Source organism: Pristis pectinata, chromosome 4 (assembly GCF_009764475.1).
Source record: "Pristis pectinata isolate sPriPec2 chromosome 4, sPriPec2.1.pri, whole genome shotgun sequence".
NCBI lineage: Eukaryota > Metazoa > Chordata > Chondrichthyes > Rhinopristiformes > Pristidae > Pristis > Pristis pectinata.
Window position 1 is genome coordinate 21,356,742 of NC_067408.1, and position 144,179 is coordinate 21,500,920.

Below are 144,179 nucleotides of genomic sequence, written 5' to 3' on the forward strand. Positions count from 1 at the left end.
AATGTTTTTCTTTAAAATTTATACAGTATGTCTTCATATAATGTTGCCATTCACATGACATTTGAAAAAATAATGCAATACATATTATTCTTTTGCTCTTTGCATTTCTGTTTCTAGAATTAATTTCCATTGAAAAGAAAAAGAAAAACTGTCAAAAGTGTACATTTTGTTTGAGAAAATAACTAGAAGAGACATTGATCATTAATATCATAAAATCTTTAAATACAAATGGAGGATCAATGCATTTTAACATGATTTATGCTTCTATATAAAATGTTCATAAAGAAATAAAAGATTGATGCAATGCTTTTGGATGAGGACAGTGCTCTTATGCAATGTAAGAGAGGTGCAAGACCTATTTTTTTTTCCCCTGCCCTCTTGGGGATTTTTTTAGGATGCATTCTAAGGAGCAAGAAAACATCTAAGGGGAAGACTGACTGTCTCTGGTCAACTAAAAGAAGCTAAAGACAGTATCAATTTTAAAAATAAATATATAATTGCACATAGAAGAGTAGCAGGTCAGAAGATTGGATGGAATACAAAAAACAAAAAAATGACTAAAAGATTATTAAGAAAGGAAAAAATAGAATATGAGACAAAGCTAGCTTGTAATTTAAAAACAGATAATATAAGTCTCTGTAGTTATTTTGTAAAAGAAGAGATTGAATGAAGTGAGCATGCATCCTATAAAAAGTGAGTCTGGGGAATTAATAATGGAAAATAAAGAGATGGCCGATGAATTAAAGAGGCATTGGCAACAATCTTGACTATAGTGGATGTGTGAGTAACATCCCAGTAAGCCTGTAAATTGAGAATCAGAAGGGAGGGAGAAACTCAGGAAAATTACAATCACAAGAGAAATGGTACTGAGCAAAAGTTGTTGTGAGCTGACAAGTTCCTGGGTCCTGACCACCTTCATTGCAGGGAATTAAAAGCAATGCCTAGTGAAAAAATTGGTGTGTTCTTTTTAATTTTTGAAAATTCCCTAAATTCAGCAAATGTGTGATTAGATTGGATAATGGCAAATGCAAAAGGAACTTAATGTCCACCATGGGAAATTGTCAAAACGCATTATTAAAAATATTGTAATAGGGCACTTGGAAAAAATTCAGGGTAACTGGACAAAGCAACATGGTTTTGTGAGACATTAATCATGTTTGATCAATTTATTGGTGTCTTTGAAAAAGTATGTGCTGTGAGTAAAGGGATCAATGTGATGTATTTAGATTTCCAGAAAGTAATTGATACTGCACAACATGAAAGAATATTGCAGAAAATAGAAGCTTGTGTGGAGGAGGTAACACATTGGCATGGATAGAAGACTGGCTGGCTAACAGGAAACAGATAGAAGGCATAAGTGGGTTCTTTTCTGGTTGGCAAGTTTTAATGAGTGTTGTGCCACAGGGACTGGTGCTGTGGTCTCAACTTTTCTATAATTTATGGAAATAACTTGCATGAAGGTACCTAAGGTATCAATGCTAAATTTGCTAATGACATAAAGATAGGTAAGAAAGTAATTTATGAAGAGAACATAAGGAAGCTACAAACATATAAAGGTAGATTAAGTGACAAGATCTGGCAAATGCAGTATAATCTGGAAAAATATGAAATTGCCTATTTGGCAGAAAGATATGAAAAAGATGGTTATCTAAATGGTGAGAGATTGTAGTGCATAATTTGAAAAGGCTGGCATGCATCAAATAAATCAAATTGAATGTTATTGTTTATTGTGAGAAGAATGAATAGAAAAGTAGGGAGGTTATGCTTCTGTTATATAGGTCATTGGTGAGACCACATCTGCACTGCTTGTACAGTATTCGTCACCTCATTTAAGGATGGATGTAGGTATGTTGGAAGCAGTTCAGAAATTTACTTGACTGACATAATGAAAACAGAAATTGCTGGAAATACTCAGCAAGCCAGACAGCATCCATTGGAAGAGAAACAGAATTAAAAGTTCAGGTCAAAGACTCTGTCAGAACTGGGAAGGATAGAGAAGGAGCTTGTTAAGCTGAAGGGAGGGTGGGGTGGGGGTGGCGATAGCTGATGTCCATGATAAGGTAAAACCGGGGTTACCATGTAAACAAGTTTATCTGGTCATTGTGAGAATGGGTAGAGCTAAAGAGTGAGAACATAGACAAAAGAATGTTGACAAAAGAATGTAAGAGTTGTGAAATGCCCGACAGGTCAGAATGGTCATGTCCTCCAATTCCAGAGAAACAGAAAAGATAAAATAAAAGGAATAAAGAACAAACAAACTGAGTCAATATCAGAGAAAAGAAGTTATCAGAAGTATTAGAAGTTAATATTGAGTTCAGAAGGCTGCAAAGTGCCCAGGCAGAAGATTCTTCAAGCTTGTGTTGGGCCTCAATATAACAGTCCAGGGGGCTACAGACTGATAGACCTGAGTGGGAATGGGATGGAGAATTGAAATGGTAAACAACTGGTAGCTCAGGGTCACCTCTGCAGAATGAACAAACGTGCTCCATAATGTGATCACCAAATCTGTGATTGGTTTCTCCAGTGTAGAGGAGAGCACATTGTGAACACTGAATGCAGTACATTAGACTGGAAGAAATGCAAGTGAATCACAGATTCCCCTGGAAAGACTTAGAGTGTCATCATCATTTTGATCCTCTGCTGCAAACTTCATTCATTTGCCCTTAACTTCAAATCCTTTCCTTGTCTTGGCTCAAGTTGCATTTATAATCTTGGCACCCTGAACATTCCAACCATCTCCCCATTAAAAGCATCACCTCCACATAATATCTAATTTAAGTGACTTTACCAGTTGTTTATTGACTTTCTGGATAGAGAGAGAATTTAAGTACTTTGCTTCAGGTGCAGAACTGGAACATGGCAGGTTTTCAAATGTTGTTATTTAAATAATTATTATATTTTTTTAAGTCAACAGAAGGAAAGAATATCTAATGGAACTCAAAGACCTATGATCATTAAGTTATTTTTATGGGGGGTATTGCACAGAGGAAAGTGTCAACTTATGGAGATCATTCAAATAGAGCTGGTGTATAACAAGTATGGTAGGAGGTTATCAATGGAAGGAACATTGCTTCCACACGTGGCACTCACAATTTCAAGTTACAAAAAACCAGTAAGTGCCCACTCAAGCAAGGGCTCAGCTGGATAATGCAGACCACAAACTCTCAATCCATAATGGTACTTCCATTTCTACTGAGGACAGATTGGATAGGCTAGGCTTGTATCTGCTGGAGTTTAGAACAGTGAGAGGTGACAGAATGTGGTTAAAAATAAGGGGTCACCCATTTAAGAGAGGTGACAATTTTGTCTTCTCTCAGAAAGATGTGAGTCTTTGGAAGTCTCCTCGTTAGAGACTGAAAGGGCATTGGAAAAAAAGTCTTTGAATAAGAAGGAAAGAGAGAGAAAGAAAGGGAGAGGGAAAGAAAGGGAGAGAGGAAGAGAGAAAAAGAAAGAAAGAAAAAAGAGATAAAGAAAGAGAGAGAGAGAGAGAGAAAGAAAGAAAGAAAGAAAGAAAGAAAGAAAGAGTTCATAAACACTGGAGTGAGAGTTACTGAGGGCTTACAGCATTGCAGAGATTGGCCATGGCCTTGTTGTATGGCAGAGCAAGCTTGAAGTGTTGAGTGAGCTACTCCTGCTCTTGATGTGTTCAAATGTTCATATATACTTTGCAGTTCACTTCTCAATTCATCATCTGTTTATATACTTGAAGCTACAATTCCAAATTACCAAGGTGATGGCTTCCCTTGCACTCACACAACTTTCTTGCCGACACACTACAAAGCCTTTTGGATCTCAGTCCATAGGCATAATGTAAGATGTTCATTTAGCTACTCCTCTTTGAAAGAGTAAAGAACTTATCTTTAGTATTAAAAGTGTGTTTCTGTGTGTATGAAGAAGAAACATTTTGCCCAATTTAAATAACATCAAGATGAATTTATAACCTGGATTTAAAAGTCAGGGTGTGATAAACACCTGTAGAAAGGTGTGCATCTTACTCTGACATACTAATAAAAGTTCCAGAAAAAAATGTTGATTTATTTTCAAACATGCCTGGAGCAGTATAATCCTAGACTGCTAAATAGCTAGCAACTAACTGAGTGTAGATTGAAAACTAGAGCTGATCATCAGTTCCTGATTCAATGTCTCTCAGTCCATTTCCAGCTGAAAGTAAAACTGAAGTGACATAAATGATTACAATAGAATCTCATTTTCAGTCATTCATTGAAAAAAGACCATTAAATTTTATTGTGCACTGATTGTGTTATTGTCTGGTAATCAAATGTCAATTATCATTTTAAAACGTGCATCAATTGCATTACAATTGTTAATGCTTCATGCCATGATTCATTAGTGATCTGAAGTAAACTGGTTTTCAGAAATAACCATGATGAAGAATAAAATCATTTCACTGTGTCTGTAGTTCCAAGGTTCTCACTGGATGCATAAGGGTTGATAAATCCCAGGGGTGGAAAAGATGGTTGCTATGAGAGAAAGAGAAAAGATAGCTGAGGCATTACACAGATTTTTGCATCTTTGTTAGACACAGGTGAGGTGGCAGAAGACTGGAGAGTAGCTAATGTTGTTCTCTTATTCAAAAAGGGCAGTAGGGATTAGCCTGGAAACTAAAAACTGGTGAGCCTTACATCAATAGTGGGGAAATTATTGGAAAAAGTCCTAAGGGACATGATTTATGTTCACTTGGATGAGCAGCGACTGATTAGTAGAGGTCAGCATGGTTTTGTGCAGGAGAAATCCCATCTCACAAATCTGATTGAATTTTTTGAGGAAATAACTAGGGAAATTGATGAAGGCAGGGCAGAAGACAGGGTTTACATGGACTTTAGCAAAGGGTCTAGAGGGTTAGGGCACATGGAACCCAAGGTGTGTTGGCACACCGGATCCAAAATTTGCTTAGTGATATCAAGCAGTCTGTAACCAGTGAGGGTGTACTGCAAGATTGGTGCCAGGACCATTGTTGTTTGTCATATGCAGAGGCTCTCTGGGTCTTGGAAGACCTGACTTATGGAAACCCAACTTTACATAAATTCTTCCATAAACTCTTAAAGCATTTTTCAAGACAGGAAAAGTTAGTTACAGAAATGCAAACATCTTCAGGAGTTATGGAATAGGGGGAGCAGCTAGTTAATTCAAAAGGCAGCCAGTCTTCAAATAAAAAACTATTTACATGTAATCTCCTCATAGAACCAAACAGATACATGGTCTGTAAAATCGCAGCTGCCGATTCACAGTGGGAGGCCACTTAAGAGATTTACTTTGGAAACCGACAAGGCAAACCTCTTCTATTGACATGTGTAAAATACATTATCAAACAATGTAACTTCAGCTGATGCTTTAAAGCCACCAAAACCAGCCATTGGATGAGGGCCATTCTGATTCTGTACCATTATAACTAAACAGGCAGATAATAAATAAATATTCATGTTATTCATCCCTTGTTGAAACTGTTTGTTTCTGACTTCCAGAAAAATCAGTTTACAGACAGTTCTCAGGAATGGAACCTTTACATAACCCAGGCACTACTGGTATATTAGTGACTTGGATGAGAACATATGTGGACTGATTAGGCAACAGAAAAACTGGTGGAGTAGTAGATAGTACAGAAGACTATGAAAAGATGTAGAGGGACATAGATGAGGAGGAAAGTTGGGCAGAGTGGTAGCAAATGAAGTTTAATCTAGACAAGTGTGAGGCAATGAATTTTAGGATGTCAAATGCTAACAGAACATGTATAGTAAATGGTAGGTACCTCAGGAATGTTGATATACAAAGGGACCTTGGTGCAAGTTCACAGCTGCCTGAAAATGGCAACACAGGTGGATACAGTAGTGAAGAAGAATTTGGTGTGCTTCCTTTCATAGGCTGAGGCACTGAGCATAAGAGTTGGGATGTCATGTTGCAGCTGTACAAAACACTGGTCAGGACACACTTGGAGTATTGTGTACAGTTCTGGTCACCACATTACAGGAAGGACATGGTAGTATTAGAAAGCATGTAGAAGAGATTCACTAGAATGTTGCCTAGAATGGAGGGCTTTACTTATAAGGAGAGACTGGATAGGCTGGATTGATTCTCATGGAATGCAGGAGGCTGGGGAGTGACCTTCATGATATCACAAAACATGAGGTCATAGATAGGGTGAGTAGTCAAAGAGTCTTTTTCCAGGGTAAGGGAATCTAAAACTAGAGGGCATAGGTTGAAGGTGAGAGGGGAAATATTTAAAGGAGATCAGAGGAGCAAGTTTTTCACACGTAGGGGATTGGCTTTATGGAACAAGCTGCCAGAGGAAGTGGTGGAGGCAGGTAGAATTACAGCATTTAAAAGATATTTGGTCAAGTAATTGGATAGGAAGGGAACAGGGGGATATGGGCCTAATGCAGGTGAATGGGATTGGTGTAAATAGTCTTCATGATTGGCATGAACGAGTTGGACTGAAGGGCCCATTTCCATGCCTCTAACATCACCAAATATGTTGGCTGGATGGGAATTGGCAATTAATATTTCAAAGGATCACTATTTTTGCCATCTTCCAAACCATAGACTAGCTTTAAATTTAAAGGAAATGATTCCTGTAAAAGCAAAGGTTTAAAGTAAGGCAAGAACAATCCCTACACTTCTAAACTAATCAACTACTCAGAAAGTAGAGGCATCTTTACTTCTTTAAAGAAAAGCTGGAGCGGAAATTGCCATCAGCAGCAAAGTAACAACATGAACCATTGACCTTGAGATGTACTTCCCCACAAAGAATCTCTGTGGTGAGAACTTCCATTTTTCCAAAGTCGATTGCTGTCAGCTGTCAGCATTACAGGGATCCCTGACACCCAGCAGCTTTATTGTCATCGGAATGCCTGAACAGCCAATTGCATGCACTTCAAGGAGGTACTGGCTGCTGGAATGGATAGGCAGGTAGCAGTTGAAATTTGATGCTTTGAAATGTGACGTGTTACATTTTTTGTAGGAAGAATGAAAAGACACAATATGAACTAAAGTACACATTTCTAAAAGGGGTTCAGCAACAGAGAGATCTAATGATAGACATGCATAATTTGTTGAAAGTTGTAAGGCTGATTGTGAAAGTGGTTAAAACATCTATGGAACACTGGGCTGCATAATTCAAGGCATAGATTAGAGTAAGGAAGTCACTATAAATCTTCATGAAATATTGGCTCAGCCACCACTGGAATCAGGTGTCCAGTTCTGGGCACCATACTTTAAGAAAGATGTGAAGGTTTAGGAGGGGGTGCAGAAGAGTTTAACTGGAATAAGTCCAAGGATGTGGGACTATAATCAAATGGAAAGATTAGAGACACATGAATTGTTCTCTTGAGAGAAGTCATAGAGAGATACAGCATGGAAAAGGCGCTTCAGCCCACTGATTCCACACCAAACTTCATCCCCTAATTTACAGTAATCCATCATTAGTCACATTTCTCCCTGCTCCCCCCCCCCCCCACCCCCCAGATTCTATCACTTACTTATCTACCAGGGTCAATTTACAGTGGCCAACTAATCTACCAACCTCTTAGCGATGTTAAAGATGTGGGAGGAAACCAGTCAGAACGCAGGGAAAACCCATGTGGTCCAGGGAGGATGTGCAACATCCACACAGACATTACCGGAGGTCAGGATTGAACCCAGGACTCTAGCGCTATGAGACAGTGTTTCTACTAACTGTGCCACTGTGCTGCCAGGTTAAAAAGAAATCTGGTGAAGGTATTTAAAACCATGAAGGGTCCAGGCAGAGTAGATAGAGAGAAACTCACCTATTGGCAGAAAGGTTGAGAACAAGGGGAGATGGAATGAAGGCAGTTAGCAAATGAAACAAACAGCATGAAGAATAGCCTTTTGGGTGCTGCAAGTGAATGCACAACCAGAAGTAGTGGTGGAAGCAGATTCATTTGCATCTTCCTAAAAGGAGCTGAATACCCAGCTGAAAGGAAATTTCCAGAGCTAAGAGGAGAGTATGGAGAGTGGAACTAGCTGGAATGCTCTTGCATGGAGCCTCTGCAACATGCAAATAACTTTCTTCCTTGCTGTAACTATTGTGTGATTCTGTGACTAAAGCATTGTTAAAGACAACAACAAGGAAAAATACCCCTTTACTTAATTCACTTTTATAATATACTCAGAGTAAATAAGAATTGAAATGATTGATGTGGAAGCTGAAATGATATAAATAAGCCTTTAAAAGGGACATTTTATAACCTATTGTATTTGAAAAATTCATGTGAATAAGTTTCAACGCTTGTGTGTAAATTTTGTTTCTTGGGGCTAGCTGTTTGCTTACCAGTAAATACAGTGATTAAAAGAGTAGGCCAGAGGTTAGGTATCCTGTGGTCAGTGACTCACCCAATGTCATCCCAAAGCCTTTCCAGCATCTACAAGGCCCAAATCAGGAGTGTGAAGAAATATCCTCTCCCTACCTGGATGAGTGCAGCTCTAACAAGAAACTCAAGAATCTCAGCATCATCCAGGAAAAGGCAGTTTGCTTGATTCGTATTCCACCCACCATCCTAAACATTTATTCCTTCCATCAGCACTATATAGTGCCTGTTGTGTGTACCATTGACAAAATGCACTGCTTTACTCACCTAGGCTACTTTAACAACATCTCTCAAACCCACAACCACCACCGGCAAGTAGAACAAGGTCTCCTGTTGCATGAGTACACCGCCACACCTTTATGTTCTCCTCCAAGTCACGTAGTATCCTGGCCTGGAAATATATAGCCATTCCTTTCCTGTTGCTGGGTTCAAATCCCTCCAACAACATTGTGTGATGAATTTCAGGGTACATAAAATGTTTTAACCAGAGCTTTAATGAAGAAGACAACCCATCATACATGCTGATAAATGTGTACATGTCAATCATTCTATTGATTATAATTGTTTATTGTGGAGAGGCATGTTAATAACTTTATGCACTGAGGAGGATGTACCACTTAAGAAATAGAAAACAAAACCAAAGGGATCTGATGTTTCACCAGCCACAATGTAGGATGATGACTTATTTGGTGAGTACATTTGCTGAAATGCAAATACAAAAAGAATTAGTTTAGAAAGAATAAGATTAAACATGATGATGTCAGTTTATTAATAAAATACATATATAATTAACAATATTTTTAGCCAATTTTTCTTTTACCTTGGCTTAAGCCAGATTTTAATATTTGGAAGGTTAACCATGAAAAATTCCCAAGAAATTTATTTTAAGATAATAATGTGGAATTGAAAAGGAAAGAAAAACTCCAGCAGTGTGAGAAACACTTGGCTGCACCAGATACCCATTGGTTACTCACAGTGCTGTGCCAAATCTAGTTCATTTAAGACTAATACATCCACCCATTAGAGAGGAGACTTTTGTTCATCAATCTCAGCTGGATCTGAACTGAGGTCATACAAAATGAAAAATGGATTCACCTAGTTTCTGAATATAAAGTTTGACTATGTAAGTGCTTTAAATAGACTTTGTGGTGACAGATGATGGATGACGGGATGAAGACAATATTGTTTTCTTTATTTTTTGGGGCTCTTTCATACGAAATTGAGAATGTAAGAAATAGGAGCTAGAGTTGGTTATATAGCCCCTAAAGCCATCTCCATTATTCAATAAAATCTGACTGATCAGATCTTGGCCTCAGCCGCAGTTTGCTACCTGTTCCTCATGATCCAGGATTCCCCTACAGACCAAAAGTCCATCTTGAATATATTCAGTGAAGCAACTTTGAGAACTTCTGAGGGCTGATAATTCCAAAGACCCACAACCCTCTGAGAAAAAAAATTCTTCTTCATTTTAGTCTTCAACTATCATGAAAGTAAAAAAAATCATAAGGTATTTTGTATCCACTGATAAAGAAACAATGATTACATCTGAATCAAGGCAATCCAAATCCTGATCCAGTACTTCAAATATTAAAGTTTACCTTGCCTTTTCTTTTTCCTCATGTTCCCTTGTTCCTGATTTTCTATGCTTTCTATTTTTATTTCAATTACTTTTTTTATAACATAACTTATTCTTGCTAGTGCAGTATTTTTATTAATATTTGCCTCATTTGTCATGATATTGGAGCAGGAGGTTGGTTGGAAACTTTGCCTTTATTGGCTTTTGGAACCAGTTCACGGGTTTTTTTTCAGCTTGTTTAGTGCTGCAACCCTACAATAGCATCACTTAGGCAGAATCAGATTACTCTTTAATTTGAAATTGTCGCAAACTCCCTCTCCCTCTCCCTCTCCCTCTCCCACCACACTATCTCATCATTGGCATCCGCAGTTGAAACACACTCACATGAGATTGTTCATATGCAGTGCAAAATAATCACTTATAGAGCAAAACTGCATGCTTGGAAATTGGACCAACATGCACATTGTTTTTTACTTTCAATTTACACTTATAGTTGCTTTTCACACATTAGTTTGCATTAGCAATCATTCTGGATCAACTGAAGAGTCAGACAGTCATAGAGTCATACAAAGGTACAGCACGGATATAGGCTCTTTGGCCCACTGAGTCCACAATGACTATCAAGCTCCCGATTATTTTTACTTGTTGCTATACCTGATATTTAGCCAGTACTGGACATGAATCTAATGTCATCTGGTATACACTGGCAATTTTTGCAGTTGCTGGCATACCACGACTTTTAACAGTGTGACCTATTAACTTTTTTTTATACACACAATAAAACAAAGAATAAATCTGACAGTAAGTTGAAAAGAGATGTCAGTATAGGGATGCCCAAAATTTGCATATGTATTTCTCTCTGTATCTCTCAGCCTCAATTTTAATTGCTCGGTATTTTTGATGCAGCGTTACCAGGTCTCCTGTGCCTTATTCCTGCCTTCCTGTTTAATTCACAACAGAGTTCCAAGCTACGATCTCTGCCAGAGAATGATTCCTTGCATCACAGAGGTATGCGGCCATTCGTGGCACCAACATCATATAGTGAACATGATTTCAGGATGAAGGGTCAGCCTGATGCACTGATGATACAGGTCCTCTCCCCCTACATTGCCAAAAAAGAATGAGCTCCGATTTCTAGGCAGTGATCTTTATGTAGTCACACAGTTAAAATAAATTGGTTAGTTTATTTACACACAATAAATTACACAGAAAGCACATAACTATACAATTAGTCAAATAATGGGTAGATTGCATTGATTAGAGTTCAGTTAAGCTATGCAATGGTATTATTGTAATAAAAAAGATTAATTGGTGTTATTGTAATACAAAACAATTGATCTCTCACTGTCACCAGTTCAAGCTGAAGTTGGGAGCAAGTAGCTGCCAAAGCTATCATGTACAAACTCTCACCCAAATGGATCCAAAGTGCATTTTGAAGTTGCCTTACCTATTAACATAAGGCTCTTACCTCTTGTTTAAACAGCACTTGAAGATGATTTGAAATATCTGATAAACTGGCAGTGCCTAGAGAGTGGTTCAAGTGTAGGCTTCAGGTGAAGTAAGTTTAAAGAGTGACAATTAACTGGACAAAGGATCATCAACAGAGGAGAGACCTCATTTTAAAATCATATGTATTTTTATCTTTTGATTTTTTATTGTTCTTTGCAATTAAATGGTACAACATCCTGCATATTGGGAAATAGAGCAGAGGAGTGGAATGCAGCAGAGGGGCTTTTCCATATTGTAATGTAGGGAGCCACAATGGGAATAGTGACAGACAGGTATAATTTTTATGTGCAGAGCTTTTTAACGTGGAGCTCTGCTTTTCTATGGAAACAAACTGCACATGTAAACCTGGGTATCCAATGCATCAGGTCCTTCACTTCACCTAAGTAGCAATTTGGATGAGAATATAGGAGGCATGATCAGTAAGTTTGCAGATGACACCAAAATTGGTGGTATAGTAGGCAGCATAGAGAGTTGTCTAAGGTTACAACAGGATATAGATCAGTTGGGAAAGTGGGCAAGGGAATGGCAAATGGAGTTTAACTGAGACAAGTAAGGACATTAAACCAGAGCAGGACAAACACAGCGAATGACAGGGCCCTGGGGAGTGTTTTTGAACAGAGGGACCTTGGGGTACGTACATAGTTCCCTGAAAACTAGAACACAGATGGGCAGGGTGCTAAGGAATGTATATGGCATACTTGCCTTTATCAGCTGAGGCACTGAGATTACGAGTTGGGGTGTCATATTACAGATATACGAAATGTTGGATAGGCCACACTTAGATTATTATATGCAGTTCTGGTTGCCATACTATAGGAAGGCAGTGATTAACGTTGAATGAGTGCAGAAAAGAGTCACAAGGATGTTGTCTGGTTTGGAGAGCTTGAATTATCAGAAGGGATGGAATAGGCTAGGGCTTTATCTCCTGGAGTGAAGGAGGCTGAGAGGTGACAAGATAGAGATATATAACATTATGAGAGGCATGGATAGGGTGGATAGCCAGTGAATGTTTTCATGGTAAGAGTGTCTAAAACTGGAGAACATTGGTTTAAGGTGAGACGGTGAAGATTTAAAGGGGATCTGATGGGTAAATGTTTCATACAAGGAGTAGTTAATATCTGAAATGAGCTGCCAGAGGAGATGGTCAAGGCAAGATCAGTAACAACATTTAAGATGCATCTTGACAAGTACTTGAATGAACAGGACAAAGAGTGATATGGAATTAATGCAGGCAAGTGGGATTATTATAGGTAGGTATGATAGTTGGCATAGACATGGTGGGCTGAAGGGCCTGTTTCTGTGCTGTGTAACTCTATGACTCTATGACTCCATGATGCCACCAACAATATATCTTCCTCTTCACTCTTCTTTCAACCTTCTAAAGCAACCTATCTCTCTACTACCCACTTCCCTCTTCCATTTCCACCAATACCTACTCCTTTTTCTCAGAGTCATGGAGGTACAATGACTTTCTTTTTACCTCTTCCTTTCTCACCATCCAGGCAGACAATATCTCCTTCCAAAATGAAGTAGCAATTCACTTGTACTTCTATGAATGCACTGCCAGGGGTGGTAGTGAAAGCAGGTATGATAGTGGCATTCAAGAGGCTTTTAGATAGCCTCATGAATATGCAGGGAATGGAGGGATATGGGTCTTGTGCAGACAGAAGAGATTAGTTTAATTTGGCATCATGCTCAGCACACACACTGTAAGCTGAAATGCCTGTTCCTGTGCTGTACTGTTCTATGTTTTATGTTCTTACTTAGTGCAAACCATTTAGTGCGAACAATGTCATCTTCTTTACATTGGAAAAAGCAAATGTAGGTTGAGTGTTAGTTTTGCAGAACACTATTCAATCTACAAGGCTGAACCTGAGCTTCTAGTTACCTGTCATTCTAATTCTCTATCCTACTCCTACTCTGATTTTTCTGCCTTTGGATTCTTTGCCCTGTTCCAACAAAGATCACCGTACACTCACTAAACAGCATCTCATTTTCCAGCTACCACATTACAGCACCCAAAACTCAGCAAAAATTCAACAGTTTCAGGTAGCTAGCTTTTCAGTTGTGTCAGAACTGGCCAGTTCTGATGTAATGTTATCTCAGGTTTTTTTCTCAACAAATGCTGCCTGACCTATTGAGTATTTCCAGTATTATAATTTATTTCTGATTTCTAGCAAATGGAATGTTCCGTATTGCACAGTTCCAGTACTGTTTATTTGTTCTTGCTCCTCTGTCCTAATTCATCTCCTTCTATGGTATCTGTTCCAGATAGCTGAGCTGTGATTAACAAGCCTTCGCCATTCTCTCTGCACTGCCGCTTCTGTGTCATTCAGTCTTTCTTGCTTTCCACCCTATCAGTCACTCCTTTTGTTCTCTTCACCCCTCCCCATTCACTTCAACATATAACAGGTTCAATTGCTACTTTTTCCTATTTCTACTGAGAGAATATTGAGCTGAAATATCAACTATGTTTCTCTTTTCACAAATCCCCCTTGACCTGCTGAATATTTCCAGAATTTTCTGTATTCAGTTGTATTAGGAAAAATGTTCAGATAAGATGACAGGGTTTATGCACTGACACAAACAGGTAGGTCGGAGTTGAGAAAGTAGGTTGAAGTGATTGCGGATATATTTACTTCCAAAGTGTTATCTATTAAGAGTGGGTGAAAGCTTAATGTGGACCATTTAATCTTAGCATGAGATGCCCAAGAGAATACAAAGGAAGATTGTGAGTTTGAATACACCTCTACATTGAGTCTGACAATTGTCATAGAAAGGCTGAAACACAATATGGTTGAAGATGGTCAAGAATTGACACTTTCAATGAATCCACCAATGTATCAACAACATCTACTGAGTCTCTGGAATCTACAAGCAACATTTATAATAACCAAAGAGAATTTAAAACCCAGTTAATCAGTTAAATTTGTAAGTGTTTTCAAAATAATTTCATTCTTTTATTTCACAGGGAAAAAAAAAGGAGTGTGAGATAGCAATGACCCATCACTCCTGGATGAGCTCAATGCCTTGTATGCACGCTTTGATAGGGAGAACTGTGACACACTCTCATGTGCCTCCACATCTCCGGATGACCCTGTAATCTCAGTCTCTGAGGTTGACATCTGGGCATCCTTCAAGAGGGTGAATCCAGAAAGGCATCTGGTCCAGATGACGTACCTGGCCGAGTGCTAAAGGTCAGTGTGCACCAACTGCTGGAGTATTTACAGACATATTCAACCTCTCATTTCTGCAGTTTGAGGTTCCTAACAGCTTCAAGAAGGCAACCATTGTACTGGTGCCCAAGAAGTGCGTGGTGACCTGCCTTAATGACGACCGTACAGTAGCACTTACATCAACCGTAATGAAGTGCTTCGAGAGTTTGGTTATGGTGTGAATCAACTCCTGCCTCAGAGATGACTTGGATCCACTTCAATTTGCCTACTGTCACAACAGGTCAACAGCAGATGCAATTTCTCTGGCTCTTCATTTTGCTCTGGACCATCTGGACAACAGGAACTCATACATCAGGCTGCTGTTTATTGACTACAGACAGGTGTTCAATACGATCATCCCAAACTCATCATCAAGCTTCAAGACCTGGGCTTCTGTACCTCCCTCTGCAACTGGATATTCGAATTTCTCAGCGGCAGACCTCACAGTGAAGATTGGGATCAACATCTCCTCCTTGTTGACCATCAACACAGGTTGCATGTTTAGCCCCTGCTCTGCTCTCTATACACATGCCTGTGTGGCTAAGCACAGCTCCAATGCCATCTTCAACTTCACCAACAAGACTGCTGTTGTTGGACGAATCACAGGTGATGATGAGTCAGCTTACCGGAGTGAGATAGGACACTTGGTTGAGTGGTGCTATAAACTCTCGCTCAATGTCAGCAAAACTAAAGAGCTGATTGTTGACTTCGGGAAGGGGAAGGAGGGCGAACATGCGCCAGTCTACATTGGAAGATCGGCAATGAGAGAGTCAGCAGCTTTAAATTCCTGGGAGTTAATATATCGTATGACCTTTTTCTGGGCCCAGCACATAGATGCAATCACAAGGAAGGCACGCCAGCATCTTTATTTCCTTAGGAAGTTAAGGGGGTTTAGCTTGTCAGCAAACACTCTAACTATCTTCTGCAGATGTACTATTGAAAGTATCCTGACTGGTTGCATCATGGTCTGGTATGACAATTCAAATGTGCAGGAACATTAGAAGCTGCAGAGAGTAGTGGACTCAACCCAATACTTCACGGGCACATCACCCCACTCCCCACACTACCATCAGTAGTATCTACAGGAGGTGCTGCCCCAAGAAGGCAACATTCATCATCAAAGATTCCCCCCCCCCCCACCTTCTGGGCCATGCATTCTCTCATGGCTACCATCGGGAAGGAGGTACAGAAGCCTGAAGTCCCACACCACCAAGTTCAAGAACAGCTACTTCCCTTCAACCATTCGGATCTTGAAACAACCCTAATCACTACAGTTTAGCAACACTAGGACAACTTTGATCACTTTGCAGTAAGATGGACTTTGTATTTTTTGTTCTAATTGTGTTTTCTTGTAAAAATTGTGTTTAATTTATGTTTTTCTTGTGAATGCTGTTTATATGATGCTATGTGTCTGTGATGCTGCTGCAAATAAGATTTTCCTTACACCTGTGCATACATGTGCATATGACAATGAACTTGACTTTGACTTTGATGTAAAAATGTGACATTATTGCATGATTACTTAATAATATGTGAATTATCATGCAGATGTGCACAGTTTGGTAAGAAACACTGATAAACTAAATTCACCTTTTAGAGCTCACCATGATTCCTGCTTATTATTCTATATGTTATTTTACAAGAGATTTAGCAATCATGGGGGTATATACATTACACAACTCCATGAAGATATCTGCTAGAATAGCCAATGGAGGAATTCCCTAAATATGACAAGACTGATGTTTTATTCAATCTTGTGCACCACAGGGCAACGGTTACTGACAATAAATTGGACTGTTCCTGATGAGGATATATAAAATGATTTAAATCTGATATGCTTAATAAAATATGTTGCTGACTGCCAAGATTTTAATGGTACCTTGCTCAGGCTAGCTGACAACCTCAAATGCTGGTTCTTGGGAGCTATCTGTATTACAAATTAAAACGTCAACTTTGTAACCACCAAGATGTAAAAGAATGTTGCACAAAGAAGATGCTGATTAATATCTACTTCAATAACTAAGGCATTTTTGCCCAAAGTTTATTTCCCTTTTTTCCCACTGCTCACATCAGAACACCAGTAGGTTGCCAATGCCTAAACCAAATGATAATCTTCATACATGAACCTAGAGGTCTAAATTGGTTAGCACCAGAAAATGTGAGCTAAAATCATGATGGATGATTAACCCACATTATGTCATTAATTGTGCTCCAGCTGTAAGTGTATAATTAATTAGTTCAGTTTTGATAATGACTATTGTTGGCTCAAGGTAGACAGACAGCAATAATCAAGCCAACCTCAACTCTTAAAGGGGAAGCAATCTTACGGTAAAACTAAGTTCACCTACGTTAGAGGGAATGACAGAACATGGTGAGAGTGGACTCTCAGACTTCCAGACGTGGCTTTGGAGGCCTTGGTAAACAAAGTGGAAAAGATCCCCTACCCAAAGCTAAGAAGCCTTCCTGGCAGGAAACAGACATTAGGTAAATGTGAGATGTCATAACTAAGAAATCTAACTGACTTCACAGGTGTAGGAAAACCCAGGGAATACATCATTAACTGCCATATCTCAATAACTGCATAAATAGCCTCACACATTGCTCAATGAAATACATCTCCATTGCTCATCTACCAATAATTTCTATCAATGAAGGCAAATGCAAAACACTTCAAAAGACAGAGGGTAAAATGGTCTGTCATAAGATAAAGAGTCATGACTTCTCCCTATCATAGATAGGCCATCATGATCTTCTCCTACCTGAGGTTACAAACTAAATGGACATTCAGAGGGTGTAACTGTTTCCAATTCCTGAATACCTCTGGGTTCTCAAGTTGCAGCCTTAGGGTGATATAGGAGCACTCAAAAGGGCCTGCACCATAGAGAAGTCTGAGATCCTGACAAACCTATGTCCTTTTGCTGTCTACTGACTTCTTTGAACAGAGGGGATGTGCTGAAAAATTGTAAAATATTTCCCTGTTATGGACAGGAAAAGTTCTGAAGCATTGAAGCTGATGGCATGATCACCTTCACTGCTTCACTGTTGCTGGCAATGTGGTTATGGCCCTGTTCTGAGTGCCTAGTTGTGGCAAAAGCATATGGCACATTTCTGTTGGCACTATCTCAGAGAAGTGAAGACTCCTCAACCATTGTTCCTTGATGAGGAGTATGTAAAACTGCTCACAGAAGACCCCTGGTGCAGAGAGCCTCTGCCTTTCCCCTTACACTTTCTCCTTCTCTTCCCTCTTCTAACTTGTATTATTGCCTTGCAAAACATCTTTTCATTCCACCAAGCACACCGACTGTGATGAATTGCTACTAAAGTATTTAGTGCAATAAGTTTGGCCAATGTTTAGAGATCAGATCAGGATGTGATAATTTTGTTGCATTGTGTGTTTGGAAATAAATAAAGTTTCATGAAAATAATATTCCTTTAAATATCCCTTTAAATATTTGTTTCATTTGAACACACTTGAGACAAGAAAGCTTAAGCTACCATGAGTGCACAACCTGATAACTACAATCAGATAATATCAAAGCAGCTATTATCAATTGAAAAAAATAAACTCAGAAAAGCCAGAAATATAAACCGGGTCCTAGTAATTCTATTCAGCTCTGACAAATTGCTCATTACATCAAACTAAGCAATTATATGTTCTCTGCATTTGCATTTATGTGAATATTTCAGAGTACCAATGCAAAAACTATATTTCTGAATGCAGTCATGGATGCTTTTTGTTTAAATAAAAACATAATCCAATTCAGGCTTCTTTCTGCAATTGATTTTTCTCTTGCCATGCAAGTAGACTTCAAATCTGGGGTCAAAGAATGTCATATCATTTAAACATAAGGTGCATTTTTCGGCCATCAAGTTCTCCAAAGACCCTGCTTCAACATTAAGCCAAGTGGTTAAACTGAACTTGATAAATGTCCTTTTCTCTCAAAACAGAATGATACAAAGTTCTATGTTATTAATGAATCTGGCTTGCATACTGCCTTGGAAAGTGTTAAAATTCAGAGACAAGTGATGTAAGCTTTAAGCTATTGCTGAACTATAAACCAAAAATCAATGGTGAGCAATGATTGCCTGTCATTGAAAGCATTGGCATTCCACTACGATCAATATTATTCATATAGCAGCAAATTAGTTAAAAGATAAAATGGGTCACGACTTGATTAGTCTATTCCTTAGTTTTATTAGTATCATCATATGAGTCAGCTACAGCTGTTTAATTACAGATATTGTATAAAACTTTACATGAAACTGTCAAGATGTGCATCAACATCATTACAGTGCAACGCGCAAGTGTCATGTGTGTAAGGAAATCTTGAGCTCAGATCTCAAGCAGTCTCAAAACAGGAAGTACATTTGTGTTTCTTTCATTAGCACTATGGTACCAGTAGTGATATATACAACACTCGTGCTGAGACAAATACTTGTAACCTTTGTTAACACAAATTAAGTCTCAATATGTGTTGCCTATATGGTGAAATATTTTAATCTCAAATAATGAATAGGGCAAGAACAAGGATACTACATAAAGACCGGGGACCTTTCCAAGGTGAATAACAGACCAGATTAGGATTCTCTTTCCACAGATGCTGATTGACTGGCTGAGTTCCTCCATCATTTTTGTTTTTGACTAGATTAGGTCCAAGGATTTCTTTCCCACCTTTGTTTCCTTGCACCTGGTCATAGTGCAGAACAGACAGTGGCCTGGGAACAAGGTACCAGCCTGTCCCCCTTGGCTGGGCAATGGTTCATTATACGCAGGAAGCTCAATTGAAAGCAAAAGATCAAATTAAAGAAGATAGAGCTTAGGTGAAACTCAAACTCATGACACTCAGCCTTCTTTATCAACCACCACTTCTTATGAGTAATTCTTATTAAGTTTAGACCCAACAAGAAGAGATCATTAATTTTGCCTCTTGGGGACAATGCCAGAAAGTTTTATAACAAGGAAATAAAAATGAAGTTGGGAATACAAAACAGGTCCATCACCTTTTAAGTTTTAATCATTACGTCCTGTTAATGCTGATGGAGGACCATCTCCTATTAATTTACTATTTTGCTTGAGAAACCAATAGGCATGTTGTGCTTTTCAACATTTTTGGATTTAACTTTAAAACCCTGCCAAAAGGAGGCTTCACTGCACTCTATCCCTTTTTGTAGAAACAGATGTTTAATATCCTTTACTTACTTAATCATAGCAAAACACATATTTGAAATCATGAATAGATTGGTATGCTTAGGCTTGTGTTTTCCTTTCTTGTCCCTTCAATAGGAGAGCGTAGTCCTGAGCAATGATCCACAGCTGTAGGTATCCATAGTATGATTCCAGTGCAAAACTATCTCCAAAGTGCTTTACTGGCACTTCATGTGCCAAGAGGACGGATAAGTAAGTACAATCGGCAAGAAAACAGATAAGTAAATGAGTTTCATGAGCTGCATTCTTTTCATTTATAATAGTCCTCCAGACAAAAAAGATTTTTAAAAAAAGTAATTCATAGCAATTTCGGCGCAGAAATAAAAACATGCATTGAATTTTCAATCATCAATCTGTGTAAGACAGACTTAAAAGTGTACAACTTTTCCTGTTAAGTGTTTTTACAAGTGATCTTAATGGATCAGCAGCAGATAAGGCCTATGTTTCTGCCTGCTCTTCCAGTTTACAGATAAAGGTAGCCTACCCAGTAGACCAGGTTAAACAAACCAAAGGCTGTGGGGAAGAAGATCCGGGCATATGAGTCGATTTTAGTGATACGGATGTGTAGCCTCCCTTGCCTCCATGCTCCACTACGGCAGTCATCAAAACAACAGAAGAAACTGGTGCAATCCTTGCCATCCAGACACTCGTATCCATACTCTTCATCCCGTTCTTGTGGATGGGAGGAATTATTCATCTGAACAGCAGATGACCGAGGACGAATATCAACTGTAGGTGCCTATAATCATTTCCAGAAATAATCTTTAATTAGGTACTGTGAGAAAAAAAACATGTCAATTCAATAAACAACTATACTGGCTATATTGCTCAATATGGCTGATGCCATCATCTCAATGAGATGCCCTTTAGGATAAATTCAAAACTCACTTGATAAATTTGTGATGATTACACTCCACAATTAATCTGTACACATTCCTAAATGCTGCCACTGACCATCCCACTCACTACACATCCCAGTCCAACTAATAAGCACACTCATTCTTGAAGGCATCAGTAAACAGCTTCCTTGTTGTGATGTGTTTGAATTTTATATTTGTAAAGTACTTTTGTTAATAATACCACATCATTGTAAAAATGGTGTGGCACAAAAGTAGTGCTCGCTGGCTAAACAGTCATTCTAAAGTTTTACCCCACTTTCAGACCTTTTTAAGTCATTTTATTCCATAACTGCAATATCTTAAATCATAAATTCTGGGTGACGAGAATCAAGGACACTTCTGACCAAAGTCTGAAAATGGGACCAAACCTTCCAAACCCAGTTGGTGTGAAATCATATTTTGACTTAAGTGCTGATTTTCCTGAACAATAAATTAGTACATTATGTTGATCTTTTCTTATATTGTTGACCCAGTCATTAGGAATTCATGCAGTGGTGTTTTGGATCTGGGATTATTGATCTCCAGTAAGTTATGGCTATTAGGTATAACTCCAGCCATGGGAGTATTTTCCCACTGATGCCCATTGATGTCAGTTTTACCAGGGGTCATTGATACCACACTAAGTCAAATGTTACGGTAATACCAAGGGAACTCACTCTCACCTCATACCTGAAATTCAGCTCTTTGGTCCAAGTGTAATGAGAACTGGAGCAGTGTGGTGAAATACAGTCTGGGATTTGGTGAGCAAGTTATTTGTGAGTAAATGCCACTTGAAAACACCTTCCATTATTTTGCTGTTGAGAGTGGGCTTATCCAACAATAATTATCCAGTTTGGATTTGTCCTGCTTTTTGTGAACAGCACAATTTTTCACATTGTCAGATGAATGCCGGTGTTGTACCTATACTGGAACAGGTTGCTTAGAGACATAGCTAGTTCTGGAGTGCAAGTCTTTAGTACTATAGCCAGAGTATTGTTTGATTCTATGGCCAGTGCTTTCAATTATTTCGGAAGACATACAGTACAGAGTGATTTCAATTGGTTGTAGACTGATGGAATCTCAGGAAGAAGCAAAGGTGGGTCATTCACTCAGCACTTCTGGCTGAATATGGTTGTGAATACTTCAGTTTTGCCTTTTGAACTCAAATGCTGGTCTCTGCCATCTCATAGCATGAGGGTGTCCATGGAGCTTCCTCCTCTTATTTTGTTATTTAATTGTCCACCGCCATGTGCAACTAAAATGGGATAGGACTGCAGAGCTTTCATCTGACCATTTCTTCTTGGGTTTCAATTGCACTTTGAAATTATGTGAAGTTTCATTCAAATAAATTCATTATATTATCACAAAGCTCAACTAAAATGTTCTTTTCATGCTAATAACACACCTTTTGAGAAAGTAACTATAAAAAGTATTGCTTACTTCAGATGTTATTGAACACAGATTAAAGATACTGGATTAATTCTATCTAAAGTTACAATTGACTGATGACAGTAATAAGAAAACAACTGGGATGAGAAATGGTATTAATTTCTCAAATCAATTGGTAAGATTCAAGAAGATGTTTTAGCAGTTCCTGTTCGATCTGACCTAATTGATATTTGTAGAGGGCGTTTGGCAAATCAGTTGGCAAAATCATCATGAGGACAAGTGTAATGGAAGCATATTCATCAGAAAACTAAAGAACCAGAACACTCATCTTCAAGAGAACCCATTTCCCCCAATGAATTTCACTCATTGAGTTAAGGTGATTGGCCACTATTTTGCTTCTTTTTCAAAAGAATTTGCATTCATTTATTTTCTGATATTTGCCCAAAGATTACAATTTGTATTCACTTTCATTGTTGTGTGCTTAGCAGCCAGAAACAGTATGCGTCATGTAACAAGGTAAGCAGCTCCAGGAACTTGGACTTGATCCTACCTTGGTTGCCGCCCATGTCTCCCATGTCCCAAAGAAGTTCCGGTAGGTTAATTCGTTACAGCAACATACCCCTTAGTGTAGGTAAGTGGCAAAAAAATCAAAGGGAAGTTGATGGGCATGAGAGAAAGAATAAGTTGTCAAGGAACAGGGAAATTAAAGGGGGAATGGGACAGATGGGATTTATTCTTCTCTTCTACAATCCTGCATGTGCTTAACTTATCTCTCTGGGTACCTTTGTGGTAACGAATGCGGCTGCAAATCCTTCTGTCTTTCGATAATTGAAGCATTAAAAATTACATTTTACTCTTGTAATGTTCCTATTTGATCTCTGCTGGGATGTTTTGTTTGCCTTTTATTGCAATTGCAACATCATTTTATTTAAGATTTTTCATAAGTTCTATCTGCTCAGGTGCCTGCACAAATATTGTAGAGAAAGGTATTTAGAAGATGACCCTTACATTTGTTTCTATCATCACCCTTGTTGTTTCAACACAGCCTGGAGTCAGAATGTGAGGTCCAGACAGTGTGTCGACCTTGGGGGGGCGGGGGGGGAAGGGGGGGGTGGGTGGGTGCATTCTGAGGTCCAGAGCCCAGAACAACCTGACAGCATTCAACAGAATGTAATGCTGTAGGCAGACCTTAGTTTGTCAAAGTTGTGAGGTTCCATAATAAAAGTACTAAAATTAACATAAATAATTACACATAGAAATGATTTTCACAAAAATAGAAAAATAAGATTCATTTAGACAGAATAAAACTTAAATACATTAACCAAAACTAAAATAACTTAAAATAAACCTTTCATTTCCCATTCTGTGGGCTGAGAATCCCTAGGGAATCCCCACACCAGGGAATTGCAATAGGACCAGAATCCACCCTTGGACTCAACATGGAGTCCAGTAGTAGAGATTATGCAATCTGCTTAAACTTGGAACTTACTTCATTGCAAGTGGCTGAACACTGGAACACTTCAAAACCATTGGCCATAGCCAGGAAGATTTGCTCCTTTGTAGATCAGTCAACTGTCACTGAGACTGGGGTATATCCTTTGAGGCAATGGAAAATTAGCTATTTATAATTTTTGTCCATTCATAACCTACAGATTGTCTTTTGGATTTACTTGGAATGAAAATCAGGTGAGTTTGATAAAAGGTGAGCATTCTGTTCAGATTATTACCCAGGCAGTGAACATAGCAATCTGCCTCATTATATTCTAAGAGATCATCAGTTGTATATAGTACAATGAAAAGACTGATATGTGAATTTGATAGTTTTTGCTATTCACTGTTGTAAATCATATGATTAAATAATTCTGGGTGTGAAAATAGTTTAATTACAATAGAACACAAGGTTTGTTTTTGCTTGATCAGACTGCATTGTACCAGATTGAAATGTACCTGGTGGAAAATCAACCATTACATTTCTTTGTAGCTTTTTCATATAAACAAAATATTCTCTAGATTGAAAAAGTGCAATATTTATATCATTCTTTAGATGAATATGATATGAAATACATTCATATTGTTATAATGCTGTACTTTAAAATAATTTTCAGAGAATATTTTAATTTATAATATAATGTTCTTAAAGAGGCTTAAAAATGCAAGTGATTATGTCTTACTATTTTAAAATGTTATAATTATTTAACTGAAATGGACCTCATTTTCTATTTGATCTTAGGTTAGCTTACCTGCACAGATCTACCAGCTATACACTTTGGAAGTGATACACTTCGGAAGACTGAATTTGAAGGCAGAATACAAGTTTAATGGCAGGACTCTTAGCAGTGTGGAGGAACAGAGGGATCTTGGGGTCCACGTCCATAGATCCCTCAAGGTTGCCGCACAGGTCGATAGGGTTGTTAAGAAGGCATATGTTGTGTTAGCCTTCATTAGTCGGAGTATTGAGTTCAAGAGCCATGAGGTAATGTTGTAGAACTCTGGTTAGGCCACACTTGGAGTATTGTGTTCAGTTCTGGTCACCCCATTATAAGAAGGATGTATAAGCTTTAGAGAGGGTGCAGAGGAGATTTACCAGGATGCTGTCTGGATTGGAGAGCATGTCTTATGAGGATAGGTTGAGTGAGCTAGGGCTTTTCTCTTTGGAGAGAAGGAGGATGAAACGTGACTTGGTAGAAGTCTACAAGATGATAAGCGGCATAGATTGAGTGGATAGACAGAGACTTTTTCCCAGGGCGAAAATGGCTAACATGAGGGGGCATAATTTTAAGGTGATTGGAGGAAGGTATAAGGGGGATTTCAGAGGTACATTTTTTACACAGAGTGGTGGGTGCTGGCAGAGGTTGTGGGGGCAGATACCTCAGGGACATTTAAGAGACTCTTAGATAGCCACATGAATGATAGAGAAATGGGAGGGAAGGGTTAACATTTGGGATGGAAAGGTTAGATAGATATTAGAGCAGGATAAAATGTCAGCACAACATTATGGGACGAAGGGCCTGTACTGTGCTGCAGTGTTCTATGCTCTATGTTCTATAGCAAAATTGGAAATAATAAAAATAGTGTGAAAGTTGCAGGATTAACATAACCTAATAGGTTAAATGGTTATTGATATTATACTGATACACAAATAATGATCTTTCAATTAAAATGCAAATATTGTTTGGATTTGAAATGGGGCTTACCCCTTCAAAATCAACCTCTTGTGTTTTTATTCAAAGAGACTCTGAAGTTTAATTTTTTAAAATTTATTATTCTCTTTCCACTCCTGATATTCTTCTCCAATAAGCCATAAACCCAGCAACTGACATTAATGAGATTGTTATTTCTGGATTTTGGTGCTGGTACTGGTTCATAGTCTAATTGGAGGATGCATAAAAGGTTCAGTGAAGGTTGAAGGATAAACTTAACTGTTCTGTCTGCAGCTCCTGCTGTTACAAGCTATTATTACATTTCAATAGTAACTACATTTCAAAAGTACTTCATTGATTTGTAAACCACCCTGAGGTCACGCAAGGTACTTAGAGTTGCAAATCCTTCTTTTTTGTACCAGCTGTTCTGCTATGAATCCTGTTATTTGCTTTATAAATCCATACATTACAAGGTACTTACAGCATAGAATTTGATCCGACAGGTCTATTCTAGTGTTTATGCTCCACACAAGTCTAAACCCATGGAAAATGATGCATTCATTGATCGATATTGGTATGCATAATGTACACCTTTAACTGCTTGCTGATTTGTTTCCCCAACTCCACTCTGCCAACTGTAGTAAAGAAGCCATGCACATAAACCTGTGCTTTCTTCAAATCTTTCTCAAGTGTGACCATTATTATGACTGTTTACTGAGTGTGCATTTTTAAAATTGAATTGCATGATTAGATAACCAGAAGTGACTGGGAATTAGCTATTGGACTGAACCAATGATAACTAACGCACTAACAAACTCTTTACCTTGTAAGTAAAGAGATTATTTGAAGTCAGGAGATAAGGTACCAGTGGGAATATGGAATGGTAGAATAAAATATTATGGCACTAGTCCTTTCTCTGGGAATAGTTGTATGATTTCAACACTAATAATTTAGAATTCTTTGACAATGGCCATGATTTTAGCACAACTAAAATTGGAAAAATCTGTTTATCTTATTCCCTTTGGAAACTTGGCAACAACTACTTTGACTCTACAGCTGATTGAGAATGGAAATACAACACATGGAAAGAGAAGCATGCTATATAATGGATTCAAATCAGGGTCCGACGATGTCATATGAAATTAGATGTGATTTTAGCAGGCAAGTCTGAAATCATTCCCATCATCCAAAGTGCCATATAATGGGTAAAACATTGGAGAGTTGATTTGCAATGGCTGCAAGAAAACAGTTATATTCAGAAAGCAAAAGGAAGAGAAAGTTATAAAGATGGAAGGACTTGCAGCTACATTGGAGGCCACAAAGATACCCAGAGAGATTAAGAAATACACAAGCAGGATTGTAGAAGAGAAGAATAAAGTGGACTTAAGTGCCAAATAGCAATACCAAAAGATGGCACTGTTTTGGTTATAGCCAGCAAGTCTGTTCTGTTCTGTCAGCTACTAGAAAAAAAAATAAAACTAATCAAATAACAGTTAAAATGTGACACCCTTCCCTTCTCCAGAAGGATGTACATTTTCCTTGTGACGTTTGGCCAGATTATGCATTGTATTCGCTCTCACAGGATGTCTGTGAAAGCACTTATATTTTGCAAACATATAACTCTCATCGTCCTGCCAGTTTTGCTATTGTGGATACTTCAGGAGGCAGACTGGTCAATGAGAAGTGACTAGCCTTCAGGTGATGGAAACTATGGCCTTGCCTGTGGACTGTCCTGATGGCTTTCTAATTACTCAAAAAAAATTTCATTGTTTCCAAACATCACTGAAGATCAGAGGCATAGAGAAACAGTTGAAAAACAGTTAATTAATTTAAAGAAATGAAAAAATGCGTAAAAAGCTAAATTATGACAAAATAATAAATTATTTTCAAACCAGATTCAATTTGCATAAATTAACTTAAAACATAAAGATTCATTAAAAAATGTGAAAATATAAATACTTTCACTTACATTTTTAGGGAAGGTCAGCTGATGTGCCAAATTTGACTGGCATAACACTGAGTGGCCAAACCCATAATGTATCTGGTCCCTCAGCTCACCACAGCATGAAATACCACTGGACTAGGTGGTGCACCCAGGGCAGGATTTAACCTCCAGTGTTGCAGGGCACAGGCACAGTAATGACACACCCACCAACTGCAGCCAGCCTACAGTTCCTTACAGGAATGCTGGCTGAAGAGGAGCAATATCTAACCCACTAATAGCCTCAGCTCATTGGTGACTACTCTGACATGAATTGATTATACAACTGAGCCATACATTCAAAGAATATTTTCTTCTACAGAAATAACAATCCATTTTAAAATTATTTTTTGCTGTAAAAATGAAAATTAGGTACCTTTGACGAAAACATCCGAAGAAGCTGTTTTTAAAAAAAAATAGAAGAATGCTTAAAGGGAGATATTATAAATAGAATGCAAATAGAGCTGAAGAAAGTAAAGACACAAAAGAACAGATAGGAAAAAACAGACTTATTGTGGAACAGGCAACTGAGATCCAAAATGAGTAACATTTTACCTTCATTCATAGACTACATGAAAGACATTTGGAATTGGTTTTGTGAAGAACATTTCCATTAAACACATCTTTTTATTTATACTGTGCATAAGTAATGTTTCTTTTAAATATGTTTGTGATAAATGCACATAAATTTACTTGGAATGAAATCCTTAAAAGGTATGATGGCATGATTTACTCAGCATTATCTGATTAAAATGATCAAATGATAGATTCATCAGTTACACTACATATTGAAAACTGTAATGAGGGTTAAGGTCCAACTGTGGGATTGGTAGAGATGTAAACATGAAGCAAAAGTGGAACATTATGGTGAAAATCTGAATAGTGCACACTTTGCAATTTTCTTGTTGCTACATGGCTAGATCAACCAATTCATTTAGCATATCTAGAAAATGGAATGCCCATTTTATTCTAAATGGCTGAAGAAGTGAGAATCAAGAAGCAAAAGACGTCCTACTTCAGACTGTAAACTAACATATTTGTGCACATCTAATAGCATTTTTTAAGAAAGGGTAACAATGTAAAGCAGCACTATGGTCTTTATTGTAATCAGTGCTACAACAAAAAGCAATGACTAAGGTTTGGAAGTAACATTTTCATGCCAACATTTACAACAGCACATTTTTTTATCATGCTTTCAAACACTAACATCATTAATTGTCCTTAAGAAGATAATTATGGTAAGGGTACATACACGATTCTTCTTCTTCTTGTCTTTGTCTTTACTGGGCTTTCTGTTACTGACAAAATAGTGCAAGGTCCCATATTCAATCAGAGCAGCAAACACAAAGATAAAGCAAACAGACACAAAGAGGTCCATAGCAGTCACATAGGAAACCTTAGGGAGGGATTTGCGAGCAATCGTGCTTAGTGTGGTCATGGTCAAGACAGTCGTAATACCTGTAACAAGAATAAAACCATAATCAAAGACGTGACCTATCCCATTATTCGTGACTTGAAACTGTAACTTACTAAAGAGGATTAGAAATGAAAGTTTTCACACATTTGCTCATTTCACCTTAACTTTAAAGTTACAATGATTCTAAATAAGTAACACATTAATGCAGGAATTTTACTTAGCTGAAATCGACCACATTATTTTGTGGTTCAGGAAGGAACATCACAAGGAAATAATTCCCCTCTTGTGAAACGCCTCAAACAGAAACACAGCTGTTGTTGTTTAAAAGAATGATACCTCCTTAACATGTAGCACAAAGTGAGACCTTTTAAGAACTTTAGGTGTCAAAATACGTGAAAGAATAACAAAAAAATAATTGTTTTGCTTAAGACATTTAGGGGGAGACAGTTGGTTCTACACCAAATAGTTATTTTAGCTGTTGTTTGGCCATCAAGCAATTGAAAATGGGATCTGGAACTTGTGTACCCATAGTTCTAATTGTAAGTATGCTGGATGAAATCTTGCTTACTCTATTTGGGGTTCATGCCAAGCAGGCAGATTAAGATCACTGATATTGGGTCTGCTATCCTCAAATGCCATGCTTTTGTCTAAGGCTCATCTTAGCTTTCATATATGAACATGGCGTTAAATGCATGACTGGGAATCACTCACACCCTAACTCTGGCACACCAGAAGTAATTTTAAAGGGATCTTGAACTCATCATATTAATTACTTGATACCCTCTGCTTGTGCACACATTTAAAGTTTTCTCTTATTTGCTGCAAGTTTGAGCAGATTTCAGGAGGGGTACTCCAACTATTGCTGAAGTACTATTTGATTTTAGAGCAGGTTGACTCCAGACATGGGTAGCTTTCAAGGCTTCTGCAGCAAGTACAAATAAATGGGCAAATGGATTGAGGACATGAGGATATGATGGTCAGTGAAAAGGCCATCATACATTGCCCACTCTTAAATGTCCTTGAGAAGGTGTTAGTGAGCCTTGTTCTTGATTCACTGCAGTCTATGCTATGAAAGTACCCCACGCAAGTATTGTGTATTTTTGTTTTTTTTGTTTACATGGCCATTTAAGACAGCAATGTATCTTACAAGGCCTTTTCAGAAAGTTATTAAAAAATCTCATCTTGTAGATCTGGGATCACTAATAGAATAGACAAGGTAAGGACAATGGATTTCCAAAAGAATTTCGCATGGGATCCAGATGGATTATGCAAACGCAATCTTCCAGCAGCCACAGTGGGATTTTAATTCACATCTTCAGATCATTTGTCTCAGGTTCTGGGTTCTTAATCCAGTAATACAGCCCCTAGCATGCAGAAATTTGCCTAAAGAGGGAGGAGGTGTCGGGGAGTTCAGGGAAAAGAAATCCAGGGAAAAATTGTTTTACCTCAGCTTCAGTGAGGACCTATACATGAAATAGATTCATTTCATAAAAGAGATGGTGTCTGAAATCTGACACTTTTGTCACCACATCTACAAGCTTAAAGCAGGGCAATAATAGCATTGCTCATGGCTGTCAGGGTAAACCCAGCCCTTAATTTTTATTTGGGCTCCCATTACGATGCTGCTGGAGATATAGGCTACATCGCACAGTTTGCAGTGCAGGTAGGGGAATCTATGAGGCTGTTTATACACAGAAAGCAGCAAGTAGACAGAGAAAGCATAAGAGTTGACATCAAGTTTCAGACATTGGGAGCACATGCATTGCCTTGTAATTCATTCATGCCATTTCCATGAACCAAGAGAGATTCCCCTCCCTCGATATGCAGCTGGGGTGCATGTGAACCACAGGCAGCACAGATGAAAGCATGTCATCCAGGCAGTCATTAGAATTCCTTGACTCTTTAGCAATCCTTTCATCACTTGCATTTGAACCACCACAGCAAGTCAAAAGCTGGGGAATGGACAACAAGGGTTAGGCACTCATGAGATCATGCATGACCATGCTCTGGAACTCACGTACACTGGTACAGTATCCCTAAAATGAGAGCAGTATTGCCGCAGGGAACATATAGAACATACCACCAACATCCTTAGGGAAAACTCCAGCTCCTTGTATTGCCCTGCAATCTTATGCTGAGTTGGTACAAGCAGTGCATGCAGTCCAAACTTGCCATCGGGAGGAAACAAGCCATGCCGACAATAAACAGAACCCAAAATGAGGGACACAGGCAGAGGGAGAAGCAGAGAATGTGTAGGAGGAGAATCGTGAGAAACAGGAAAAGGATGTGAGCATACAATATAGAAAATGAAAAGAAAATCTGCCGATGCTGGAAATTTGGAACAAAGACAGAAAATGCAAGAAACATTGAACAGGTCAGGCAGCATCTGTGGAAGGATAAACAGAGTTACCGTTAAATCTGTTTCTCTTTCCATAGATACTGCCATTTCAGCTAAGTGCTTCCAGCATTTTTTGTTTATGATACATATAGAAAGCCAACTTTTGCCCATTATTTACATGATCTAATAGTTAAGAAACATTATGAAACCTCAAAACATCTCCCAATCTCACACTCCTCAATTTTCCTCATATACTTACCACATAATTTTCCATAGCACAAAACCAAAACCAACATTGGAAAAAACAAATCTTCCAATTGAAACGTAAAAGCCATTCAAAATAAACTATTCAACTATATTCATTCCTGCGTGCCTGTCTTCCACATACTCCTATTAACATGGTTGGTAGAATGCTCCAAACTTCTAATTCAGGAAACTACAAATGATTTCCAAGCCAGAAAGGGCCAGCTTTAAACTGAACCAGCTTGCTATTGCCCCAGCAGTCTGGCTGTCAAACAGGTAATAAGGAAACTGGCATTGGTAAGGTTAGGAGCAGGAATGATGTCATGCAAAAAGAGGAAAGCAGGTTTGTATTCCATGCAGTATCTCAGCAATCCTAATGATCTGCTGAAGACCAATGATGGGCTGCAGGGATCCCTGGAAGGTTCTTTGTACAATTGTACCTGGAGTCCTGATGGTAGTAGTTTAGGTTTCCCAGCTATTGGTCTGAGTTTCTACCATAGAAGTCATATCTTTGGTAGGTACTGTTTATGACACTGAATATTAGATGCTGCATCTTGGGGAGTTAGAGGATGGAGTCTATTGTTCTGTGAAGGAAAGGATGGGCTCCAAAAACCATGCAAACTACTGTCCAAGGTTGCTTCTGGACTCCTCCATGCACCTCAACACAGAGCATGTTTCCTTTGTGAGTGTTGAGAGCAAAGCTGGCATTGACAATCTATCATCACTTGGTTCCCTGGCTGCTGCCAGACTGGTGAAGGAATTCCTGCTAATGAACTGATTTCTAATATTAAATATTATTTTCAAATAACTTGAAATAAAGATTTCTGATAAAAGTGTACTATATAACCATTATTTTAGTATTATTTGTTTAGCAGCTAAATATATTACCCAATGTTTTACTAATTGTCTGTCAATTCACAGTGTGGTCCTGAGTAGATTGGACTCTTGAATTTTAAGTTCCTGCTTGCAATGATGACACAAGTGTTCTCTGATTGACTTCTATATATTACATTACATTTTGTCTGTGTGCAATCAATGAGCCTAAATACCTGTCAAAGATTTAGCAGCAAAGGGAGATATAACTACTCTTTTGGGCCTCACTGTGAAAGTGAAAAATCCATCAGTAATAGATTCCACTGGATGAAACTGAAATCAGATTGGTAGGCACTTGAGTTCTGTTCATCACATAAACTACATTTTCCTCAAAGCTTTTAGATAAAGGATATGTGCTGGAGGCCCCACTGGATCTGACATTAATCTCATGAGCACTGCTGACCAATATTAGCTAAGTCCTGAGTATATTTTGCCATTCGTTCTGTGGATCAATATTAGATCTAGAGGGTTAGTTCACGTTTTCTAATAAGTAATGCCATGAAAATTGTTTCATATTTGAAAAATCGTATATGGTAGAAATCAGAATTATTTTTAGATGCTTTGGCCAAATAGCAATTGCCAAATAAAGCATAAAGGCTAAAGATCCACCCTCCTCACCTGGTTCCATCTATCACCTAACAGCCCTTGTCTCACCCTTCCCTCTCAACTCTTTATACTGGCTATCTTCCCTCTACATTATCAGTCCTGATGCAAGGTCTTGATCCAAAATGACGACCATCCCTTTTTCTTCACAGATGCTGCCTGACCCACTGAGTTCCTCCAGCAGATTGTTTTGTGCTTCATGTCAAAACTCTGCTACCACCACTGACAAAATTAAATGTTAAACGTTCAACTGAAGTTTCACGTTAAATATATTTAAATGGCCATTGCCATTGCTGGATCTTATAGAGATCTACCAATTTTAGGACTGTGTCACTCCAATTACATGTTTACAACCCATTTTTCACCAAGTACCCATACATGTATTAATTCACTTCAGTCCTCTCTATATAAGAAAAATGCAGAGTTTTCATTTCCATATTCAAATATGTCCAAGAAAAGATATTAGTGTTTACACCCTCATAGTCTTTTCCTGGTAACAACAATAGACCAAACAGACAACAGGAGACAGCAGCTGAATTAGGACATGTTCTTCTAAGAATTTCAGTGTCTTTTAGACAGAGGATAATTTATAAAAATTTCAAATATTTTATGAACGTAAAGCTAATAGTTAAGGTGTAAGCGTTTCATTACCTAATGATGTTCTTGCTGGTACTGCATCCTTATTGATCCAAAATGATACCCAGGATAAAACAACAGTCAATGTGCAAGGGATGTAGGTTTGAATGGTGAAGTACCCCATTCGTCTGCTAAGATCGAAATACACTGACATTACAACGTAATCTCCTGCAGAAAAATGAAAATATTAAATGAGTCCTTCTCTTATGATAAAAATGATGACCTAATTTTTTCAGACAGTGAGAAGGTAGTTATAATTCATTCTGCTTATGCTCATAGCTGTCCGTTTACTTTATAAAACTTTTATATGACTGCTTTCAGTTTTCAGTAATTAAAAACCCAATTCATTGTGATTTCTGGAGCCCTTCCGTGTGCAAGCAGAAAAGAAATATTGCATCTCTAAAACCAGTCAGACTGAAGAACTATGCACCTAAACCAGGAGATGCATGTACTTAATTTGTTTAAACACATCAAAAAAGTGAAATAAGTAGAGGTGAAAATGGGATTGAGAGATGTAACAGAAACATACAATTAGTAAAAGAATATTTTTATATACCTCTAACAGCAATTAAAATCTCAAGGAATAAAATTTCACGCATATAAGAAGTAATTTATTAATGTTGAAGAGATGATTTAGTAATAATTAAGACCATTAATTATTCACATACAACAAAATACACCAGCACTCTGTTAATCATTTCTGCATTGCTTAGGGTGTGTATCTTTAGTAAGTACTGTGTCTTTGCTTTCATGTGCATTAGCGGTGAATCTCTCAGTTAAGTAGCAATGCAGCATAACTTGTGGAACGCAGAATATTACTGTCCAACTTACCACAGAATAATAGTGAGTGCAGATACTTTCATCACTGACATTATAAAATTTGAGACGCACTTTATTAAATCACACATGATTACAACATGGTAGCATATATACTACATAGTTTTAAAACATTTCTGTCTATAGAGAGGGAAAATAAAAATTTGGAACCTTTAGAATGAATTTCAGGTAACATAATTAAATGATTGGCCAATTTGGAAGGGTACAAAGTAAAAATAAAGAACATAAAAGACAAAAGAACCAATTTTCATTTCTCTTATAACAGTTGAACATGCAGATAGTTAACAAGTTATTTTTGTAGCTCTGCTGGATTTCTCAGTGGATATATGCTTCCAATTATAGTCAGTGTCAGATGTTGTGGCAGTGCAGTAGGATCTAACTGATGACTTCACGTTCACCTACTGCATCTGTGTTTCATAAATTAGGTTCTGCATCTTAAATATCAAATAATGAATCAGTCAAATTTATATTTTATTACAAAAATAAAAGCGATTCAATAATTAAGTTAGGAAAATGCTATATATAGTAACGGAACACTAGAATCTGAAACTGCCCGATTGACACTAACTCACCTTAGTTGATATGAAACTGCAGTGATGTAGTGCTCAAATTTAATATTTCACAGGCCTACAAATTCTTGTGGTATAGGTCTACAAAACCAAATGGGATAAGTCTACATAGCGCAAGACTAATTGCCTTCTGAATCAGAAGGTTATGGGTTCAAGTCACACTCCAAAGCTTCAAGCATAAAATCTAGGCTGACATTTCAATGCTGCACTGTGCAAGGAAATTTTACACAGAAGCTCCATCTGCCCTCTCAGGCAGACATGAAAGATCCCGTGATACTATTTCTCCAATGTCCTGGCCAATGGTTACACCTCGACCTACATCACTGAATCAGATTATCTGGTCATTATCACATTGCTGTCTGTGTGACATGGCTGGGCTCAAATTGACTGCCATGTTTGCAACAGAACACAATGACTACACTACAAAAGCACTTCAACAGAGCTCTTTGCTACTGACAATTTCAATGTGTGAGTGTTAGGAACACACCAACCATGATAAGATATTCTGGATATGTGTGCACAAGAAGTGAAAACATAATTCCTTGCATTTAAGCACTAAAGGCCTAGAAAATCTCTCTCATAGCATAACATTTTATAAGGTGTCCAAGTGAATTTTATCAAATGCCCAAACAAAATCTGATGCTTTGTGCTTGCACAGTTTTTAATACCAATATGCCAAATGAGTCCTTGTGTATAAGATCTGCAATGACACAAAAGCCAATGGATGCATCCAATAATGTCAATCGGTACTCAATGCAGAATTGACATCATTTGTGAATGGCACAGGATTTATACTGAGACAGGTATTTATTCACAAAGGAGTACTAACTCTTGCTTCAGCATTCGAGGCCCCTAAGCCTCCTGAGTCACCACCAGGAGGTTGACACCACAATTTTCCTCAAGATAGATCCTTTTTTCTCACCCCTATGTATCATTCTCACCTATGCTCCACCCTGCTGATATCCTCACGGCCTCTGGTTTCTCTTGCTGGCCTCCTCCTCAACCCTTTCACAATCATCTCCCTCAATCCTCCATCATCTCAAGCATCCCATCCTCACAAGGTCATCCCTTCACCCCCATTTTCCCAACTGATGATGACCTCTACATCCCCCAATCTCTCAGTTCCCAAATGATCTCCTCAGCTGTCTCTCCGAGAAGCTGGTGGTGAACCGCTTTCTGGAACTGCTACAGTTAGATGAAGGTACCTTTAGGTAGTGAATTGCAGGAATTTATTTCAACTACATTGAAGAAACAACAATATATTTTCAGGCTTGATTGGTATGTACCTTGGTGGTGAGTCTGCAGCTTTTAATGTTGCTATTCAATTGTTGCCTTTGTCCTTCTAAATGTGGCAATATAGAGAAGCAATATGGAAATTTTTGTGAATTACTGAACATCCTTTGTAGATGGCATTTTGTTCGCATGCTCCCCCTAATACCAAAGTGCTATAGATTGTTCTTCTACAAGTGCTTAGGTAAGACAAAACTTGTTGCTGTTAACAGGTGAGCTGCAGATTGCTCAGTACTTGCCTAGTTATGGAGCTGGCATGACCCTACCAGATCAGATCTATACTGTGCACATTCTTACAGCAGTAGATTTCTACCCCATAGTGTGTGGAAAAAAATGATATAACAAAATCAGTATCATCAGCATCAGCTCTGGCTCCGTCTGAATATTGTGGGTTTAAGAAACATGAGCAAAGAAAACCAGGCTACCACCCAAGTGCAATGCTGTGAGGGGGGGGGGGGCGGTGGGGGGAGCAGGGAATAATTTGGACTTTTAGGTGCAATTTAAAAAGTACACAGCTATCTTTTAAACATATGATGATTACTTTGGAGTATGCAATTGTTGTAATTTTATTTTTTGTATCTTAATATTTAATATTAAATAGGCCATACTGAAAGGGTTTAAGTAGGTCCACTAGGGCAGGAAGACTTCAGCCGTGATTTCCAATTGCAACCTTCTTCTGGCAGTGATTCCAAATTAGTAAATGTTTAGAAAAGAATCTGGATAGGGTATATTCAGATTAACTAGACTTTGAACAGCAATTTATCCACCATCTGTCACTCCAATGTTTGCTTTATTCAAATCCTTTGAAATATTCATTAGATTAGAATTATTAAACCACTGAAATCTTCATCGTCATTAGAAGTCTCAGTAATTTGGGAAGAGTTTACAGAGAATAAACCAAAGTAAAAAGGCATGCTGTCCAATTGTGCCAACGTGTGGGCAATTTTTCAGCCTGGATTTTCTCTTTGGGCAGACTCCCAAGCTGGAGAATGATGGCAATTGTTTCAGAATCATTTCAGGGTGAAATATTCAGATTTAAATTAATTTATTCTTATTGCAATATTTGTAAATTTCAGACTTAACCTAACTATTAGAAATAAACAATGCTGCCATTAGAAATTTCATTGGAAGCTCTCATTCAGGTGGGGTTGAGAGTGGTTTGGAGGAAATAACATTTTGTTGCAGTAATTAAAGATTTGCAGCAGCTTAAAGTGACAAAACCATGGTTATGTACAGTAGAAAGTTCACTTATTTGAAAAATATCTGAATTTGTGAAGTCTGTAAAAAAGTTTAGAATTTTCAAGAAGAATATATGTGGATAAATTTCTTTCAAAAGTTAAATTTTGTTTTGCATGGGAATGGCATAGATTAACCTTCAGCACAAATGAATTACCCCAGACAAGGCAATTTAATGCTAAAAGCTTAACAATTCAACCAGAACAGTAATTTAAAGGGAACTTCAACACCTTTCAACAATAAAACTGTGACACATATGCAATCTGCTTTAACCACTACAAACACTATTGAAACACTTAAATACTGGGACAGGCCCTGAGACATTGGTCTTCACTTGGAAAACATGTTTGAGTCAGAGTCTTGCGTGTTAATTGTCAGAAAAAAAATCTCAATGAAATCTAATTACTCATTACTTGCACATGTCATCACTTCATGGTATGAGATTAATGATGACACCCTGATCATGCCATACTGCAAGCTGACCAAAGTTAATTATCTCCTTTTTCTTCCCTTTTTAAGAGAATTGTTATATACATTAAGTGCACGAATCTCTATCTTTTCCCTCTTATGTAAGGACCATTTCATATCCTGGGAAATGAGGCACGGGATGAGGCCCTTCAAATGAATGTGACTTGAGGACTCTGCCTCCCAGTAATCTATTCTGACATCTTTCTTTGTTCCTCCAGATGAATGTGATGAAGAATGAGTCTCTCTGCCAGCACTTCACTGGATGAGTGATCATTCACTACCTCTCTCACAAGCACTGCCCAGAGAAGAAAGGAACCAAGAGATATACATCTAATAATGCTGAATTATCTAATGCTTCATTATATCTCTATTATCTAATAATGAGATATAATGAAGTGAATATCACTCTGAAAGCCACCCCAGTATTCAGACAACATGGTTTAGAATTCTCTCGCCAGGTGTGTCTGGAGTGGGACCAAAACTTCACCTGACTCCAAGACAATAATGCTATCCCCTAAATCTTTACAAAATAAAGATAAAATGAAACATCCTTAAGGAATCTTTTTTTTACAAATGACAATCATTAATTCCTTGGATAAAATTTTACTTTAGAAAATCAAATATATCATATCAATACATCACAAGAGGTGGCACTTCAAGAGGTACTTTACCCAACTCATCTTGCCGAATGTGACTGCAAATGCTTAAGCCTTGGTGCTCACATGCTGGGCTGAGGATGGGGATGTGCTTGGAGACTGCTCCTCCAATGAACTGTTTAATTTTCCATCACCATTCACGGTAAGATTGAAAGAACCGGAGGGCTTTGATGTGATCCGCAAAGTTCTGCCTGTTCAAGTTTTTGATGTTCAACACACATGTAGTCTTATGTTACAGCTTCAACAGGTTGATATCTCATCTTTAGGTACACCTAGTGCCACAGCTGCCAGCACATTCATATACTGAAATCATTATTATAAGCCAAAATCCCACCATGAGAAGTGCAGGTGTCCATATGCAATCTATCCTCAAGAGCCTGCAGTTTTGAAAAACCTGTCACAATAAAAATGCTGGCCCTTTCCCCTAAAGACAGGAATTTCATGCTTCGCCTGACAAAGAAGGTTTCTGGCACATCACTGTTCAGAAGATAGCTCAAACTGACAAATGTCACCTGTGATAGGTTGGAAAGATCCAGAAGCATTGAAATTTAATGTTGTGAAAACCTTCACAGTCACAAAGCTGTCCATGCGATGGAACATGTCCAGGGTCATACTTGAAGAACTTCAATGACAGCATGCTGTGTGAGGCATAGGCAAAAAGGCAGGTTTCTGCTGATCAAGACAGATTTTAAAATGTTGTTCTCGGGCAACAAAGCTTCTGGTACAATGGCCCCTGTCTTCCTGACCTCCATAGAAATTCCTCTTTCTTCCTTTAAATATAACAGAGGAATGCCTGGAAGAAAACTTGCTTTTGCGCAGTTTGCTCTTCCTAACAACTGAGCCAGCCTGTATTTTACCTCGACAAAATGAAAAACACTATGATGCTGGAGGAACTCAACAGGCCAGGCAGCATCCATGGAGAAAAGCAGGCGGTCAACAATTCCTCCCGAAATGTTCACCACCTGCTTTTCTCCACGGATGCTGCCTGGCCTGCTGAGTTCCTCCAGCATCATAGTGTTTTTCATCTCAATTCCAGCATCTGCAGTCCTTTTACCTCGACAATATGGTTTATTATGAAGCACAAGAGGGTCAATATTAAATCTGCCTAAATTGTACAAAGCTAATGCTCTTTCCATTGAGACTTAGACTTAAAATTTGCAGTAAGTATTCAGTGCATGCTGAGCCTTATGGGGCTACATGATGATAGGTTATTTAACAGATTTGAGCAATCAGTTCACAACATGCAGAAAGCTTCTTCCTGCAACTGGCTGTTCCCATAATGGCTGCTATCATAATAGCCCAATCTTGCAAAGGAGACCTCAAACAGATGCTGAATTTCTAAATGAATGAGCAAAAAAGTTTAAATCCTGTTTGCAGCATGGGTTCCAGCTGCTGTTTATTCCTTTACCACTATGAAACACAATATATGCAGGCTGGTGTTGTCCCCAGTATTGGATAGTTTATCCAGATATTTTTAATGCTTGTAAATAAGGTACAGCATTAACTAATTTAGAAGGCTGTTAATATTTCTGTGCAGTGATCATTATCACTAAAATGTAATGATTTAAACAGTAGGTTTTGTCTACAACTTGTCTTAAATCATCTGAAGAGTTTATCTCCTCAACAAAAAGCAAGATACCTTGGATTACTCAGCAGATGAACCAGAAGGTGAGGAGACAACAGAAAGATTAAGATTTCTAGTTTAGGCATTCCAGGCTGAATCGCACCTATTTTTCATTCCAGGCTGAATCACACCTATTCTTAGTGCACGAAAACATTACTGAATTTAGCACTATTGGCCCTGCAAGTAAGTCATAAAATTGCCCAGCATGAAACAGCGTTAGGATGGTTTTCACCCAAACACAAGTGTTAAATTGGGACCTATGTAATTCTCAATGAGACTTCAATCAATTCACCGTGGCACCTAATACTCAGTTGTGCAGCAATGGGAAAAGAATGTCGGCCCTTAAAGGCACACATCCCATGGCTGCCAGGGAGGAGATGGAAGCCTTGGGGTAGAGATAGCTTCCATTTTCTCAAAAAAGAAATCCAAGTTGGCAACAAAATACATGTCAAGGGGGTGATGACATGCCGAGAGGACCTGGACACTCACCAAGCTCACCATAAGAAAAGCCTCACTGGAGATGGCTGTAGTAATCTCCTCCTCACCATAACAAGAAAGGTAGAAAATAGAAACAAGAGGTGGCCATTCAGCCCCTTCGATTCTACTCTACCATTCAATACAATCATAGTTTGCCTCAATACCATATTTCTGCTCTCCCCATACCTCTAGATGTATATCATATCTAGTAATCTATCAATCTATATTCAGCGACTTGGTCTCCATTGACTTCTGTGGTAGAGAATAGCACAGACTACTGATCTTCTGAGTCAAAAAATTACTCCTCAACTCCATTTTACTCCATATCCTCAGATTGTGATCCCTCATTCTAGAGCCCTTCTCACCAGTCGGAGGAAAAATTTTCACATATCCAGTCTGTCTATTCTTGTTAGAATTTTACAGATTTCAATGAGATCCTTATCCTATAAAGCAATGTGAAATCAGTTCTAGTTGACCCAATCAGGAATCAGTCTGAAGGTGAACCATTGCTGCACACCCTCTATGCAAGAAGACCAAAACTGTACGCAGTGCTCCAGGTATGGTCTCACTAAAGCCTATATAATTGTAGCAAGGCACCCTTACTCCTGTACTCAATGAAGGCCAACATACCAATTGCTTTTTTAATTGCTTGCTGCATGGTGGACCTTTTCAGGATGTCTAAGTTGCCTGGAGTCAGTTGTGAAGCTACCCACTCAGCTTTCCAGATATCAACAATATGTCTTTTTAATTCAACAAGAGCAACAAGCCAGCCTGTTGTACCCTTAGTTCCACTGAAGCAGTTCCACACTGGTTGTAATGTGGAGCTTTGAACCATCATTGTGGGTGAAGATGTGCTGTGAACTAATTACATCATTAGATGAGTGCCTGGTTCAGGAGAAAGGATAGACATGCTAATATGGAGCGCATGCTTAAGTGCCCAATCTAATTTTGAGATTGGTGTGATATTAACCTGAATTGACCTCCAGCTGATCTACATGGAATGAAATTGCATCTTGCTCTGTTAATGTCTAGTAAATGGCACTACACAATCTAATTTCTAGACTTTCATCTGAACTGGCAAAATTCTGAGGAAGTATCTAAACCTAAAACATTAATATATTTGTTCTCGCAATGGAAGATAATTGATCTTCTCCTGTTCCTCTTTTTCCAGCAGTGGTAGAGTATTGTTTTCCTTTTTCTGAAGATTTCTGCCTTAAATTACTTGGGCTGATATTTTGGAATCAGGACTTCTGACTGGGAAATTCCCTCATCATACAACTAGACGTTTCCTAGACTTTTGAGGCTTGTGAAATACAGATTGTGTTGCTGGGAATAAAAGCCTTACTTAGATTACATTTTCCATATAATGAACATAACATTTTATAACTATCCACTTTAAGAAAATAAACTAAATCACTTAATCACCCTTCTGCAACCTCAATACCTTGTCAATAAAATACATTATCTTCGAAAGTAGTTTTAGTTTGAACTGCATTATTCAAAAACTTATTCGGAGATCCATTTTGCCATGAATTATCTGGACCAAACAGAAGTTTTATTTTATATTCATTCAAGGAATATGGGCCTTGCAGGCTGAGCCAGCATTTAATTGCCCACTCTTGGTCGATCTTGAGAAGGTGGTGGTGAGCTGCCTTCTCAAACTGCTGCAGTCCTTGAGCTGTAGGTATACCCACTATGTTGTTTGGGAGAAAGTTCCAGGGTTTCAACCCAGCGATGGTGAAGGAACTACGATATATTTCCAAGTCAGGATGGTGAGTGGTTTGGGGGACATCTTCCAAGTGGTGGTGTTCCCTTGCTTTTGCTGCCCTTGTCCTTCCAGCTGGTAGAGGTCATGGGTCTGAAAGGTATCTAGATGAGTTGCTGCAGTGAGTCTTGTAAATGGTACAAACTGCTGCTACTGTGTGTCAGCGGTGAAGTGAGGGAATGGTTGTGGATGTGGTGCCTATCAAGTGGGCTGCTATGTCTGTGTGGACTGCTGACAACAGTTCACTTAATATAACAATGCGGTTGGAAATATGTGTAATTCTTGGCAAGCAATACAGTAAAGAGAAGTGAAGCTTTTTCTTTCTGGCAAGTTGCCTATCAGTTATGTCTTAATCTATCCATTCTTAGATTAGGTTTGACAGCCTAATATCAACTTTCAATGCAGCAGCCCACAAAAGAAAAACAGTCCAACCTCAGTTTCCTGATCCAGGAAAAACAGCTGTAATTTGACAAGCTTTTCTGAAGGCACTTTCAAACAGATGATCAATACTCAAAATATGGCTCCAACTGTCAATGCTGGACCTCAGATGCCTGCTGAATTAAGTGGCCTGGTAAGAAATTATTCATTTCTTTTTCAGTCACTCTGCGCCATCAAATGGTCAGATAAGCTACAGGGAATCAAACAAAGTGAAAGCCAAAGAAGAGTTGAGAAGTGATGCTGACAAAAAAAATCAAAGGCTCCTTTTCACTTCTGTGAGAATTATTAACAGTCCAGACTTTCCATGTTTGGAAAAGTAACTCATGCAAAGAGCATCAATGACTGTCCTTGTCTACATTTTCCAATTCGGCCAATAGGCCCTTTGTGTGCATGGGTTCCTGGAGAAAGGAAAACATACATCTGCAGTAAACCCTCATTTTGATTGTCAGAAGTAAAATTGAGTGAGCCAACAGCTTATAAAAGATTACAGCTTAAGGAGAGGAGATGGAGTGGGGATGGGGGAGGACGTTGTGACTGAAATTTGGAAGTAAAACAAAAAGAATTATTGAGAATACAATTATAAGACATAAACAGGATAAAGTGGTCTTGTGAATTGGAATGCATGTTATCTTCTTTGATTTGGAATGTGTGTGGTTTCATTATTGATTTATTATTACAGTTCCAATATCCAAACCTCACTGAAAGCAGTTGGCACATCAGAGGGTTTCAATCCACTTGATGGAAATTTCCGAGCAAAGGATTGATCTGCATCTTAACTTTATTTACTCATCTTGGCTCCAAATTCCTTAACAATGGTCCTTCAGTAGATCTGTGTCGTGCTCCACATTAATGTCATTGATAGTACAAATCTCAAAGTGTTGCACGCTGTTAATCAGTGAAATGAGCGACAACTGAACATTTGTTGTGCTCTCTGCAACAAACAAACATGTGGAAAAGTTGCAGAACAGCTATATACTGCAGAATACATGAGTCGAGGTTGCACTTTGGGAAGCAGGCAAAGGGATCAGTGCTGGCCCCTTATTACTGAGTAGTAAGTTTACAGATAACATGAAAAAAGGTGCTGCTATTGAGAGTGAGGAGGCCACAAGATAATATTGATGTTGGGAAGATGGGCAGAGTAAAAACAGATGGAATTTACTCCTGATAAGTATGAGGTGATGCATTTTGGGAGGACTACTAAGGCTTGAACATAAATAATCAATGTTACAGCCCCAGGGAGTGTTGAGAAACAGCGCGACATGGGTGCACAGAAAGGTAAGGTGGTGAAGAAGGCATAATGGACACTTGCCTTCATTAGCCAGGGCATAGACTATAAGATCAAGGAGGTTATGGTAAAAACTAATAAAAATATAGGTTAGGCAACAGTTGGATAACTTTTTGCAGTGTGGTGACCACATTATATGAAGGACCTAGAGTCATAGTGCAATACAGCATGGATACAGGTCGTTCGGCCCAACAAGTCCATGCCGACCACGGTGCCCATCCAACTAATCCCAATTTCCTGGGTTCGGCCCACATCCCTCTACGCCCTGCCCCTCCATGTACCTATCCAAGTGCTTCTTAAATGATACTCTTGTTGTACCTGCCTCACTATTCTGGCAGCTTGTTCCATATACTCACCACCATCTGCATGTAAATGTTGCCCCTCAGGTCCCTTTTAAATCTTTTCCCTTTCACCCTAAATCTATGTCCCCTAGATTTGGACTCCCCTACCCTGGGGAAAAGATTGTTACCATCCACCTTATCTATGCCTCTCATAATTTTAAATATTTCTACAAGGTCACCCCTCATTCTCCTACGTTTCAAGGAATAAAGACCTAGCCTGGCCAACCTCTCCCTATAACTCAAGTCCTCTAGTCCTGGCAACATCCTGGTAAATTTTTTCTGCAGTTTTTCCAGGTTAACCATGTCTTTCCTATAAGAGGGTGACCAAAACTGTAAACAGTACTCCAAAGTGTGGCCTCACCAACGACTTATGTAACTGCAACATAATGTCCCAACTGCTATACACAGTGCCTTGACTGATGAAGGCCAGCGTGCTAAATGCCTCTTTCACCATCCTGTCTTCCTGTGACACTGCTTTCAATGAACTATGCACTTGAACTTCTAGGTCTCTCTGTTCCATTGCACTTCCTAGTGATTGACATGATTGAACTTGAGAGAGGGTGTAGCTTGACATGTCCCCCACTCTACCATTATCTTCAAACTAGGTTATCAATGCTGGTTCAATGAAGGGTGCAGGTGAGCATGCCAGGAGCAGCACCAGGCATACCTCAGAATGAAGGGACAGCTGGTGAAGCTACAAGACAGGACTACATGCATGCCAAACAACACAAATAGCATGCAATAGAGAGAGCTAAGCCATCCTACAACCAATGGATCAGATCTAAGCTCTGCAGTCCTGCCACATCCAATAATGAATGGTGGTGAACAATTAAACCACTCACTGGAGGAAGCAGGCTCCACAAATATCCCCATTCTCAGTGATGGGGGAGGTCAACACATCAATGCAACAGAGAAAGCTGAAGCATTTGTAAGAATCATTCCAGCAATAGTACTGAAGATTTGTGCTCCAGAACTTGCTGCACACTTGGCCAATCTGTTCTAGTACAGTTACAACACTGGCATCTACTCGACAATGTGGAGAATTGCCCAGGTACTTCCTGTCCACAAGAAGCAGAGCAAATCCAACTCGCCGTTAACGACCCCATTAGTCTGCTCTCGATCATTGACAAAGTGAACACACTCCTCACTTCATTACAGGCTTAGTCTAAACATGGAGAAAAGAGCTGAACTCTGGAGGTCGAGTGAAAGGAACTGCTCTTGACATCAAGGCAGCATTTGATTTAGCATTTCATCAAGGAATTGTCAAAGCATAGAATGCTATAGGCCATGCATTGGAGAATGGGACTACTAATATGGATGGCTGCTCAATAGTTGGCATCAACATGGTATGCCAAATTGTTTCTGTGCTATATGACTTTGTGATTCTAGACATTTCTATCAACATGTGCATTTACAGTGTGAATGCCTTTGTTATTCATGAAGAAAAACTGCATTCTTAAATGGATCACTAATGATTATACACATTCCTGTGCTAAATTATTTGTCCCCTGGAAACTTGCCATCCTGAAAATGTTATACCTGCTATACCTGCTATCCTTCCCCTCTTGGAAACCAATGAATGTGCTGGCCCCAGAAACCTTTGATTAGTTTGATGCATTCTCAGTGCTGGCTGAAACAGATAATAAATATTGCTGTTATGATTCAAGTTCAAGTTCAACTTTAATGTCATGGGCAAACAGACACAAGGTATAAATGCCATGAAAATTGACTTTTTATGCAGCAGCAGCACAGTACATTACAAACATGACAAACATAAGTCAACATTAACATAAATTATACATAACGGTTGTATCACTGGAGGTGTCCTGCAATTGGTCTGCAATGTGTCAAAGAAATGTTGGTTGAATTTGCAGCAGTGAAAAGAGTCTACTCAAAAATTCCCAGATAGGACAGGCATGTTCTGTCATTTTACTTCCATGGATATAGGCAGGACAGATTATGGCCTCTGAGATGCACTTGCAAATAGTTTGTTCTCATAAACTGTACCTTTTCAACCTGTCCATGAAACCCAGTTGGAATCCCCAAAATGATTTGTCTTGGCAGCACTGGAGACAGCAGTGCCCAGGAGAGCAGATAGAATTTCATCTTTCTGCCAAAATGACCAGAAACAAATCCTTTATATTGTGGAAAATGTCCAATGCAAGCAGTCAAAAATACTCAGAGAGAATACTGGTTGGTGAAGTTGTTGCAATATAAACTGTGGCAGGTCACTTTTAAGATGAGCTTCAAAACAGCCAGGAAACTCTTAAATTAATACATCTATTATTTCTGAGTGAACAGATCACTGATGGCATAGTCCCAAAAGGCTGAAAAATTCAACATCCAGCACTGGAGCATAAGAACTAAGTGAGAAAGGGTACAAAAAAGATTTGCAAGGATTTTGCAGGACTGGAGGGTTTGAGTGATAAGGAGAGGCTGGACAGGATGGGATGGTTTTCCTTGGAAAGAAGGAGGCTGAGGGGTGATCTGATAGAGTTTTATAAAATCGTGAGGGGCATAGATAAGGTGAATGGTCACAGTCTTTTTCCCAGGGTAGGGGAATCTAAAAGTAGAGGGCATATATTTAAGGTGAGGGGGAAAGATATCAAGATGATCTGAGGGCCACAGAGGATGGTGGATATATGGAACCAGGTGCCAGAGAAGGTGATAGAGGCAGGTACAATTACAATGGTTAAAATATATTTGGACAGATTTATGGATAGGAGAGGTTTAGAGGCATATAGGCCAAATGGAGGCAAATGAACTAGCTCAGAAAGTCACCGTGGTTGGCGAGGACAAGTTAGGCCTAAGAGCCTTTTCTCGTGCTATATATCCCTCTGACTCTTTGTCTCTAACATAAGAAAATAGGAGGAGTAGGTCACTTGGCCTCTCAAATCAAATATGATCATGACTGAGCTACCTCAGGCCTCATCTCCTCTTTGTCAATTCCACATAGCTCTCAGTTCCCTGATCTTTCAAAAAATTACCTACTTCCTCTTTAGTTACCCCCAATGATCTAGCCTCCACAATCTTCTGAGGTAGAGAATTCCAGTGATTCACCACAACTAATTTGCAAAATGTTATTGTCCAAAAAAGGGACTTTTATATAAGCAACAAATTAAGGGGGAAAAAACTAATCTCAATATTGCACATGGAAAAAAACAGATTCAAAGATCAATGTTATACCTACAAACAGAACCTCCATGACTCATGAAGAGCCGTGGGAATTATACTCTTATTACATTTAGCGGAAATTGTTAAAAGTTTTAGAGATTATAGAGCTGACCCTTTCAGCAATCAACTCTTAAAAAATTCTGCATAACGTTAACATCTTTGAAAGTGCAGATTATAGCTATTTCTTTTGATTAAAACTTGAATATTCTGCTTAAACAGTGTTACTGTCCAAAAGTACAACAGAACTGAACTGACATTAGTGGATAAGAAGTTCTTCATTCAATGGCGACTTAGTGATCCTGACAGTTTAATTATGCATAAGAATTCTATTTTTTAAGCAAAAGTCTTACTATATGTACCCTTTTGAACATGCAGCAATTATAATTAATTAGCATTAAATTTAAGTTGCTTTTGTTGCAGTTGTTGTCCATTAACACAGACTTGTCAGAATATTTAGTTCAACTGATGAGTGGAGTGACATTATTGTGGAAACTGTCAATAAGGATTATCACATACAAAGGAGCTGGATAAACATTACTACAAATAGTCATTAACCCTGAGTTCATCTGAGGTATTATCACTTCTTTCAGCCAGTTCTGTCAGTACAGACATCAGCAGTCATCACTTAGGCAAAAAAAAAGCACATGGAAATAAAATAATATTCTCACAAGGGTCCTCGCATTTAATTGTATGGTCCTTTTCACAAAAGGATATGAAAGTAAGGTGGAGAAATGAATAGTGGAGAAGGACTGACTAGCATGTCTCACATATGTCAGTACCACCGTAGTAGGCTGTATCTCAAATAACAATGAGTCGGAGTACAGGAAGGAGATAGAGAGCTTAGTGACATGGTGTCATGACAACAACCTTTCCTTCAATGTCAGGAAAGCAAAAGAGCTGGTCATTGACTTCAGGAAAGGGGGCAGTGTACATATACCTGTTTACATCAACGGTGCTGAGGTCGAGAGGGTTGAGAGTTTCAAGTTCCTGGGAGTGAACATCGCCAATAGCCTTCCTGGTCCAACCACATGGACACCATTGCCCAGAAAGCTCACCAGTGCCTCAGGAGGCTAAAGAAATTTGGCATGTCCCCTTTGACACTCACCAATTTTTATTGATGCACCATAGAAAGCATCCTATCTGGATGCATCACAGCTTGGTATGGCAACTGCTCTGCCCAGGGCCGCAAAAAACTGCAGGGAGTTGTGAACACAGCCCAGTGCATCATGGAAACCTCCCCTCCATGGACTCTGACTATATCCCTTGCTGTCTTGGTGAAGCAGCCAGCATAACCAAAGACTACACCCACCTGGGTTATTCTCTCTCCTCTCCCATCAGGCAGAAGATACAGGAGCCTGAGGACACATACTACCAGGCTCAAGGACAGCTTCTATCCCACTTATACGATGAAATGGACTCTTGACCTCACAATTTACTTTGTTGTGACCTTGTATCTTATTGCCTACTTGCAATGCAGTTCCCTGTAGCTGTGACACTTTACTCTGCACTCTGTTATTGTTTTATCTGTACTACCTCAATGCACTCTGTACTAACTCAATGGATCTGCACTGTGTAATGAATTGATCTGTACGAATGGTATGCAAGTCAAGTTTTTCACTGTACCTCGGTACAAGTGACAATAATAAACCAATAACAATACCAATATATTGATAACGACCAATGAAAAAAATGGATCAGCAGAAAAATATTGCATTCGAATTCACACAAAGAAACAAAGTACTAGGAAGCAGATAAGGTGCAAGTTTTGAAGCTTCTTGTAGGTAGACTACATAGTTTCTTGAAGGTCTCATCTAATGTCTGCTATCTATTCTTGACTGAACTATTATTTAGATTTAGTTACAGGTGAAATTGTGTGTAAAAGTAGTAGTTCATTGAAATGCACAAAGGCTACATTCCTTAGAAAATAACAAAAATAGATCAGAGCACAAGAGATCAATTATCATTCTAAAAAAATTAAATAAAAAGATCCTACAAAGATGAGCAAAATGTCAAAGAGTCAAAGAGTCATACAACACAGAAATAGGCGCTTCAGTCCAACTCGTCCATGCTGACCAAGGTCGCAGGCACAGTAGTGTAACCATATTACAGCGCCAACGACTCGGGTTCAATTCCGGCCAATGTCTGTAAGGAGCTTGTACGTTCTCCCTGTGTCTGCGTGGGTTTCCTCCAGGTGCTCTGGTCTCCTACCACATTCCAAAGATGTACGGGTTAGGAAGTTGTGGGCATGCTATGTTGGTGCCGGAAGCATGGCGACACTTGTGGGCTGCCCCCAGAACACTCTATGCAAAAGATGTATTTCGCTGTGTGTTTTGATGTAGGTGTGACTAATAACGATATCTTATCTTATCTTACCTGAGCTAGTTCCATTTGCCTATGTTTGGCCCATATCCCTCTAAACATTCCCTGTCCATTTACATATCTAAGTGTCTTTTAAACGTTGTAATTGTACCCACCTCTTCAGCTTCCTCTGGCAGCTCATTCCATATACCCACCACCTCTGTGTGAAAATGTTACCCCTCAGGTCCCTTTAAATCTTTCTGCTCTCAGATTAAATCTTTGTCCTCTAGTTTTGGACTCCACCACCTTGGGAAAAAGACTCCGTCCATTTACCTTATCTATGCCCCTCATAATTATATATACTTCTATTAAGCCACCTCTCAGCCTCAGAAAAAAGCCCCAGCCTATCCAGGCTCTCCTTATAACTCAAGTCCTCTGGTCCCAGCAACATCCTTATGAATCTTTTCTGCACCCTTTCCAACTTAATGTCATCCTTCCTATAGCTGGTCAATCAGAAATGCACACAGTGTTCCAAGTGTGGTCTCACCAACAACTTGTACAGTTGTAACATAATGTTCCAACTCCTGTACTCAATGCCTTGTCAGATGAAGGCAAGCATGTCAAACACTTTCTTCACCACCCTGTCTACCTGTGTCACCACTTTCAGGGAACTATGTACCTGTATACCTTAGTGTCTCTGTTCAATAACACTCTCAAGGGGCCTACCTTTACTGTCTAAGTCCTGTCCTGGTTTAACTTACCTAAGTACAACATCCCAACACTTGTCTAAGTTAAATTCCATCTATCATTCTTTAGCCCACGTCTCCGCTTGATCTACTTCCTCATCCAACTCGTTAATATAGATGACAAATGGCAGTGGACCCACCACCAATCTCTGTGGCACACCACTAGTCACAGGCCTCCAATCTGAAAATCAACTCTCCTCTCATATGAATGAGTTAGGTGAATGTGTGGAAGGGAGCTCAAGTAGAGCAGAAGCACCAGTACAGAATTATTCATTCAACCTCATCTGAATCAGCCCATGCATCATTTTGGATGATCACCCTACTGCAGAAGCTAGAAAACCTGGCACTAACAAGGTCCAGTGGGAAGACCTGGAATATTTTCCTAGTCTTTTGACACATACCCAGCGGACTTGAAGGAGGAATTTATAGTATTGTACAGCAATGGGTATGGGAGTACAGCAATTGGGAAAGGAGCACAGTATGGAGTTGGATAGCTGAATGGTTACGCTCCTGGATGGAGACATAGACTATTGGTCTAGAGATATGAATTTGAATCCTAGCAAGCAGTTGGGGGACATAAATTGAAATAATTTGGAATAAACGGCTGGTGTCAGTAATGTTAATAGTGAAATGACTAATTATCATAAAATCTCATTTTGTCTACCAACGTCCATTGAGAAAAGAAATCTGTCATCCATACCTGGTATGGTCTACATGAAATTACAACCTGATTGACTCTTAACTGTCCTCTGAAATAGCATGGAAAACCAGTCAGTTTAAAATGCAACTGGGGATGGACAATAAATGCAGAACTTTCCAAAGAGTTCTGCATCCCTTGATCATCCTATGAATCCTGTGGTTTTAAAACTCATGACTTTTAACCCCAACTGGTACAATGAGAAAATAATTAATTCTGACATTTTATTGGTATATCTATTTCCTGTAAATTTGATGGAATATTTATAGAGAGGGAAATTGGAATTTCTACCAATGTACTTTTCTATTCTTTCCACAAGTTCTTCTTCAGTACTTGGGTGATATTGGAGAGAGTGGAGACTAAAATGGGATCAACAAGAGAGAAAAAATGGATGAAAAACTAGCAAAAAAACCTCCAACAAATCTAGCATAAAACAATCAGCTTAGAATTGTATGAAAATTAGCATACAATTAATAAAAATGATTATTGATAATTTAGTCACCTCTGCAATTTGAACCTGAATATATCTGTCAAATTTATATTGGAGAATTAAAGACTTCCACAGTATCTGAATGCATAATCCACCAAGATGTCTCCACAGGACAGATGTGCATAAGTCAAAAGTAATCAAGTCCTCTTGATAAAAGGATGTCACTTCTTACGTGAACCAAGCAAGAAGGCATGTTGCAATTTGGTGATCTAATGTCCTGTACCACAGTGAGAAAAGTCATGGATGGCAGCCTGGTAAACTTCTGCTCTCAGTGGGCTGGAGTGAAAAAGGAAGGGATGTCTCCCCATATCTTTTTATGATCCCAAGATGTGTACAATGTGCAGATTTACATGAGCAAAGGCTTGAGATACATATTCTATCCCCTTGTGACAGTCAATGAGGGAAAACCAAAGAGAGGAGAATTGTCAAACATAGAAATCATTAGACATGGATAAGTAGAATAATTTAAAACTTGTCACCTGTTAGATATCAATTTCAGATGTACAGAATTTCTCACAGATTAATTTTGAGAGAGCAGCCATTTTATATGATCAGCATCTTAAATTTGTGGTTAAAACTGATGTCACACATCTTATTTATTTCCTGCAAGTGCTGGGTTGGATCATGCTGACCTTCACTTGCTGAATCTGTAGTGAACCACAAGGTGACTGCACACAGGTTAGCTCATTCCTGACTTCCACACCTGCACACTGCAAGTCAGGAATGAGACAGATTTCAGATGCCGGCACACCGGGCATAAATGGCCTGGGCTGATAGGCCGGATGTATGTCACACAGGTGGACGGGCTGCCAACCTTGACTGAAAAGGTAAATGCAGGTAACTGTTTTTGCTGAATCCTAATGCTTTCACTTAATTTCTAACAGTTAAAAGTATCTTTAAATTAATTTGTTTTCATTTTTACTATTTTTTGCATTTTTTTTTATTTGTATAACTTATTTAAATCTATTTGAATGAAGATCAGAGGCATTTAAATACATCTTCAAAGACCTCTGATAATGGTGAGCTGTCAAAAGACCAGCAGGGCAGTCTAACCTCTGATGCTCAGTTGCGTCTCGTGGCCCGCTTCACCTCATGGGATAGCCATATCAACTAAAGCTCCAGGACAATTGGGCCTGAAGGGCTGTAAGGAGTAACTTCAAACACAGAGAAAGGGTGGATGACAAGCGCAGGTGGTGGGCCAGGTCAAGCATGATCTGACCCAGTGGTTCTTCAAACTTTCAGCAACATAGACATCTGCTCATTTGGAGTGGAGAGCAAGTCAGCAATATGTACACAAAATAAAAACCATTGTTTCATAAGTTCACACTACTTCAATATGGTCTACTTACTTTGTTGACATAATGCATTTGTTTGGACCACTACCTCTCTATCTTTGGATCCTAAATGAAATTCTATGCAAAAAATACACCATTCTCATTGAGATTGTGTTATGAGTTTTGCTGTTCTGGCCCAGCTCCTCTATAATTAAGAGATAGGGTGGACAATTCACAGAGAAGTCATCATGAGTGATAAAAAATACTGTGGGGAGCATTCTTCTGAGGCAGAGGTTAAAGAACAAAAGAAGAAAGGAGAGGGTATTAGGGTTTAGGGAGAAAAGTATTGAGATAATTCCCAATAAACACATTTTAGTCAATACCTTGTCCTCAAATTCCATCAAAAAACCTAATTTTTAACCAAGCATTTTGTCAGGCCAACTACTATTTCCTTCTCTAGCTTGCTAACCATTTTTATTGATTGCGCCCCTCTGAAGGAGTCTTTAAATCAAAAGCCAATTCACAAATGGGTTTGATAGGATTGTTCTGTTGAGTCAGCATGGATGTGATGGGCTGAACAATATCCTTCTGTATCAAATAAAAAAACATTGCTGTAAAGCATTTCAGTCAACACCAATGCACACCTGACTTGATGGTGACAGTGAATGATGAAAGTCTTCATTCTGCGTCTTTGACTGAAGTGGTAAATCTAGACTCAGAAAACAGTGCAAAATAGTTTTCACATATGGAAATAAATCTTTATTTGCTTGTGTTTTTGTGACTCAGAGCTAATCTGTACGATAATTTTAGAAAAAATGCCTTTTTATATAATTATAAGGCATGCCTGTCAAAAAATAAACTTAGAATAAACATAGTCATAAGGTTTGAAGGATTTCACAGTACTTTTCTAAAAACAAGCTGTGGTATTAGCATGACTTACAAACTTTGATTCACCATTATAATTTCAACTGCTATCCACTCTTACAACTGCTTTACACACATCCAATAGAGTTGTCACACAGTGTTAGCAACTGCACACCAGACAAAGTCTATTTCAAAACAGGAAATGCCATAAACACTCAACAGATCAGCCAGTTTCTGTACAGAGAGAAACAGAGTTAACATTTACATCAGGATAAAACTCGTCTCTCTTCACAGATACTGGCTAAATTGCTGAGTATTTCCAGCATTATCTGGTTTTAGAAACATAGACATAGAAACATAGAAAAACTACAGCACAATTCAGGCCCTTCGGCCCACAAAGCTGTGCCGAACATGTCCCTACCCTAGAAATTACTAGGCTTACCCATAGCCCTCTATTTTACTCAGCTCCATGTACCTATCTAACAGTCTCTTGAAAGACCCTATCGTATCTGCCTCCACCACCGTTTCCGGCAGCCCATTCCATGCACTCACCACTCTCTGAGTAAAAAACTTACCCCTGACATCTCCTCTATATCTACTCCCCAGCACCTTAAACCTATGTCCTCTCGTGGCCACGATTTCAGCCCTGGGGATTTCAAAAGTTTCATACTATGTTAAGTTTAAACATCAACTCTTTTTCTAGGAGATGTATTTTTAGAAAATTCTATTTATTAAGAACAACTTTGTTCTGTATTTTATGACATTTTGCTGTTACAATACTCTACCCTCCTGCAAAAAGAGTAATTACGTCCCTTTGATACCGATTGGGACAAAGCTTCAACAACATAAATTTCCTGGAGAATTCTGACAGACCCATTATAATCCCAATGAGAATTCAACAGGATAAGACAGCGAGCTGGTTCTGAGAGATCTTTTCTAATTACATTGTCTGGTTAGCTTTATAACCAGCAGAACCTTCTTCCAACACATCAGGACAAATTATGTCATGAAATGGCTGTGGGATAACAACTGTCTATGCTCTGAGTTTCTGCTTTTCAGCGTAGAACACAGTTGAATACACCAGTCTACTCAAATATCACAACTCTTTGTTCAGCTATATGATGCTGCTCTCTCTTCAGATGACTCTCACGTATCCACTTGCACCAGAACATTTCTAGCAACTCATTTTCCCACCCTCACAATATTTCTTCTGAAGATATCCAATGATCCCTTCTTGGACTCCTTTTCCTCTTCAACATATTAATCCCTGACAACATATGGCTCAGATTTTCCTGCATGGAATTTCTGCTATTTCCCTCTGCAAATCTCAGGCACCTTCAGACTCCTGCACCATCACAAACAGTCCCAAACTTCGTGACAGGTTCTTGCTGGTGATTTCCTGACAGCCCTTTGACACCAGATTTCACCTTAAACCTGCTGCAGATTCAGCAACACCATCCATTTCAATGAAAAAGTAAATTTTAGTTCATTTTCATTGTTTGAATGAATTGAGTTAAATAATGCATTTAATTGTTTCAAGTGTGTGCTGATGTTGAAGTGTTCAATTTTTTATCTTTAAAAATAATATGCATTCATTCTCTTTCAATAGTGATTGATATTAATAGTTTTTGAATGTGTTTATGCATTCATACTTTTTAACAATTTTGATAGCTGTTAAGCATAGTTGTGGCTTAGTTGGCTGTCAACGTATTTCCATGGGTAGACCTTTCCATGAACAAGTGGAAGGTACAGTGCTGCACAGAGCTGTTGCTGATATGTGTATAGATACAGAGTGTATTCAGGAAGTTGTTGCTAAGACATGCACTCCAGGTAAATCTGAAGCTAGTGGGTAGGAGAGCAGTGGATGCAAGTGGTACACTGTTACCAGGTAATCCCAGTCCCATATGCTGACATGGTGATGGCTTCCCTATGCTTTGTGAGAACAACCAAATTTACCTGTAAACAACCTCCCCTAAAATCTCATTCCTACAAATTTTTAAACTTCCTGTCCAAAATCCATTCTTGAATGAGTTTTTCCTTTAATCATTGTGTGGATCAAACTGATCACCTGCAGTCCCTGGCAAAAAATACCCTTACACATTTACTAGCCACGTACTCAGGTTAAACCACACCATTCATAACCTGTATGTTCTGAACTTATGAACTCATATTTCCATTACAAATGCTTACAATCACCTTTGTAAAGTTGATCATCTCCACCCCTTATCAGCCTTCTGCAATCATCCATCATATCTTTATCTGGTTTAACTAAAGGAATCCCCTAATCTCAAAAATCACATGTGTTGTATATTCAATTATTTTGTTTCCATGCCATAAATTACAGAAATTTTTGAGAATACAATACAAACCACAAAACTCCTCTTGCTTTTATTAAACTCTGAAGAATGGAGGCCCATCTCTTCTATTATATTATTTGTACTATTTGTTGTGATAATGTGTAACACATCCGCTATTATTCTATTCATACTATTCATTACATCAACATATTTCTACATAGTTTGTGAAAATTTTTCTTCTGAAATATGCCATTTTGCCTTAACAAGCTCAATAAAAAGCTTTCACTCTTTTCAACCTTCTGTCAGATTTCTTCTAGGTCTGTTTCATAGTGAAAACAAACCTCTCCTCGTGCTTCATAGGTTTGTATTCATAATAAAATTCTAATATTAAACATTCATAAAATATTTTCATATGATCTAATATCCATTGCAAACATTTTAATAGTTAAGGAAAAATGCATAGTTGTGGAAAAAGTGCAGGACTAATTGTCTAGCTTTCAAATATCTGCATGAGGAAAATACAATAGATGGTCACATCCTGTTCTGTGTGACTTCATGATTCAATTGTTTCAACTCTGCCTTTTCTTTAGAAGTTACAGATATTTCCTGCATTTCCCAATTTTATTCTCTTAATTGCAGTTAATATGTTTGGTGCAGCAACAATTTTTATGCTGTTGGAATAGGAATTGGGCTAATGATCTTATAGTTGTGAGTTCAAACTGTATCACAACAATTTGTGAAACCGAAATCAATAATTTAGATGTGTAATTTCTAAATAAATGCATTGCAGCAACTTGCTGAGGCCTTTGAAAAAGCATGTCTACAGCACATTACCTCTACCACCTTGAATATAAGAAACAAGAGTCAGCCAAACAGCTCTTCATGCCTGCTTGACGTTTCAATAAGATCATAGCTGAACTTTTACCTCAGCACCACTTTCCTGCTCCAACCATTTATCCTTTGATTCCCTTAATATTTAAAAATCCATCAATCACTGTCTTGAATATAATCAGCTACTGAGCCTTGACAGTCTTTGGTTGGAGAATTCCAAAGACTCACTACCCTCTGCATGAATAACTTTCTTCTCATCTATGTCCTGAATGGCCTTCCCCCTATGACTCTGGTTCTTTCATTCTTATAAACTCTCGAGATTATATGCCCAGTCCGTTTAATCTTTCCTCATACAATAGATGTCCCAGGAGTTAATCTGGTGAGTCTTTGATGTATTCCGTCTCACAAATATACCCCTCCTTACAGAGGGAGACTGGACTTGCTGACAATATTCCTGAGACAGTGTCATTAGGAATTTATATAATTGGAGCAAGAAGTCTCCGCTCTTTTATTAGATCACAAGATCACAAGACGAGGGAGCAGAAGTAGGCTATTCGGCCCATTGAGTCTGCACCAAAGAAAAGAAAGGGAAAAAGAAAAAGAGAAAAGAAATGAGAAATGGGGGAATGTCCATGAGAGAAAATAAAAACTATTCCTTTCCAGCCCTAATTTCCAGCCTTATCCCCATATCCCTTGATATCTTGACTAATTAGATAACTATCTTTCTCCCCCTTAAACGCCTCCAATGATCGGGCCTCCACTGCTGTACGTGGCAAAGAATTCCATAAATTCACTACCCTCTGGCTAAAGAAATTTCTCATCAACTCTGTTTTAAACCAGTACCCTCTAATTCTAAGATTGTGCCCTCTGGTCCTGGACTCACCCACCAAGGAAAACAGCTTGGCCACATCTACTCTGTCCAGTCCTTTCAACATTTTAAATGCTTCTATGAGGTCCCCTCTCATTCTTCTGTACTCCAGTGAGTATAGTCCAAAAGCCGACAAACGCTCATCATATGTAAGCCCTTTCATTCCGGGAATCATCCTCGTAAATCTCCTCTGAACCCTCTCCAACATCAGCACATCCTTCCTAAGATATGGGGCCCAAAACTGCACACAGTATTCCAAATGAGGCCTCACTAGTGCCCTGTAGAGCCTCATCAACACTTCCCTACTTTTATACACTACACCTCTCGAAATGAATGCCAACATTGCATTCGCTTTCCTTACTGCCGATCCAACCTGGTGGTTCACCTTTAGGGTATCCTGCATGAGGACCCCCAAGTCCCTTTGTACTTCTGTACTTTGAATTTTCTCCCTTTCTGGATAATACTCTGCCCATTTATTTTTGTTTCCAAAGTGTACAAAGGCACATTTCTCAACATTGAATCTCATCTGCCATTTCCTTGCCCATTCTCCTAAACTATTTAGGTCTCTCTGCAACCTTCCTGTCTCCTCAATGCTCCCTACTCCTCCACCTATCTTGGTGTCATCTGCAAACTTAGCCACAAAACCATTTACTCCATCATCCAAATCATTAATGCACAAAGTAAAAAGAAGCGGCCCCAACACCGACCCTTGCAGAACACCACTAGCAACCGGTAGCCAACTAGAACAGGATCCTTTTATTCCCACCCTTTGCTTTCTGCCTACCAGCCAATGCTCCACCCATTCCAATATCCTACCTGTAATTCCATGAGCTCCCATCTTATTAATCAGCCTCTTGTGCAGCACCTTGTCGAAGGCCTTTTGAAAGTCTATATACACGACATCTACAGCCTCTCCCTTATCCACCTTACCTGAGATTTCCTCAAAAAACTCCAATAGGTTGGTCAGGCAGGATCTTCCCTTCACGAAACCATGCTGGCTTGGACCTATCTTGCCTTGCACCTCGAGGTATTCCACAACCTCATCCTTGAGGATCGATTCTAGTAACTTTCCCACCACCAATGTTAGACTAATATGTCTGTAATTTCCTTTAAGCTGCCTCCCACCTTTCTTATACAGCGGAACTACATTTGCGACCCTCCAGTCCTCCGGAACCATGCCGGAGTCTATCGATTCCTGGAAAATTATCACCAGTGCTTCCGCATTCTCTAAAGCCACCTCCTTCAGAACCCGGGGATGCACCTCATCCGGTCCTGGAGACTTATTTGTCTTTAGTACATTTAGTTTTCCTAGCACCTTCTCTCTAGTAATCTTAACTGAACTCATTTCCATTCCTTGAGACCCCTGACTATACGGTATATTGCTGATGTCCTCCACAGTGAAGACCAATACAAAATACTCATTTAGTTCCTCTGCCATCTCTTTATCATCAATTATAATCTCTCCCGCACCGTTATCGATTGGTCTTATATCAACCCGTGTCTCTCTTTTACTCTTCATATATTTAAAAAAACTCTTAGCATCCTTTTGAATGTTATCTGCCAACTTCCTTTCATAATTCATCTTTTCTTTCCTAATGACCTTCTTAGTATTCAAGTGCATGGGAACAACACCATCCTCATTTGGAAATAAAATCTACATCATTCTTGGATTCAAATCCCAAAACATCCTAACTTCACCATCAAGGCTGCAGTGTGGGTAGGGATGTACTTGTCCTGTTTTATCACCAAAGTGTCTTAGGGTAGTAGCTCAGTTACTAGATTAGACCCAGAAGCCTGAGCTATTGGTCTGCTGGCAAGAATTCAAATCTCGCCATAATTATATTAAAGTAATTAAACACATTTAGATGTAAAACTATATCAGTAATAGTAGCTTTGAAACTATTGATTTGTTGAAAAAAGCCAGCTAATTCACTAACCTCACCCCAAAGGCAGCAATCTTTCATCCTTATACAGTTTAGCTGATGTATGACTCCAAACCCACCAATATGGTTCAGAAGCCACACAGAGATGAACAAATAAAGTTGACCTAACTGCACCTATAAATGAGTAAAGGTAAACACTTATTTCACCTCCTGGATGATTGCCTTCAGCCCTTTCATGAGCTTTCCTAGATACTGGTATGTTTTATTTTCGCTACCATTTTACCTTAATACAAAGTCAAAACCATCACATGGAGTTCAAGTGCTTCCTGAAGTCCAACCTTTCTCTCTTCCAGATTAATGATACAATAGCCATTTCCGTAATATATTGTTTTTATGTCATAGTTTTATGCCAGTTTAAGGAATTTATTGTCCTTAACCTGAGAAATGTACATTGTTTCATTTATGTTCCAGGTAATTAAAAATCAGACAGAGTTAGTAGCCTGTTTTTTGAGCTTTAGTGTTCTCATTTGCTTTAATAATCTATACCAACTGATTTTACCTTGGTGGTCAATAACTTTGCCAAATGCTTATCGTCTTCACCTTAAAGTCACATGTTTGAATCTAAATTAAATCATCTTCCACTTCATTGAATTTTAATCTCTCTGTTACAAAATTCCCCATTATTAAAAGCATTACAACTGCCACAATATTTTTACTTGCTCATTCGCATAAGATCAGAATCAGAATCAGAATAAGGTTTATTATCATGGTATGATGTGAAATTTGTTCTTTTGCGGCAGCAGTATAGTGCAAAGACAAAAAGTTACTATAAATTACAAATTAAATAATAGTGCAAAAAAAAGTAATAACAAGGTAGTGTTCATGGGTTCATGGATTGTTCAGAAATCTAATGGCAGAGGGGAAGAATCTGTTCCTAAATTGTTGAGAGTGGGTTTTCAGGCTTCTGTACCTGCTCCTTGATGGTGGTAACAAGAAGAGGGCATGTCCTGGATGGTGAGGGTCCTTAGTGATGGATGCCGCCTTCTTGAGGCACAACCTCTTGAAGATGGCCTCGATGGTGGGGAGGGTTGTGCCCGTGATGGAGCTGGCTGAGTCTACAACCCTCTGCAGCCTCTTGCAATGCTGTGCATTAGACCCTCCATACCATGCTATACTGTGTAAAACTCATGCCTGCACGTTTTTGCCTTATTTCCATTAAGCTATTCATATGTACCCTTCTCTGTGTCAATTCCTTCTTCTATGATGTTGGAAAAAGCCTTAACCATGTCACAGTGATTCCTGCTGTCAGACACTTCCCATTCTTTTTTTATAATTTACTTCAGCATCGTTATCTGCTTCATGATTTTTATTATTCTTTGTCTTTTTCCTCCTACTACTAATTAATGTAAGACCCAACAATGAACCCTGCTTTTGGCAGGATAGATGACATCCGTAAGTGATCCTTCAACCAATGTGTTGGTTGGACATGCCAATATCCTGAAGATATAAGGGACTGCGAGGGATATCCATAGTTACAACATGGAAAGTGCCTATCGGAAAAATCCATAGGGAAACTGGCACAGAGAACAGACAGTGTTCAGCTTTTAAGAACCTATTAATGTTAATCCAAGCCCATAATGAATTTAGTAGATTGCTAATGCAAAGGCTGCCAGTGTCACCCATTTTACAATAGTAGCCACAAGGTGTGTAAAGGGACGTTAATGCCTGGCACACAGTAGAACTGTTGGTGTTGAACGCTGCTGTATCAGCTCCACATATCCAAAATTAATCAATTGCCCCAATGATTTTTTGTCACTTTAAATCAGTTTGCAACCTCATTAATATCAATCCCATTCATCACCAATCTCTCATAGGGTAGTGAATCCCTGGTGGTAGCCAGATCATTTAATATATTTAAGGTGGAGCTGGCTAAATATCGGCGAGATTGAGGAAGTGAATGTCATTTGGAACTGGCACAGAAGAGGAGCTGAGGCCAGCATCATACTGATCATATTGAACAGTGGGGCAGGCTTGAGGAGCCTGGTGGCCTACTGCTGCTTCTATGTTCTTGTCTGTTCAATGGTTTGAACAAATTTAATAACAACAATCAGTGCCATAGAGTCATACAGCATGGAAACAGGCCCTTCAGCCCAAATAGTCCATACTCTCCAAAATTCCCATCTAAGCTCATTTGCCCGCATTTGGCCCATATCCCTCTAAGCCTTTCCTATCCATGTACCTTTTAAATGTTGTTAATGTATTTGCTTCAACCATTTCTTCTGGCAGCTCATTCCATATGCTGACCACTCTCTGGGTGAAAACATTGCCCCTCAGGTTTCTATTAAATCTTCCCCCCTCTCACCTTAAACCTATGCCCTCTAGTTCTTAATTCCCCAACCCTGGGAAAAAGACTGTGCATTCAGCCTATCTATGCCCCTCATAATTTTATACACCTCTGTAAGATCACCCCTCATTAGCATACACTCCAATGAAAAAAGTCCCATCCTGCTCAACCTCTCTCCATAACTCAGTCCCTTGAACCCCAGCAACATCCTCATATATTTCCTCAACAGTGAATAAGGTTGCTAAATTTTGGAGTCACATATAGGTCAAACCGGGTCAGCATGGTAGATTTCCTTCCCTGAAGCACATAAATGAACTGGATGGGTTGAGAATGACAGGTCTGTAGTTCAATAGTCACCACTTGCTGGTTCTGGCTAGCACTTAAATTAACTGCAAGGATCACGAGGCATTGTGTTAAAACTTGGGAGCAAATGCAAAATAGATTTAGAATCAAAATAAATAAATATCAATGTTACATATTCCTTCAATATTTAGAACAGTAAAGTTATTTTATTCAAGGAATTCATCAGATTTTAAATTTTAAACATTTGTATAAGGCTGCAACTGTTAGTTTAAATTGCAGATTTACTTAGTTGTAAAATTTTACCAAAGTCATGAACTATTCATTAAGACTATGAACTTATGTTAAAAAACTTAATGAACTTGAATCATCAGGATTCTTGACATGATCCTTGTGAATGTTCCCACTGAGGGTAATTCATGTCAGTGGTTACGGTAATGATTTATCTGGATTATTGTGAAGATCAGTTTGAGATTCTAAATATTTACTTGATGTGCTGTCATGATTTGCCCTGGTCACTCTAATATATTTAACAGTATTGTTAATCTACTGAATACTATGAATTGGCTTGTAATCAAATACTGATGATTTTAAAGTTACATGAATCCCAGTTTCATGTAGTAGAGGAGAATAATCGCAAAATAAGAATATTTACATAATTAGCATGAATTAAAGGAAAATAAAAGCAAGAAAGCCAGAACGAACTGAAGGCAATTGTCACACTTATTGCAGAATCAGAATCAGAGATACCCAGGATGTGACAACGATGATTCCCACCAACCTGTATTGGCAACCAATCTTTTCAAAGTATATATCACACTATTTGATGAAATAATGGAAATTTAGATGCACTGTGCTTTGTTTTAGTGCAACACATTTGAAAATTGCATATTTTAGGAGGGGAATGCAATTGTGACGATTTCTAAGGTGAATTGGAAATGGGCCAAATGGCCTAATTCTGCTGCTATGTCTTATAGTCCAATTGAGCCACTTCAAATGTGATAGGGCATTTCTGGTCACAGTTCACCTTTGCTCTGATGAGAGGATTTCAGCTGCATTCGCTCATGTGTTGATATCACACCCTGTGCAACATACAAGACTGCTGACAAAATTACATTGCATTGTTCTGATTGCTGTTATCATAGCAGGCACTGATCTTTGGGAAGCCTTCCAGGCCCATATCTCTGACAAGTTCTATTTGTCTTTCCCTCCCCTCTACCCCTTTCCCTCCCTCTTCAGGCACGGTAGTGTAGCGGTTAGCATAATGCTTTACAGCGCCAGCGACCCGGGTTCAATTCTGGCCACTGTCTGTAAGGAGTTTGTACGTTCTCCCCATGTCTGCGTGGGATTCCTCCAGGTGCTCTGGTTTCCTCCCACATTCCAAAAGACGTACGGGTTAGGAAGTTGTGGGCATGCTATGTTGGCGCCAGAAGCATGGCGACACTTGCGGGCTGCCCCCAGAACACTACGCAAAAGATGTATTTCACTGTGTGTTTCAATGTACATGAGACTAATAAAGATATCTTGTCTTATCTCTTCTTCTTCACTATTCCCAGGTTCCAATCGTTCAGCATCTCCCCAGCTTCAATGTCTTATCATAACTACCCCATCCTCCCCCAGAACTCAACCCACCTCTACTCCATCTCCAAAATTCATCTGGGACCTCAAGAGCCAGTCCTCTATCCTGCACTCTCTCTAACCACACAGATATAACCGTGGACTTGCCACATTTTTCTTTGCCCTCTCTGAGTAGCATGTTGCACAGCAATGCTTCTGCACATATCAGTTTCTAGGCAAGAGAGTTACATGAACAAGCTTGCAGATGATATCAACTTGGGGGTACAGTTCCTAGTGCAGATTTCAACAAAAAAACACAAAGAAACCTGGACAGATTCAGTGAATGAATTAGAAATGATATTCGGTGTGAGTAACCAGGAGTACGTTTACATTAAACCCAGAAAGACAAATCAGAGGATTTTCTCACCAGTGAGAAGGTAGAAACAGTGGAGGAGCAGAAAGATTAAATTGTCCACGTACACAAATCACAGAGAGCTAGTGGACAGGAACAAAATGCAATCAAAAGGCTCATGGATGTTGGCCTTTATCACATGTGAGCAGAATCACAAAGGGAGAAACTTTCTTTAGACTTGAAGAAGAATATATTATCCTTTGAGAGGGATTGACAAAATATACAGGTGTTAGAGGGTTGAATAGGGAAAAGATTATGCTTGTATTGTATCTTGTATACAATTAAGTACAAGAAATTTACCCAATTAAGGTGATTAAAATGATAACAGAATCCAATAGGGTAGATAGGATGTATTTCCTCTGTGCAATCCAAATCAAGAAAGCACAATCTTAAAAGCAGAGCCAGGCCATTCAGGAATGAAGTCATAAAATTGCTTCATTCTCTTGGAAAAAGTTGTGGTACTGCGTCAATGAAGACTTTCCAACCTGGCATTGAGAAATTTGATTTGATCAGGGTATCCAACCATAGGGATTACAGATGGGTCAAAATAGGGCTGAAGTACTGATCAGCAACAACCTATTTACATGGTGGAAAAGGATTGAGAAACTAAATGATCACTCCTATTTCTGATAATACAGCAGCAAAACTTTTGCAATTTTGTGTGGTATTAATGGAGGGACCTCAGGTTTTCCTTTTTTTAAAATGCAAACATATATATCAGATTCATACTGTTCTAACTGCTTTTCAATCCATAATCTTTTGATTTGAATTTGGGAATGTCAACTAAATAATTCTTGACAAAACAGTTAAAAGCAACTGATGAACTGCCAGACCTATTTTTATAAGAGCTTCAGTTACATTCACCATAAAGCTGGCAGTAATAATAGTGGCTTCATTATACACCCACTTTATATTACAAGTAAATGTGATACCACCAACTCTTTAATGAGGCTTCTCAGGACAGTGACTTATTTTGATGCATCCTCTGCTTTCTGAGGCACTTCTGCTGTGCTAGCATCTCATTATAGAACCAAAATATTTGGCTTTTGGTTACAGTGCTATAATGAACAGTGCAATCATAATATTGCTGATCAAACAATTATTCCCAAAGCATAAAATTACCCCAAAGGAAACAAGGAGTTTCAGAGAGGGAGAAGTAAAGTGTCAATAAACTGATAACTCATGTATTCATTCCTGGAGATATGGTTGTGTCAAATGACAGCAAAATTGTGCGACTATACTGCAAAAGTAGATGCATCAATTGGAAAGGTATATGTATTCAGAACTCAGTTCCCTGTGAAGCAATGCTCAAAAATAATATAACCACTATAATGAATACTCCCTGCAATGAAAGCATAGTAATACTGAACTGGAGAAATCTGGAGTATACACAGATGGGCATGCAGACTTGTTGCAAACAGATTGCACAGTGTGCAGGGTGCAAAATTGAGAATCTGGTAACATTAGGCATTGTACAGAAAGAGTATGTATGGTATTTTGTCCTGCTATTAGTAGTCAACTTTATAAGCTTCAGGCAGTAGGTAAATATTGTCCAGCATTTTAGTGTTCAGAATAATTGGTGTTAAAAAACAAACTTGCAGCAGACTAAAATATAGCCATTAAATAATAAGGGACAAAGCTGATTGAACTGCAGTATGCAAGAGCTTGCGAGAATTGGGCTGTCCCAGACAAACCTCTCGACTATTGAGATCTCCCCTTATATCTCTCTGACTTATAGCCATTGAGCAGAGAAGTGAGTTGAGGGCACTGAGACACACACGTGTCGGGAGACTGTTTTCACTGCTGGATTGTTTAAGAACCAGAGGGCACTGGTTAAAATTTTGGGCAAAAGATACTATTGGAATCCAAGGAAAAACTTCTTTGCTCAGCGAATAGATATGATCTGGAATTCTCTGCTTTTAAGGGTGGTAGAAACAGAATCAATCAGTGCTTTAAAAGGATAATTGGATAGGCAGTTAAGGGAAAATAAATTGCAGTAAGACTGGGGAATGGGATTGATTTAATTTCTATAATAGGAGTCAGCATGATCTCGATAAGCTGAATGTCCTCCGACTGTGCTGTAACACTTATAAGTGCAATGGAGGAGTATTTGGACAGTTTGCTCCAGATGTCAGTGCACATCAGAGATATACATAGAACATAGAACATTACAGCACAGTACAGGCCCTTTGGCCCACAATGTTGTGCCAACATTTTATCCTGCTTTAATATCTATCTAACCGTTCCCTCCCATATAGCCCCCCATTTCTCTATCATTCATGTGGTTATCTAAGAGTCTCTCAAATGTCCCTAATGTACCTGCCTCCACCACCTCTGCCGGCAGTGTGTTCCATGCACCCACCACACTCTGTGCAGAAAACTTACCTCTGACATTCCCCCATACCTTCCTCCAATCACCTCATGTTAGCCATTTTCGCCCTGGGAAAAAGACTCTGACTGTCCGCTTGATCTATGCCTCTTATCATCTTGTACACCTCTATCAAATCACCTCTCATCCTCCTTCACTCCAAAGAGAAAAGCCCTGGCTCGCTCAACCTATCCTCGGACATGCTCTCCAATCCAGGCAGCATCCTGGTAAATCTCCTCTACACCCTCTCTAAAGCTTCCACATCCTTCCTATAATGAGGCAATCAGAACTGAACACCATACTCCAAGTGTGGTTTAACCAGAGTTTTATAGAGCTGCAACATCACCTGGCAGCTCTTGAACTCAATACCCCGACTAATGAAGGCCAACACACCATACACTTTCTTAACAACCCTATCAACCTGCGCGGCAACCTTGAGGGATCTATGGACGTGGACCCCAAGATCCCTCTGTTCCTCCACTCTGCTAAGAGACCTGCCATTAACCTTGTATTCTGCCTTCAAATTCGATCTTCTGAAGTGTATCACTTCACACTTTTCCAGGTTGAACTCTGTCTGCCACTTCTCAGCCCAGCTCTGCATCCTATCAATGTCCTGTTGTAACCTACAACAACCTTCTACACTATCCACAACACCACCAACTTTTGTGTCATCTGCAAACTAACTAACCCACCCTTCCACATCCTCATGCAAGTCATTTATACAAAGTCAAAATGGGAATGGTGTGACCAATAACATACAGAGTGAGTGGAGGGGATGGGGAGTAGGGGGTGGGGGGGCAGAAATGGTAAGTGTAATGTGGTAGCTCCCCATCTGTGGAAGAGTCTGTTGTTCCTACATTGATCTCATTAATTACATCAGGACCCATAAAACTAGAGTGGAGGTAAATTGCCTTTGAGCAACTGCCTAACAAGAAGAAGACTGGCATCAATATTGGGATAGGGAAGAATTGTACTGTTAACTGTAGCTGCACCAGGCTTGATTCAATATCTTAGCAGAAAGGATAAGTAGGGAAGCCACGAGGAATTTAAACTGAACATGGAATAAAGCTCAGGAGAAAGACAGAAAAATAATTCAGAAATTCTATTTCAGGTTTAAAGGGAAATGAAAAAGTAAAATATGCAAATTAATGAAATCAGGAGGATAAGAACAACAAATCCATGCATAAATCACTAGAGCAGCAGGATAGAATTGTGTGTGGCCCAAATAACTATTTATAAAATGTACAAAACTAAAGGAGCAAATTGAACAAAGTCAACCTGTAGGACCTGACATTCTCACCATTACTGAGACATGGCTAAAAGATAGTCAGGACTTTCTAACAATTTATGAGGTCTATGGGGAAAATGGGGAAAATGTTAGGGGAGAGAAACAGCCTTAGTTATTATGGATGAGAGAGGGCATTAATGAGGCATAAGGTGGCAGGACAAACCATACACAGACTTCAGAAATAGAAAAGGATTTAAGACAGGGATCATTGTGTACAGACATCCAGGTAGCAACTAGTAAGTGGCACTATGCAAAATGCAAAGGTTGATGAAGCAAGTGAAAAATGCAGAGTGGTTATAATAAGAGATTTTAGCTTCTGTACAAATTGAGTAGACTAATTCCTGTCAAAAAAGCAATGAATTTCTTGAGTGTATTCGAGACTATTACCTGGAGCAATACATTCTAGAACCAACAATCTGCCAGGCTATATTAAAGTAGAAATGAATAATAAGCCAAATAAATTAAACAGCTTGATGGGATAACATTTATTTACTAACACTCATAATGTGATTGAGTTCTATGCAGTTTTGCAAAAGAAGAAATATGAATCAACTACTAAGATGTTAGATTTACATAAGGCTTGCCTCAATGCAATCACATTCATAGTAAAATTCAAAGGTGAAAAAAAAAGTGGGATTCTTTCAATGAATAATGTAATAAAGCACCAGCTTTTACCCTTAAAGTACAAGAGCTCTATTTGCCAAAGAGGCAAGGGGCAACATAAAATTAAAAGAATCATAAACAAATGGAAAAAATACTAGCACAGATCTTGGTACTTGAGAGAAATACAATGAACAAAAAGGATGATCAACTATTAAAAGCTACAAAAGTGAATTTGGAAAGAAACCTGTAAGGGGATAACAAAGTATACTCAAAAATATGCATAATTATATTACAGAGAAAAGACGGGTGAGGATCAATGTTGTCCGCTTCAAATTGTTAAATTTATAATGTAAGTGAAAATATGGAAATGGCAGATACATTAAGCAACTACTACTTTGCAGGAAAGGATAGAACGTCAAGCATTCCTAAACAAGCAAAAGAAAGGAACAAACCACACATGTTGTTCCAGATCCCAGCATCTGAAGAATCTCTTGTGTAACCACGCATGTGTTGTAATCCAAAATAAGGAGCCATGCATTAAGGCAACCCCCAATAAATCCAATAAAGTACTTAAGAGACACCTCTTAACTAGAGAATGGAAAGAAAATGAAACATCGCAGAGAGTAGTTGCAAAAGTAGTATTGATGCATTTAAACTATGGGGGAAACAGGAATAGAAGTAAATGTTGAGGGGTAAGCTTAAGTCACATGGGCAAAGAGGCACATGTGGAGCATAAGCACTAGCATAGACCAGGTGGGCCAAAAGGCCTCTGTGCTGTAGGCTTGATGCTGGAGTAGTCAAAAGCAACACAGTGATTCAGCTTCATTTTGCACATGAATTGAATTCCCTTGCACCACACACTCATAACACTGCAGTGACACTTCACAAACAACAATTCCAATAAAATTAATCAAGAAGCAGCTTTCTTGTTTGAGTTTAAAACTAATCTATTCACTGAATCTATTGTCATGTTTAAACAAATATGAAAGTGATAATAACAAAACAATTCAACTGTTAAGAAATCATGCCTCCAAACTAGAGAAGTAATTCTTTTCATTCAAAATAAAATTATTAACAGACCTGAAATGTTAACTGTTTCTCTTTCCACAACTGGCACCTTTCCAGCATTTTCTGTTTTTGTTTCAGATTTCCAGCATCCATAGTTTTTTTGATTCCATTCTTTTTACTCACTCTTAACTAAGTATAAATATTTTATTTCGGCTCTCTCAGTCTACAATATTCTGCTCTTGACTGTGCATATTACCTGACCATTAAATTACAGTAGTGCAGAACAAAAAGAGAGCAGTCAACTAATTCCTTTTACCTTTCTTGCTAACTCCCCCACCTTTTGCATTTTACTCAGTTCTCTAAGTACCTTCTGCTTGCATCTGCTTAATCTGATCCGACTATGTATTTTGGAGATAAAAAAAAGACTGGCTTGGATGCTCCTGAGCATGGTCTGTTTCTCTTATTTGCCACCTGCATTTCCTATTCGAGTTTATCTTCACTCACTTTGGAAGACTAATCTCACAGGCCCAGATGGCCCAAAAGCCAGAACATGAGGCACAGCAGGTCTTCAAACAATGTAATTGGATGACCTGGGCAAGCTAAAACAAGCTCTGCTGATAGAATCCCACTGGAAGCTTTTGTTGGATGGCAAAAATTCCCAATCCCAATTTTGCTGTCTGTGAAAACTGTTGAGAGTTCTCAATGTTTCTGAATTTAGCTGACATTTAGAAGCATGTAAAAACTATTAAAAATGTAAAATTCATTTTAAGCAATTATAAAAGTTAAAAATATGGAATCAACTGAAAACTCTTAAAATACTTTCAATAATTAAAATAAAGCAAAATAGTCAAAATGTTTTTTTTCACTTACTCTTCTTACTTACTCCCCCCACAGCCCTACAATCCCCACATCTGGGAAATTCATCCACACATTTCTGCTAGTAAACACACTACTTCTGCATTCATGTTAAAAATTGCTAGTAGTTCCAAACAGAACCAATAGGAAAACCCACCAAAATCCAGGTCATTAACATTAAAATAAAAGCACTTTAATTATCCAAAAAGTTTATCAGCATAGGAAGCACAGTTGATAGGATGAATATGCCTTTAAATGTTTTGTTTTCTTTCTGTGTTAACACCCAAGTTTGATGCCAAGGATAGGAAATGACAATTCCAAATCATGAACATCTTCACAAGACTCAAATGACACAGAGGTAGGACAGCTAATGCAGTTTGGATATGAGGTCAACCTCCCTCAACCTAATATGTTTCACATTTAAGATAAGTGATTGCTTTATTTTCCAGAGAATCTCTTACGAGAAGTAAAAAGTTCTGCCATAACTTATTTTCTTTAGTGAAACCTGATTTATTGGAATTGATCTCCTGGTAAGTCGGTAAGGAAATATAGTAGTGACCTGCCAAGGGAAACCAAAAAGGAAAAAGGGTGGCTGAAACAGCAACAGTGATGCAATAGCAATAATGAGTTTAATCTGAATTGCATCAGAAAGCTGAAGAAAATGGACAAATGTAATTGCCTGCTTACTTTTAAATTCTTAGTATTGCAAAAGTGCCAAATTTTGATTGACTCAGTCTGATAAATTATATAATGGTATGTGTAGAAAAATATATTATTTCATAACCTTTGTTAACAATGTAAAATGTATCTACTGACCTTGTTGAAATAATAGAGTTCATGATTTACCTTCATCTCTCATTATTTCTTATTTAAATAATTCAAGGTGTAATGCAGCACTTACAATATTTTATTGCCCATAATTTCTTAGTCATTTACCAGAGTTAAGATGAAATGATGTGTTCTGCTTAGTGTTTAAGTAACCAACCAAAATCTTAGAAAAGGATTTGCATAGTTATATTCTGACTGGATCTTTTGATGGCAACTTTTAAAACTAAGATCAAATCCATTCCAAATATTAAGGAATCAGGTTGCAGTCACCATCATAAAATATTTCCAGTTATCAACTACTTCCACAAAAACTTTAGTCAGTGGAATACCAAGAAGTAACAGCAGCATTGTTGTGTCAAAGAGGTCCATTAAAAGATTGCTGGTAGCCAGAAGGCAAGTAACTCATGAAGTTTATCACTGTACTGGCACCAGCCCAGAGGGTACAACATGTTGACAGCTAACTAAAACTTTGTAGAGTGTCCAATGAAAATGTCAATTAGGAGAATCGCAATTGTCTTGCAGCCACCCCAAGAGGATGTAACACTTAAGGAAACTCATAATCTATCCAAGAATGTGTATCACATAGGAGCATTAATAAAGGGATGACAGTGATCAACATTAAATGAACCGTAACTGGCTTCTAGTGATTGTTGTATCAGATAATAACTGCACATTACCCCATTTCCAGAAGGAAAGACATTCATGAGATTCCCTTGAACTGTTACTTACCATAGAGGAATCTCATGAGTAGACAGTACTCATGTATAAACATGGACCAAATACATGTTTGTATTTCTATAAAATCCTGTTACTGTGAAAATTTCTGTGGAAAAGAGCTTGAAGTATTTTGGTACCTTAATGGAAATTTTCCTTGACTCATTTCATAACATAATAATTCTATTCCATGCTCAGTTGCTGGGCTTTTTTTTAACCCATACTAAAATTAACAATGATATTCTGAGCACGTTGAAAACATAATGATTAAAAAATTTTGCTTTCTAGACCAAGCTTTTCCATTCCGCAGATCAAGAAGCCCATCAATGCCAAAAACAAAATACGTTCTTTGTCTTCAGAGGACTACACAAAAATATATCAGACATGAGAACACAAAAACATAAGCAAAGAAGCAGGAATAAAATCTCCTAAACCTGCTGACATTCAACCAGATCATGACTTATCCTTTATCTTGCGTCCTCATTCCTACAGTATCCTCAGATTCATGCAGTATCCACTGTACTAATGTCAACCATAACCTAAATCTCCTTTTCCCATCAGTCTCGCACCTTATTTCTCTTCTGTGACTAACCATATAAATATCCATTGGATTATAATGCAAGAACAAAACCGACCAAAAAAATTTAAATTCTACACATAATTTAGAAATTCATTATTTAATTTGTACCATAATTGCATCCAGACATAAACTCCTTCAGTGGTTGTCTTCAGTGCACCTTTACTTCCTAATGCCATGTTATGCAGTATGAGTCAACTGGTTGCAGCTTAGGCTCCAGAAGGCTGACAGGTGTCATTGAGGTGACTACAAATGCCTCTGAAGGATGACCTTGAGTAGCTCTAGTATTAGAATGGTCAGCTGCAGAGTATACCATTTTGCATTGTTGGTGGCAATCTGGGTAAGATAGTTTACAGTCAAAAGCTTAGGCACTACTGATGTAGCAGGGATGGTACTTCACAAACTGTTGCCCTAACTATTCCTCTGGAGTGGGACTCCAGGAATCTTAATCATCCATTAGAAAATAGATCGCTTGACACAAGAAAAGACCCCTGGTCATTATCATGGAGTCATAGAGACATATAGCATGGAAACAGGCCCTTTGGCCTAACTTGTCCATGCCGACAGTGTTGCCCAGTGTGCTCGTCCCATCTGCCTGCATTTGGCCCATAGCCCTCTAAACACCTCCTGTCCATGTACTTATCTAAATGGCTCTTACACATTGCGAATATGCCCACCTCAACCACTATTTCTGGCAGCTCATTCCAAATACACACTGCCCTTCGCATGAAGAAGCTGCCCCTGATGTCCCTTTTAGATCTCTCGCCTCTGATCTTAAACCTATGTCCTCCTGTTTCTAGCACCTGCTCCCTGGAAAAAGGACTATGTGCTTTCACCCTGTCAATGCTCCTCATGATCTTATATACCTCTGTCTTATATACCTCTTCCTATGTTCCAGGGAATAAAGTCCTTGTCTACGCAACCTCTCCTTGTAAGTCAGGCCCCCAAGTCAAGGCAACATCCTGGTAACTCTTTTCTGTTTAATGACATCTTTCCTATAACAGAGTGACTAAAATTGTACACAATACCCCAAGTGCGGCCTCACCAACATCTTATAAAACTGCATCATAACTTCCCAACTCCTATACTCAGTACCCTGATTGGTGAAGGCCAACGTACCAAACGCCTTCTTCACCACCCTATCTACCTGTGACGCCCTTTCAACAAACAATGCACTTGCACTCCTAGTTTCCTCTGTTCCATAACACTCCCCAGGGTCCTATCATTCACTGTATAAGTCCTACCCTGGTTTGATCTCCCAAAATGCAATAGCTCACATTTATCTGGATTGAAAGCCATTTGTCAATCCTCATACATATCTGATCAAGATCCCCCTATAATTTTTCATAACCTTCCACACTATCTACAACACCACCTATTTTGTTATCATCTGCAAACTTACTAACCATGTCCTGTATATTCTCATCCAAATCATTTATATAAATTACTGACAACAAAGGTCCCAGCACTAACCCCTGTGACACACCACTAGACACAGGCCTCCAGTCTGAGAAACAACACTCGACCATCACCCTCTGCTTCCTGCCAATTACGAATCCAATCCACTATCTCCCCCTGGATCCCATGGGATCTAACCTTCCAGACTAGCCTGCCATGAGGGACCTTGTCAAAGTCCTTGCTAAAGTCCATATAGATAACATCCGCTGCCCTACGCTCATCTACCCTCTTGGTTACCTCGTCGAAGAATTCCAAGAGATTTGTCAGACACAACTTTCCACACACAAAGCTGTGCTGACTGTCCTGAATCAGACCCTGTCTCTCCAAACGCTGGTAGATCCTGTCCCTCAGAATCCCCTCCAGCAATTTACCCACCACTGATGTCAGACTCACTGGCCTGTAGTTTCCTGGCTTGTTTTTGCTACCCTTTTTAAGCAATGGTACCACATTAGCCACTCTCCAGTCCGCTGGAAGCTCACCTGTGGCCAAAGATGAAGCAAAGATCTCTGTAAGGGCTTCTGCAATTTCTTCCCTAGCTATCCACAAGGTCCAAGAATGCACAACATCAGGCTGTGAGGATTTATTCACCTTAATGCACTTTAAGGCCTCTATTACTTCCTCCCTGCTATCACCCAGAGCCATGAAGTGCAGGCCATGGACATAGCATTGAAGACACCAATAATGCCACTCTTTCTATCATTCTTGTTGAATCACTGGTCTCCTTATGCCAAAACTAGTGAGTTGTGCACTAATTTCTCCTGCAGAAGAGTGGTGTGTATCTTAGTGAGTGTTGTGCAAAATGTTTGGCTGACATGAGTGTCATAGTTGAATGGATGGCCATGTGTGCAAGCTGCAAGATTGTGCATGTGAGGCTTGAAGTAATGCCGACTGTGTGGTGTGTAGTTAGGAATGAGCCATGATTGATTAAAATTGTTGCCAGGGTGAGTGATGGGAGGATGAAGTATTGAGCAGCTTCCGAGACCTGTAATGCAGCTGATAGAACGTGACATTTGAAGATGCACCAACTAGCCTTGATTGTTCACTGAACTTCTTGCTGCTCGACAATCAGGATTTCAAGTCTGTACTCATTCCATTGCTCACACAATTAATGTTTTCACTGTCTTCTGAGTGTGTGTATGGAGGGCCTCCAAGCCCTATGTGTGCACAAAACATCACTCAGGCTTTCTACCTTATCCAGCAAGGCTCCCGTTAGCGAATTAAAATTGAGAAACCCCTTTTCTTCAATGCTGTAGTAATTCTTCACTGCTTCCTAATCAGATTCACTTCTTGCATGACTTTATTTATCTGCTCCAACTACTGTGTACTTCCTGTGTGAAAGATGCAGACTTACTGTTAGGAGTACAAGTTATTTTTAACTGATGCCTGCAAGTAATGAGATTGGATCTTATCCTGATGTGTGGAACCTGAAAAACCAATGAAGTTAATGGAAAGTGAGCTTCCTTCAATGAGCAGTCAGCATGAGGTTGTGCTGTGACCTCTCTGCACATTTTTCAAGGTTAACCCATGTACCACCCACAATCTTTCAGTTTTGGTTTCAAGGCTCATTAAATGAATTTATGAACAATATAGTCTTCTAAAAAATTATAAGAAAGCAGCATTTTTCAGTGTTTCCAATTTATTTGCATCAAAATAACATCAGTGCCCATTGAATGGCTCAAAATGGACATCTCATCATGTTATTATATCAATTACTTATAAATTACAGTTGTGTACAGTGCAGCAATAGCACAGGAAAAACAAAAGAAAAACAGAGACTGAAGAATGGAGGTCAATGATTTGTTGACATTTGTCTGTATTTTTGGCATGCAGTTATTTATAAATTTGGTCTGGCAAAGTCAAACCTAAGAAGATTCATAGGAGAGGAAAGTTAGGAAAGTGACCTTTAGTGGATGAGGAATTGGGACTGTTTATTGGTACAGAAGCTAAGAGAGTTGGTTACAGGCAACTAGTGTGGAAAGAGGCTCCGTTCTTCCATATTCACCTCCACAGCTTATGGCTGTTGTCAAAGGATGAGCCTTCATGATGGAGAAGATGTGCAGAACAGAACAGACCATCATGAATCTTCTCCCCCCTGCTATTGGGCAAAAGATACAAACGCCTGAAAGCATGTACTACCAGTCTCAAGGACAGCTTCCATCCCACTGTTATAAGACTACAGAATGAACCTCTTGTACGATAAGATGGACTCTTAACTTCACAATCTACCTCATGATGGCCTTGCATCTTATTGTCCATCTGCACTGCTCTTTCTCTGTAACTGTAACACTTTATTCTGCATTCTGTTATTGCTTTTCCCTTGTACGACCTCGATGTACTGATGTGATGAAGTGGTCTGTATGGATGGCATGCAAAACAAAGTTTTTCCCTGTACCTCAGTACATGTGACAGTAATAAACCAATTTACCAATCTTGAAATTTGCAAGATTGCTCCAGTGTTGCCCAGACAGCAGACAATTGTCAGTGGTTTGTTCTATCATATTTCATGAGGTGGCATGCCATTCATTATAAGCACATGATTCACCGACTCAAGACCCATGCTGTTGCCCTGTAGCCACACATTAGTTTGTTTTGGTGGATCAAATGCAGATTGCACAGCGGACTGTGGTATGATGTTGGAATCATGACTGGCCCAGTGTATTGCATGTCCATATCATAGCCGAGGGAATCCCAAACTAAAGTGCTGACTCTCTGAGTTGACGTGTAGCATCCTCAAACTGGCAATCAAAGGCACCCTGCTCCGTATGAAAGCCTGCAATCCTTATATATCACTCTGCCTGCTGCTCATTGTCAAGAAATAATGAAATACACTCATCTCTCTTAGAATTAGAGTGCAATCATAACCTCCATTATGCAATGATGGGTGGCAAACAACCATATATTAAAACTATATTAAAATAGCGCCAGCTATTTAAAATCATTCCTAGCAAGAGTGACATTAATAGTCAATGGAAATGCAATGTTCATTCTACTCCGAGGTGGTAGTTGTGACTGGATGGTGGAGAATATTTCAATGAGGACATCCTTACTTGAATGGTTTGGGAGTTGTTTCTCATTGAGATTCACATGATGCAATTACACTCTGAAGACATTGGATCGAGCTGGCTTCATATCTAGAGTGCTTCGCTAAATTCCTCCTTCTTCTCAGCAGCTTGTCCTGCATTGTATACACTCTCTTTATTTTCCCAGTCAATGTGAATGTGCCCTTCTCTGGGTGAAACAGATTATTATGAACTTTAATAATCTGTTGAAGCCTAGACAAACTCATTCACTACCTGGTACATCACTCCTGGTAGACTCTGACCACATCATCAAAGACATCTAACTATCACCAAATCATTGGTTGCTCAAACCCAAGCTCAGTGGAGATCAGTCAGCAATTAACCAACAAGTCATTGATAATCCCTTTGTGGAACTGCTGTGGGATCTTTCCTGTTTCTGAACACTGCTCAGCCTTGCAAAGTAACGCATGGTAATTGCTGGAGAGCTGAGCTCCAATTTGGCAAAGCTGGAATGAAACCATCCTCATTTAGATCATAACATACCTACTGCACATACCTGATGCAGCTAACACTATAAGTATGTGTGTGCCATCAGTCATGGTAATGGAACCAATTCAGCACCAATTGTGATCAAACAACAGGTGGTACAAAAACAAACACAAAAATACACTGGGTTGAAGCTTTCAGTTACAACTGATCTATTTAAACAAATGGTTCTTTTCATGTTTCTCAAAAGATATGATCCCTCGATGGGGGGAAAAAATATTTTGCTAGTTCATAGAGAGTTTTAGAAAACTGATTTACCTGAAGTAGTCTTGACAAACTCTGTGGTATTTCTCAATCCAATAAATGCAAACTGATACAGTCTCCAAGACCGTGTGTCACCAACCTCAACAGAACTTTGCTTCCACTGGTATATTATCTCATCTTTAGGATAGCCATCTGGAATTGAGAGTCAAGTAAGTTCACAAACACATTTTCTGTTTCTAATTCTTTAAGTTGTGGTCTTATACTGAGTGCAGGGTCTTGCTCTCAGAAGAGTGAGTACAAAATGGAAGAAAAGGTCATCAAATCTTCTCTAGAGATCAAGTGCACCACCTTATCGTGATCAAGATCCCATTGACACAATCTCCTGAAGCAAAGTTCTGACTCTTCTGAGGACAGTTGGGAGATAGCTTCAATCGCAGGTTTAAACGATGTCATCATGTATTAAGAAAGCCACTCAGCCCAGAACATTGATGCCTGGGCATTGAGAAAATTAGTGCCACAATCTCCTGTTTGTGGAGGATCACTGCTTTTATCATCACTGCAATGTTAATTTTAACTTGGACAAGAATTGATTGGGCAGGATCTAAAGTATGAGGTGCTTCTGACAGGAAGGTGTCAAGATTGGTGGCGAGACAGGTCTTGCATAAAATAGGATCAGCAAGGCCATGACCAGAGGTATGGCAGTAGCTCAGGCAGAACTAAACAAAGACATCAGCAAATAAAGGAATCCTTACTTTTTTAGATAAACAGGTTATTTGGGTCTGGACCCTTATTGCGTTCAGTTTTGCTAGTGCTGGGAAAGTATGTGGACCATATTAAGGTCCAAGATCAAAACAGCATTCACATCCTAATGATTTCATTAACAGTTTCCTGCCACTTGTACTGTATCTTTGTCCATCTGATCTAGACAATCTTCTCATGTCTAAAGACAGACAAATAGATCTAGAGATTGTGTGAATGGGTTTTGATCATGATATGGTGGTGCACCCGGTCTGTAGAAGCAGAGCTGATGGCCTTTAGAACCGAGGCTCTTTCTGTACTCTCCTGCATACAGGATCTCACACTCAACATATGACTTCCATCTTAACTCACCACTATCTGACATTTCAATCTTTTTCTGTACCAGTGTCACCAGGTACATCAATTAAAATCAGTTCTAATATAATAATTAGGATTGCCACATACAGAACATGTCTAAAGGCAGACAAATAGATCTAGAGATTGTGTGTATCAAAGATAAGGAGTCTCTATTAAGAATTTGGAATTAACAATAAGACAATAAACTGCTAATTGATGACAATTCTCATACATTGCCAGTATCTGATATGCCATATTAAATAAAATAAAGATTGTAGGAAGACAACTAATTCAGAAAATGTTAGTTACATAAAAATGTTACTACAGAACTTTAACAGTCCTGATGAAGGGTCTCGGCCCAAAACGTCAACTGTTCATTTCCCTCCACAGATGCTGCCTGACCTGCTGAATTCCTCCAGCATGTTGTGTGTGTTGATACAACTTTTTATTGTGGAAAAATATTCTTTCAAACACTCTACCATGCTCTAACAGAAAACATTACTGTTTTAAATAGCTGTCGATAAATTATTTATCATGAACCAAAAAAATTATGTGTCATGAACTAATACATACAGCTTGAGAATTCCAACGGACAGGAGTGCTCATCCATTGGGAAGTTATGCAGCTGAAGCTGGCATTCAGCATCAATGGTCAACCTAAAAATAGTGAAGTGTCAATTTAGTGAAACATTTGGGTGAACAATTTCATTTTGACAGAAATACTCTTATTATAGCAGAAATATATTCATTGACACATATATGAAAGATACTAAAATATATTACATATTTGGAACATGACAGTAAAAATCAATGGATATCTTGGGAGCATGAAAGTAATATATCAAACAATAGTGGTGGCACTGCTAGGCAAAACACCTATTACAATAATGTATTTTATAAAATCTTAAATAATTAATTTAAACATGGGAATTGATATAAGTTATCAAAGGTACTGTAAATCCCATTGATATAATTAATTTTATTTTTGAGATTTAATATTAAAGAAAAATGAGACAGCAGTTCCAGATTGTTATTCAGATACTTTGACTTGTTGCATACATATTATCATAGTTAATGTTACAGATCCTTCAGAATTTAAATATTACTGGTGCACATCAAAAACCAAGGGCATTTTGCAGCCACCAGCATATTAAATTGTACTCATTATCGTTTGTTTGTTGCTATTGGCAAATATTTTGTCGACGTTACAGGTTAATCAGAATTTTCAATAGCCCTGGTTAGGCAGTGAGTGGATGTACTTAATGACACCAAGCTAAAGTGCAGCAAAGCTCATCGTCCCATTATAACATAATTATTGAATGGTGCTTTGATTAGCTAAGTAAGAGAGAACAGATTTCACTGCTCTAATAACAGTGGGTTTAATGACACTCACTTTTTTTGTGAGTGATCCAGGCAAGGAAGAGATATCCTATAAATCACAAATTGCTACAAATTGCTTGAAAACTCAAGCACATTCACTATCAGCCTTGCAAAAGTAGCAGCTCTCTCTGAAGTTCCCCTATACTTTTAAGAATTTGCAGTATTTGGAAGATTAAACTCAAATTAATCTTATTAAGCCTCTTTAACCACATTAGTACGCTTTTAATGATGTGATTGTTTTTATTGCAATCCCAATCAACTTTTCTGACCCAGAATGGGAACCATTTCAACTGCTAAGTGCCATTGATTTCTACTTAGAGATTTCCAGCTTCTCAAACTTTAAACTGGTTGTTTCTCTTCTGCTCCCTTTCTGTGTCTCTCATACAATCGTACTTTCCTGACCAATTCCTGTTTCTAGTCATGATTTGACTAATTCTGCCCATATTTTTCTCACTCATTGCTCGTTCTTTCTCATTTCTAAAATAATATTGAATAAGGTCCACCATTCACCAGGGCCCAGAGGTCTTTCTGTTCTTGCACTTTCATCAATCTTTCTTCAATTTAAAGTATTTTGAGCTTCACAAAGGGGAAAAAACTCAAACCAATGATACCCTACTCCAGTAAAATTTGGTCATTCATTGCTTTCAATGTACAATTGCTACAGCTTTAGAAAGGTCTATGAATTTCCCCTGATATTCTGTTGCTGTACTGCCATGATTTTGTCAGTGAGACAAAATCTGATTTTGCATATCAGTAGGGTTTCCACCATGGTACAGCAACATTAGCACACAGAAATGACAGAAAGACTGAGGAAATTCAGGACCAAAGTACTCAGATTGTTGCGTTTATCTTAATTTCTAAGATACCATGCTACAGACTAAGTGTTGCAAGTCTACCTGTAGGTCTGTACAAACAGCTTGTTCAGGATAATTGGAACTAATAACTTGAAAATTGTATGATATTTAACAATAAGAAAGTTAACAAGGTTATATAACTGTTAACAAGTGCACTCAACTGCGCTACAGTTACAGCTAACTTTTCCTTCTACATCATCAAAAGAATAACATGTCAACTTGGGCTACCTTAGTGTGTATAATATTCTTCCATCATTCCAAATCCTAAGCATTCGATTTGGGGTTGTTATCCAATGGGCATCTGCTTTCTTTGAATTTCTGAAGAATGTGTCTGGTATCCATATTTTGCCAACCATATTGCTGTTGAGTCCAAGGACCTTCATTGTGCTATTAAATTTGAGACGTCTATCATACCATGTTTGAGCAAAAAAGATATCAATGGTATATTCCTGTTGAATAGATCCAAGATATGATGCAATCAATATTCTTATTAATAAACAAAATTTCAGTGCTATGCATGAACCTTTTTACATATTATCTTTCCCATGAATTCCTCAATATTAAAGCATAGCTGTAGATCAACTGTTGAGCAATCAGCAAGATGTGTCAAGTTCAATAGTAAACCCATTTGCACGGTATACACAGACAGAATGTCTCTGTTCTATAAGATCCAATGACAAATAATAGCCCACCTATATATATGTACATAGAATACTGGTTGCCTTATTAAACTCCTTTTGATTTTGACACTGGGCACTTGGCATTCTTGAGCCTGTTCCAAACATTTACATAATTCAGTCCAAATAGACTTTCAGACTATTCTCTTTTCTATGGGGAGAAGCAAGGAGAATGGGTCAGCAACTGTTGAACTTGTGGTGTTGTAAAATAAAATTAATCAAAATTTAACTGTGCATAATGATTACCGACTTTCAATGGGTGGAGTTCCTCCCTTGAACTTCATGAAAATTATAGTCATGCGAGAGGAGATATGTTCCATTGCTTTGTGTACCCATCTAAATCTGTCTATTAATCTAGAGTTCTGTACCCTGCCATTGCCATAAGTTTTCAGTTTTCATTCAATAGAAATGAATATTGAGCATTTTCTATATTAAGAGACCAATCAGTTATGCTAATTTTGCAGCCAGTTCAAAATTGACATCATAGCATTTAATCGCATGCTTGATATGATTTAATGCTTGCACATTTTTTCATTGAAATTTATTAGCATTAGGGAAAAATACACATTCAATTTTACGTCCAAACATTGTGGCAATACATCTTAATAATGTTAGACAAAATAACTTTCAAGAGTATGTTCAATGTTAAAGTAATGCAACTTTTGTGTGAATATTCACTTGCAGTGCACATACAGTATCTCATTCAACCAATAATGTCCAACCTAGTATGATAAATGTGTTAAAAGCGTTTCTGCTCTAATGTCATAAAATCTCTTAGGCTGAGGCACTGGTGGAAGAAATGGTTATCCTATTGCCTGCTTTAGTGAAATGAAATGAAACAGGAAGGTTTACTACCATGTAACAAGCAGTGGGGATTTGTCATAAAAAATGTCCTTATGTCTTCATTTTGATTTATGGAGAAATTCTTAGTTCATAATTTATATTCACCCAGGATAGTATTTCAGTGCTCTGGCTGAGAAGACCATGAGAACTGAATCATTTCTGCACAAGAAATGTCCAAAAGATAGATGGCTGGACATGTCTGAAGAAAACTAGCTGTCTATTCACAAGAGATGATGAGACAACTTAAATACCCTGTATCCTGCATGAAAATTATTGTAAAATAATGTAATTTCAGTCTGCCTTCACAAAGGCAGAGATGTGCAACAAGGAACAGTCCAATTACAAATTATATCCATGATGAGGACAAAAGGAAATTGCCTAATTTGTGTATTATGTTTACCCATGGAGAAATTGAAATATATCCATTAGATTGTCTTAGTATTTCAAACCAGTAACTAACAACTAAATTAGATAATTTATTCATTTTTACGGACTTAAGGTACTGTGCATGCATTAAACTCAGTAAACTCACGAAAGATATGCATATTATATTAATCTCACAATAATGCAGCTTGTAATAACATCTCTTTAAATAAAGGGAAATGTATTCAATAGGATGCCAATGGCCAGTTTTACTGAAGATCAATTGTATTTGAACTAATCTATTTGACTTCTTGAATATTGGAAACCTGAAAGGGATTATATAGAGACATGAACCTTGTCAGCTACTGCTGAATCAAATTAATGGAATATTAAAAGATTGTTTATTAAAAACATTCAAACCTTAAAATTTGCCATCTCAGGGACACAGATGATGCAGTGTACCTGACCATAATGCAATAAATCAGAGTATAGGACATTGATTGTGATCACAATTGCTCAGAAAGTAAAATCCAATTTCAGCCATTTCATTAAAAGCAAGCATGTAATGCAGAAAACTAGATGCTTCCTCACATGGAGTGACGAAAACTAAGGAGAAATTTCTTATGCTCCTCGTGATTAGCTACAGAAAGTCTCTTGGCCATTACTACACTTTCTTGGATCTCATCTTCACCTTCCACATAAAGATAGTGCCTGGAGAAACCTACAGTAGAGAAATCTTCCAGAGGCCACCAAAGTTACCATTTACAGTCTACAAGTAAGGTATAAACATAAAATTACAGGTTGGAAACAGACCATTCATCTGGTCAATATTCTGGGGTTAAATGTCTATCCCAACAAAACCAAAGAAGGGAAATGCAGTTCAGAGTCCTGAGGTACCCACAAGCCTCACTGCGTAACATTTTTCTCATTTTCTGTGACTATTCTTCCTGACTTTACATGGGATGGCAGAGGGAAATCCATTCCAGTAATTTAGTGACAGTGAATACAATATTAACAAAGTAAATTACTTAGAAAGTAAGTTTTTTTTAAATAAAGCTGAGTACCCTTTGATTACAGGCTATTAGACGGCTTTCAATTGAAAGTTCCAGGCATCAGACCTTTAAAGCTGACATCTGTTTTTCCAAAATGTCTACAGAATTTCTTTCTGTCTTTAATTTCAGCCTGCTTGCAAACAGTTTGAATGCATAGAGCAAACTACATAGTCAACTTCCACAACATTTAAGCATTTAGCTTTACTTGAAATTAATTCTTCTTTCAAAATTGATTTAATACATGAATTTAGTGTTTCTGAAAGTTAATGGTTGACATTTCCCATTTTAGTTGTTGAATGAAGTTTTTGATTGCATTTTATTCTCTTCTCAAATTATGGGCACTGCCCCAAAGCCAATGGTACTCCCCCCATTCTTTTAAACCTAGAATAACTTCTGCTGGTTTCAAATTGTTTTTGTTTTGCTAAATTTAGATGCTTACTCCTAGTTTTCTTATTTTGCAACATGTCAAAAGATTATTTTTAATAATTTTTGATCTATTCATCCATTTTAATTTCTGATAACTGTGCCAAAATGGTAGTTTTTGTTTTAGACTTAATTTAAATTCCCTTACCTCAAACTTGAGTTTCATGGTTCTCATCATAAGAAACTTAATTCTAATCTTAACCTATCTGACAAACACACAATCATTTTGGGTTATGGCCATTTTCCTGCTTAACTAACTAATACAATTAGCTCTAGATATATCTTAACCTTGTTTGATAATGCAAAACGGTTGATAGTGAGTCAGGAGCAATGTAAAATTGCCCGACAATACACCATCATCTGTTTCACACTATCACACAAACAAAAGCTATTCCACTATTTCCTACAGCTAAACTAAAATAAATGCTTTTAACATGATTACTATTTAGAGATGTATTAATTGTTCAATAAATAAGCAACATGTGGAAGATTAGTGCCATGGTTAGTATCTTTCTAAAAGCTATCTCCCCATTAACCTACATATATAAATAAGATATAAAATAAGGAAATGAAAAAGATTTCAAAATTTTCTGTTTGTTGTTATCAAATCATCTGCTTTATTTTCCAAAGTAAATGATTGGAGCAAAAATCAAAAAGGAATAATTTACAACATAATGAAAATTAAAAACCAGCAATGCACATCTCTGTTAACATCATATTTGTCATAGATTTAAACTCATGTATATTAGTAAGAGGGCCTCATTGTTTTTCATTTGTTTCTTAAAGTGTGCCTTAATTAAGACTACATTGCACAAGTTTCTCTGTTTGCTGAGAATTTTGATGACACAATCACATGGTTCATAGATGCTGAAGACTTTGGCTTGAATATTACTCTGGCCAACTATTAACTCACTTGGAATAATTGATTAATGCTGTCCTTTAATGAACAAAGGGACGATATAAAATATATTAAGCATTTAGATGATAATACGTAGTATAACATCAAAGCTTTATATCTGTATAATGCTTATTACCACAATGCAATTAAACGCCTAATTGCACTTTTCATCCCAATGCACCAACTGAGGAAGAAAGCAAGCCACTCTGCATTTTAGCTCTCAAGTGAACACCTTCTATTTTAACCAAATATGCAAATCTATTCACATCGGAATAATGATCTGTATGCTTAATTGGATGTGAATGGCTGTGTATTTTAAGCTGAATATTGACTTGAGGCAATGATAAAAATCTGAAGTAACTGCAATCATTCTATAAATAGGTATTAAAATATATAGACACACTTATGGTTAGAAGTGGGACTTCCTCATTTAGCAAGGCTTCTGAGTGGAAGCATGTTACTTAAACCAATTAGTTAGGCTATGTCAGCATTTAAGTTCCACATCAGCCTCCTCTCATGCCAATGCATCTAAACCTGTCAGTGAGTTCTTCTAGTCCTCTCCCCTTCTTGTGCTTATCCAGCTTCCCCTTTAATGTAGCTCTGCTATCTGCCCCAATTAATTCTTGTGTTACCGAATCCTACATTTCCACTACTCCGGTAATGAAGACATTGCTTCTGAATATCCCACTGGAGATTTTGCTCTTACATTTATTATCTGTGGTTCTGGTTTCTCCCACAAGTGGATTTTTTTCTTCTACTTTAATCATGGGCACTATCAGGTTTCCTTTTTTCCCCTGTTCCCTTTTCCTTTATCTAGAAGCAAGAACTTCACATAGACTAAATTCTGTGCAGAATGTGAAATCATCAGAATTCACCTCAAAATGTTTTACTGAAACACTTAACGATGATACAGTTGCTCAAATGCAGGAAGACCTGATCTAATATGCATTAGAAGGTGGACAAGATACTGCATGGTGTAAATAAATGATGCTGCTGCAGAATGCCAAGATGCAAAAGCTCCAATGAAATATTCCAGATATCATTTTAGTGATTGCATAACGTGACTACTGGAAAAAGAACATGTACTGTATGTCAGGACAGTCACATGGTATGACAAATAACTGTCGTTATAGATTAGATCATATTCTATTCATGACTTCATGGATTATCCAGTCAAGTTGTGCTTTTATTTATTACATTCCACAGCTGTCAATGACGCAGTATCTATTTACACCATCTTATCCACCTCCTAATGTATATTCAATCACGTCTTCTTGTAATGGCAGCAATTGAGTTACTGTGTCATCCTCATTTGCATAATTCCATATTGTCTTGTATCTCTATATAATTAACTGTAAATAGTGTCTTGAGATCACTTCTTTTCAGTTAAACTATCGGAACAAGGTGGGGCATCATTAAAACAATCTTACAGTCACTGCTACCCCATTTTCATTATACTTTCACATGAATCACAATTGCAACCCTCAGCTAACAGAGACTATCCATTATTCTAGCTAGCAAGCCATTTTCTCCAATCAATTCACAAGACTTCCATTGTCTCTCTTCTTTCATTTTTTCTGGAAGATATTGCATAATAAAATAGATCAGGCAGAAACAAAAGGAGGTAAATACAGACTTGGTATCCCATCAAGAAGGGCATATTGCCTATTGTAGGAAGGAGAAGAATGGAGATCAAAGTGATTGGCAAAGCTGGAGGCAATATTGGACTGGACTTCTTCATAACTGATCTTTGTCTCTCCTGACATCCCACAACCCACAAACCCGTGTTATTCCACAAATGCCTGAAGCCTCATTTCTCCACTCTTCAGTGCTACACTTGCCAAACCTTGTCCTTCTTTTTCTTTTCAACTGTTTAGAATGGTCAAGAGGGAAGAGGAGCACAACCTTCTAGAAGATGCATAATCACTGTGTTGCAGAGGCAAAACTGCATACTTGTTATTCTGCCGTGAGTTCAAATGCAGGTTGTGAGGGTTGCTAGGAAAGGTGAGGAGCATCTTTTTTCTTTGTCTCAGAATAATACCAATAAGCTGCACTTCTCTAATGCATCCCACAACATCTTAAAGTCACCAATAAACAAACTTTAACTCCAAGCCTCACCAGTAGATATTAAAGCATATGGCCAAAAGCTTGGTCAAAGAGTTAGCTTTAAGGCATATCATAAAAAGAGGAAGAACAGGTTGAAAGGTAGAACACTCAGAAGTGAAACTTCAGAGCTCAAAGCCCAAGAAGCTGCAGTCACAACTCACATGATAGAGCAATAAAAATCAGAATGTGCAAAGGACCAAAGCTAAAGGAATGTCAGTATTATAGATGGTTGTGGGACTGGTGGAATTTAGAGAGATAAGGAGGGCAAGACCCTAGAGGGATTTTCAAACAGTATTTGTTTAAGTAAGGTGTTGCTTAAACAAGAGCCAGTGTAAGTCAGTAAGCAAGTGGGTAATGAGTGAGCAAGTCTTGGTATGTTAGGATATGGGCAGCAAAATTTTGGATCACCTCAAATTCACTCACACATAACTAACAAGACACAAGCTAGTTAAAATATGTTAGTGGAATATGACACAAATATTGTTCAGGAATCACAAAGAAGAGTTTATCAATGGTCATGAACATTAAATGGCTGTGGGAGTAGAGCTACCTATTTTACTAAACTCCTGTCAATCAGTTTCATTAATTTCAAAGGAAATGAATCTTAAGAGCTGAGTGCAATGGTGACCCTTGCACTTATTTGCCATTACTGTCATAGAGAGGTACAGCAGATAAACAAGCTCTTTGGCCCACCAATTCTGTGCTGACTAGCATCCACGCATTTATACCAATCCTACATTAATCCCATTTTTTACACCCCCCACATTCTCACCAACCCCCCCCCCCCCCCAATTCCACCACTCACCTATGCACTAGGGGCAATTTACAGTAGCCAATTAATCCATTGACCTGCACATCTTTGGGATGTGGGAGGAACAGAACACCTGACAGGAAACCCATATGGTCATAGAGAGAATGTGCAAACTCCACGTGGACAGCACCTGACGTCAGGATTGAACCCAGGTCTCTGGCATTGTGATGCAGTGCCTTAACTCATGATGCCGCCCTGTGACATTGGATGAATTTCTCCCTGACTATTCCAGATCATTCAGAATTTACTGTAATTAAAACTTCAGATCTCAAATCACAGAAGTTAGGATTGATGTTCACATTACTTACCATTTTGATAGCATTCACTGGACCAATACTATTTATATACATGTCGGTATCAATTATTGTTGGCTTCACTGGAACAAAACATTGCAAGTTATTGAGGATAATTTGGCTCATTCTGTGACATTCAAATGCAACTTTGAGAGAAAAAAACAAAGGTTAATTCAAAAATGAATATCTGTAAATAGACCTTCAGGTACACTTACCTCCTATGTCAGGTCGGAGTTTATTGTCATAGCCTTCCAATAAATTGTTCAAAATAAGAGTAACATCACTTTCATAAATCTTTGGAGTCAGTACCCATGTCTTATTAAGTGTCAAATCTTCATAATCTTCATCTTCATTTTTGCTAGAACTTGGGAAATGAATAAAAGTCACCAATCAGTAGAGGAACGTAAAGAAAATAAAAATTACTTTCAGAAGACTTACTCCTACAGCCAGTTGCATTAAATTTTCTACCCACAATTTTCTCATTGCATCTGCTCTTTCATGTAATATATTGTAGCAGCCAGGAGAGTGAGAATAAAATAGAATGTGTGAAATTGGAAACTGCTGATGGTGAGAATGCACTTGAGAAGGAAATATTACTTCATGCAATATGCAGATCACAACAGGAAAATAATACATTTTTAATTACCATATGAGGTATAAGATTTATGAAATGAGATAAATAACATATATACAGTTTACTTTTATATGATTATTCCCTTTATTCCTAAGATAACTTAATTACTTGAATTTATTTCATACTAACACACCGATGTATTAATAATGTATAATATGTTAATAAATACATTCATATCGGAACTTAAAAAATGTAACAAAGTTCTTCATGTTATTTACTGCCTTTCACATCCTTGAAATTTCCCAAAGCCCCCTCCCCACCACCACCACCAGCAGCAGCAGCAGCAGCCCACCCCACCCCCTTCCACCACCACCACTACATACACCCATCTCCCCACTTGTAACTTTAAAGTTCAGTTGTAATATGGGAAACATGGCACTAATTTGCACACAGCAGGGACCCAGTAAGCAGCAATGAAATTGTGAGTAGATTGTGATGTTGGCTGAGCAATAAATGTTGATCAGAATATCAGGGATAACACTGCTGTCTTCCTCAAAATGTTGGAACTGAGAAAAGAGACAACATCCCATCTGAAAGATGACATCTTCAACACTGCAGTATTCCATCAGTACCACAGTTGAGGGTCACCTTAAATTGCTTCAGTGGGCCACCTGAATCTAAGGTGAAAGTTCTACTAACTAATCCAACAACATGTGAAAAAAACCAATAGTTAGTCAATTGTTGATACATGCCAGAAAATTAACTCTTCCCTGCATAATTAATCAAACGCTGTATCCTTATTGCAAGCATATCAGTAAAGTTAGAACTTCAGAGTCTGTTTCAGTATAGTCAGTAACAGACTTAATAATCACCGAGAGTTCTTCACACCTTATTCCAATACCAATATGCTTATATTAAACACTGCACCAAATGACTTCATTATCTGCTATATCTTTCAGGCAAACTTGGGAATCAAAATCACCCAGGATAATAGTTCGGATAATAGGTCTGCAGGAGACAGTACCGCTCTATGGACCTATCTTTTAAAATATAATAACACTGTCACTGTTCTGTGTGTGTCGACCAAGGAAAGAATGAAAGAAACCTGCCAATGGAAGTCTCAAGACTTTCTATAAGAGATTACGGTTTGCAGATAAAGATAACGTATATGTACAACACATTCTCACATTTGATGTTCAGCGGATAATCTTCACGCTCCCATATGTTCAGTAGGGTGGCGGGGGAAGGGAAAGGCAGCTCGGAATTATCCTTCCACGGGGATTTAGAACCCATGACCATTGCAAGGGAAAAAAGCTTGCCTTCTGTGTCATACGGGAGTTTAAAACAAAATGTCATAAAATGAAAGCATTATCCGGCCCAAGGCTGCGGATTATTAACAAGCTTCATTCATGGTTTAGAATGCACCGTCGTCACATGAGGTAACTTTCCTGCTTTCATCGGAGCTTGTACTATTAGTAAAGGTGTATTAATGAAAGTTAAAATGTCCTTCCCTTCCATCTCCATATAATTAACTCCGCAATGCATTTCCCAGTAGCATGGGGTGAGGCATCCTCACAGTTTGCTCTGTGATCAACCATACAGTGCAATTGTCTGACACTGGAAATATTATGCATCAGTACAATTTGATCTGATGATTGCAGTCTATCTTCTCTATCGTAAGGGAAATCTCTTTTTCTTTTAATATCTTTTAAATGTTGGGGCCAGGCACACGTGACCTGTCTGATCTCTCAAGAATTATAACAATTCATTGCAACATTCACCCGTCATCGCCGAACTTGGAAATCCCGAAATGAGGACGGATTTCCAAGGGTCTTTAGTACCGGTAAGGCCTGCATTCGTCTTTAGGCCATTTTTTAAAAATTTCACTTCGCGCTAGTTTTCCATCCGGCCGTGCTTTTTGGGTAGAAAGCACGTAACCTAAATCTATCTGCACTTTCACCCCCGGCGTTATTATTACTGTCAAACAAACCATCTGCATTTCAAGTTTCTGGACATTTCTGCTCAAACACATGCGTCTATTTGCACTGTGTGTCTGCTGTCTACTCGTCAAAGGATTGCGTAAGAATGCATTGAATCAGATCAACAATGCATGTGCAGGTATGAGGGGAAACCAGCATCCACAAAAGTCCACCCCACGGTCGAGAGAAATAACGAGAGAATACTGCGAAGGGAAGCATTTGAACGTAAACCGAGGCGGCTGTGATTGCACACCATTGTCCTCCCAGCATCCCAGGCATGTGGCTCAATGTAAACCCCTCATTTTAATCAAACGAGAGGAGGCATGCAGATAAATCCTATGATCCGTTTTCTACCACGAAGAATTTATGAACAAAGAAATCCAATTTTTGTCCAGACGGGCTATTTGCAAAACAAAATCAAGCATGGGGGTCCATATAAAACACAAGCATTAGAACACGAAGTTTAAATTCAAAGAGCCCTGATGAACCGTAACAACGGAACTCTCTAACACCTGATAGGAAGCTAATGCCTTTCCATGAGCTAGGAAATACTACAAAGCAGTATTCGCCGCTCACAGTGGGGCAGAGCTTCCATTATATGAACACATGCAAAAAAAATACAAATACTTACCAGGGTGGAAGACACGCGACCAGAAACATCCAGAAGATTACCTTTCTAGGCAATGAAGCTTTAATTGATGCGATGGGACCTTTGAGATATGTTTTGCGCGAAGCCATCTCTCGTTTCCTTGGTGTCGTCGGCCCGTCCTCTCACCGTGAATATTCACTGAGAAACATAGCACAAAGCAGAGTGCATTTGATTCTAAGCTTGTAGCGAGCGATCAGCAGCCTGCTGAAGACAATTTAAACGTCAGATCAGACAGTCCAACCGTCTCCCGGGCAAACAGTGACACAGTTACAACAGGAACAAGTAAAGAAATAAGTTTATTCTTTTAGGGCAAATAAAAACAATGTATTATCACTTTCATTACAAATCGATTTGGGAGTCTCAGTGGAAATTCTAACCCACTGGAGTCTCTGGTGCATTTTTATTGTGTTTTGGGGAATAATGTGCTTTATTACATGTGTATATTTACCTTATATTCGTGTTTTTAAGCTGGTGGCATATCCGGATATTAAATGAAACTCTCCATATGAAACCAGAAAAATCCAAGGTACTTCTTGTGGTAAATATATCGCCTCAATCCTCAGTATGGTTCGAGACTCTGCTGGTTTGCCTGATTTTTTTTAGCTTGGTGTTACACGTAGCTGCTCCATCTGTAATGGATGCGTTTCCTCGAGAAAGCAGGAGAGAGGTAGAGAGAGAGAGAGAGAGAGAGCAGTATAGAGGGCGAATTGTGTCATAGCAACATCTTATAATCCAAGTTTAAATACAGAATCGGAGTCAAACCTTGACCAGATTATTCATTCCCATACAGGACAGCGCAGGTGGGGAGAAATGTGTCCTTATGGCACGTGCAATGTTAACTGTCACCAAACAAAAGCACCGCAATATTTGTGTTCTCGTTGCTGCTGTGGTTAAAAAAATTGCACCGTATGGTGGTATGAACCATATAATATTGAATTACCTTCGACTCCTGGTATTCAACTATTGCAAACCAAGTGCCATCAACTCAATAAAACGACTGTGTACAGTGTAATCCACATTGACAATCGTGGTCAGAATGAGCTGGTTTCTTTGTAAATAAAAATCCTGGAAGTATTTTTCTTTCCAAATGCTGTCTGTTTTCCAATAACTTTCCAGTTTTGACTGAAGCGATCCTTTCTATTTATGCAACTTTGCAATCAAATCAATTACACACTGCTCAATATTCTAAAAGTTAGTCCAGTTCACTAACAATTATGGTCAGTCAGTTGTCCCAGATCACAAGCTTGCAATTGTGGCCTTGATGAGTTTTGCTTATTCCATCTATATCATTCACATTTATGAACTAACCACAATTTGCATGATTACGGCAGAAAGATTTGATAAGGCAAACAGAAAACATCCTGACGACACATTATATATATATTATTTAATATGGTCATACCGTGTAGTGTTTTCCCTTCAAATTTTGTATATTTATTTTTACAATTTCCTCTTCCAAAACTCTACAGCTAGCTTCGCTAAACAGCACATTGACTGGGTATTGCCAGGGTTGAAGTATACAGCTGTAGTTGTAATGCTGAGAAGTGAACAGGGTACTTGGCAGTGAGTTATCAACTACAGAGATCATGAGATACCAGCCTGAAACTCATCCATTTATACCTACCTTCTGTTTCTTTGTACGTTACATGATTTTCCATCCATTTTAATATATGGCCTCCAACCCCTTAAATCCATGAGTACTTATTATGCGTAACAACCTTTCACATGATAACTACTGACTGCTACATATAGTACATTCTCAGGTTCCCCCTTAGAAAGTTACATCCTCCAGAACTCTTGGAGTTATCAAGCTCAACTTCCTTTTCATAAAGCCATGTTAACTTAGCCTAACCATGTTGTGATTTTCTAAATATTTTAGCAGAGTGTGCAGTTCCCACTGAGTGAAGTGTGGACTTTGGTCAGTTAGGGTAAAGTGAGATAAAGGCAACAGTGTTGTTTTATAATCAAATAATTAAATTGATTTATTTAATTGAATTATGATAGGTATGGGTTAGGGTTAAGTAATCATCAACAGGAGTTATATGTAGGCCACCAAAAGTAGTGATAATGTCGGGCAGAGCAAAAATTAAGTAATTAAGGTGATAACAAGGATAATCCAAAAATCTTGGGGAACTTCATATGGATTAGCCAAACTAATTTACCGGCAGTTGTGTGGAATACAAATTTATATGTGAGATTGTTTTCTAGATCAGGATATCAAAGAACTAATGAGGAAGAAACCTAATTTATAGTTACTATTGTATACAACTAAATAGATTGTGGTGGATGAGGCAAGTTAGGTTACGTATCATAGGTGCAATAGAGTGGAGTGCAAAAATAACTGCCAGTCTGAAAGAGTACAGAGCATTATCATGAACAATCCAATGCTGCTGTGAGATAAACATGTGCCAGGTCCTGGAAGTTGGGAATCTAGTATCATTCTTGCAACCAGAGTGAATGATTGGCCAACAAATTTAATTTAAAATACATTGGGATATGGTGTGACTTAAGTGATGTGATGCCATCAGATATAAGGACAGGATAGCTGTTTTCATTGCTTTATGGAACGTTCATGATAATCAATGTAATCCTGGTCAAAGAATGACCAAAACAAGAAATAAAGCAGTGGCATATCGATCCCACACAGGGAGCAATGTGGCAAGAGTCTGAATGCATTGAATTGCAGTGGTATGACAAATTAGGTCATTTCATTGGAGAATACATTTTTGGACAATTAAAGACACAAAGTATGATACTGATTCAAAACCACACTTCTTACATGATGAATTAAACTTTTAATCTTGCTTTAACAAATGCAATTCAGGTTTTGCATAACTCTTGGAGGGTAAAGCTACTCCAGCCATGAAACAATTACGCTTGAGAGACAAAGCAGCCACTAAGATGCAGAAAACATTAGGTGCAGAGGTGGTGAATAATTCAGGCAGGACTATGTGAAAACATGAGCATTGAAAACGAAAGTCAATGAATTGCAATGCATGATGACAATAGCAAGGTGGTCACCAGTTTCAGTTCCCCATCACCCCAGAACAGAAATTACAGATTAGATTGAATTTGATCAAGTTTCAAGTTGCAAGAAATCTTCTATCATTAATTTTTTTATGAGCATAGACAAGGTCAAGATGCTAATGTTTAAAAACTAATAGTTATGATAACATCATTCTGAACTCTTCCTTGTTCTTGTGTCGCGATTAACCTCCCAGATAAGGCAAATACACAAATTATTGTCCAAGATTTGAATTCACTTATGTCAAATCTTGTTTAGCCGGGCTGTAGTTGTTAAAATTGTGGTTATGTTGTCTAATGCTGCAGGAACTAATTTTCATTAATTATGAAATACTACTTCTCTTTTGTTTTACATTTCATTAGGGATGTGTGAAAATAATTGAAAAAGTTTGAGTAAATCTACTATTTTGAATCAGATTAGACTGATGTTGAAATTAAGTATTTTGTAATAATAAATACCTTAGCTTGAATTATTATTGGCTCACCTAGTGTAACATTTCTGGATATATTTGAGAAATTAGAGTAGATCGGAGCATAATACTTCTCAGTAATAAACCATATAAGGGTAATCATTCATCGATGTATATAGTGCATTGTGTACATGCTGTCTACATTTCTTACTGCCTCAGTAATGCCAACAGAATAATCAAAGACCCCACCCACTCCAGACATTCTCTCTTCTCCCCCCTCCCATTGGGCAGAAGATACAAAAGCCTGAAAGCATGTACCACCAGGCTCAAGGACAGCTTCTATCCTGCTGTTATAAGACGACTGAACAGTCCCCTAGTACAATAAAATGGACTCTTGACCTTACAATCCACCTTGTTATGACCTTGCACTTTATTGTCTACCTGCACTGGACTTTCTCTGTAACTGTAACACTTTATTCTGCATTCTGTTATTGTTTTACCTCATACTAGCTCAATGCACTATTCTAATGAATTGATCTGTATGAACAATATGCAAGACAAGTTTTTCACTGTACCTCAGTATGTGTGACAATAATAAACCAATTTACCAATTTATCATACTCAAGAACAAGTTTCTGTTCACAGAAAGATGACTTTTGCAGTTGGCAGGACATGCGATTGGTATGAAAAGTCCAGTGAGAAAGGATGCAGAAATGAGGAGCATTTCAGAGAAAAATTGTTAAAAATTTTAGTAACTGGTTGTTAACTACTGCCACCAGATCTCAATATAATTTTTCCAAATAGTCCACAGCATAATCCAGGCTAACTCTCATTAAGAGCCCCCAATGAGATTGGACAGCCAGTAGCCCAAGGAACATGGAAAGTAGGGGCAACAGGATGCCATTCAGCCCCTCGGACCTGCCCCACCAGTCAACATGATGATGGCTGATCACGCTGTTCCCATATTCTCTCATAACCCTTGATCCCTTAAACAAAAAATCAACCTCCTTCTTGAATACACTTGATGACTTGGACTCCATTGCTTTCTGTGATAGAAAATTCCACTGGTTCACCATCTTCTGGGTGAAGAAATTTCTTCTGATCTTGGTTCTAAATGACAACCCCTATTTCCTGAGTCTATGATCCATGGTTCAAGACTCTCCAGCCATTGAGAACATCCTGGCTGTATCTAATCTGTCTAGTTCTGTTAAAATGTCATGTGTTTCTATGAGATCATCTCTCATTCTTCTATATTGCAGTGAGTATAGGTCTAAATGACCCAATCTCTTTCATACATCAGTCCTGCCATTCCACGAATCAGTGTAGTAAAGTTTTGTGGACTTTCCCCATGGCAAGAACATCCTCCTTCAAATAAGGGGACCAAAACTGCAACCATGAGGCAAAACACTAACAGCTATGGCACCATGCACCTTATCTCAAGCTGAACTCACTTGCAATATTGAATAGGACTCCAGTGAAAATTCAGAAGTCAAATGCAAGTTTTCTAAAGAGAGTGTGATGTTGGATCAGTCTCACCAGTCTCCCTCTGCTTGTGCTTCAATAAAGCTATCCAGAGCACTTCCAAAAAAGCACTGATGGCAGGAGTAAGTAAAAAGTAAATGAGTGTCTAGTGGATGATTAGTGCACCTGATACAGAGAAAAATACAGCTTGTATCTCATGAGGTTTGCACATATCTTGTGAAAATGATTCTGCTGCTGAAAATCTGTCTAAGTCATTATAACATCTATTGGTTGAGGAAACCCTTAAATCAATATAGTTTTAGATGTCATACATTGAGCATTGATATAGTTTGAGAGTGACAAGAGAAATAATTCACATCAGTTTGACAATTTTGCATCTGGAATCATTTTACATTGCTGAATATGTTAAGTTATGGATAAACTCAACTGACATATTCATCTCGCAGGAATATTAAACAAAACAAGACCCAAAATAATAATTCAATTTACCATGTTTCTGCTGCAAAGGAGTTCAATTTCAGACAGCTACGAAAAAGGTTTGATGCCATATTAAGATGAGCAATATCCAGATGCCTGTAATACTTCACCAAACAGGCACGTGCTGCTCATAAATGTCAAAGAGGGGTCTTATGCCTATTGAAGGAACCTTCCTTGAAATTGGTTTGAAACAAAATGACAAATATGAACAGACATGCTATTCTCACCTCTAAGCTTTTACAGATGCTATAAATATCTCAAAATGTACTCGGATGTTTTATCTATTTTTATCCTCTATATCAAATGTCTAAAGTCCAAAGTAAAGGTCTATGTCTTTCAAAGTTTTGATATGCTGTATAATCATTACTCACATGTATTCAGCCCTGGAATTGAACTTCTAGTTTCTTTTCCCTGGAGCTATGAATTTGGGCTCTATGTTCTGGGCTACTTGGGTGCAAACTCAATCCAGTGTAAATTGAGGAAATGTACCAATCTCACAAACTTGAATGGGATAATCTCATGATAATGACATTTTCAATGTTTTCGCAAGATTGGTACAGGAGTCACAGACATACAGTGTAATGTAAGTACTGGCATATCTCACACCATAACTTTCTGGAGGATTTACAAACCAAAACTAAGGTAACAGTATGCACTAAAATGGCACAAGGGCCCCATCAAGTTCTGTCTCAATGATTAAAATGGAAAGACTTCTTTTTCTCTAAGTGTTTAGGATATAATATTTTTCTCTTGTGATTTGGCGGTAAGTAAATCTATGAACTGCTCTACTTGTTCAGGAATTGAGGATGCTCTCTTTCTCTCCCCTAAAATAATAATTCTTGACTTAAATTGAAAAATTACCTGTGGGAAGGAGGAAACAATCTTACTTTCCTTTAAATTATTATCTGATGCCGTAGACTTTTCAGGTAAATGTTTTCATCATAGCTTGTTGTTCAATATAATAAATGCAACTATATACTTCAAAATAACTGCTCCATAACAGATCAGCAATAAATATTGCAACATGTTAAGTCTCTAATGCACAAGATCTTTGTGTAAAACAAATTACTTGAAGATATTTGAGAGTGATATAAATAATTATAACCAAAGGAAATATGTGTCAATTGCATTTACTTTTTCTGTGTCTTTACAACTTGGAAGCATTGCATAGTCAAAAATTTGGTCAGATACAATAAAAACACAAATTAGTTCTCAGATTAAAATACATTTGCAATACCAAGTTACTGAAGATGTATCAATTCCTGTGGCTTATTGTCATTCATTTCTAGTCCTAATGAATAAACAAGTCTACTTTTCCCACAACCATCCTTGTTTATCATAGAACCATAGAACAATACAGCACAATACAGGCCTTTTGCCCCCCCCCCCCCATGTTGTGCCAACCTTCAAAACACTCCTAAGACTATCTACCCCCTTCCTCCCACATATCCCTCTATCTTAAATTCATCCATATGCTTATCTAACAATCTCTTGAACTTCCCACCCATTATCTTAAAGCCATGCCCTCATGTATTGAGCATTGGTGCCCTGGGAAAGAGGCGCTGGCTGTCCACTCTATCTATTCCTCTTAATATTTTGTATCATCATTGCATTTTACTTCCTTCGAATTCTTTCTGCAATTATTATTCTGATTTCTCCAAATGACTACAAACTGAAGCATTTCATGTTTGTTGCATCACCAAAGTTACAATTTCCATGCCACTACAACACCTTGACTTGGATTAGTAAGTATGCAGGATCCCACTTTTACCAGGAATTGAGCACTATGGAATTGAATTAGTGCACAGTACATTAGTTCTGTTAGTTTTATGGCCAGTTTATTAATTCAGTGGTATTATTACAGGTGCCTTCTGTTGGGTGATGCTGTGTTGTAAATTAATATTCATAATACTCTAGATTGTCTCTCAAGACCTTTATGCTTTCAGAAAATGTGAAGATTAAATTCATCTGTTCTTGCAAACACATTAAGAAAGGCAATTATGTTTTCTTGGATAAAGTACATGTAAGCATGTGTTAATTTGGTAAATTCAGCCTAATTAAGAATAATTCTGGTGTACGTTAACTTCATTGCAGCAATTGCCTGCCAACTGTACTTCACTGATTCTAACAGAGAAAGAGTCCAAGGTGACGAGGTGCTTTATTAATGGAAACATTTCATTCATCCTGTATCTTTATATTTTACAGATACACCACCAGTGTTATCTAAAATACCACAGAAGATGGATACTTGGAATGTTGCAAAGCAGGATGATTTGTTTTCAATTCACAAAATAAAATTAAAGCATATTGCTTGTGCTGTAGCTGACTCAGTTAGCCAACACAACAACTTTCTATACTTTATGGCACTGAAATATGGTGGAATTTTTAAATGTTTGGATAATTTTTGATTATACACATATGATTTAGTCATTTCTCCCCCTCCTACAGCCTGATTTCATTCTGCAGCTGTCAGCTCTGAGCATCGAACAATACTATCACAGGTTATTGCTGTATTGATATCCTGCCATTAAATGTCAATAGATCTTAAATTGCCACAATCACATACAGTATCTTAAATATGGTACATGAAGCTTACATATCATTAATAAACTAGATATATTTAAAGCTATGTAAAATATTTGCTTCATTGGGATGAAAATGCATCAATTATACAATTTCTCAAGCTGATTACCTAATTCCCATCAATAACTCCAAATGCATTCTTTTTTTTCTGTCTATTTGCAACCTCTGTATGGAAGGTCTTATGTCCAAAATCAGGGAATTAATTTTTTTTTTAGAAACTGTATTTCAAAGTAACATGTAGCTTTGTATAGTGGACACTTGCCAGTCATATTGTGTGCAGTCCAGGATTAGACTTTCTATTTTTTCCCCAGAGCTATGTCTCTGAGCTGATTTTGGATTATCCCAAACCTTCATTCAGCTGCGGGGATGGATTTTCATTTTTGCTGCTTCTTGGATTTTCTATTTATTTGATAATATAGTCACCTTTCTTAATATTGAAGAACAGGAAGGATTATTTCAAAAGTTCAGTGAATAAAATCTATACTGGTAAGAAACCATCTGTCTGTGTCTGTGGCTGTGTGAAAACCAGGAATAGGAAGTGCATTTATTACATACAAGCTGTAATTTTTCTTTCATAATTTATAAAGTTCAGAAATCACATTATATTGAGGCAGGGAGGAGAAGAGACATCATGTTAAAGTCCATCCAATTTTAATAATCTTTTGGAGACAAGAGACTGCAGATGCTGAAATCTGGAACAAAAATCAAACTGCTAGAGGAACTCCAAACAATCCGCTGGAGGAACTCAGCAGGTCGAGCAGCATCTGTAGGAGGAAAGAAATTGTTGATGTTTCAACCCAAGCAGCATCTGTGGAGACCAAGGGATAGTGGTCATTTCAGCTCATGACTGACTGGTGTGCAGAGGGAAAAGATAGCTAGTATAAAGTGGTGAGAGAAAGGGGTGAGACAGGAACTGGTAGGTGATAGGTGGAACCAGGTGAAGTCGGGGATGATGGGCAGATGGAGCCAGGTGGGGAAGAGGAAAGGGGAGGTGGGCAATAGCTGGAAACACTTTATCCTTAAGAAAACAATAGGCAGATGGTGACAGGTGGAAGGAGGGAATGGGGAAGATAGATCTCAAGGCTGGAAGCTGATAAGTGGAACAAGATGAGATAGAGATGATGGACAGATACAACCAGATGGGAATGAGGAATGGAGGTTAGTCCAGGGGAGAAGAAATCCAAGTGGATAGGCATATGGGTGGTCAGAAGGTAGAAATGGGAAAGATGAACAAAGTGAGAGAGAATCTAGGTGAACCAGTAGGCGTGAGAAAGGAACACAAGGGGAGTGATTTACCTGAAAATGGAATATTCAATGTCCATACCATTGGGCTGTAGTGGAATACGAGGTGCTGTTCTTCTAATTTGTGTTTTGCCTCACTGTGGCAGTGGGGAAGGCCAAGGACAGACAGGCCATGTGAGAATGGGAAGGGGAGTTCAAGTGACATGCAACTGGAAGCTCAAGATTGCCATTGCGGACAAAGAGCAGCTGCTCCACAAAATGTTCGCCTTGTCTATGCTTGGTCTCACTGATGTAGGGGAGGTCACGTCGAGAGCACCAAATGCAAGAACTGACATTGGAGGAAGTGCATGTGAATCTCTGCCACACCGAGAAGGGCTGTTTGGGTCGCTGGATGGGGGTGAGGGAGGTGGGGAAGGGACAGGTGTTGCACTTCCTACAGTTGCAGGGGATAGTGCCAGGGGACAGGGAGAGTTGGTTGGGAAAGGATACACACACCAAGAATTCACAGAGAGAGAGAACAGTAGATGCTGTTGCAGTTGGCGGAAATGGCGAAGGATGATATGCCGGATGTGGAGGCTAGTGGGGTGAAAGGTGAGGACCAAGGAAACTCTATCTCTGTTCTGTTTGGGGCTTGGGGAAGTGGGATGAGAGCAGACATCCTGGAACTGAAGGAAATGCAAGTGAGGGCTCCAACAACTGTGCAGGGTGGTTATGCTCCAACTTTATAAAACATTGGTCAGACAGCAGCTAGAGTACTGTGTGCAGTTCTGGTCACCACACCATAGGAAAGATGTGATAAAGCTGGAGAGGCCACAGAGGAGATTCATTTGGATGTTGCCTGGAATGGAACATTTCAGTTGTGAGAAGAGACTGGAAAGCTTAGGTCTGTTTTCCCTACAGCAGAAGAGGTTTAGAGGGGACATGATTGAGGTTTATAAAATGATGAGGGTACATCACAAGACATTTTCCCCCCTATCAGAAACAATTAAAACTAGAGGATGTAGATTTAAGGTAATAGGTCAGAGATTTAGAGGGGATCTGAGAGAGCTATTTTTCACCCAGAGAGTGGTGAGTAGCTGGAATACACTGCCTGGGAGACTGGTGAAAGTAGAGCCACTGACAGCATTTACCAAGTGTCCAGATGAGCACTTGATTGCCTTGGCATAGTAGGCTATGGGCCAAGTGCTGGAAGGTGGGATTAATACGAATGGGTACCCCCTGGTCAGTCTGAACATGGTGGGCTGAATGGCCTGTTTCTATGCTGTATCACTCTGACTCTATGAAAGAAGAGTGAAGGATATAGGGTGTCAGTTGGTAGCTTAAAATTGTAGGAATAATGAGAGGGAAATATTTATTAGAAATAGAGAAGATAATGAAGGAGACATGACAATTCAGAAAGGAGATGGGAACCTTATTTTCTCCATGTCCCTCACTGCAGCTTCCATCTCCAACACTGTTGCCTCCTCATTCCATCAATTAATGCTGCAAAATCCATAATGTCCCTTCTGAAATAAAGGAAAATGAGTCCAGAGATTCAAAGGTAGAAGAAGAAAAAAAAGAGAGGGGATAAACAACAGTATGAAGATATCAGGAATGGACAATATTCTCCAATTTAAAATTGATAGTCAAACAACTGCAAATGATAGAAACATAAAATAAAACAGAAAACACTAGAACATTCAGCAGGTCAAGTGGTACTTGTGGAAAGAGCAACAGAGTTAATGGTTCAGGTTGAAGACTCTTCATCAGAACTGGGAAAGTTAATTTTAAGTTGCAGAACGATTGGGAGAAGGATGGTTGTGACATCTCTGATAGGGTGAGGCAAGAGTTTCACAGGTGATTCCAATGTTTATGCTTTCAAAATTAAACAAACAAACAAAGGGACATGTTAAAATTATGAAATGAATATCAGAGCTATTACTGAAATCAAAAGGAAGATATTGGAAATGTGCAGCACATGATGTGGTGTCTGTAGAGAAGGAGAAACAGAGCTGATATTGGAGATGGATAACCTTGCAGCAGAACTTGTCAATTCTGATGCAAACAGAAGTGAGTTATCTTAAATTATTGAATTTGATATTGAATCATGAAGGCTGTAACATTCCCAAATGGAAGATGAGGTTCTGAAAACTAAGCTTACATTTAGCCTATTTGGAACAGTGTAGGAAGCCACAGACAGAGAGCCAGAGTGGGAAAGGGACGGAGAATTAAAGTGACAGGCAACTGGAAGCTCACGGTCACCTCTGTTGTCTGAATTTACAAAGTAGTCACCCTATGTGTGTTTGGTGTCCACAATACAGATGAGGTTACAACGTGAGTTATGAATGTAACACTTTTGATTGAAAGGAGTGCCAGTAAATCGCCACTTCAGCTGAAAGAAGTGTTTGAACCACTGGAACACTGGGAAGGGAAGAGGTAAAAGAGCAGGTGTTATCTTTCCTGCTTGGGAAAGAGCTGTGAGAAGAGATTGGTTTATGGAGATGGAAGAGCAAACATAACTTACAAAGGGAATGGTTCCTTTGGAATGTTGAAAGGGGAGGGGAGAAAAAGATATGCCTGCTGGTGGAATCTCTTCAAAGGTACTGGAAACAGCAAACTTATTGACTGTCGATTATACGCCAGACTCAACTTTCCTTCCTATTGACTTCAATGGCTTCAATTCTACATCTTTGCCAAATTTAAAACTTCCAGCCTCTGCCTATGCACACAAAACTAGAGTCACAGAGTCAGAGAGTCAAAGAGCAATACAGCATGGAAACAGGCCCTTCAGCCCAGCTCGTCTATGCTGACCAAGATGTCCATCTAAGTTTGTCCTCTTTACCTGTATTTGGCCCATATCCCTCTAAACCTTTCCTATCCACTAGACACAAGATATGGAAACAGCAACAAATGAACATTTGTAAACTTACCAATAGGTTTCCTTAAGTAGGACTGTATGGTAATTTAGATAAATTTAGAGCTTCCTTTCCAGTTTTTGGATTTTGCGCAGTGTACCATTTTGTAAGACATTTCAAACACGAAACAGTCAAAATGCTTATTTGCAAAATAAACTTGTTTCTATTAAAGTAAAATCTATTCCTATGACTTGTAAGCTTGTTATAATAGATTTACCCCTTTTATTGAGTGCATGAACAGGTCAAGGTGAAGAAATGTTTGCTTAGATTGGCACATTTATCCACTATTCATTAATGTGGCAAGTCTTGTATCTGAACTGGTGATACAGCACAGATCATTACACATAGGAGACATCCCCCTATAATTTTTTTAGTGTTTCCAACTTTCTATTTGTCAACTGTAAATGTTATTGCAGCCATTGAATAGGCATTGGTACATGACATCATCCTTCAGCTAGCTTAGTGTCCTTCCTTTGAAAGGACAATTCCTGCTACAGAATGTATAAATATGTTAACATGTTACAAAGAGTATGTCTCTTAAAATGCATGGTTTAAAAGCTTAGTCATATAACTTTGATTCCTTTGCAATGTGGGAGCTAACTGCATTGATCATGAAGCTACAGACTATACACTAGTCAAAAGGAGCTTAAACAAAGGGATTTTTTGATACACTTTTCAATTGTGGCTCTCAGTCATTTTAACCAAGAGAAAATTTTCTAGGTTTGCCAAAAAATAACTTTTGTATTGAAAGCAAAAAAAAATGGGAAGCTTAACACTTTTGATGACTAACATCAGTTTCAAGCTCTCATAAGTCGCAAACAGTGCTGGTGTGGTATAGACCTTACTTTCTAACCCATGCAGCCCAAAAAGTTAAAATAGGTTATTAAACCCAATTTTCAAGTTTAGATGTTCTTCCTTGTTTTAAATCTAATTGGAGATGACTGAAGAGGTAAATTTAAGAAGGTTAACTCCCAAGAAATGGTTGCACTGTAGAGTTTACTGACTTTATGATAGTTGTTAAGGGACAAACCTCAGTTTTCAGCTCAAATACTTTTAGAGAGTGTAGAGAGTAGAGCAGGGGGCTAAGCAAACAGCCTTGAGGTGCATCTGTGTTGATGATCAGCAAGGAGATGTTGTTCCCAATCCTCACTGATGGAGGTCTGCCGATGAGGAAGTCAAATATCCAGTTGCAGAGAGAGGTACAAAGGCCCAGTCTTGAAGCTTGATGATGAGTTTGGATGGGATGATTGCATTGGATGCCAAGCTGTAGTTGATAAACAGCAGCCTGACATATGAGTTCTTATTGTCCAGATGGTCCAGAGCAGAATGAAGAGCCAGAGAAATCACATCTGCTGTTGACTTGTTGTGGCAGTAGGCAAATTGGAGCAAATCCAGGTCACCTCTGAGGCAGGAGTTGATTCACACTATAACTAATCTCTCGAAGCACTTCATTACCATTGATATAAGTGCTACCAGACAGTAGTCATTGAGGCAGGTCACCACACTCTTCTTGGGCACTGGTACAATAGGTGCCTTTTTGAAGCAGGTGGGAACCTCAGACCACAGAAGTGAGTGACTGTATATGTCAATAAATACTCCAGCCAGATGGTCCACACAGATCTTTAGTACTTGGCCAGGTATGCCACCTCAACCAGACGTCTTTCGTGGATTCACCCTCTAGAAGGATGCCCAGATGTCGACCTCAGAGACTGAGATGGAAGTGTTATCTGGAGCTGTGGACGCCCTATTGAAGTGTGCATGCAAGGCATTGAGCTCATCCGGGAGTGATGAGTCGTTGCCACTTTGCTACCCGATATTATATTGTGCAAGCCCTGCCACAGCTGTCAAGTGTCCATCTGTGTTTCCAGTTTAGTCTGAAATTGCCTTGGGCTCGCAATGGCCTTCCGGAGGTCATAGCTGAACTTGTTACATGTCTCTGGATCACCAGCCCTAAACGCCATAGATCTAGCCGTCAGCATATTATGAATGTTCTGGTTCATCCAAGGCTTCTGGTTGGGGAAGACTCGGAATGTTTCTGTGGGGACACACTCATCCACCCATGTCCTTATGAAGTTTGTGATGACTATGGCATATTCGTTTAGGTTCACTGGTGAATCCTTGAACATGGTCCAGTCCACCGATTCGAAGCAATCCCAAATTTGCTCCTCCGCTTCTGTCTTCCAGCTCTTCATAGTCCTCTTCACTGGTGCTGCGCTCCTCAGTCTCTGTCTGTACGCAGGCAGAAGAAGCACAACCAGGTGGTCGGATTTACCAAAGTGTGGACAAGGGATAAAGCAGTAGGCATTCTTGATGGTGGTATAGCAGTGGTCGAGTGTGTTGAGTCCTCTAGTACTTCAGGTGATGTGTTGATAGTAGTTAGGCAGAAATTTCATCAAGGTGGCCTGATTAAAGTCTCCCGCCACTTTCTGACAGGTGTCAGGGTATGCTGCTCCGTTCTTGTTGATTACAGCACTTAGTTCCTCAAGTGCTAGCATGATGTCTGCCTGAGGTGAGACATCAGCAGACATCAATCAGTGAGGATTGGTAACAACATCTCTTCCTCGCTGGTCACCAACACATGTGCACCTCAAGGCTGTGTGATTAGCCCTCTGCTCTACTCTCTATACACACATGACCATGTGGCTAAGCACAACTCCAATGCCATCTTCAAATTCGTTAATGACACTACTGTTGTTAGACAAATCACAGGTGACGATGAGTCAGCTTACCGGAGCGAGATAGGACACCTGGTTGCATGGTGCCGCAGCAACAACCTCTCGCACAACATCAGCAAAACTAAAGAGGTGATTGTTGACTTCAGGAAGGGGAAGTTGAGTGAACATGCACCAGTCTACATTGGGGGATCAGCGGTGGAGAGAGTCAACAGCTTTAACTTCCTGGGTGTTAACATATCAGATGACCTGTCCTGGGCCCAGCACAGAAATGCAATGATAAGGAAAGTGCAGCAGTGTCCTTACTTTCTTAGGAGGTTCAGCTTAACACCAAACACTCTAACAAACTTCTACAGATGTACTATTAAAAGTATCTCAACTGGTTGCATCATGGTCTGATACAGCAATTCGAATGCGCAGGAATGTAAAAAGCTGCAGAGAGTAGTGGTCTTTGCCCAATGCATCACGAGCACATCTCTCCCCACCATCTGTAGTATCTACAGGAGATGCTGCCTCAAGAAGACAACGCCCATCATCAAAGATCCCCTCCATCTGGGCCAAGCCCATGCCATCTTTTCGCAGCTACCATTGGGCAGAAGATACAGAAGCCTGAAGTCCCACACCACCAGGTTCAAGAACAACTACTTCCCTTCAACCATTTGGTTCTTGAACCAACTGGCAAAACCCCAATCACCACTACAGTTTAGCAACACTATGACCACTCTGATCACTTTGCACTAAAATGGACTTTTTTTTCTAATTGTTTTATTTTTGTAAAAATTGTGTAGATTTATGCTTAATTTATGTTTTTTGTGAATTCTGCTTACTGTATATGATGCTATGTGCCTGTGATGCTGCTGCAAGTTTTTCATTGCACCTTGCATACATGTACTTGAGCACGTGACAATAAACTTGACTTTGACTTTGACTTTGACTTTTACTTCACATGCGCATCACCTGGAGCCCTTCTGTTCACATCACTGCCCTTGCCTGAATCCTTTCACTACCTGACTAACATTAACCTACACATCACTCCATCTCTTCCTGCCCTTTCTCATACATGCCGCACTTCTCTTTCCCAGATCTAATGAAATCCTTATTTCTCCATCTTTATATCTTACACACCATGTAATGTATGAAGTATGGAGAACATGCAGTATTTGCCACATTCTTAAAATAGTTCAGAAAGTTAACACTGAGACATCCCATTCTGTCATTCTAGAGGAGGTCCTGCAGAACATTGGGGTGCATCCATCAACAGACCCTTAAATATCCTTTCTTCTTTACTGGAGAAGAAGGTGTAGGCAGAACGATGGAGAAAAACATAATAAAGAAGATGACCTCAGACTGCCTTACATCTTATCTCCTCCCCAATTCTCTCTCATCCTCCATATCTTCATGACAAACTAGAACTGTTTCTAGTAGCCAATCATATCTCTCTCTCTCTCTCTCTCCCCACCCCTCTCTCTCTCCCTCTCTCTCTCTCTCTCTCTCTCTCCCTCTCTCTCTCTCTCTCTCTCTCTTTGTCTCTCAGTACTTTTTGCACCAAAAGGTAAACTTCGTCAAAAACTGTCTCAGAGACAGACGACATTATGGTTCTAATGCACTTCAGGAAGAGGGTGAAAAACTTCCTATAGCTGTATTGTCAATTGATCTACCAGAACCTGCATGGAAAATGGCATCATGGATAAATTGGGACATAGGCTAAAGGATGAGTCAGCACAAGATCAGTCACTGGATGCTTGTGCAGTAGCAGGGGCAGGGAGATAGATGAGAATCAAGCTTTCTCAAGCTGAGGTCTCATACTTGTTCAGCTGCAAAGCTAAAGATGTATCCTTAGAGAGCATAGATTAAGGAAGAAAAATGATGACCATATAGCTGGAAATATCAATTGCACTGGTATTCCATTCTCAATACCTGCACTCCATGACTGAATTTTGAAGGAGTCTGGTTTTAAATTAGTCTGTGCTTCATGCAAAGCACAGAAGTTGTGCTGCCAGCTGTGGAGTGAATAATCAGTTCCATGAACATGATATGAATAGAGTGATGTTGCTAATGTCACCTCCCGTTGCCTGGAACCTTCTGCTGGCACAAAGGTACCACAATGACCTTGATAGCCAGAGACAACAATGGCAATGCATCTTTTTGTTGTCCAGTTGTAAGTTACTCTGTAGTGTTATCTTATTTCTTCTTTAGTTGTTTCAGTTCTTTCACCTGCTACCTGTACACTTGACATAACTGACTGACCACCCATAAGTGAAATCAAGCAGACACCAGTCTAGAACCAGAAGAATGTTGTTGCCAGACCACAAGTCAATAGAGGAAAGGCAATAAAAGGCCTACTTGACCGGCAGCCTAACAAGAAAAACTAGTATCTAACCTATATAGAGAGATAAGCCTTTGTTGCGCTTGTTGGGTCCACATTGTCTATTAAGTGCTATGATTTGTTGGGCAAGGTCAGCAAATGAAGAGCTAGGTTTTGGGGCAACAAAGTTGATAGTATATTCTTCACAGCCTATCTGAGTAATAGATACATTGACGGAAAACATTTAAAGTTTCTTTGAAGATGGGAAATATGACAGATTAGTCATATTCTTTGCAGCTCTAAATAATTTTGATCAGTCCTAGTAACAACATTCTGCTTTGATTTATTTACACTGATACTGTGCAGATAATAGAGAACCATGGTTCATTGGACCATAGTGTCTACCCTTGAGTGTAGGTAATGACCATGTAGCACATGGAGGTAGCTATAGATGAGAAATTATTAAAATGTAGAATACTAAATTCAGCACTTTAAAAAGCACACTGAATCTCAAATAAAGAAATTGTCTAGCAAAACATTAAAGATGTACAACCTCACCTGAAATAAACATTTGCTTTTTTGTCATGGCATGACCATGAAATGGAGATTGATTGGTTCCAGAGTAATATGATGATAATAGGGAAATGCCCCAATGACCTTGAGATGAAAAAAGAATATGTCTACTGCAACGACGTTAAAGTAATTAAAAACAGGATGATTGAAAATTTGAGTCATCTTCACTAATGTGAACTGACAAGTGATTACACACACTATTTACAGAAAGATCTATCCAAAAACAAAACACGATCAGATAATCTGTAGCCTAGTATATGTGTCTACTTTGTAAAGGATTTTATGGCACAGGAAGGTATAAAAGTGAGACATTGAAATGAGAATTTGGATTTAAAGGGTTCATTCAAACCAAACATTAATCAGAATTCTCTAGGTATTCTGATAGCCTCTCGGTTGTAAGACTGATAGTGTGCGCCAAATACTACGAAAGACATGGGAGTGCATGACACCAGGGTAGATGGTGCCATTGACACCAGGATTCCACAAAATGTTTCCAGAATTCAGTTTGCTAGGAGTATCATTAGCTTCCTTGGTGTGGGCCAGGTACATATGGTTGGCAGGACATTAACTCTGATTCTTTGCCACCTGGCAGACAAAGATATTTTACATCCACAGCTGCTTGTCTACATCCCAGAGCCCACTGTGGTCCAAACTGACACTATAGAACTGCACAACCGGCTGTCATAAAAAATGGAATTGGGTATCAGCACCAAATGAGTTCTTTGTCACAGATTCCTCAGTCTACCCAACTGTCTTCAAACTACCACAGCATCAATAGAAATTGCTGAATAGCTTGCAGACAGAGCAATAGCTGTACATGACCAGCCTTAACTGTTGAGATCTTTGATATAAGCCAGACATAGCTGAGGCAAAACATATTGCTTCAGAATGTGTCACATATTGATGATAACTGCCTAATAACAAAGTCCAGTTCTCAACCACAAAAACATTTTGGCATGACTTGGCTATCATGCACACAAACTCAGTAATTAAACTGAATAGCGAGCTCAATATTATAATGTATTAGAATTTGCAGTATTTTAAACCAAGCATTATTTAAGTATTGGTATTGCTTTATTATTGCCTCTTGTACTGAGGTACAGTGAAAAACTTGTCTTGCATACTAATCGTACAGGTCAATTCATTACACCGTGCAGATACATTGAGTTAGTACAGAGTGCATTGAGGTAGTACATAGTGCATTGAGGTAGTACAGGTAAAAACAATAACAGTACAGAGTAAAGTGTCACAGTTACAGAGGAAGTGCAGTGCAGGTAGACAATAAGGTGCAATGTCACAACAAGGTAGATTGTGAGGTCAAGAGTCCATCTCAGTGAAAAAGGTTCAATAGCCTTATCACAGTGGGGTAGAAGCAGTCCTTGAGCCTGGTGGTATGTGCCCACAGGTTACTGTATCTTATGCCTGATGGAAGAGGAGAGAAGAGAGAATGACCCGGTTGGGTGGGGTCTTTGATTATGCTGGCTGCTTCACCAAGGCAGCAAGAGGTATAGACAGAGTCCATGGAGGGGAAGCTGGTTTCTATGACATGCTGGGCTGTGTCCACAACTCACTGTAGTTTTTTGTGGTCCTGGGCAGTGCAGTTGCTATACCAAGCTGTGATGCATCCAGATAGGATGCTTTCTATGGTGCAAGGATAAAAGTTGGTGTCACAGGGGACATACCAAATTTCTTTAGCCTCCTGAGGAAGTAGAGGTGCTGGTGAGCTTTCTTGGCTGTCGCGTCTACGTGATTTGACCAGGATGGGCTATTGGTGATGTTCACTCCCAGAACCTTGAAGCTCTCAACCCTCTTGACCTCAGCACTGTTGATGTAGACAGGTGCATGTACATCGCTCCCTTTCCTGAAGTCAATGACCAGCTCTTTTTTTTGTTGACATTGAGGGAAAGGTTGTTGTCATGACACCATGTTACTAAGCTCTCTATCTCCTTCCTGTACTCTGACTCAATGTTATTTAAGATACGGCCTACTACGCTGGTATCATCTGCAAACTTGTAGGTGAAGTTAGAGCAGAATCTGGCCACTCAGTGGTGAGTATATGGGGAGTAGAGTAGAGGGCTGAGGACACAGCCTTGTGGGGCACCAGTGTTGAGAATAAGTGTATCTATAAGCACTATTGTAAGTATCACTTAATAAAGAATATTTGACCTCAGTAACCTTTTTAATTTGAGGAATAGATTGAACACATAAATGAAGGATCTGGGTGCTACAGTTTTGGAAGAATATTGGGGTTAGAATGGATGTACAGGAAATTTTCTTGAATGGCTCCAGTGATGTCAAATTACAGAGATAAGGATAGTTTGGAGAAGCTGGGTTTCTTCTAGACCAATGAGGATATTTGATAGAAAATCATGGTTTAAAGTGAGTAAATAAAAAGGAAGTGTCTCCAATAGCTGAAAATATATAAACCAAAATACAGTGATCGGCAAATAAGCCTGAAATGATATGCAATTAAAAAATAGCCAATGAGTAGTTATCATTTTTAATATATGTTCTGTTGGGATGATGGAAGCAGATTCAATAAGAGGAGATAGAATACTTAATGGAAAAAAAAGGAGGGCTTTGAGGAAGTGAGCAGGACTAATTAGGTTATTCTTTGAAAGAGCTGGAGCAGACTCTGTGGGCCAATTGACCTCCATCTGTGCACTGCTACTCTATGATGTTATGAAAGTCAAACTATGAATCAAATAGATTATCCTCTGATAATCCAATGCAAATACCTAAAATCAGTACTTTATTCTATCTCATACCAACTTAAAGTAGGCCATTTCTGTAGCTTATCTGCAACATTGGTTTTATCTTGCAAGAGGAAGTTGAAAATCTACCACACTGTGCTGTCAAACAGATATCCCCACAGCTGAAAGAAGCTCAAAAAAAAGATCAAAAAGTGCAACAGCATTTCGATCTTTGAACTTAGAAGGGAGCATAGGGTTAAGACTATTCCCATTTGAGTGAAGAATATTTTATTTAGCGAAGCATCTAATATTAGGCAGGAGCTGGGGAGAGTAGATTGGGGACAACTATTATCGGGTGTCCACATCTGACACATATGGGAGTCATTTAAAGGCCAGCTAGCCAGAATTCAGGATTAGCAGGTCCCTGTGAGGAAGAAAGACCAGGATGGCTAGGCTCAGAAACTTTGGCTGATGAGAGATGTTGCACGTTCAGTCAAAAAGAAAATGAAAGCATATGTCAGGTTTAGGAAACTGAAATCAGACAGGGCCTTTGGGGAAAAGGAAGCAGAACTTAAACAGGAAATCAGGAGGGCTAAAAGGTGCCATTTAACGTCTTCGGTGAGCAAGAAGGGAATCTCAAGGCATTTTATACAGACATTAAAAACAAGAGGGTATTGGTATTTGTATTGGTTTATTGGTATTGGTATTGGTTTATTATTGTCACTTGTACTGAGGTACAGTGAAAAACTTGTCTTGCGTACTGATCGTACAGGTCAATTCATTACACAGTGCAGTTACTAGGGAGAGGCTGGGACGACTCGGGGACAAAGGAGGGAATTATACCTGGAGCCAGAGGAAGTGGGCAAGTTACTAAACAAGTACTTCACATTGGTATTCACCAAGGAGAAGGGCATGGAGGATAGCAAAATCAGGGAGGGGTATGCTGATATACAGTATTGATATGTGATATGTTGATATCAAGAAGGAGAAGGCATTGGGGGTCTTGAAGAACAATAAGGTGGATAAGTCCCCAGACCCTGATGGGATCTATTCTGGGTTATTGACAAAGGCAAGAGAGGAGATTGCTGGGGCCTGAACAGAGACTGTACATTTGGAGATCAAATACAAGAGGAAAGTATACAGTGAAGGACAGGCTCCTTTGGAGCATTGATATACAGAGGGATCTCTGGGTGCAAGTTCATAGCTCCCTGAAAGTGACAACACAAGTGAATAGGGTGGTAAAGAAAACACACAGCATGTTTGCCTTCATCAGTTGTATGTTGAGTATAAAAGTCAGAAAGTCATATTGCAGATGTATAAAACTTGGGTTAGGCCACATTTGGAGTATTATGTTCATTTCTGGTCAGTGCATTATAGGAAGGATGTGGAGGCTTTAGATAGAGTGCAGAAGAGATTCACCAGAATGTTGTCTGGATTAGAGAGTATTAGCTACAAGGAGAAGTTGGACAAACTTGGATTGTTTACTCTGGAACGTCAGAAGCTGAGGGGTCGCCGAATAGAAGTTTGGAAAATTATGAGAGGCATGGGTGGGATAGATGGTCAGAGTCTTTTCCCCAGGGTGGAAATGCCAAATACTGGAGGGCATAATTTTAAGTTGAGAAGGTGAAAGTTTAAAGGAGATTTATGAGGAAAGTTTTATTACACAGAGAGTGGTAGCTGCTTAGAATGTGCTACCAAAAAAGGTGGTGGAGGCAGATATGATAGCAACATTTAAGAGGCATTTAGACAAGAATGTGAACAGGCAGGAAATGGAGGGATATAGACCACATGTAGACAGATGGGATTAGTTTGGATTGGCATCATGGTCAGCACAGACATCGTGGGCCAAAAGGCCTGTTCATTTACAATACTGTTCTATGTTCTATGCTTTGTCACTGGAAAAAGATGATTACTCTTTGCAAATGTGGGATGGAGGAATCAAGCAATGTAAACAAAGGAAGCCGCATGCATCAGTTAATGTAAGATCAAATATCTTAAGGCTTTAGTAATTATATTCTGGAATATTTTCCCATGAATCATGGAGAGTGAAATTGCAGTTGTAGGATTCAAAATAGAAAAGGATGTCCCACTTTAACAAGTTTTGAGGGACCTGTCAAGAAAACACATGATGTAAGATGAGATTATCAAATGAGTGATGCACTCTTACATAGTGATATCGTAAGGCTATTTGGAACAGTATTTGCATTTTATCATATTTTTTCCCAAAAATATTATTGGTTTTTAAATTCTGCACAACAATCCACAGCATCAGTGACCTTCATCATATCACTCCATTAAAACTAATCATAATTCCTTATCGTAGTTGAGGGGAAAATGATGACTAATTCACTTTTCAAACATCTTTTAAATGCTATCTGTAGGAGGATAACATTTGCAGTAAATTACTTGCAATTTTAGGTTGATGGGAAGCCTGCTGTGTCACCTGTGTGCTGATTACATTGTCCTTTAAATACGGTACAACTTGGAATCAAGCATCCTGAAGGTGTAGGTGAACAATAAAAATACCATAAGGACAGTTTCAGATAAAGTTATAAGATGGGCAGACTTCCACAAATTATTTTGATGAAGATGGAACAAGTGATAAGCCAGCAGGCACAACTTTAATTTTATACTTGTGTGAAAACTTTTGTGCTCATTAAAGGCATGCAATCAAAATGTTGGAGGGTGCAATATTCACCTTCCAAACAACAAGATCAGATTTACAGAACAAAGTCTACTCTTAGAATGCGTTCGAGTCCCCAAATGAACACCAGTTCCTGTATTGATGTGACAAAGCTTCTGACTATACTGGAAAACATGCATAGGCTTCATGATACACTGACGCTCAATTGACCTGGAGCGGGGCACACACAAAGTATGTATTCCCCCTGAGTGCTGTGATTTTCAGAGTCCAGGTGACTGTTTATTTGTGAGTAGCTAGCGGTAGCTAAGGCCAGCAAGGGTTGATTGAATTCCTGCCTGCAAAGTCTTTCTACAGGTTTAGGCTCATTAAAATCATGGCAGGCCAAATAATCCTATGATATCGCTATGTGTAAGGAAAAGTCATTCATTCAATGATTTCATTTTATATCATCACTAATGTGCTTTCTTATCAGATCCCTCAACCCTTGTTAAATCAATGGTACATCCATTTCCATTTTGAATGCTACAACTGCAGTTTTACTCTCTACCATCCTCTTTCCACAGATGCTGCCTGACCTGACAAGTGTTTCCAGTATTTTCTGTTTCTGTTACAGATTCCCAGCATCTGCAGCTTTTTTTTTGAGATTTTCAATGAGAAGTTCAAACATGGCTCCAGGTAACTTTGTACCTGAGAAGAAGAAAGGTTATTTCATCTGCAGGAAGCCAGGGACCACTCCAGAACTGCAGTGGTGATAGTAGGAGGAAGATACACTTCAGTTTATTGTCAGGAATCAAGCCTCAAGGGCATGGTAGGGGTATCAAAAAGAAGAAGGCATGGGTTTAAGGTGAAAGGAAAGGGCTTTAAAAGAGATCTGAAGAGTAGGTACTTCACACAAAAAGTGGTTGATATTTGGAATTTGTTGCCAGAAGAGGTGGTGGAATTAGATACAATTATTGGTATTGGTATTGGTATTGATATTGTCACTTGTACCGAGGTACAGTGATAAATTTGTCTTGCATACCGATCATACAGGTCAATTCATTACACAGTGCAGTTACGTTGGGTTAGTACAGAGTGCATTGATGTAGTAACAGGTAAAAACAATAACAGTACAAAGTGTCACAGCTACAGAGAAAGTGCAGTGCAATAAGGTGCGAGGTCACAACAAGGTAGATCATGAGGTCAGAGTCCATCTCATCGTATAAGGGAACTGTTCAATAGTCTTATCACAGTGGGGTAGAAGCTGTCCTCAAGTCTGGTGGTACGTGCCTTCAGGCTCCTGTATCTTCTACCTGATGGAAGAGGAGAGAAGAGAGAATGTCCTGGGTGGGTGGCGTCTTTGATTATGCTGGCTGCTTCACCAAGACAGTGAGAGGTAAAGACAGAGTCCAAGGAGGGGAGGTTGGTGTCCGAAATGCGCTGGGCTGCGTCCAATTACTACATTTAAGAGGCACTTTGACAGACACTTAAATAGGCAAGGTATAGAAGGATATCACAAGATCACAAGACAAGGGAGCAGAAGCAGGCCATTCGGCCCATCGAGTCTGCTCTAAGGAAAAGGGAAAAAGAAATGGGGTGGGAAAAAAAAACCTATTCTAATCCCATTTTCCAGCCTTATCCCCATATCCCTTGATACCCTGACTATTTAGATATCTATCTATCTCCTCCTTGAACACCCCCACTGATCTGGCCTCCACTGCTGTGTGTGGCAAGGAGTTCCACAATTTCACCACCCTCTGGGTAAAGAAATTTCTCCTCATCTCTGTCTTGAAACTGTACCCTCTAATTCTAAGATTGTGCCCTCTGGTCCTGGACTCGCCCACCAAGGGAAACAGCCTAGCCACATCTACTCTATCCTTACCTGTCAACATTTTAAATGTCGCTACGAGGTCCCCTCTCATCCTTCTGTACTCCAGTGAGTACAGTCCAAGAGCCGACAAACGCTCATCATACGTAAGCCCTTTCATTCCCGGAATCATTCTCGTAAATCTCCTCTGAACCCTCTCCAACGTCAGCACATCCTTCCTAAGATGTGGGGCCCAAACCTGCGCACAGTATTCCAAATTAGGCCTCACTAGTGCCCCGTAGAGCCTCATCAACACTTCCTTACTTTTATACACTATACCTCTCGAGATGAATGCCAACATAGCATTTGCTTTCTTAACCACCGATCCAACCTGGTGGTTAACTTTTAGGGTATCTTGTACGAGTACCCCCAAGTCCCTTTGTACTACCGTACTTTCAATCTTCTCTCCTTCTAGATAATAATCTACCCGCTTATTTCTGCTTCCAAAGTGTACAACTGCACATTTCTCAACATTGAATCTCATCTGCCATTTCCTTGCCCACTCTCCTAAACTGTCTAGGTCCCTCTGCATCCTTTCTATTTCCTCTATGCTCCCTACTCCTCCACTTATCTTGGTGTCATCCGCAAACTTAGCCACACAACCATTTATTCCATCATCCAAATCATTGATGTACAAGGTAAAAAGGAGCGGCCCCAACACCGACCCCTGCGGCACACCACTAGTAACCGGTGACCAACCAGAACGAGATCCTTTTATTTCCACCCTTTGCTTCCTGCCAACCAGCCAATGCTCCACCCATTCTGCTATCCTACCCATAATTCCATGACCTCTCATCTTATTAATCAGTCTCTTGTGAGGCACCTTATCGAAGGCCTTTTGAAAGTCTAAATACACAACGTCTACCACCTCTCCCTTATCCACCCTACCTGTGATTTCTTCAAAAAACTCCAATAGGTTGGTCAGACAGGACCTCCCCTTCACAAAACCATGTTGACTAGGTCCAATCTTGCCTTGCGCCTCTAGGTATTCGGTAACCTCCTCCTTGAGGATAGATTCCAATAATTTTCCCACCACTGACGTCAGACTAATAGGTCTGTAATTGCCTTTGTGCTGCCTCCCACCTTTCTTATACAACGGAACTACATTCGCTACCCTCCAGTCCTCCGGAACCATGCCAGAATCTATCGATTCCTGGAAAATAATCGCCAATGCCTCCGCTATCTCTACAGCCACCTCCTTCAGAACCCGGGGATGCACCTCATCCAGTCCGGGAGACTTATCAGTCTTAAGCCCCTTTAGTTTTCCTCGCACCTTCTCCCTATTAATCTCAACTGAACTCAGTTCCAATTCGTGAGACTCCTGACTGACGGGCACATTGCTTATGTCCTCCACTGTGAAGACCGATGCAAAATATTCATTCAATTCCCTTGCTATCTCACTATCGTCCATTATAATACCTCCTGCACCGTTATCAATTGGTCCTATGTCAACCCGTGTCTCTCTTTTATTCCTTATGTATTTAAAAAAGCTCTTAGAATCCTTCCGAATGTTGTCCGCCAGCTTCCTTTCATAACTCATCTTTGCTTTCCTAATGACCTTCTTAGTTTCTCTCTGCAGATTTTTAAAAACTTTCCAATCTTCTGTTTTCCCACTAATTTTTGCTACTTTGTACGCCGCCCCTTTTGCTTTTATTTTATCCTTCACCTCCCTCGTTATCCACATCTGTGCCTTTTTTCCATTCAAAACCTTCTTTTTTCTTGGAATATATCTGTCCTGCATTGTCCTTATTTCCTGTAGAAATTTCTTCCATTTCTCCTCCGCCGTCCCTCCAGCTAACTTACTCCTCCAATCAATTTGGGCCAACTCTTCTCTCATACCCTTGTAATTTCCCTTATTCCACTGAAATATCGATACACCAGTTATCAGCTTCTCCTTCTCAAACTTGAAACTAAACTCAATCATATTGTGATCACTTGTTCCCAGTGGTTCCTTTACCTTTAGTTCCCTAATCACCTCGGGTTCACTACATAGCACCCAATCCAAAACAGCCGATCCCCTGGTGGGCTCCTCAATAAGTTGCTCCAGAAAAACATCCCTTAGACATTCCACAAACTCACTCTCCTGAGTACTACTGCCTTGCTGGATTTCCCAGTCCACCTTCATGTTAAAATCCCCCATAATTATCTTCACATTGTCACTCTGGCATGCTTTTTCTATCTCAATCTGCAATTTATGGTCCACTTCCTGACTGCTGTTAGGGGGCCTATGTATGACCGCCACTATTGTCCTTTTACCCTTGCTATTTCTTAGCTCCACCCATAAGGATTCCACTTCCTCTGACCCAATGTCCTTCCTTTCTATTGATTTTATATCACAAGATCACAAGATCACAAGATAAGGGAGCAGAAGCAGGCCATTCGGCCCATCGAGTCTGCTCCAAGGAAAAGGGAAAAAGAAATGGGGTGGGAAAAAAGAGAGAGAAAAAAAAAACTATTCTAATCCCATTTGCCAGCCTTATCCCCATATCCCTTGATACCCTGACTATTTAGATATCTGTCTATCTCCTCCTTGAATACCCCCACTGATCTGGCCTCCACTGCTGTGCGTGGCAAGGAGTTCCACAATTTCACCACCCTCTGGGTAAAGAAACTTCTCCTCATCTCTGTCTTGAAACTGTACCCAAGAAATTCTAAGATTGTGCCCTCTGGTCCTGGACACGCCCACCAAGGGAAACAGCCTAGCCACATCTACTCTATCCTTACCTGTCAACATTTTAAATGTCGCTACGAGGTCCCCTCTCATCCTTCTGTACTCCAGCAAGTACAGTCCAAGAGCCGACAAACGCTCATCATACTTAAGCCCTTTCATTCCTGGAATCATTCTCGTAAATCTCCTCTGAACCCTCTCCAACGTCAGCACATCCTTCCTAAGATGCGGGGCCCAAAACTGCGCACAGTATTCCAAATGAGGCCTCACTAGCGCCGCGTAGAGCCTCATCAACACGTCCTTACTTTTATACACTATACCTCTCGAGATGAATGCCAACATAGCATTCGCTTTCTTAACCACCGATCCAACCTGGTGGTTAACTTTTAAGGTATCTTGTACGAGTACCCCCAAGTCCCTTTGTACTACCGCACTATCAATCTTCTCTCCTTCTAGATAATAATCTACCCGCTTATTTCTACTTCCAAAGTGTACAACTGCACATTTCTCAACATTGAATCTCATCTGCCATTTCCTTGCCCATTCTCCTAAACTGTCTAGGTCCCTCTGCATTCTTTCTATTTCCTCTATGCTCCCTACTCCTCCACTTATCTTGGTGTCATCCGCAAACTTAGCCACACAACCATTTATTCCATCATCCAAATCATTGATGTACAAGGTAAAAAGGAGAGGCCCCAACACCGACCCTTGCGGCACACCACTAGTAACCGGTAACCAACCAGAACGAGATCCTTTTATTTCCACCCTTTGCTTCCTGCCAACCAGCCAATTCTCCACCCATTTTGCTACTCTGCCCATAATTCCATGACCTCTCATCTTATTAATCAGTCTCTTGTGAGGCACCTTATCGAAGGCCTTTTGAAAGTCTAAATACACAACATCTACCGCCTCTCCCTTATCCACCCTACCTGTGATTTCTTCAAAAAACTCCAATAGGTTGGTCAGACAGGACCTCCCCTTCACAAAACCATGTTGACTAGGTCCTATCTTGCCTTGCGCCTCTAGGTATTCGGTAACCTCCTCCTTGAGGATAGACTCCAATAATTTTCCCACCACTGACGTCAGACTAATAGGTCTGTAATTGCCTTTGTGCTGCCTCCCACCTTTCTTATACAACGGAACTACATTCGCTACCCTCCAGTCCTCCGGAACCATGCCAGAATCTATCGATTCCTGAAAAATAATCGCCAACGCCTCCGCTATCTCCACAGCCACCTCCTTCAGAACCCGGGGATGCACCTCATCCGGTCCGGGAGACTTATCAGCCTTAAGCCCCTTTAGTTTTCCAAGCACCTTCTCCCTATTAATCTCAATTGAACTCAGCTCCAATTCGTGAGACTCCTGACTAATGGGCACATTGCTTATGTCCTCCACGGTGAAGACCGATGCAAAATATTCATTCAATTCCCTTGCCATCTCACTATCATCCATTATAATACTTCCTGCACCGTTATCAATTGGTCCTATGTCAACCCGTGTCTCTCTTTTATTCCTTATGTATTTAAAAAAGCTCTTAGAATCCTTCCGAATGTTGTCCGCCAGCTTCCTTTCGTAACTCATCTTTGCTTTCCTAATGACCTTCTTAGTTTCTCTCTGCAGATTTTTAAAATCGTTCCAATCCTCTGTTTTCCCACTAATTTTTGCTACTTTGTACGCCGCCCCTTTTGCTTTTATTTTATCCTTCACCTCCCTCGTTATCCACATCTGTGCCTTTTTTCCATTCAAAACCTTCTTTTTTCTTGGAATATATCTGTCCTGCATTGTCCTTATTTCCTGTAGAAATTTCTTCCATTTTTCCTCTGCCGTCCCTTCAGCTAACTTACTCCTCCAATCAATTTGGGCCAACTCTTCTCTCATACCCTTGTAATTTCCCTTATTCCACTGAAATATCGATACACCAGTTATCAGCTTCTCCTTCTCAAACTTGAAACTAAACTCAATCATATTGTGATCACTTGTTCCCAGTGGTTCCTTTACCGTTAGTTCCCTAATCACCTCGGGCTCACTACACAGCACCCAATCCAAAACAGCCGATCCCCTGGTGGGCTCCTCAATAAGTTGCTCCAGAAAAACATCCCTTAGACAATCCACAAACTCACTCTCCTGAGTACTACCACCTTGCTGCATTTCCCAGTCCACCTTCATGTTAAAATCCCCCATAATTATCTTCACATTGTCACTCTGACATGCTTTTTCTATCTCAATCTGCAACTTATGGTCCACTTCCTGACTGCTGTTTGGGGGCCTATATATGACTGCTATTATTGTTCTTTTACCCTTGCTATTTCTCAGCTCCACCCATAAGGATTCCACCTCCTCTGACCCAATGTCCTTCCTTTCTATTGATTTTATATCGCTACTAACCATCATGGCCACACCTCCCCCTCTGCCTACCCTCCTATCCTTCCTATATACTGTATACCCCTTGACATTCAGTTCCCAATCACATCCATCATGAAGCCACGACTCAGTGATTGCAACGATGTCATATTTATTAACCTGTAGTTGTGCCACTAGGTCATCTACTTTATTCCTGATGCTACGTGCATTTAAATATAGTATGTTTAGACTGGTATCTGCTATTGATTTTATTGTACCTCTATTGATCAGCAGATTATCCTGACTTTCTACCTGTCCATCCTTCTTACTATCTTCGCTACCTACTATCTTAGACATGTTCGTGTAGACCTCATCCCCTATCCTAACATTCGGTATCCGAACATCCTCATCCCCGATCCTAACATTCTGTATCCTAACATACGGATTTGTTGTACTTCTATTATTCAGTAAATTATCCTGACTTATCACCTGCCTGTCATTCTTGCCATCCTCAATGGATTCGTTTCTATACACTTCCTCCCTCACCTTAGCATCTTGTAACCTAGCATCCTGGTTACCGTCCCCCTGCCAGATCAGTTTAAACCTTCCCCTACAACTAAATTAAACATTCCCGCCAGGATATTGGACCCTTTGGAGTTTAGATGCAACCCATCCTTAGCAAATAGGTCTTGCCTCCCCCAAAAAAGGTCCCAGGTATCCAAGAATCTGAAGCCCTGCCCCTTGCACCAGTCACTCAGCCACGCATTTAACTGCCAGAGCTTTCTATTCTTCCTGTCATTGACACGTGGCATGGGTAGTAGTCCTGAGATTACTACCCTTGAGGTCCTACTTCTCAACCTTCTCCCTAATTCCTTGTATTCCTCCTTCAGGACCTCTTCTCTTTTTCTACCTACATCATTGGTACCTACATGTACCAAGACTTCTGGCTGCTCACCCTCCCCTCTCAGAATATTCTCAACACGGTCCGTGATATCCCGTACCCTGGCACCAGGGAGGCAACACACCATCCGAGACTCATTGTCTGTATCGCAGAATCTGCTATCCGTACCCCTTACTATCGAATCCCCAATAACCACTGCATTTCTCTTCCTCTGCTGGACCACAGTACCAGACACGGTGCCAAGGTCCTGGCTGCTGAGGTCTTCCTCTATGAAGTCATCCTCTCCAACCGAATCTAGAATGAGATATCGGTTTTTGAGGGGGACCGCCACTGAGGTGTTGTCTACATATTCTTTATAACTCCTGTCTATCTCCTGCTCGCTCTCCCTAACCAACCGAAGGTCAACCAGCTGCTGCTCCAGACTCTCAATCCGTTCCTTGAGGAGCCGCATCTTGGTGCACTTTGCGCAGATGTAGTTATCAGGGAGTCTGGTCGTCTCCCAGGGGCCCCACATCTGACACTCCAAACACAACACTAATCCCAGATGCATACTGCTGAATATCACTGAGCTCAACAACTAAACTAAACTAATAACTTACCCCCTCTCTATAATCTCGCCTCCCTCCCGCTCTCGCCGAAGCCCGTTGAGCCAAAGCCGAACCCACTCTGCTCCCTCTCACTCAGCTGCCCGCTCCGACGCTGCCCGCTGGATATGCTCGTCTGCTTTTTAAATCGCCCGTGCGCTTCCGAGTGACGTCACGCACCTGCGCAGTCACTCGCCGCTGTCCCGAACGATATGGTCTTAAAGTGGGCAACCGGGATTAGTGTAGAGGGGCAAAAAAGTAGGAATGAGCATGGTGGGTTAAAGGGCCATTCTTGAGTCATAACTTCAGTTCCCGAAGTTTAATGATGTGTCCAAGGTTTGCAAAAACATCATCAAATCCCATTTTCCAGTGCCATACGACAGCCTTATACATTGATCTATACCCAGAACTTACTTAACAAGAAGGTCTATCAACCATGTCCCCTACCTAACATTTATATGCCCTACCAAACCCTTAAATACTCATCAATACACTGAGCATTATACACGCATCTCATAATGATCACACATTGCCAGTTAGTCAACCTTGTCATTTCAGACTACTCACTAATCCACATCCTTCACTTTTGCAGAAGGAATAGTATATAAGAGTAAGGTCAGCCCTGGTGCTATCTTCACAAAGGTTAAGGTCACACACCATTTTTCTCCAAAAGACTCAACTGATGACATAAAAAGACTGAGAAGCAACTAAACAAAATACTTGGCATTGGCAGACCTGCTTAAGCCAATGGGAAGTGTCAAAGACCATTATGAAGTTTGGGTTCAACCTGGCGTATGCTTTGTCCAGACCCTAAACCTCAAGTCTTTCTGCCATGGAAGTGGTGGCCAGCTTTATCACAACACGGCTGATGGCTAATGTCTAAGCTTTGTCCATATCACAAATAGAAGCCTGTAAAATGGTTGAATGGAAATCACCTGCTATTCACATGGATTCCTCATCTTTGATTAGCAGAAACTATCGACTTCATCATTTAATTAAACTGGTCATTTGCATTTCTAACAGCTTAGTTGTGCCGATCATGCACATTCTGCTTTGATGGTGCTGCTCAGTCTATAATGTCTCAGGATAGATGGTATGTTGCTTAACAGATCTGTCTCTCTTCCACTTCATGTCTCTGGTTCCTTGATGCTGCAAATCTCAAACATTTTTGTAGCCTGGATTGAATTAATCACAACATAAGGACGTAAGAACTAAGAGTAGCAGTGGGCCATGTAAACCCCTCAAACCTACTCTGTTATTCAATGAGCTCATGGCTGATCCAGTACTTGTCTAATTTACTGCACAATACTGCACAATATCCATTGATTCCCTTAGTACCCAACAACCTATTGATCTTGTCATTGAATGTTCTCAGTGCTTAAACACCCACAGACTCCTGGGATAAAAAAACTGCAAAGAATAACAACCCTCTGAGTAATTAAATTTCTCCTCATGTCAATCTTAAAAGGTCAAGTTCTGAGAGTATGTCCCCTAGTTCAAAGTCTTCTGAAGAGTTATCTACCTAGCCAATCTCTCACAGAATATTCTTTTGTCCGAGTTCAGGAGACCACTGGTGAGCTTCTTTGTTAGTCCGTTACATCTGCTGTGGAGCATTGATCCCTCTCATCTGACCTTAATTTGTTCAGCTATATTCTGCATTTCCAACCTCCCTGCTCCACCTCAAGCATCAACACTTCCAAGTGGTGCATTAGTTCTTTCATTTTTCTCTGAGCCAAGTAGGTTACTTCTACGTTATTACCAAGGTGTTTGTAAGCGCTTGAAGTAGTTTGTATAATATCATTGCTTTTACTAGCTAACTTTCATGTCCACTGGACATCAAAAAGGATATTTCATCAAATGAAAAACCTTTAAAAAACATTGGAAACTGTTGAAATGTAGGAAATATCACAGAGATTTGTGTACAACAATGTCCTGCAAACAGTAATGTCATAATGACCACCTTTTAGATTTTGGATTGGGAGTATTTATTGGTTGTCACAAAGGTTAACTCCAATAGGATCTTTTAAATCCATTGGAGAGAAAGACTAGGTCTTTGTCCAATGTTTTGTCCAACACCTTCAATAGTGCATTGCTTCCTCAGTACAGCACTGAACTACCAGTCCAAATGTCTATACATATATCCCCAGAGGAGATTTGAACCACAACCTAAGCAGAGGAGTGAATATTACTAACTGTACCATAGCAACTTGAACATGCTGCCCCATTAATGGGATTGCATCTTTAACAATCCAATATTTTGATTCATTCGTCAAGGCCAAGAGATGGACAAATCTATCATCAAACTAGAAAGGCAGAAAACATACACTGTCACAAAGTAACTTACAGTAAAGCTATAATCAGAGCAAAATTTCTCTAATTTCAAGACTTTTAAATATTCTACATTATTTACTCATGTTTAAACCTTGTAAATATCCTGATCATTCTTCAATGACATGCTATCAGTATGTAACACTTTTAGCTCCCCACAGATTTTTAAATTGCTTTATTCAAATTTATGTAAATATTAAAGTAAAATTATGAGGACATTAAAGCAAGCCTATTTTTTAGGAAGCTACAAGAACTGCTTGAGAGAATTACAGTAATAAAAGAGATGTGAGATAAAAGCAAAATATCAGCTATCTGCTGATGATGCTCATATACTGAACAAATGGAAATATATTTATACTATCCTACGGTAGGTAGCAATTCTTTCCTTGAAGTGGAGGCAGTTGTGAAAAATAGGTCAACACAATTAAGTACAATATAGGCAGAGAATATTGCATCATGTATTTTAATCCCATTCTCAGCTGAAGGCACTGAATCATGCTGAGCATTAAAGGGAAAACATTGTGTAAACTTAACTGCACATTTTGGTCAAACTATTCAGCTATTTTGGGAGTGTATTTTTTTTTACTAATTTGTATTAAGTTGTGAATGGTAATTTACAATGGAACTTGATCAGTTTCTCTTTTTCATTGTACCCTACTGTTCACTGTTCAATTACATATTTGTGATATTGTATTAATTTTTTATTAGTCATCTGATTATCCAGGTTTTATTTATTTCTGATTCCCTCTGACTCAAGAAGTAGGGTGGGGCAGAGACATTCAATTTATTTAACTCAATCATCTTTGAAGCCCAAATCAGCATTTAATTAATTTCAGTTCAGTCCCCAGTCCCCTTGGCACCAAGTCCAAGATTAATGGTTTGTCCTTTTCTTTATGTACCTTTAAATGTCTGCTTAAATGTATTGTCGAAGAATTTCCTTCGTGTGAAAATCTACATTCTCCTGATGGTTTATCTGGAAGTGTATTGCATAAACGGGCTTCAGAGCATTCTCTCCACTTAAAGCTATTTCCATTTCCTAATACACTTGTGTTTCTTTTCAAATATTTACTGAATTTCATTTTTAATAACTGCAATAGTTTCTGCCTCCATTAATAATTCTGCTAGAAATTTCCAGGTCCTAAAAAATGTTAAATTATTGATTGTCTTAAACTTCTGTTCTTCAGTCACTGATTCAGTGAGTCATAACGATTCAGATGAAAGGTCATCAACCTTAAACTTAAATCTGCTTCACTTTCCTCAGATGCTACCTAACTTGATAAGGGATATCGGCTTTCTCCGTTCTTATTTGAGACATCACTACTTCATTAGCATTCACTGTTTATCTCAACAAGTTAAACACTCAGATCAGATCTAACAGATCGCATTGATTACAATTGTATTTATACAGTATATACATCTCTCCTATTTTTTAGCTTAAAATTTTTGATTTTTTATAACTTTTTTTAAATAACGACTAAACAATTCTAGAAGTAAAAAAGTATCATATCAGCACCATCCGTCAACTTAGCTATACTCTCAAAAGGTTCCAATAGATCTGACCTGTCTTTTAGAATTTTGTGTTATTTTGAACTTATTGCTGAATGTTCTTGAAATATTTCCTTTGAGATATATTCTAATATATTTTTCTCAGTAGATGTCAAACTCATGATTATTTATGATACTTTAACTGACCTTTTGAACTGAGTTTCAAAACAGACAGAATGTTAATGTATATAAAACTGATTTATATAATCTATTCTATATCCATATAATGCATAAATGAGATCACATGCGGTGCATAGGTTCCAGTAATTCCAATTAAAGAGACAAAGGGTATGACCAGAAATAAGGTAGTTCAAAAGACTAACCCTGGAAGAGATCTGAAGGGAGTCTAATCTGTTCTCATTTGTAAGCCCATGCTTGTCTATCATGATACCTCCTTTACAATCAGAACTATTGAGTACTGGTTTTAGAAACATGCTTGAAATCACCAAGTTTCACTTCTGAGTGACAATGAGAGAAAAGGGCAGCCTGCATTTCAATCATAGACCAGCAATTTCTTTCTTAACCTAGATAAAGTATTGATTTGGGAGGAACAAAATAGTTTATACATGCTAACCATTGACAAACCACTGTAATGCCGGCAAGCACAATCACTCCATCTACTTTTCCTACAATGGAACTTTTGAGCTAAAGAATTAAAAATCAGAAGGGCTATAAAAACTTTCAACAGTAAAGAAGCTTTTAACAGCACTATATATATAGAGGGACATGGAACAACAGGGATGAAAATATATTCAATTGCTGATGTTTTGATTTTGTATTTGATGATGCTTTGATTATGTGCAAACTAAATGGCTTTATAAAATATGATTTACTAAACTACAGCACCACTTATTAATGCTGGAAGCATACTGAATGCAGAATAGATCCATGAACATCCATTCTGATTAGAAAATAAAACAGAACAGTGGTTGTAACTGCCCTAAATTTGAAAAGGACAGGTGAAATCAGTAAGATTTCAACAGATATGTGCTCAGAAGGATAATCAGTGTTTGCTATTATAGAATCACCTCAATAATAAGTGTAGTTTTAATGAATATCTATAGAATTTAATATGAATTATACTCCTTACAAATGTGAAGAAACCATTGAAAATATTAAGAGATGTCACATCCGGGTTGCTAAAAAAGGTTGATTAGAATGCAGTTGATTATTTGCTTAATTTTCTTCAAAATTCAAATTACTTCCAGTTCAAAGTAGTCCATAATAGTCATAGCAATAGGTACAAAATTTTTCTCTTTGGTTGTCTGCAAATAAATATTCATTAAACAACATGTCATAACATCTGAATTAAAGTTCAAATCTCAGAACCAAACTTAACATCTGGGTAGTGTTGTGGTTTACCAAGGAACACCTCCTAGTCCCAAAGATATCCTTAGGCAATGAAATAGGTTCACCATCAGCAAAGGGACTACAGTCATTTGCGAAGTGGTCCATTACTATGTTATTTATTACAGTCCAGAGCACCTTTCAGCCTATAGGTTCTGTGTCAGCTCCCAGCAGAGCAATCCCATCTGTCTCATCTTTTCCCCCTGTTGCCTTGAAACTTATTTCTCCCAGATGCCCATCAACTCCTTTATTTTATTATTTTGCTACCTTCCTACAATAAAGGATATTTTACACTAGCCAATCAATGTACCAACACATCTTTGGGATGAGGGAGGGAACTAGAGCACTTAGCAGAAACCCATGTGGCATGGAGAAAACGTAAACTCAATTCAGGCAGAACTCAGACAGTCTTCCCTTGGGAACATTGGAAAGGGAATAAAAGCAGTCTTCACTCTACCACAAATATTCCAGGAATAAAAAGTAAAGTTAGCTTAGTTCTCTGAAATTTTCATTTGCATTGTGCTACCTTATAAATACATAAACTTCATGTGCATAGCAACTGATATATGGAACCCAGATGGTTATTGAGTCATGCAGTCATACAGCACAGAAACATGCTCATCATGTGCACACTGACCATCAGATTTCTACCTCTACTAATCTCATTTACCAGCACTTGATCCATAACCTTCTATGTTTTGACGATTCTTGTATAGGTAATTTTTAAATGCTGTGAGAGTACCTGCCTCCACTACCCACTCAGCCAGTACATTTCAGTTTGAAAATATTCTTCCTCAAATCCCCTCTAAACCTCTTACCCTTTACCCCAAACCAATGACCTTTAGTTTTAGATACCTCTGCTGTGGAGAAATGTTTTCTACTATCTATGCCTCTCATAATGTTGCATATCTCTATCAGGTTTCCTCTCAGCCTTATCACCACCAAGTAAAACAAACTCAGCCTATCCAGTCTCTCCTCATAACTGAAATGCTCCATCCCAGGCAACATGTTGTTGAATCTCCTCTGCCCCATCTCCAGTGCAATCATATCCTGACTATGGTGTGGTGACCTGAACTGTACACGGTGTACCAGCTGTAGCCGAACCAAACCTTTATAAAATTTTACCATGACCTCCCTGCTGTTAATTTCTATGCCCCGGCTGATGAAGGATAGTATCCCCAATGCCTTCTGCACCACTTTATCTACCTGTGCTGCCACCTTCAGGGACAATTGGAAGTGCATTCCAAGGTCCCTCTGTTCTTCAATCTTCCTAGGGTTCCAGCATACATTATGTATGTCCTACCCTTGTTAGTCCTCCCAAAGTGCACCACCTTGTACTCTTCAGGATTAACTTCAATGTGCCATTTGTCTGCCCATCTTACCAACCATTCTTATATGTTCTTACAAATAAATCTATGCACTTAATACAGAGGTACTGATTAGGTAGGATATTGATAAAAGCATGATCTATTCTGACAGGCATTATGGGGTTACATATTCAGCACTAAAATGATTTGTGTGAGAGTTGATTAGGACCCTAACAGTGAGTTGTCTTTTTCTCTCAGGGATGGAAGAACATTAATGTAGTTGTAAGCAGCAAACCAAGTCAAGGATCATTGCATTTTGTGAAGCTACTTGAGTGTGCTGGACAATTGTACTGATTGCCACAAGCTGAACCCATTAGAGTGTTTCTTTCTAAACTATTGTGAATTATTCTTAGTTAAAAATATCGTCATCAAGATGCTTTCAACTGCTCCAGAGAAAGAAGCAAAGTATCATATAAGAAAGGGAAATTGGTAACCCTTGATTTGACAGACACCTTTGAATTCTACTATAATCAGATGGAATTCTTCATCAAATGGCAAGTTCTAATGAAAGATGATTGACCTGAAATGATTACTCTGTTTCTCTTTCCATAGGTGTTGCCTAACCTGCTGTACTTCCAGAATTTTCTGTTTTCATTTCAGATTTCCACTACCACAATGCTTTGCTTGTGTAACATCCTATAACCACTGCTAAAGTCTTCTTGCAATTTTTGTTCATTGATATATGATAAAGCATTTGTTGGTTACCATTTTAATGGCTTGGTGACTTAGATGAAATCCATTATTTTTTTTCCCAATGAAATGCCTCTTAAATGCCTCTTTGTCATATTTACTCAAAATGCTTGTGAACTAGTTCACTTTATTTCATTATCACAAAAATGATTTTTGGTTAGAGAATATATGGGAAGTAATACAGATATGGGAAGTAATACAGACTGGAAATGGAGGTCAGGCAGTATCTGTGGAAAGGAGTTTACATTAACTCTGTTTCTTTTTCTACTGATGCTGTCTGACCCGCTGTTTCCAGCATTTTCTGTTTTTATTTCCGATTCCCAGCATCTGCAGTTTTTTTGATTTTCAATATGAGAAATAGTAGTTGACAGAGACTACCACAGCAGCAGGCAAACTGTGCTGGAAACACATAGTTTTTACATGGTTGTTGGGTCCATCTAAATGCAAGACAAATACTGCAGTTTGTCTTGTTCTTAACCTTTGGCTTTTGTATTACAATGGGTGTCTAGCCTTAAGTATGCATTTGTACAGCAGTCAATACAGAGTTACAAAAATAATGCAGATGTGATCTGTGGTACAGTGGCATAACAGTTCAATTACTGGACCAGCAATTTAATGATCCAGTGACATGGATTTAAATCCTCTCACAGCAGCTGGGTAATTTGAATTCAGTTAATTAAATAAACTCCGTACCATCCAACTATCAGATTCTCAAAAAGAAAACATATGGTTCACTAAAGTGAAGGAAGGAAATCTGCTTCCTTTTACTCAGTCTGCTCTAAATGTGACTCCAGACCCACGTTAATGTGGATGAATCTTAACTACACTTTGCGATGAGCAAACAAGCCATTCAGCTGAAGGGAAATTCTTACACTCCTGTGAAGAAGCTTGGAATGCTTTACTAAAGTAAATGTGCCATACCAGTTTGAGTTATAAAATTTGGTATGGTGCACTACATTTCAAGCTGAACTACACTCTCTGCTCGGAATGAACACCACAGTAGCTTTCAGGATCCCACACTGCTCATGAACAATTGCATGGGAGATCAATTATTAGAATTTCAGAAGTATTTGTTTACAAACTGTTGCAGTGGCTTATGATTTCAGAAAGAATGCCAATTGGATACCATACTTATATCTCCATGTGGCCTTCATAGACCCTATGTAATTATCCCTACAGTATTGTTCACCCTTCAAGAATACTCATTTGAGCTTGTCCTATCATTGGCATTAGCCTTTTACCAGTTGCTGTTCTAATCCTGCATGCCATGGAGTCGCTTATGCAATTCACCAACCAGCACACTGAAGAAGAGTCTATAATCATGTTGCACCTGGGATGCTATTACACTCAATTTCCATTTTGAAATCTCACCAGGAATATCTTCCTTTTCCAGTTGAGCAATAATTCAGTCCACTTGACATATCAACAAGCTCTAATTGAAGGCAGCTCAAATATAAATCAGACAAGGCAGCTCTGTTACTACTTTGTAGTTCATCTATAAACATCTATGAATTTCCTCATACATAAATGTTTATATTTCGTGTCAATGTAATGGTAGAACAAAAATTCAAACCCAATTCATTCTCAAATGAGTTGAAATTTGTTGAAATTTAGGAACAATATGCTCTTCAGAAAAGAATGTCTTGCTTTGCTGCATAGAATGTAAAATGATATGTTGTCTTTTTTGATTGAAAGGTTTTAATAATTTCTTTCAGCTGGTTTTGGCCTATGAACTTTAAAAAATATGACACTTTAAAGTAATTATTGGTGCAATAATTTGTTAACTTCATTCTCAATCACTGCAAGTTACTCTTATTGAAGATTCAAGGTAATTAAAGTAATGTTATTACAGGAGCCGAATTTCATCATATGCCTCTACAGGACACAACCAAAAATTACCCTTGTCTCAGGATCTCTAAGATACTGGAAAATGGCCACTCATCCAAAGTAACAACAGGGTATTTTAAGTTAAAGAAAAGCTAAAATGCCAGGACCACTTTTTCTTACTGTCTTTTTTTATTTCACAGAAACTGACAGCTTCTGGCAAGTTCCAAACGAAACAATCTTGTAACTCCCAGAGTGGTCAGTCACATGACACAATTCTTAAAGCAGTACAGCATGAAACAGCTATTTCTGTTCCCCGCCAATATTAAATAAGACAAAGATGTTATATCTATCCCTAATAATTAAAAAAAACACAGTTAAGGAAAATCCAAAATAACAGTCCACCCCTATGTATGTTACATTGGCACAAAGTCTTCCAGATATATGTGTGTTGATGGACTGACCTCCCAAATCTGATCCTAACTGGTTGCATTCTCCTGAGGTCTGTTGTTGAACTGTGATGTTTTTGATCTACAGAGCTAGTGGTGCATTCTCCTGTATCACACTCTCTGCTTTCATCAAGCAAACCTCTCTAATGGTCTCCCTGAAATGGCACCTGTTCCTCTGACATGGTACGCTCTCCTTTGTTGTGACCTGATATGATCTGGAGTGTGATATGTATAAGGTCACCACTGTCTCCTGCCAGGTCTAGTGTTGATCTGATGTGGGCTTCATTCTCTGCATTTCTCCACATCCTAGTCATTGGCTCTTTTGTTTTTGTGTGGCTTCTTTGGGCCACATCCACACCCTTCCTGCATTTTTTGTGCTTCTGATTTCCCTATTCAATCAAAGGCATCTGCATATTCATCAATGAGCTTCATAGCTGAAACATTTGGTCTACTGTGATGAAATCCATTTCCTATTTGTCTTGATTCTTTTGTTTCACCACCTTCAAAGAGCATTCCTCAGCAGGCTTCAGTGGGATGTTATACATCAACAGCAAATGATTCAACTGCATGGTTTCAACATTGATGGAAGACATTACACATTATTCCAGAGTCAAGCTGAAATGTCTTTGGTTGCTCATGCACCAGCATCTAGCACCAGCATCTAGTGGCTGTTCCTTTCACAGATTTAAGCTTGTCTGATAGCAGGTACATTGTGTTCAATTGGTACTGTTCCAACTGTTGTCCTGTGTTTCACCAGATATACTACCTGTTGTTAGCTATTTAACATTTCCTGCCTGGCCTTGGACAGCTCTGCAGATCTACATGTCAGTTAACTCTGCCTTACATTGTAATCATTCCCTCAGCCTGGACTCCCAGGTTCTACAATAATATGATCTCTGATGAGCAAGCCCTTCAAATATGTGGAATTGCAGCTGTCTTCTAGTGGTTAGCGTAACACTTTACAGCGCCAGTGACCTGGGTTCAAATCCGGCCACTGTCTGTAAGGAGTTTGTATGTTCTCCCCATGTCCGCGTGGGTTTCCTCCGGGTGCTCCGGTTTCCTCCCACATTCCAAACGACGTACAGGTTAGGAAGTTGTGGGCATGCTATGTTGGCGCCGGAAGCATGGTGACACTGGCGGGCTGCACCCAGAACACTACGCAAAAAGATATATTTCACTGTGTGTTTCGATGTACATGTGACTAATAAAGATATCTTATCTTATCTTAAACTCCATTTAAGAAGTTATCAAAGGATTCTTCCTGCTCCTTGTTGAATTTAAAGAACTGGAAACAGTCAACTGTTTCATTTCTGGATGGGTTGTAATGGGTTTGCGACGCATCTGATGCATCCTTCAGTGTCCAAGTTCAGAGCTTTGTGGTATGGTACAATTCTGTCTCCTTATGAGCAATGAGGTCCAAAAGCAGCCCTGCTTTCATCTGCTTATCCACCATACCCAATTCAATTACAATGTGAGCTCTTCCTTCCACTATCTCCACTCTTTAGATAACATACTTACCTGGAAATCCTTCTGACACCCCAAAAGTTTCCCACCACCTACAAGGCACATACAAGAAATATAATGGAATATTCTCCATATTATCCATTTGTGTGGATAAGTGCAACACCAGCAACTTTCAAGAAGCTTGACACAGTCCAAGACAAGGCTGCCGCTTGACTAGTATCCCATCAACCACCTTAAACATGCATTAGCTTCATCACGAGTGCACCATGGCTTCAGTAAGTATTATCTACATAATGTACTGTGGTTACACACCTAGGCCACTCAGATAGTATCTTCCAAGCCTGTAACCTCTACTACTAGTAAGGACACGGTTAACAGGTTCACGGGAACACCTCCACTTGTAGGTTCCATTCCAAAGTGCCCACCATGCTGACTTGTAAATAGATCTAATTCTTTGTTCCTGGGTCTAAATCCTGGAATTCTCTCCAGAAAGACCACAGCAGTTTAAGAAGGCAACTCATAGCCACTTACTAAAGGGCAGTTCGGGATGGTTAATAAATGCTGACCTGTTCAGCAAGGCCCAGATCCCTAAAAAGGAATTTAAAAAATAAGAACATAGTTGGTAATTCATACTAACAACAAGAGTACTTTATTCTTGAAAAGGAAAGCTTACAGTATCAGGAGAGCATTTTCCTACAGTGGATTTTCTTCTGCAGAGAAAGGTTCCTTCTGGCAATTGGCACAATAAAAAATATTGCAACCCAGGGAGCAGTCAGTCATATAACATAATTCTTAAAGTGGTGGGCTTTAAATTGTGTTTGTTCCCAACCATGATTTATGACAGATATGGTACAACTTTTTCATTGATTGTTACGTCTGAAACTTCCTTCTAGGCAAGGTTCAATATGGTTGGAATCTTTTCAGCTATCTTGCATCTAAAACCGTCTGGTCCATCTCCTTCTAGTAAAGCACAGATTGTATGTAGAGAATAATGAATTAAGGGGAAGGATACATTATTCAAACTACTCTTTGAATGATCATGCTTTGGTTATAATTTTAATCTCCAAGCTTTTTAGGTTTTCAGTAAAAAAATGAGGCAGATTTATCCATAATTTGTATGGATCCAGGAAGGGACAAGAAAGGAAAAGAGGTCCCTTTTTAAAGAAAAACAAAATCTGCAAATGCTGAAAAACTAAAATGAAACTAAAAAGCTAAAGAGAAGCTAAAAGTCCTCCACAACCTTGTGTCAGGCGGTGAGCTTTGAATAACAACCAGGCTGAAGAGGTATGGGACTGAAGCCCAAACCCTGGACGTTCCTGATAAACTTTGGCAGAATGCAAGACTGGGGCCAAAGCCTTGCTATGTGTCAAAGCTGCCATGGATTGTTACAGTTTAAAAACTATTAAAATTGTTGTAATTAGAAAAAATTCTTTAAAAATAAAAATATACATAAATATACATAGAAATAATTGTAAAACTTTAAAGAGTATTATTTTCTTAATATTAAAGGAAATTTACTTCTCCTTTACCCCTTAATCTGCAGGCTCAGAAATCTCCATTGAAATCAATGGTCTCAGATGTTGTAGGTCTGACTGGTGCAGGACCTGGCTGGTGATTCAACTCCCAACTCCATCAGTATGTCCCATTCTTACAGTGCATGTGTGTGAGTCTGAGACCTACTGCTGTTCAAATGGCTGAAAATCAACAGTTCCCTTCGGGACACAGCCAGCAGGATTCAGCCCAGAGTTTCAGGCCAAAGATCTTTCTCTCTTTTATGTATGTCATCAGAAAGAGAATTATCTATCCTATCATTATAAGAAAAATGGGATCCTGTGCCAATCTTGAGTTTTCTATTAAATTCCATACTCTGGAAGAAGAGCTAGGTAAGGATTAATTTTCTTGTGTTTGAAAAGATGTAGTTCTAATTTCTTTTAGAAATGAAGCTTCTTTTTTCTTCTTAATTGGGACCTAGAACCCAAGTTAAGCAAAGTATACTGAATCCTAATAATTTATCCATTTATTGCTCAGTCAAGAACAATTGATGTTCTACAACATTAACATGGACAAAAGCCTAAAGAATTTCTGCATTGCACCATATGGAGTTTTATCGTTTGACTTCTAAATGCTACACCTGTTTCCAAGAGCTGAAACTGTGTTTGTATTGGTGGAAACTATTTACATTAGATTTTAACAAAGTTGTAAAGGAATGTAATATTATGACAGTTATTTATTGGAATGCAGGGATAATGACCTGGACTCTGCATAAAAGGAAATACTTGCATTTAAAACCTTCCTTTCATGTCATAGAGTTATACAGCACAGAAACAGGTCCTTCATCCTAACTCGTCCACATCAGTTCCAGGAGATCACAAAGCATTATAATTGATAAAATAATTTTGAAATATAGTCACCAATGCAGTTCAGGAAATGTGGCCGCCAGTTTGTGGACAGCAAGTTCACAGAAATAGATAAAATGGTAATAATCAAAAGGTGCATTTTAACAATGTTGGTTGAAGCACAAATATTGGCCAAAACACGAGGAATTCTCCCCCTACTCTTCCTCGAACTACTGCCATGCATTGTTTATATCCACTGGAGAGTGAAGACCAGGCTTCAGTTTAATATCTCATCTAAATGACAACATCTCTGACATCCAGCATTCCTTTAGCATCTGTTGGTAATGTCAGCTGACATCTTTGTGCTCAGGTATCTGAAGTGGGAATTGAACCAAGAATCTTTCAACTCAGAGGCAATAGTGTAGATAATAAAACCTGAAGCCAATATCACTTAGTGGTGTAGCAGAGTGATTTGGCAGAGACTTCCAGTCTCTGCACATAAAAGACTGGAAATTGCAACCAGAGGTACACTTCTCATCCATTGACTGTTATACTGTAGCCAATGCAAGATCGCAGTAATTACGTGAACCTGTGGTACTTATCGCTGATTTTCATTTTGTCTTTATCCAGCACTTATCCATTGAAAATGCCAACAACAGTTAGGGGTGGACCAATCAAGCTTAAATATATTTTTAATGGTAAGGAAATGAAACTTATTTGTGATGATACTTGTTCCATCATAACTTAAATTGTTAAAAATGTTAAAAATAACATATTTTTACTGTTGCTGACTATCCCCTTTTATCTGTCTCTTAATTCCAACTTTCTCATTGAACACATATTTAGCTTAGTGTAAATGATTAAAATCTGAATTATGCATCCAGCTTCATTTCTCTGTTTTACACTCCCTAGGTAGCAAAACAGGATAGTGCAGGAAAGCACAGTTCCTGTTTAATCTCCACCTATACAACCCAGTGTAGGCTGAACACAAAATTTACACTGACTGCTCTTTATCATGTTTTCATTATTCATCCTTGCAAATGGCGCTGTTGATTGCCTCATTTAGTGTCAAGCACCACTTTAAGCTAGTTTGAACTGATTTAAGCCAGCTAGCTGATCTTAAAGTAGAGGTGGATTGTCACTACAACGGACATTGAAGTTTAAAAGAAGGTATAAGAAAATAATAGCAAGCACAAGCTCCCCATTTTATTAACACAGCACTGAAAGCCTTGTTGATGAAGAAAAGTGATGTCAAATTACGTCCTCTAGAAACACCAGGAAGTTTTTCAAATACGATTTCCCCTCAAAGACAAATGTTGACTCTATCTACCCCTGTTGATATTTTCCAAGTGTCCTGTTATCTCATCCTCCATGATAGCCTCAAGCTTTTTCCCCATTATTGATAATAGGTGAAGAAGACCATAATCTGTTTTCCTTCTCACTCCTTTATTTAATAGTGAGGTTGCATAATCTGTAACCCAGAAACTGTAGAATTGTGGAAAATGATAACTAATATATCCTCTATTTCCATGGCTACGTCCTTTAGTATTCTGGGGTATAACTTATCAGGCCCTGGGGAATTCAATATCATTGATTTCTCCAGCATAATTTTCTTACATCTATTTGATTATTACTTGGTCATTGCTGCATATAGGAGCTGTCATATTTCAGACATTATAGTCGTAACTACTCTTCAGAAAAGTAACTTCATACTGAATGAACTTTGGGCTATTGTTAAAGGTGTGTATTTATGCATCTTTCTTTTTTTTCTTTCAGGGAAATGGAGAATTTGATGGTGCAGGGAAAGGCTGATGGATATAAAATCAAAAGATTCACCAGATTGTTTCCTGGGAGATATGTCATTCCCCGAGAAAAGACTGTGTGGAATGAGCCCATCCACTTGGGAGTTTAGAAGAATGAGAGATTACCTCACTAAAGCAAATGCAATTCTGAAGCAGCTTGTCAGGGGAGATGCTCAAGGATTTTTCCCCGGTGCAGAAGTTAGAAACAAGGAACATGGTCTCAAGGTAATTGACTAGCCAATTAAGATGCAATGAGGAGGAATTTCCTTTCAGTGGGTCATGAAATTTTAGAACTCTCTGCCCTAGCTGACTGTGAATGCTGAATCATTTTTGGACTCCAGGAGGATTAAGAGTTATGGGGATTGAGCAGTGGAGTAGAACTGAAGGCAAACATCAAATCAACAATGCTTTTGCAGAGCAAACTCTTGAGGCTGCTTTGCCTGCTCCAATTATGTTCTAGATATTTGCTACCTTAGCAGGTGCCAGAAACCTCTGTGAAATCCCTTGGGGAAACCTAGCATCAGCCTTTCTGTGGCCTTGTGCACTGCTCAGACCCATTGATTCCAGGATGCAAAAAGTGGCCACGTTCATTTTAATACTTGCTTACTTAATCATCATGCAATATCCAATGGCTGATTTGTCAGAATCCAATGCAACACAGAAGTAGTCATTGTATGAAAGCTGCAGTGAAATGACAGACTTCTGTCATCCAAGGTCAGCTTTCTGCAATCAGTGCCCTCAGACTTATTGTTCAAAGGGGATTGCAGGATGTCTTGACACTCTAACAATCAGTCCTCCAACAGATTCCTAGCACGGATGAGGCATGACGCCTGGGGAATAAGCAATGTCTCCACAGAGAAAGTTCATGGTCATATTACTGACACTTCCACTTGTGACCTTGCCAACAAAGAATCCTGACCACCCTACAGGAATGGGATGCTGCTGTGCAAAGGCAGGGTTTCTTAGCCTAGAACTACCCATGATCATCTTCCAAGGCCATCTACAGACTCCTATAATGTGGGTCAGAGAGTTCAACCAATCATAGACCAGTTACTTTGATCCACTGCAATAGGAGCGCTGGAATAAGTAAAGGATTACCAAAGCCCCACACTCCCATATGGCCACCACTTCCTCTGCAAATTTAAATTGGTTTCATTTCTGCATTTTCCCAGATCTGATGAAAGATCATCAACCTGAAATGTTCATTCTGTTTCTCTAACTATAGATGCTACTTGACCTGCTGATTTTTTCAACATTTTCTGTTTTCATATTTCCAACATCAGCCATAACCTTTCTGTCAGAATCCAGAGTTTGATTCTGGACATTTAAACACCCGATTACCGATGCTGATATGGAGGGTGAATTTACTGAGGGGTGGAAGACTACAGAGGGAGGTTCATCAGTCTGACATCACAGACAACCACTGTACCATTTCCCCCCTCCCTTCCCCTCCTCACTACCACCACCCACCCCTTCTTCAGCCCCCAATAAATATTAATCATTGTAAGCACATTAATCTATTCATATTTGTGCATAGTAAGTCTATTTAAAATGGGCTTCCAAAGTGGTTAAATATAAGTTCCTGTAAGTGCCCAGAAGACTAATACTCTTTTCACATTAGAAGGTAAATCACCCTTCCATTGATGTTCATATATAGGGATGAGACCAGTACAAGCCTAGAGTGTTTAATCTCTTCAATAATACCTAAAACTATCTATTTTTCTACTATCTAACAAATTTCATCTTTAAATAATCTAAAAGATTTATATCAATTTCTGTCACTGTTTTCAACTTAAATTTTAATCAGCAACTAATTACTGAATGATTGCAGATAATTGATTAATTCAGTCACTCAGCAGCTTGTACATATTGGAATAAGTAGTGGTAAATCTAATTTGTAGTGCAAATTCTAATATCACCCAAACTAGTCAATGTAAGATAGTTCAGCAATTCAAATTTAGGTATTATTCATTCCAAGTTCAAACCTGTCTGGTTATACCATTGACAATTTCTTAAATAACAACTAATGTAAAGGGATTAAATATTCATCTGGTTCCCATGATGAATATTCCTGTCAGGGTATACAGTAGATCCTTAGGTTCTTGGAACTCAAAGTTTATATCAGACTCTTCACAATGAATCTTATTTTCTAGAAACTTCTTCTTCAAGTCTCTGAAAAAATGTGAATAGCTTTTGGCTGGAAATGAAATAGTAATAAAAAGGACTTGAATTAATAAAGTGCCTTTTGCATTTTACTCATCCAATTTACAGCTGATAAAACTATTTTGAAGTGCAGTCAATTGTTGTAATGTATGGACCCTGCAGCCAATTTGTACATGGAAAATTCCCACAAGGAGCAAAATCAAGAAGACGAGATGAGGTGTATTAGTAATGTAGACTGAGGAATAAATATTGACTGACAAAGCAGAATGAGCCAGCATTTTAACCTTTCATTTGAAAGCTGGCAGTTCCATTAGTGCAACACTCCTTCAGTCTGTGCTATTCTGACAGCAGAGGTTTTTGTGTTCAGATCCCAGGAGTGAGATTTGTGCACATAACCATTTAACTAAGGAAAACATGCTAACGATTGCCATGGTTAACCAAAACAGGATATTGTCTGTTGATATAAGAGTGCTGGATGCTAAAAAGACGGAGATGAAATTAGAATTTTTCTTAGCAATTTAAATTGAACAAGCTGCTCTAATTCATAATCTAACTTTCAAACACAAAATAATGCCATGTTTTACAGTACCACAGAAACAGACTTCTTTTCAATTTCATTTGTAAGTCATGAGCCCACAGTTTCAGTATGACTCTTTGCAACTATATTCAGCACATAGAACATAGAACATGGAACAGGACAGTGGAGAAACAAATCCTTCAGCTCACCATGTCTGTACCAACCATGATGCCAATCAAAACTCATCCCATCTGCTAAACCCCTATTCCCTGCTTGTACACGTGACTATCTAAATGCTTCTTAAACGTCTCTATCGTATCTGCTTCTACCACCTACCCTGGCATCATGTTCCAGGGAACTACCACTCTCTGTGCAGAAACTTGCCCCGCACATCTCCTTTAAACCTTCCCCCCGACTTTAAACCAATGCCCTCTAGAATCTGACCTTACTGCCCTGTTAAAAAGACGCTGGCTATCTACCCTATCTATGCCTCTCATAATTTTATATACTTCTATCAGGTCACCCCACAGCCTCCAATGCTCCAGCAAAAACAATCCAAGTTTGACCAGCCTCTCCTCATCACCAATATACTCCAATCCAGGCAACGTCCTGGTGAACCTCTTCTGCACTCCGTCCAGAGCCTCCACATCCTTCCTATAGTAGTACGTAGCTCATCCTGACTGGCATGAGATTAAAGGAGTACTTGCCATTACACTTCTTAATGACCAGGTCAGAAACTCTCTCATTCACCGGCATCTGAACCACTGAGACAGAGATTACAGCCAAGGACAGATGACCTCGCCAGTCACCAGAAGTCATGCCTCAGCAGATTGTTCGTGCATTGACCTCACTCCAGTGAGATTTCATTTCTTGCTCATTGTAAAATATTCCTATTTTCTAACCCTACAGGGACTTTCACTCTGCATTTTCTTACCTCTAACTTCTTTTCCTTTACATCTCCATTCTCCACTTCCATTTTCTTTTTTTGCATACTTCAGATCAATATTTCATGGACATTTTTTAATTTGTTTTCTTCCTTTCATCTGGGTTTGGATCCCATATTTTCCAGCACTACAGATAACGCTGCCACCGAGTAACCTGTTCAGTGATTCAGCTGTAGTCCTATGACAGTGAGTTTCTTCCAGTCATACCAATGAATTTCATGCTCATTTTCCCTCTTGTTATCTTTTTGCTTTCAGATGGTCATTGTATCCTTCAAACTCTTTCCCTGATACCATCCAGTTGAATTAATTTTCTTCAAGTGACTTTTCATCTCTCTGCCATAAAGTTTACAATAGTACAGGTTGTAAAAAGCTTTCCTTCAATTTTAAGTTGTACATATCTCTAAGCTACGCTGTTTCAAATTATAATTAACTCTTGTGTTAGGAATGTTTTTTCCCCCTCACTGACTGTTAAATTTTACTACTAATAATATGGAAGAGAAATTGGCCAAACATAGAGATTATGTTGTATGATTAATCTGCATACGCTCCATGTAAATGAAAGTCAGAAACAGCAGATGCTCGAAATCTGAAATTAAAACAGAAAATGCTGGAAAAACTCAGCAGGTCAGGCAGCCTCTGTGGAAAGAGAAACAGAGTTAATGCTTTGATTTGATGACATCTCATAGGACTGTGAAAGGTAGTTCTAAGTTGCAGAGAGAATGTGGGAGGGATGGATAGGCCAAAAGGGAATGTCTCTGATAGGGTGAGGCCAGGATGCAGTCTTGCTACAGCTAGTTCTGAACAGTAGTGGATAATTAAGTAGCTAATGAAAGGAAGAGGCCCCAAGAACATCACTTCCTCAATAATAGCAGGATCCAGTATGTAAGTGTTAAAGACAAGGCTGAAGTATTCACAGCCATGTGCAGCCAATTATGCCAAGTGGCTGATCCAGTTAAGCTTCCTCCTGAAACTCCCACTATCAGAGAAGCCAGCCTTCAGCCAATTCACTCCTCGTGATATCAAGAGATGGCTGAGAGCACTAGTTACAGCAAAGGGATTGTAGGCAGATACCATCTCATTCATGGTACTGAAGATCTGCTGTCCAGAACCAGCTGAGCCTCTCATCAAGCTGTTCCAGTACGGTACAGTACTGGCGTCTTCCAGACAGTACAAACAATTCTCCACATAAATCCTGTTTCTATAAAGCAAGACCCATCCAATCAGTGCCCAATCATCAGCAAAAGCCAGTCATCAGCAAAATTACATAAAGTCTCACCAACAGAGCTGTCAAGTAATAGTTACCAATAACCTGTTCACCATAGCCCAGTTTGGGTTTTGCCAGGACTACTTAGTTATAGACCTCATCACAGTCAAAATATGGACCAAAGAACTGAATTCCATAGGTGAAGTGATAGTGACTGTCCTTGACATCAAGACACCATTTGGCATGCATGACATCAAGATCCATGGTGAAATTGAAATTAATGGACATCAAAGGGAAATAAAACTCCAATGATTGGAGGCATACTTTGCATAAACAAAGCTGGTATGGTTGTTGGAAGTCAATCATCCAATCCCAGGACATCATTTCATGAACAATAAATAATATTCAATTCCATTCACAACTCCTCAGCAAATGTGGGAGTATTTGCCTGCATGCAGCAAGACTTAAGTAATAAGCATGGGATTATAAGGGGCTATTAACAACAGTGTAATAAAATCAATAGACCATCTCCAACATGAGAGAGTCTAACCACTCAGCTTTGGCATTCAATATTATTACTACCACCAGCTCCCCCACCATTAATAACTTGGTGGTCACCATTGACCAGAAACCTAGTTTGAACAGCCACATAATACTGTGGCTACAATTGCAGGTGAGGAGATGGTTATCCTACAAGGCATCTCCTGATTCCCCAAAGCCTTTTTACAAGGCACAAGTCATGAGGGTGACTGAATATTTTTCAGGCCTGGATGAGTGCTCAAAACTATGCAAGACAAAGGATTTACCTCGACTAGCACACAATTCACCACCCAAAATATTCATTCTCTCTACCACTAGCACACAGTGGCTGCAGTGTTTACTGGCTACAAGATGCACTCATGTTAATTGCCTGAACTACTCTGCCAGTGCCACACAATCCCACAACCTTTACCACCAAGACGAACAAGAACTTCAAGCACATGGGAACACCGCCCCCAACTTGCACACCATTTGACTTAGAAGCATATC

The 144,179-nt window shown here is 39.0% G+C and overlaps 1 protein-coding gene across 3 annotated transcripts; it reads right to left on the reverse strand.

The window, feature by feature from the left end:
* Positions 1–18,840: 18,840 nt before the first annotated feature.
* Positions 18,841–92,490, reverse strand: LOC127569067 (gamma-aminobutyric acid receptor subunit gamma-2). Of its 3 annotated transcripts, none has more exons than XM_052013365.1 (11): positions 92,281–92,490; positions 91,815–91,970; positions 88,846–88,994; positions 88,646–88,713; positions 81,393–81,613; positions 79,505–79,587; positions 77,891–78,028; positions 33,362–33,514; positions 28,489–28,694; positions 27,613–27,636; positions 18,841–20,587 (listed from the first exon to the last, which is right to left on the reverse strand). In XM_052013365.1, exons 2-11 carry the CDS (start codon positions 91,919–91,921, stop codon positions 20,312–20,314), a joined length of 1,425 nt encoding a protein of 474 aa, XP_051869325.1. In that variant the 5' UTR covers positions 91,922–91,970; positions 92,281–92,490; the 3' UTR covers positions 18,841–20,311. The 3 variants fall into 3 exon arrangements, with proteins under 3 accessions (XP_051869325.1, XP_051869324.1, XP_051869326.1); XM_052013364.1 differs by having other exon boundaries at positions 91,815–92,033; XM_052013366.1 differs by lacking the exon at positions 92,281–92,490 and having other exon boundaries at positions 91,856–92,016.
* Positions 92,491–144,179: the final 51,689 nt, after the last annotated feature.

Bases quoted from the DNA above. Each gene is read 5' to 3' on its own strand.
- LOC127569067 (XM_052013365.1), bottom strand. From the start codon at position 91,921: ATGGCTTCGCGCAAAACATATCTCAAAGGTCCCATCGCATCAATTAAA. The intron at 81,614-88,645 runs GTAAGTAATGTG...TCTATTCAACAG, and splicing joins CAGTGAATGCTATCAAAATG to GAATATACCATTGATATCTT. The intron at 27,637-28,488 runs GTATGTACCCTT...TTTTAAAAACAG, and splicing joins ACAAGAAGAAGAAGAATCGT to CTTCTTCGGATGTTTTCGTC.